This window comes from Lynx canadensis, chromosome C1 (genome assembly GCF_007474595.2).
Source record: "Lynx canadensis isolate LIC74 chromosome C1, mLynCan4.pri.v2, whole genome shotgun sequence".
Taxonomy (NCBI): Eukaryota; Metazoa; Chordata; class Mammalia; order Carnivora; family Felidae; genus Lynx; species Lynx canadensis.
Genome location: NC_044310.1, coordinates 13,202,170 through 13,343,719, shown reverse-complemented (window position 1 = coordinate 13,343,719; position 141,550 = coordinate 13,202,170). Strand labels below are relative to the sequence as shown.

Sequence of the window (141,550 nt, the reverse complement as noted above, 5' to 3'; positions counted from 1 at the left end):
AAGTAGATATCGCTTCAAGGTGCAAGGAGCTCGTGAGGCGGGCCCCAGCTCTACGTGGCCAAATTTTGACTTCAAAGTTAGACAACAACAACAAAAAAAACCCCAAAACCACACCACTGTGACATAAATACAGAAAAGAACACAAATGGTAAGCACACCGCTGACAAGCTTGCCCACAGGTAAACACACCTGTGCAGCCGGGACCCTGATCAAGAAACAACATGGGGGCACCCGGGTGGCTCAGTCGGTTGGGGAAGCATTGGTTGGTGACGCTCGATTTCGGCTCAGGTCGCGATCTCGTGGTTTGTGAGATTGAGCCCCGCGCGGGGCTCTGGGCTGACAGTGCTCTTTCTGAAAATTAAATTAAAAAAAAGAAAAAGAAAAAAGAAACAGAACAAGAACATCGCCATCCTGCTCCCGGGGAGCCCCTTCACGGTCCCCGGCCCGAAAGGCACGCATCCTCGGTGTGAGGCGTCTTCGCATTCCAGTTGACCGCTACGTGTGTGGTCGTACCAGGCTCTTTCATTCTCATTGCCGCTGGGCATCCCATCACTGCGAGGATGTGTCTCAACTTACTGACTCGTTCTACTGTTTTTTTTTTAATTTGTTTTTTAAGATTTATTTATTTTTGAGACAGAGACAGAGCATGAGCAGGGGAGGGGCAGAGAGAGAGGGAGACACAGAATCTGAAACAGGCTCCAGGCTCCGAGGCATCAGCACAGAGCCCGATGCAGGGCTCGAACCCACGGACCGCGAGATCATGACCTGAGCCGAAGTCAGACGCTTAACCGACGGAGCCACCCAGGCGCCCCTGACTCATTCTACTGTTGATGGACGTCTGGATGGTTACCTGTTTGCGGCTACTGTGAAAAGCACTGTGGTGGGCGTGCCAGTCAATGGCTTTTGGTGAACATCTCTCTCCTGTTGGACGCACACATGGGAGTGGAATTGCTCGATCATCAGAGAGGCCCGTGTTCAGCTTTATAGACGCAGCCGGTCTTCCGAAGGGGTCACGCTGGCTCACACCCCTGGCAGGAGAGCACGAGGCATGAATGAAATCCAGCCCTTTTGTGTGACTATCGGGCACTTGGATGTTTTCTTTTGTGAAATGTCTGTTCAAGTCTCTTGATCATTTTTCTAGGAGTTTCTCTATTTCTTATTTATCTGTAGAAAAAAAGATTTTCCCGTGTTCTGGAGAGGAGTCCTTTGTCAAACGCATGCAAATACCTTCCCTCTCTAAGGGCTGCCTTTTTGATGAATAGACGCTCCCAATTGTAATACAGCCTAGTTTATAATTGCTTCTTCTTGTGGTTAGCACTAGTTTGTGGCCTGATGGAGAGATTTTAGCCTACCTCCCGGTCACAAAGAGGCTCTCCTGTTTTCTTGTCAAAGTTTATTATTTTACCTTCTACATTTAGGGCTGCAGTCCATCTGGAATTGACTGTCTATGGTGTGAGGAAGGGTCCAAGATTCATTTTTTCCGTGCGGATTTCCAGTTGTCCCAGGGCCCTTTGATTCTAGCTGGGGAGGATGGTGTGGGGCGGGGGGGATGTGCTCATGGAGACATGGGGCTGGGGAGAACAGGACGAGCAGGGTGGGGGGGCATCTCCCTTTCCCCAGTTAGCAGGGCCATCACCTTGCTCTGTCTGTGGCATGATTTCTGTCTCCGAACCTTGGGACGCAGGGTCTGTCTTTAAACTCCTCCTTATCAGAGCCCCATGCAGGAGTCTGTTCTCAAATAGAAACTGCCACTGCCACTCCATTGTTGGAGAAGCCTGATTGCCCAAGACCCTGAAGCTCTGGGTGAATGAATTCGTACTGCGTTAAATGCCCCTTTCTGGACAAGGTATGGCTTTTACTACTTGTTCACTCATTTCTTCACTTATTTATTCACCCATTTCTCCCTCCTTCCTTTTATACTTTCCTCTCCTCCCCTCCTTTCCCTTCCTCTCCCCTCCCCTCCCAAACTCCCCTTCCTTCCTTCTTTCCTTCCCTCCCTTCCTTCTTCCCTCCCTCCCTTCTTCCTTCCTTCCTTCCTTCTTTCTTTCCTTCCTTCTTCCTTCCTTCCTTCCTTCCTTCCTTCCTTCCTTCCTTCCTCCTTCCTTCCTTTGTTCCTTCCTTCTTTCGTTCCTTCCTTCCTTCCTTCTTCCTTCTTTCCTTCCTTCTTCCTTCCTTCCTTCCTTCCTTCCTTCCTTCCTTCCTTCTTCCTTCTTTCCTTCCTTCCTTCTTTCCTTCCTTCCTCCTTCCTTCCTTCCTTCCTTCCTTCCTTCCTTTCTTCCTTCCTTCTTCCTTCTTTCCTTCCTTCCTTCCTTCTTTCCTTCCTTCCTTCCTTCCTTCCTTCCTTCCTTCCTTCTTTCCCCCCCTTCCTTCCTTCCTTCCTTCTTCCTTCCTTCCTTCTTCTTTCCTTCCTCCTTCCTTCTTTCCTTCCTTCCTTCCTTCCTTCCTTCCTTCCTTCCTTCCTTCCCCCCCTTCCTTCCATCCACAGACACACTATGTAAGATCCCAATCGCCCACCCTGGGTTTCCTTCTTCATTTTATCCTCAGCATTGAGAGCTATCCGACACTGTATATTTCTCTCATACACATACATTTTATTTATTCTTTACTAAGGCTTAATTTATATACAGTAACATGAACAGACTTTACACGTATAGTTTGATGAGTTTTGACAATCGGATACACTCATGTTACCACCTCCCCGATTGAGACGTACATTTCCATCACCCCAGAAAGCCCCCTCGTGCCTCTTCCAGCCAATCCTTCCTCCGGAGGCAGCCTCTATCACCAAAGTTTTACCCGTTCTTAGGCTTTATATAAATGGAACCTGACAGTAACAAAATATATTTTACTCGTTTATCGTTATTGTCTGTTTCCCCAGCTGCAATATAACCACTGTGGGCACAGATTTTTGTGTGTCTTGCTCATTGCTGAATTCCTAGCTTCTAGAACAGTGCCTGGCACGTAGCTGGCAACAGATCTGATGAATGCGTGTATGGATAAGGGGCGCCTGGCTGGCTCAGTTGGTGGAGCACCCGACTCTTGATCTCAGCGTCATGAGTTCGAGCCCCACTCTGGGCGTGGATCCTGCTTCAAAAAAATAAAATAAAAGGCATGACTAAAGTTGTAGTGTTGCCGTTTCACTCGTTGGCTCTGTACTGGGAGTCAGGATGACCCCAAAGCCAGACTGCATCCTGATTCCACCCCTTCGCCTGCTCTCTGAAAGAGGACAAGCAGCCTTGGTTTTTTTTCATGTGGATAATCGGGGTGTGAATGGTTCCCACCTCCTAGGGTAAGAACGCTGCTCGCCGGGTAGGATCAAGGGAGTTAATATATAGAAAACACCTTGGTAAACTTTCATTAGGTGATAATGATTGTATCCAGATCATTCACTCATTTATCTGTTCTACAAATATTTATTGAAGACGTACTTGGGGACACACACTTGTGTTATAACAGTGAATGAGACCATGTACCTGCTTCACAGGGTTGGCATTTTGGCGACAGAGTGTACTATCTGGGGTTCAGGCTAAGCTACTAGGACGTGTAAACCTCACCATAGGGTGACTTAAACAAGTTAAAAAATTTTTTTGTTTTATTTATTTATTTATTTATTTACTAAATTTAATTAATTAATTAATCAATTAATTTACCTTGAGTAACATTCCCGGAGTAAGCAGTTCAGCCCCTCTGAGGGCAACTCTGCCAACTTCAATGTGTGGCTTCTACCTCTGGGTCCAATCTGGCTGCTGCAGCTCCTGCCATCTCATCTGCAACCCAGCAAAGCAGGAAGTAGGAAAGGGTAAGGGAAGTATCTGTCTTTCCTTCTAAGGCATGCCTCCAAAGGGTCCAATTATCACTTTTCCTTGGACTTCTCTGACCAGAACTTACTTGCATGACCACACCTAGCCCCAAGAGGGTCTGGGAAATACAGTCTCTAGCTGTGTGTTTTTTTTTTTTTTAAAGAACTTGGGAACTAGGGGTTTGGGGGTACTGACTCCACATCCCCCAGGTGAGCCAGGCCCCTTGTGAGGTAGGTTGGGGTATCTCGAGGCTACGACTGCCAGATTTAGCAAATGAAGATACAGGCCCTCCAGTCAATTAGAATTTCAGGTAAGCAACAATATTTGGGACGTATTTATGCTAAAAAGTTATTTATTGTTTATTTGAAATACTATATTTAAAAAACATTTTTTTTAATGTGTATTTTTGAAGGAGAGAGACACGGTGTGAGTTGGGGAGGGGCAGAGAGAGAGAGGGAGACACAGAATCGGAAGCAGGCTCCAGGCTCCGAGCTGTCAGCACAGAGCCCGGCGCGGGGCTCAGACTCACTAACCGCGAGATCATGACCTGAGCCGAAGTCGGACGCTTAACTGACTAAGCCACCCAGGCACCCCTGAAATACTATATTTTATCCATCATCCTCATTCAAAACTTCCTTGGGGGTTTGCCTAAGCTAGCCTTCCCCGGATCTCCCACTATGTCCTCCCAACTGTGCACCTACTGCGTGCCAATGCTGCACACGTATGCGGGGGATGCGGTGCTTGCTCCCGGGGCCATGGCAGCCGGGACAGGCACCTGCATCTTCCCCACGGAGGTGCAGCAGACAGAGGCTCGCGGTCTGTCGCGGTTTGTCATGTGGACAGCTGGACCGAGGGCAGCCTAGAGGTGCCCGTCCTGGAGGTCTGGTCGCAGTGGCTGAGAAGGCTTCTTGGAGGAGCTGAGCCTTGAACTTGGGGTTTCCATCTGGTGCCGGTGCAAGGCCCAAGTCCCGGAATCCCCCTCCCCCCCCAGCCCTGGTTCAAATCCCAGGTCTGTTCCTTCCCGGCTGCGCGATCCTGGGCAAATCCCATCACCTCTGCAAGCCTGGGTTTTCTGATCTGTCAAATGGGGATCCAAACAGAACCCACCTCACGGTGTGGTCGTGCAGACGGCTTGACCCGGTGCTCCTTGCAAACTAAGATCTGGACTGATGTCTCTGGCTGTGTCGGTTTTCACTGTTTTTATCGAGCCTTGGAAGGGAACAAAGGATTGGGGATTGGTATGCACGAAGCAGCAGACCCACAGAAGGAAAGGGGTGGGAGGGAGAGCAAAGGCAGAGCCGTGAACGGGGCTGGTCGTCGCCCTGGCCACCCAAGGGGGTTGGCACCCAGGTTGGGCTTGGTGTGGAGGGTGTGACCGGGCTGGGGGCAGATGAGGGCCAGGGAGACCCTGAAGGCCAGCAGCCTTGTCCCTTCTCCTGTCCCCATACCCTGCCTCTCGGTACCCCTCTCATCCAGTCCAGTGCGCCTCTGGTTCCCGGGCCCTGCTGCGTCCCAGCCCACCATGGCCATGGCCATGGCCATGGCCACGCTGTGGAATTTCCAATTTTCAGCTAATGTGCAGGTCGTGACAGAGGCTCAGAGGCCCTGGTCGGACATAATGGCAGAAGAATTGTAAATGTCGCCCTGAGTGAATGGCAATGAGGACGGGCGGGGAGGGGACATTTTCCATCGGCCTCGTGGCAGAGCCCGGGAATACATTTTCTCTTGGAGTGTGTCGCATTAGATTTCCAGAGGTGCTCAGGCTCCAGGTACATGTCATTAGTAACAGTTTGGGCGATAATGAATCCTCTTATTTCTCTCCTCACAGCTCATGAATACATAACGAGGCCCCGCTCAGGCGCATCTGGCCTGGGCCCGAGCCTCCTGCCACCTAATCTCGTCCTGCTCCAATATCCAGGCGACCCAGCTGGGGCCTGCCTTAAAGGAGCCGCCTGCCCTTTCCTACCTGGGGATTTGGGCCGGCCGTGGCTGCCGGCCGGGGGTCGGGCACCACTGAGACCCAGGACGTGAAGGGGTCCCCAGATCCCGACTCAGTGGTGAATACACACAGTGTATTCAGCAGGCGCTCAGCAGTACAGCTTGGCGAACGGTGACGGCCTGGCGGGGGGAGGGCTGTGTGAAGGCTTTCCGAGACTACCTCGCTGAGTCTGGCCGGCCCCTCCGTCAGGTGGGATTGTGAGGCGGTGACCCCATTTGACAGCAGAAGAGACTGGGGCCTAGACGTGTGGGGGCTTCATCTCGGGCTCGGTAAGGCAGGCCGAGGCAGAACCCAGCTCCTCCCCGGCTGACCAGCGCCTCGGGAGGCGGCCAGGAAGGGCATTTTTCAAGTGGTTCTTGGCTTTACAAAATGTTCCCTCTGGAGAATTCTGTTTCTACCTTCACTGTGAATCTGTGCGCCTCTATTGTTTTACTGAGCAAATGCTTAGTGGAAGAATGGAGGGGTGAGTTTGTTTTAATTTTTTTTTTAATGTTTATCTATTATCGAGAGACAGAGAGAGACAGACCGTGAGCAGGAGAGGGGCAGAGAGAGAGGGAGACCCAGAATCCGAAGCAGGCTCCAGGCTCCGAGCCGTCAGCACAGAGCACGATGCGGGGCTCGAACCCACGGACCGCGAGATCGTGACCTCAGCCAAAGTCGGACGCTTCACCGACTGAGCCACCCAGGCGCCCCACAGAGGGGTGAGTTTTTACAAATTGCTTTCCTAGATGTCTACCACCTTCTTTTTGCAAAAACTTCCCTCCTTCCTTCTCACCCCTTTGACCCTCTTTATTTTTCTTTACGTTCCTGCTGGGTCCTCCCAGCCTCGATTATATCTCACGTCAGGTTACAGTTGCCGACCATCCGCCTGGGAGGTGAGCTCTGTCAGAGCAGGGACTTTGTTCTCGGCTGGGTCTCCAGGGCCACGGATGAGGCGGGTGGTCGACAAGCAGGTGCGGAATGACGAAGAAGTTTCCTGGCGGGAGGAGTGCGGATTTCAGACACTGGGATGACAGCCCCTTTGCTGATGGCCCGGGTCTCGACTCTCCGAGGGGTCTGCCTCAGCCGGGTGGCACCTGCCTTCCAGAGCCAAGGTCCTGGTATTTGAAGGCCACTCTGATGCTGGGACCAAGCCCGGGATGTCCCTATTGCATGCCTTGCCCTTCTCCGGGCGACACTACAAGCACATTAAAACATTTAAACATTTAGGGGCGCCTGGGTGGCTCAGTCGGTTAAGCGTCCGACTTCAGCCAGGTCACGATCTCGCGGTCCGTGAGTTCGAGCCCCGCGTCGGGCTCTGGGCTGATGGCTCAGAGCCTGGAGCCTGTTTCCGATTCTGTGTCTCCCTCTCTCTCTGCCCCTCCCCCGTTCATGCTCTGTCTCTCTCTGTCCCAAAAATAAATAAAAAACGTTGAAAAAAAAATTAAAAAAAAAAACAAAAAACAAACATTTAAACATTTAAACGTTAGGGGTGCCTCGGTGGCTCAGTTGGTTAAGCGGCCGACTTCGGCTCAGATCATGATCTCACGGTCTGTGAGTTCGAGCCTCGTGTCGGGCTCTGTGCTGACAGCTCAGAGCCTGGAGCCTGCTTCGGATTCTGTGTCTCCCTCTCTCTCTGACCCTCCCCTGTTCATGCTCTGTCTCTCTCTCTCTCTCTCTCTCAAAAATAAATAAAAATGTTTAAAAAAAAGTTTTAAAAAGCATGATGGGGCTGGGGGTGGGGCTCAGGTTAGGGCTCCGCCATGGCCTCATCATCACCTTTCATCACCTCTTACCCCCCACACTGTCCTCACCTGCACCACCCTCAAGGTCACCCCCACCCCCATCATTGTATTCTCTGTCCAGTCCCCAGGAAGCATAGACCTGAGACCCGATGCAGGGGCCTGGGATACCTACAGCCCCATCTGGCTGAGGCCATGGCCCATGCCTGCCTTGGATGTGCCGACCCCACTCCACGCCACCAGGAATGTCGAGCTGTGCGGGACTCAGGCTGGCTGGGGTCACCCACAGAGTTACATGCTCAATGGGGTCAGTCCCCAGGCGCTAACCTGATGATTATTGAATACCTACTATGTGCCAAGCCCCGGGGCTAAGTACTTTGCATTTATTGCCTCATGTAATGCTTGCAAAAACCCTGAGAGGAAGGCCTCATTAGTCCTGATAATATAGACGAGGAAACTGGGGCCCAGAGAAGTTAAGTAACTTGCCCAAGGTCACACAGCAGGTAGGAGGAGAGCCTGGACTCAAACCTGGGTCTGTCTGACCCCAAAGCCCATGATCTTAACCCCTGCCTTCCCTCCACCTGCCCACCACTGCCTCCTGTTTCTGGACTTCCACCGCAGCCAAGAAGCCTTCTGAGATTGAAGGACAGAGGAGGAATGAATGTTCCTTGTCCCCTGGCCATCATCCAAATCGAGTTGTTTGTGGTCCAAGGCTTGTCTTACATAGACTAGGTGCAAGGCTTATCCAGAGCCAACCCCTCTCGGGGGTGTACCTTCGAGCTGCGTGCCTGGAGGGCGGGTGGGAGCTGAGTGTCAGCGCCTCCGTGTCCAGCCCCGCCCCCTGAGGGGCCAGCACCCTTGGCCTAGAACTCACCACCCCTGGCTTTGCAATCTGCACTGCGTGCTTTGGGGGAAGAGGCGTGATCCAGGGAAAGTGCACCCTTGAGGGAACAAAAAGGCCCTGATCCCAGCCCCCGCTCGGCTGCTTATTAGCTCTGCGACCTTCTGCGACTCAGTTTCCTCGTTTGAAAAAAGGGCGTAATAATGCTGTTTTTTCTTGTGCTCAAAACCGTGCCGGACCCTGGAAAGTTCTCAGGAAGCATCAAGCTGGAAGTCTAATAAGGCTGATGGCATTCCCTTCTCCTCACGCCGTTGTCGGTCCTGTAGTCCATTCCCTCTGGGCCCTGCCAATATCGTCCTTGCTGCCTGCCTCGCTGTGTGTGCCCTTTTGTCTCTCGAGCCCGTTTGATGAGAGCCGCCCCTGTGTTTCCTCTGATGGCACATGTCTGATCGTGTCAATGCTATCCCCAGGGACCTTCAATAGCTCCCTACTGCCTCCAAGACAAAGACCGAACCACTTGCCCTGGCATTCGAAGCCCTTCACAGTCCTCAACCTCCCTGTGCGGTCTGGTTGGTACGTGGCCCTCCCCGCAAACCCTCCGCTCCCCTGCAGGCCCCCACGCCCACACGAGGGTGGGCCTGCCTGCTGGGTTTGCCCTTGCTTCTCCCCTGCCTGGAGTGCCTTCTCGACCTTTCTCAGCCTCACTTGTCTTCTAGTGTGAGTTTTGTCTCCTCCAGGAAGCGGGCCCTTTGTCTTCCCTCTCTGAGCTTCCGTTTCCTCATCTGTTTAGTGGACATTCACCGTGCCAGCTTTGTGGAGCCTCCATGAGAAAAGAATGTTCTCCGAGCACTTACGGGGGTCACCGTGGGATCTCTGCTCTCGGCCCGGCCCTCCCCCAATGCCCCGGCACACAGCAGGGTCTGCCGAACAGCAGCCTGAGCAGCAGTGACGCCCCCGTGCTGAGAACCCCCACCCATGCCCTGCACAACCCCACCGGCCTCGCTGTTGAATTTGGCACTCGGCCCTCACCTGGGCTGCCGTGACCGGCCTGGAATTTCAAGCTGAATTTGATTTGACCTGTTCTGCGGGGCTGGCCCCTAAACCAAACCATATTCCCGCCGAGCCCTCGGTGCCCAGTATCCCCCTGAGATGAGGGGACGGAGCCTGGCCGGGCCACCGCCTGGGGCCACCTTCGCCAACCCCTGGCCAGCGCTGCCTCCTGAACTAATTCCCTAATCCCGCCTCCTGCCTGGCCCCCGGCGGCTCAGGAAGGGTTCTCAGGCCTGCTCTGATCCCACCTTCCTGCTGAGCGGGGACCCGCAGCCCCTCGGCCCCCCCCCCCCCCCCCCCCATGCCAGGGCCCTGCTGAGGCTCTGAAACTCATTTAGGCCCTGTGCTGGGCTGCCTCGGCACCCCCCGCCCCCAGACCCCCAGCTAGGCCGTGTAACAGGATCCAGATGTTCCCTCCCTTGTCCCCAGGCGCCCTGGGATAATCCGTGACAGTTGGGGGGCCAGAGGGAGCAACAGAGCTGCAGGCACTGTTGGGGTAGAGGACGGGGAAGGGGCACGAGGCCCGGCGTCCGGGGTCAGTGGAGGGACGCCCGAACACGCTCCGGGGCGGGCTTCCCTGTCCGGGCAGCTCCACTCTCCCCCAGAGAGTCTCCCCAGGTGAGGGTGGAAGTTCCCGGGCTTGCTGCCTGTGTGACCTCGGGTGGACTGCGGGCCTCTCTGTGCTCATCTTCCTCCTCCGCTGAATCAGCTATAACCCCCTGGCATTTGCTCCAAGACCACGTAGGTGAAGGGCCGATTTGGCACAGGAGCCCGGCACATAGTAGGAATTCACCAAAGAGTCTTGGATGAGTCATCCCATCCCCTGGACCGACAAAATGGGGATAGGAGTGCCTACCTTTCAGGGTTTCAGGGAAAAGGGGCACATAGTAGGAGTTCAACTCCTGGCAGGTGCTTTTCTCCTGCCTTCCAGCGTCTCTGGCCTGCACTTACGTGGCCGAAGGAGGGGTGATGAGCCTCCCGGAGCGTGCTTCGGAAGGCCTGGACCGGCTCGGGGAGCCCCTCAGCCCCTGGGGAACTCAGGACAGACACTGGGTGCACATCTAGGCCAGTCCCTTCTGCTGCTGGGCAGCAGGTTTCCGTCTGAAACGTAAATCTCTTCCAACCCGAAACACAGTGGATGCTCAATAAATACCTGCTAAATGATACTCGGAGCGCCACCCCCCCTCCCGCCACCGTCTTCTTCCTTCCTTCCTCCCTTCCACGCTCTCTGGCCTCCTCCTTCCCCTTGCTCCTCCCCTGGTGCTCCTCCCCCCACCCCAGATGGCGGAGGGCCCCTTGGGCTGACTCCTTCTCTCACAGGCACCCCCTTCAATGCCGACACTCAGCAGAGGAGGGCCTGAGGACCAGGTGATGGCCGGAGGGAGGCCCCAAAAGAGCCGCCTGGCCTCCTGGGGGCCCTGCAGGTGTCGCTGGGGACACAGTGGAAGATGGTGAGCCTTGGTGTGGTGGGGGTCTCAAAAAGTCACCCAGCCTCTCTGCGTCTTAAATTCCTCCCTGGAAATAGGCTAAGAGTAGCTACCAAGTGCTGCAAGCTTCACAGGGCATCAGGCTCCGGGTTAAGGTCTTTACTACAGCTTTCCTGCCTTAACCCCATCCTGGAATCTCAAAGCGGTCCCCAGGCGGCAGCTTGTTAGAAATGCAAATTATCCTGCTCCATCCGGGCCCTGCTGAAGCCGAAACTCTGGGGTCTGGGTCCAGGGTCTGTGTGGCCAGCCCTCGTGGTGATGTTGGGAACTGGAGTGTGAGAACCACAGATCCTCATCCTCTTGACCCCAGGCCGCCGGAGACGGGCCCTGAGTGGGTCCCTTCCCCTCCCCCACGGGCCCCAGGGAGCTCCCCCCCCCCCACCCCCCACCGCTTCCCAGTGTCCCCTTCCCTGGTCTGGAAGCAGCAGCTTTCTGCCAAACACCTGTGATGCCTGCCTGTCCCCTAGCACGTCACCGGGCCACGTGGACCCCAGTCCCTGTGACGCGCCAGGTGCCAGCCCAGCTCCTTTGTAAGTGGAGGAGCGCCTGGCAGCCATCCAGGACACTGTCCCGTGCCACCCTCTACTTAGTGACCGGGCGAAATGAGGTGACTTCAAGCACTGATAGCCTGGGTTCGAGTCCTGAGTCTTTTACTTCCTGGCTGTGTGCCCTCAGATACGTTTCTTAACCTCTCTGTGCCTGTTTCTCATCTTTAGCACAGAGATAACAATTCTGTTCTGCACACAAATACTCCGATCCGTCCTTCAAGCCTTCAGTCTCGGGGTGCTCAAATGCCCGGTTGGACGTCTGCCTCCTCTCCAAGGGTGTCAGCTCCCTGAAAGCAGGGTCTGACTCTTATCTCCATATCTTGGGTCTGGCTTTTGGTGGGTGCTTAATAAATGTTCACAGAGTTGAAATGAGGAGTGGATTATAAAAAAACAAAGGAATTAAAGAGACAGGGGCTGACAAAGATCTCGATACAGTGAGTAAAGCTTCGAAATGGCAGGAAAAATACACACGGTATGGTCCCAGGTACTCACCTCCCGTAAACTGCATCTCTGTGTACATGTTGAACACATGGAAAGGAGTCTGGACGTGTAAACGGCAAAGTGCTAGCAGGCATGGTCTTGGGTGGGGAGACTAATTTCAGTGGTAGCTGAGGACAGCCCTGTCACCTCGTTGAATTCTTACAAAGAGAATGAATCGAAGTGTTAGCTGTGTGTTAAAAACAAATAAAATGGTTCTTGTCCTCCTGTTAAAGGTTTGATGTGGAACCCTTTCCTCACTGCTCCAGACTCACATAGAAAGTGTGTGTCCACCACAGGGCCTTTGCACTGACTGTTCTCCGTGTCCGAGTGCACAGAATTCCCCAGCTTCTAGGTAGCTGCTTCCTCCGCACCGTTCAGGTTTCTACGTCAAGATAGCCTCCCGGAGGCATCTAACTTCAGCGCCATCACCCCGTGGCAGAGCCTCACTCCTGCTTAGCCCAACTGCCTTATTATTTTCAGTCTTTCTTTGTTCAGTTGCTTGCTCTGTCTCCCCTTCCCAGAGTGAGAGCACTCTGAGGTCAGGAACTGTGGCCATGTGGTTCCCTGCTGCACCCCAGTGCCCAACACAGCTCCGGGATCAGTAAGTGCTCATGTAATATTTGTTCAATGAATAAATTCCTATTTAACAGCCTTTTTTTCTTGTTCTTTTTTGGCCCAGTGTTCCTGAGCTTCTCTCTCTCTCTTTCTCTCTTTAGCTTCTCTAGTTTAAATCTTAAAAAAAATTGTTTAATGTTTATTTCTTGAGAGAGAGAGAGCACGAGCAGGGGAGAAACAGACAGAGAGAGGGAGACACAGAATCGGAAACAGGCTCCAGGCTCCAAGCCATCAGCACAGAGCCCGACGCGGGGCTCCAACTCCCAGACCGTGAGATCATGACCTGAGCCCAAGTCGGACGTTCAACCGACCGAACCCCCCGGGGCTCTCCTGTAGTTTAGATCTTAGCCATCAAATACACCCCTGCCCTTGGAACCCTGTAGCTCTCCCTAACCCAGGCTCCCTTAAAAGAATTGTCTGATGGTGCAAAAGAGCTTCTCAGACGACAGACAAGAAATGCAAGTCAAACCCTGTGAAACCCAAAAGCGACTCAGGAGAGGTGGCTCAGAGCTCGTGGCTGGGGATGGCCGCCTGCTTGCGCATGCTTTCAACAGCAGTGTGTTCTTTGTTTTCCCTTACATTTCAAAAGATGCAAAGTTTTGTTTATTTAACATCATAATCCATGTGATTCAGAATTCAAAGGACAAAGGCGGCTCTCTCTGCCCCGCTCTCCGGACGTAACCAATGTAACCGGCTTCTCATACAGTCTGCAAAGGTTTTTCATGCCTGTACAAGCAAATGCACGGTGTATATCTTTTCCTCTTTAATACACAAATGTGGTCCACCATGCCCACAGTTCTGCACTTTATTACTATTTGTGTCACCTCCCTGGATATCTTGGAGATCTTTCCATGATTTCTTTCCGTGCTTTCTTCCGTGGAGTGCCTAGTGAGCTGTCCTTGGTGGTGGTGAAGGTCAGAGAAACCCAGGCTTGGATCCCCGGTTCCGCACTGGCCCCCGAGGGAGCCACTTAACCGGAAGAACCTCAGAGTGCACGCCTCCAAAGGGGGACAGTCCCAGCCCCTGCCTCATGAGCTGTCGCCAGGGTTAAATAACGTGACGCATGTTGGAGTCTCAGCTCTTTACATATGAGGCGCTCGATAAATGGTGGCCGCCATGGCGAGTATTATAAATGATAAAAATAGGCATTATCGCTCAGTCCCTATGGCTCAGCCAGGTGAGGGTTGTGGGAGGCTATGATGCTAAATGTCCTGTTGACACTGGACCCTCTGTTTAGAATTAGCGGTAGTGATGGCTCGTCAATGGTGGGCTTGGCACGTTTGTGCAGAGAGGGGTAGGGGAGGCGGGGGTTGCTGAATGAACCCATGCACCCTCCCTGCGCACCGTGGGGACAGACACAGGGAGAGCTTTCCTCTGCTGTGTGAGTCACTGGTTCTTAGTCACTGGACGCACTCAGGCTCGAAGCTTTGGGGATTTTGTTAAATTCCTCGCATCCCTTTCCTTTCTCTGGCCTGGGGCCATTTCCACTTTCCTTGGACAGCCGTCATTAATAGAGGTGACAGCCAGCCCAGGCCATTTTCCGTCTCGTCTTCCTGTTCACGCTTATTCCTTGTCTGCCTCTACTGCCTGTGTTGGTTGGTTTTATGAATGGCTACTTATCAGAGTAATAGAGGGTCCTCTTGGAGCGTTAAAGGAGAGTCGGGACAACGCCCTTCTCAGTGGTGGGCCCTTGAACGTTCACCCTGCCCCTTCCGGTCTACCTTCTGGGAATGCTAATGTGCTTGAGATCATATCACAAAGTCAGTTTTCCGTCCTAAGTTATTTGGGCCATCACTGGAGTATCAGCCTTCCCCTAGGTAGTGAAAGATGTTGTAAATGTCCATTAAAACGGCTGCAAAGCAGCTTATAGAGTGGAGATAACATATTCTCCTTAACCATCCCTCTGTCGTTGGACTTTGACTTGTTCTCATTTTATCTCACTCTCTGGGCATCCTCGTGGAGAGAGCTCTGCCCCCGTCAGAGGCTTTTCCCCTGAGGCTTGGATTCCCCGGACTAGAGAGCCTTGGCCAACAACTATGAAGATGTTTAAGGATCTCTATCCCCCCCCCACCTGCCCCCATCACCTCCACTCAGCTTTGTTTTAATATGTGGCTTAGCAAATCTCCCTCTTCTGACAGCATTCTGACACAATTTCATTAAAAAAAATTTTTTTTAACATTTATTCAGTCCTGAGAGACAGAGACAGAGTGTGAGCAGGGGAGGGGCAGAGAGAGAGGGAGACACAGAGTCCGAAGCAGGCTCCAGGCTCTGAGCTGTCAGCACAGAGTCTGACATGGGGCTCGAACTCACAAACCGTGAGATCATGACCCGAGCCGAAGTTGGCTGCTCAACCAACTGTGCCACCCAAGCGCCCCTGAGACAAATTTCACATTCCCCCTCCCCACCCCCCAAAGCATCTCTGAGGTTCCTGAAACCAAGGCCATCAGGACCTGGAACGAGCGACTTTCCAAGGCATCCAGGGTGACCCTGCGAGGCTGTTGAAATGACACCGTGGAGCCCGGAGAACCCTGCCACGTGCCACAGACCTGCTCTCAGCCGTTCCCATCCACCACTCTGTCCCTGTCGCTTTGTAGCTCTGTGACCTTTCAGAATATCTTAGGTGCTCTGAGCATCGGTGAGCTTTAAAAATAGGGCTAACCCTGCACTCATCTGAATGTTGGCTGATGGTTTCTGAAGACTGGGACAGTAGACTATCCATTCACTCCCTCGTTTACAATAAGCATTTAATTAACGCAGTGTCCAGCTCTGGGTCCGATTCTTCCCTCTCTGTGGTTCCATCCATACTCACTGGTGCAACAGAGTGAAGAGCTGGGGCCAGAAAGTCATGGGCTAGAGCCCTGCCTCTCTCAGTCACGAGCAGTGGGAACTGGGCACGTCACTTGGGGATGTCAGAGCATGTATGCGAGCCTCTGTTTTCTCTTCTGTAGTTTAGGAACACGAACAGCAGCCCATAAGGTGCTTTGTGAAGCTTGAACCACATAGTGCACATAGAATACTTAGTAAGCACTCAGCAAATGTTAGCTGTAATAATAATTCCATTACTTACAACGTCTTTATTTTTTTTTAATTGTTTTTAATCTTTATTTATTTTTAAGAGTGAGAGAGTCACAGTGCAAGCAGGGGAAGGGCAGAGAGAGAGGGAGACACAGAATCAGGAGCAGGCTCCAGGCTCCGAGCTTTCAGCACAGACCCCCCCCCCCCCTGACACGGGGCTCCAACCCACGAACCACGAGATCATGACCTGAGCCCGAGTTGGATGCTTAACCGACTGAGCCCCCCAGGCGCCCCACATTACATACGACTTCTAAGGGGATCATTTTGCCCCCACTACCAGGATGACCAAATGCGTTCATTGCATTAAGTTGCAACAGCTGTGAAGGTAGGGGACAGGCTGATCTGCGTGCCTGCAGGAAGTTTCACGGGGCCCACTTGCGCTCCCAGGGGCAAGGAGGCCACCGGGGTCGGAGCACCTTTCTGCCCATGACTCAGAACCAGACACCAGGAACAGATGAACCGAACACTCGTGGTCCTCGAATGTTGGAGCGAGGCAGTGCCCAAGCGTTAGAATAATGTCATAATCAAGAGTGACGATGTCATACCGTTACGATGTTCAAACGATTCAGTGTTGGAACGTGTGGCTATTATAATAATAGAATGTGATACCAGAAGAACTTTGGCTTTGGGAGGGCAATTAAAGAGGATGTGGTCTTGTGCTGAATCGGCAGGCGTGCAAGGCCACAGGAACAAAAACGTAGTAGAACATTCCTGGGGGTTGGCGATGGTGGTTTTCGATAGAATTCTAAGAGGGAAGATTCAGAGCCGAGCTGGCACCATTTTTATATTGTGTGTTTTATAATTGTAAATCTATAAATATGTTACAGATATGTAAATAGGTATATATTATGTAATTATGGTTTTTATAGGGTAGCATGCACTTGGGAGCAGAATGTAAATTTAGGACGCATTTTGGAGAGAAGACGACGAAAGTCTGACGGTTTCAACGAATGTTGGTTTGGGGTGGGCCATTTGGGGTCATTTGCCCACCCCGAGAGCTCCTGGGCATCGGCCCTCACAGGCCCCTTTCTCCTTCCTTGGGAGCCTCGTGGAAACATGTGCAGACTGCTGATTTCAGATAAGTCCGTTCATTCTATAGGTGAAGATGCTCAGGCCGGGGACAGCAAGTGATCTAACCAAGCCACGTGGGGGGGTGTTGCAGAACCATGAGTGGGATCAGACCTCCTGACTATGCCTTCCCCATCCCCTCTCCCACTAGAATTCATCAGTGAGTTCTGTTTGGGAGTAAAGTTAATTGTCTGCACATCATACTCAACCCATTAGCCATTGACACGCCTTTGGTTCCAAGGTTCTAGCTTATTTATGTCTTTTCACTGAGAAAATAAATAGTTGGGGGCAAACAAGTGGCTCAGTCGGTTGAACATCTGACTTCAGCTCAGGCCATGATCTCATGGTTCCTGAGTTCAAGCCCCGACTCAGGCTCCCTGCTGTTAGCACGGAGCCCCCTTTGGATCCTCTGTTGCCCCCCTCTCTCTGTTCCTCCCCTGCCCACTCTCTCCCCAAAATAAATAAACATTAAAAAAGAAAAGAAAAGAAATACTTAGGAAAAGGTGGTCCTCTGGTCTGCCTTGGACACTTAGCGCAGTTTTTAAGGGCCAAGAAGCTTGGGTTCAAATTCCAGCTGTGTGATCTTGGGCCAATGACATAACTTCTCTGTGACTGGGTTCTTCCATTTGTTAAGTGGGGTTGATAGTAACCTCGTAATATTGTTGTGGAGATTACATGAGATAAAGACCCTTAGTACAATGCCTGTAACTGAGTAGGTGCTCATCAACACAATGTTTACAAGAGTACTTACTCTGTAGCAATAAACTCTCCTTCCTGCCTCCACTCCACTCTCTCCCTGGTTCCTCACACACGAATCTTTCAATACCTTGGGGTCTTTGCCAGTCACAAAACTTGACTCACCCCCAAGTACCAACAATTTTCTTTTTTCCTTCCTTTTTTTTTTTAAAACGTTTATTCATTTATTTTTGAGAAAGAGAGAGAGAGGGGGGAAAAAGAAACCCAAGCAGACTCCATACTGTCAGCACAGAGCCTGATGTGGGCTCAAACTCACAACCTTTGAGATCAGGACCTGAGCCAAAATCACGAGCCAGGCACTGGGGCACCTGGGTGGCTCAGTCAGTTAAGCGTCCGACTTTGGCTCAGGTCCTGATCTCATGGTTTGTGGGTTTGAGCCCCACGTCGGGGTCTGTGCTGATGGCTCAGAGCCTGGAGCCTGCTTTGGATTCTGTGTCTCCTTCTCTCTCTGCCCCTCCGCCAACTTGTGCTCTGTCTCTCTCTGTCTCTCAAAAATAAATGTAAAAGAAAATTTTTTTTTAATTAAGAAAAAAAAATGAGTCAGACGCTTAACCAACTGAGCCACCCAGGCTCCCCGCAACGATTTCCTAAGTGGTAGACATTTTGGAGCTTGGATTTTCTTGATGAACTAGAAAGATTTTTTTTTTTTAATATCTCAAAATCCCTTAGCAAGTTGGAGCCACAGCAGAAGAGGGGGAAGTTCATAGCTGCTGAAGGCCTGCCCTGTGCTCTCAAAGTTAATTCTCAAGGCTTCCATGCAGAAGTATCCTTATTTCCATCTTACAGATGAGAAATGAAGGCAAAGTCCAATCAGATTGGCCAAGGTCAGAGAGCAAAAAGGGTGGAGACGAGATTCTGCAACACCAAATGGTTGATCTTAAAACCCATTCTCTTTCCACCAATGCATCCTGTTTTGCTTTCTGAGCTGAAGAATGACCCAGTCTTCATCTGGCCCTGGGGTCAGGAAGGGGGTGGGAGGGTAGCGCGTAGGGTAGGAGTGGTTCAAGTCCACAAAGGCCCGTGAAGCACCATCCGCTGGGTCTGGAATTGCCATGATGATGCCCTGCTTTGGTCTGGAATATCTGGTCACTTCCTCTGTAGAATGTTGAGTTTCTCCCTGGTGAGGGAGGTCCTCCGCACAAGGCAGCAGCAAGATGGGACTGAGCCAAAGCAGGTGGCAATGCTTCGACACAAAAGCCCACAGGCAAAGTATAAAGCAAGGGGCTCTGCACTCTGCTTTTTATCATATATTTTCTCCTTAGGCTTGGGAACATCTCAAAAAGAGAGTTGGGAGGGTGATCCTGCCGAACGGAAGACGGACCTCTCAGCTAACCCAGGCCGGGCTGAGGGAGAGAAGTGGGACCACACAACAGAGTGGAACCAAGTCCCAAGGGTGGCAGTTGAGGAGGGCGTGGGGTAGGGGCCGGGAGAGGTGAAACCCACCCAGGAAGCTCAGAATCAAGACCAAGAACCAAGAGGGAGGTCAAAGCTGCTTTTAGGTGGTCTGGATGTAGATTTAATGGCTCAAGAGGTCCACCCAAAGCTCAGAGCAAAGGGACGGGTCATTCATGATGGCGGGCTTACAGACACAGGGAAGAGACGGATTAGTCTAGGAATGACCTTCATCAAAGTCACCCAGCTCGGACAGTGGGCAGAGACCCCCGCCTGGGAGCTGAGACCCGCTGGCCGCCTCCCCGGTCCACTCCTGCCGAACCTCAAAGTTTCTTATCCAGCCCACGGGGCCGGAGCGGGCCCCAGGCAACGCCTGCTCATCCTTCCATCTCCAGCCATAAAGAGACAACAGAATGGAAAAATAATTAAAAAATAAGAGTGGAGGTGGGGGGGGGGGCGCGTGTTGGTAGGGGGAGAGCTGGGGGCTGGGGAAGCGATTTCCAGAGAAGAGACGGGTGGAGGGTTGGAGTGGCTGCCGTTGAGATAACCAACAGATGTGATTCTTCAGATAAGCGTAGCAATTTAGATAAATCTCGGGCTTTGGAGCTGGTCGCCTGCGTCCCTCTCCTCCGTCTGCCTTTTTTCAATTTTATCTCTGAGCCAAGGGAGGGGGTGGGGGAGGGCAGGGAGCTCCTAGGGGTGAGGAGATGGGAGGAGGGGAGGGCAGGGAGGGGGGCCAACTTCATCTTCGGAGACTTTGGCTTTTCTTTTTAATGTGTTTTTCCCAGAAGGTGGGAAATGCCAACACACACTCGGAGACCTAGAAGGCGGCCTATGTTTTTTAAAAAGCGGCGGACAAAAATCAAAATATTTGAAAATGTATTTCATGGTAATTATGTCATATTTCATGGGCTGGTGCCACTACTGAAAGAGAGGCTGAATGCCTTAATTTGTATAGAAATTGTAATCATTTGTTCATTTCAAGGTGAAAATTGCATTTTTTAATTTAAATTGTATCCTGCATGATAGTCTATTATCTAGTAAAATTGTCTCCATGTCTGAATGCCTTATATGCAGCTGCAATGCTTGTTACAAATCCACTTATATTCATAAAAGCAGGTGGACATCTCAGGAAATGGAAGCCGTTGTGTGTGCGTGCGTGTGCGTGCGTGTGGATGCGGTGACCCCTCTTACTCCCGCCTGCCGCCCCCCGCCTCTGACTCTCATGTCAGCGTTCCAGACGTACTTAACAAATGATAATTAGTTGGAATAAATGAGGAAGCTGTACAATGTGGAAGAGGAAGCCCCGGACTGGGTCCTGGGTCCGGGGTCTTGGGTCCGGGGTCCTGGGTCCGGGGTCCTGGGTCCTGGGTCCTAGGTCCCGGGTCCCGGGTCCCAGGTCCGGGGTCCGGGGTCCGGGGTTCTGGGTCCTGGGTCAGGGGTCCGGGGTCCGGGGTCCAGGGTCCGGGGTCCTGGGTCCTGGGTCCTAGGTCCCGGGTCCCGGGTCCCAGGTCCGGGGTCCGGGGTCCGGGGTTCTGGGTCCTGGGTCAGGGGTCCGGGGTCCGGGGTCCAGGGTCCGGGGTCCGGGGTCCTGGGTCCTAGGTCCCGGGTCCCGGGTCCAGGTCGGGGTCCGGGGTCCGGGGTTCTGGGTCCTGGGTCAGGGGTCCGGGGTCCGGGGTCCAGGGTCCGGGGTCCGGGGTCCTGGGTCCTAGGTCCCGGGTCCCGGGTCCCGGGTCCGGGGTCCGGGGTCCGGGGTCCTGGGTCCTGGGTCCTGGGTCCGGGGTCTTGGGTCCGGGGTCCGGGGTCCGGGGTCCTAGGTCCCGGGTCCCGGGTCCCGGGTCCCGGGTCCGGGGTCCGGGGTCCAGGGTCCGGGGTCCTGGGTCCGGGGTCCGGGGTCCTGGGTCCGGGGTCCTGGGTCCTGGGTCCTGGGTCCTGGGTCCGGGGTCTTGGGTCCGGGATCCAGGGTCCGGGGTCCTGGGTCTTGGGTCCGGGGTCTGGGGTCCGGGGTCCGGAGTCCTGGGTCCTGGGTCCGGGGTCCGGGGTCCGGGGTCCGGGGTCCTGGGTCTTGGGTCCGGGGTCTGGGGTCCGGGGTCCTGGGTCCTGGGTCCTGGGTCCTGGGTCCGGGGTCTTGGGTCCAGGGTCCGGGGTCCTGGGTCCTGGGTCCTGGGTCCGGGGTCTGGGGTCCTGGGTCCGGGGTCCAGACAGGACGTCCCTCCCCCTTGCTGGGTGTCCTTCCGCGGACAGCTCGCCGCCTCCATCCCTAACTGCTCGACTCTGAATCCTGGTTCTGCCCCTGCCTAGCTGTGGGACCTTACACAGATCCTTAAACTGCTCTGGGACTTAATTTCTTCATCTTTAAAATGGGGTAACGACACAATCCACTTCTGGTTATTGTCAGCAAGCCACGACCGGCGGGCCAAATCCACCTGCCACTGTCTAAACAGTCTGCCGGCTGAGAGTGGCTTTTACGTTTTTTAATGGTTGAAATATAAATCAAAAGAAATTGTACGAGGGGCGCCTGGGAGGTTCCATCGGTTAAGCGGCCGACTTCGGCTCAGGTCGTGATCTCGCGGTTTGTGGGTTCGAGCCCCGCGTCGGGCTCTGTGCTGACAGCTCGGAGCCTGGAGCCTGCTTCGGATTCTGTGTCTTCCTCTCTCTGCCCCTCCCCTGCTCGTGCTCCCGTTCATGCTCTGTCTCTCTGTCTCTCAAAAAATGAATAACGTTAAAGAAAAAAGAACTTACATGAAATCACATGAAATTCAAATTTCAGTGTTTATAAATAAAGTTTTAGTGGAACAGACAAGCTCGTGTCTGCATACGTGTCTGCTCTCACACCACATCAGAGCTGAGTAGTTGTGACAGAGACCCTATGGCCCGCAAAGCAAAAAGTGTGTCTTTATAGACAAAGTTTGCCCATTCTCGAAATAACGTAAGCGCAGACCTTCATCCTCTTTAGCAGTCACTGCAGGCGGGGGGGGGGGGGGGGAACTTCAAGACGTTGGAAAGCATCCAAGGAGGGTTTCTGCGGCAACAGCTTATACCTGTTATGTGCTGGTCACAGATACAGAGTTTCTCCTTGTGGCAAAAACTAGAAATGGTGACCTTGCTTTCGCAGAGGAATTTCATCCAGAGTTTTCTCAACACTTCGATGACTTTTTAAAATTTTTATTTTTTTAATGTTTACTTATTTTTGAGAGAGAGAGACAGAGCGTGAACAGGCGAGGGGCAGAGAGAGGGGGAGACACAGAATCCGAAGCAGGCTCCAGGCTCCGAGCCGTCAGCACAGAGCCCGACGTGGGGCTCGAACTCACAGACTGCGAGATCATGACCTGAGCCGAGTCACTTAACCGACTGAGCCACCCAGGTGCCCCTCTATGGCTTTTCTTAAACCCTGGGGTGTCAGAAGGGGTTCTGGACCAACAGTTAGATACTCTATCCATCCACCTACTCTCGGGCTTAGTTTCTTCCCTGTAAAATGGGTCCCTTGCAGCGAAAGGGCCAGCTCCAAGTGACTCACGCCAGATGTAAAGGTCTAGCGTGTTCTTGGCAGCTGCCTGGATGATTCATTTCTTCCTCTCCTTTCACTGGGGTAGGTTCCATAGTCCCTGCAGGACCCTGTTCAGCAGCACTGACTACACATCTTTTAGTCTGTCCATCCATCCATCCATCTCTCTCGCTCTCAATTCCAGGCTCCCTAGGGCCAAGGAAAAAGGAAATCTGCATTTAAACACAAGCTGGGTGTCATTTGGTGAGTGACTTCATCTCTGAGCCTCATTTCCCCAGTCAGAAAGTAGTTGCCCTCTCCGTCACAGGGTTATGGGGGAGTGTTCAGAGAAGGTGTCAGTCAAAATGCCTCGGAAGCCGTAGAGAGCCATGCAGTTGTTATTTAAGGATTTACCTTCCCCAGGAATCAGGTCGGGGACGACTTGCCCAAGGCCACACTGGAGAAGAAGGAACCCAGTTGAGTTGAAGGCCAGTGCTTGGTGTTACAGATCGTTTATGTCCCGCCCAGCCCCACCCCCCGCCCAGTTCTTATGTTGAAGCCCTAACCCCACTGTGATGGTATTTGGAGATGGAGACTTTGGGAGGTAATCGGGGTTAGATGGGGTTGTTAAGGGTGGGTCCCTCGTGATGGGATTAGTGCCCTTATAAGAAGTGAAAAGACAGCCGAGTCCTCTGTCTCTCTCCATGCACACACTCCAGGGAAAGGCCACGTGAGCACAGAGCAGGAAATAGCCATCATCTGCAAGACAGGCCAAGGTGTTTGCACCAGAACCCCAGCGTGCTGGCACCCCAATCTCGGCCTTCCAGCCTCCAGGACTGGGAGACAGAATCATTTATGCTTTAAGGTAAAATCTGTTACAGAGCCCAAGCCGACTAAGATGCCCCAGTTCTTAGCCACCAGTCTATTCCCTCCCAGGATCTATTTTACGAAGGGAAGAGAATGCCAGCCTCGTGGTAACCTGGAGGAATCTGGGGTAGGAGAGAGTCAGGAATGAGGCTCTGGGGCCTCAGTTTCCCCACTGGTTGTCAACACCAGTTGTGCGACAGAATCAACCGGGGAGCTAAAATAATGTGACAATAAACATGCCTGATGCCCTTCTCAGAGGTTCTCCTCTACGGGTCTGGGAGGGGCCTGGACCTCAGTGTGTTTAGTCCCGTGAGCCTGAGACCATCCCAGCCCTGCCTGTGAGCCCAAGGGTAGCAATTCCTGCAGGGCTCCCAACGTTCTACGTCAGCTCCGGAGAGAGTCTGAGAACATGGGGCTCATTCAGCCGGAATGGATCCTGGCGCTGGGGAGCTGGAACCCCCGGGGCCCCGAGTTTACAGGTCTTCCCTAGGAGCATTTGCACTGTTCCAGAACAGTCTGCAGGTGGGGAGCTTTCCTGGCAACCTTCCAGGCACGGTTCAGCCTTCATAGTGACATTTACCACTTCCTGCGGACCTACTATGTTCTAGACGCTTGCCTCCGTCCCCTCACTGTCCCGCCAGCACCACCCCCCCAGTCGCTCCCTCTTCCTGGCTTCCAGTGCTTGCCCAAGGCCACACTGGAGAAGAAGGAACCCAGTTGAGCTGAAGGCCGGTGCTTGTTCCCTCCTGACTTCCGGTGCCATGTTCCCTGCTTTCCTCTCGTCCCCTCCACTCCTTTGCATGTTCCTTCACTGGGTTCCCTTTAAACTCTGAAGCCTAGAGTGCCCGCGTGGCCCAGTCCTGGCTTGCTTTTTTTCTTCTGTCTCTACCTCACTCGCTCCCTAAGTGGTCCTCTCCTCCACGCTCCTCGGTCTCCAGGCGGTGCAGTCTCCACACGGGGCCCCGAGGCAGTTCTCAGCTCCCACGTGGCTGAACACACCTACGGAACCCCTGCCCTGCCCTTGACTGGCTCCCCCCCAGCCTCCCCATCTCCTACCCCAAATGAATGACTGATTGGCTGCCTGAATGAGCAAACGGATGAATGAATATCCTGAGAAGAACCTGGGCCAAGCACTGAGAGGCATGAACACAAGCCACGGGTTCCTTCTGGAACTTTGGACAGTTCCCCCTGTCCTCTCTGGGTCTTGCTCTCAATATTTGTTGCAATAAATTCTCCTGCGAAGTGGGGTCTGTTACACCCATTTCATAGATGGAAAAGAGGGGTCTTGGAGGGGTTCAGTCCCACGCCACGGTCACCCGCTGGTAACTGACAGGGGTAGGATTGGAACATGGGTCCCTGTGGTTCCAAAGCCCACACGCCTCCCGCTGTGCTTCTGCTCTGATTGCGTCCATCCCCCTCCGCAGACTCCTCCCCTTGTCTCCAGGTTGGGGCCAGAGCCACGTCCTGCTGCTGCTGGCCCTGCATTCTGCCTGGGCAGGGGAGCCCCTCACTCAGCACAACCGTGCATCCCCCAGGACCTGGCCACTCCCAGGCCTGCTGCACAGGCGTGGAGAGGACACTTCATAAACCACATCCAGCTGTCTTCCGGAAAGACCAGCTCAACTGCGACTCTGGTGAAGGTGAAGAAAGTTCTGCTAACTTGGCTAGTCTGGACGCAGCGGAGGCTGGCCGAGGCCTCTGTGCAACGGAGCTGAGCCCTCCTGATTATTTTCCAACCCAGAGTCTCTCAACCTCGGCACTGTTGACATTTCGGGTCAGATACCTCTTCGTCGGGGGCGGCCCTGTGCACCGTAGGAGTTTAGCAGCATCCCTGGCCCCTACTCACTAGGTGCCCGGAGCCAGCCACCCATCCATTTGTGACAACCACAGCGATCGCCAGCCTGCCACACCTCCTGGGGCACCGAACCGCCCCTGGTAGGGAAACACTGCTCTAATCTTAGACGTAGCCTGGCCCCTCTCTGTGCCGGCTTACAGGATAGTACCCGTTATCCTGGCTGGAACTTTGCCACGCGGCAGGCGTCTCACGCTCAGTGACTCATATCAAGCCCCTGCTCAGTGCCAGGCGTGAAATACCAACACAGACGAACTCACTTACCCCTCACGGCAGCCCTCTGGGGTAACTGTTATTATGATCCCATTTTACAGATGAAGAGCCGTAGGCACAGAGACACTGGCCAAGTCACCGACCGAGCTCTGACCCTGCAGACGGCGGGGGCCCACATCCAAGTTCTCGCTCCATCCTGGCGCCCTGGCGACTCACGGTGTTTCTGTCGCTCAAATTCCAGAGGAGAAAACCTCAGGTCGTGTGGCTGCGCCCCACGAGCTCACCTGGCGCCCCATAGCCATGGCATTTGGCTGAGTCGGAGCTTGGCCCCCAACCTTATGGTAAAGCCCACTGTCTTCCCACGGCTCCTGGCTGCCTTCTAGACTCCTAAACATGCTTCCAGCTTGACAGGCGCTTGGAGATGGTTCATTTATTCAACAGATACTTATTTTTTCCTTTTTTAAAAAAGCCTATTTATTTATTTCGAGAGAGGGTGAAAGAGAGCGCGAGCATGACGGAGGGAGGGGCAGAGAGAGAGTGGAAGAGAGAGAATCCCAAGAAGGCTCTCTGCCGTCCGCACAGAGCCCAACGCGGGGCTTGAACCCACGAACCGTGAGATCGTGACCTGAGCTGAAATCAAGAGTCGGACACTCACTGGACTGAGCCAGCCAGGCGCCCCTCAACTTGTATTTATTGACATTGACTCCACACCAGGCCCGGTGGCTAAGAATGTGGGTTCTTCCTTATCCTTTAGAGACACGTGCTGAAATTGCCAAGGATGAAATGGCGTGGATCTGGAATTTTCTCCAAAGTAGCGTAGGATGTGCTGGGGAGGTTGCCGAGGGTATGGATGAAATGAGCTGGGCGGGGAGCTGATGATTACTGCAGTGGGGGATGGCCGTGTCTTGTGATCTGCTCTCATGGAATTTTCCATCATATAATGCCTTTAGCAGTGTGGACGCTGATTCCTTCTTTGGGTTCAAATCCCAGTCTCACTACCTATGGGATAATCTTGGGTAATTCTTTTTGCCTCTCTAGACCTCGGTTTCCTCACCTGTGAAGTGAGGGGACAATAATTTGGGGCTTGCAGGGTCTTGGTGAGGATTTTAAATGAGGTAACACAGGGGTGCCCGGGTAGCTTAGTTGGTTAAGCATCTGACTCTTGATTTCGGCTCAGGTCATGATCTCACGGTTCATGGGATCGAGCCCTGAGTTGGGCTCCATGCTGACAGCATGGAACCTGCTTAGGGTTCTCTCTCTCCCTCTCTCTCTTCCCCTCCCCAGATCACGCTCTAAATAAATAAACATTTAAAAAAAACCCAAACCCACGAGGTAACACAGAGCCTGCCTGCCAGCTTCTGCCCTGAGCAGGGACCTGGTCAATAGCAGGGATCCCTGGGAGCCCCCCACTCACTGTCTTCAAGGGGACAGTGGAGAGCCAGTCCCATCACAGAGCTCATCCTAGTGGTGTCCTTGTCCCTCCGCCAGCCTGGGTCACCAGGGAAGCCCCAAGCTCTGTGATGGCCCTGGAAGGACCGTACCCCCAGAGTTACCCAGAGAGTGAGGCAAAGACAAAGCTCCTAATCCCCTTGAAGAACCCTGACTCTGTGTAAGTCAGTCTCCTTTGGTCCCAGCACGAGGAAGCCTCATCTGGAATTCTTGGTGGCCCAGGTGTCACCCTCGCATCCATCCAGGCCTCTGCCCTTGCTTCCTCTGTCCTCCCTGGGGGCTGGCCTCCTTCCCTTGACAGCTCTCTGGGCTGCCTGGATTATCCCTGTGTTCCCAGACTCTCTGGAGTTGGCGTGGAGCACCGGGATTCCTCCAGGAATTCTGGCTGGGGCTGGGGCACGGGCAGGCACACCACGTGAATTGCTCCCCTCGGGGCCCGTCTGCCTCCCCTGCGGCCGGCCCATGCTTGTGGCGCTGCTGCTTGGGAATCGAGGCCCTCACCCAGCAAGTGTTCCATGAATTGCCTTACGTTTCCCAGGAGGCCTTGCACTAGTAAGTTGGAGCCCTGTGGCCAATCCCGTGCGAGAAAATGACAGTGCAACCTCTGTTTTTTTTAAGTGTTTATTTATTTATTTTGAGAGATGTGGGGAGAGGCAGAGAGAGAGGAGCGAGAGAATCCACAGCAGCCTCTTGCTGTCAGCGTGGAGTCGATGTGGGGCTCGAACCCACCAACTGTGAGATCGTGACCTGAGCCGAAATCAAGAGTCGGATGCTTAACCGACTGAACCACTCAGGTGCCCCTATTTTTTAATTTAAAAAGACTTTTTATTTATTTAAAAAAGCTTATTTATTTATTTGTGAGAGAGAGAGAGAGAGCGAGCAAGGGAGGGGATAAGAGAGAGGAGAGAGAGAATCCCAAGCAGGCTCCTCACTGTCGGCGCAGAGCCTGATGCGGGGCTCGATCTCGTGAAATCCAAGATTATGACCTGAGCCGAAATCAAGAGTGGGATGCTTAACCAATGGAGTCACCCAGGTGCCCCGGAAATGACCGTGTGACTTCTGAGCCCAGGCAGCTAAGACCAGTGTGCCCCAGCCACCCTTCTTTTCCCCAGCCATGCATTCCAAATCGTGTAGGAGCACAAAGGAGAAACCAAACCTTTACTGTGCCAGCCCACCGAGATTCGGGGTTTGTCTGTCTCTGCAGCAGAGCCAAACCTCACCTAACACAACAGGGCCTTTAAAAGGGTCAGCGTCAGGGGCACCTGGGTGGGTCAGTCTGTTGAGCGTCCAACTTCAGCTCAGGTCACGATCTCACAGTTCATGGTTTCGATCCCTGCGTCGGACCCTGTGCTGACAGCTCAGAGGCTGGAGCCTGATTCCGATTCTGTGTCTTCCTCTCTCTCTCTGCCCTTCCCCCTGCTTGCAGCCTGCCTCTCTCTCTCTCTCTCTCTTTCAAAAATAAATATTAAAAAAACTTAAAGGGGTCAGCCCCACCTCCAGAGGGTCTGGAGACTAAAAGTGAGCCACGTGGACAACCGGACATGTCTCCCCAATAAAATCTGTGCACACCGAGGTTCAGATGAGCTTTTCTGGCTAGCGATATTCTGTGTGTGCATTGGCACACCTCGTTGCCAACAGGAGTTATCACTGGCTTTGACTCCACAGGGCCAGGGGCTCTGTGTTTGGAGCCTCCCAGGATTCCACCATACATGTCTTCCCAGGGCGGATTTCCTTCTGCATCCTTCTGCTGCCCTAAACCATTGCCCTGGGTATGACAGCTTTCAGTGAGCTCTGTGAGTCCTTCTAGCAAAGTAGCAAACCTGAGGGTGGTTTGGGGGACCGCCGAACCCTGAAAGAAAGGAGTGTCAGAAGTGAGGGTGGTCTTGGGGACCGCCCCTCCCCCCTCCGACGTCACACTGCCTTTGCCTTCTTCTGTCGTCAAAGAGCTGTACCCGAATGTGGCACCAGGCGAATGGACCTGTGTACCCCGGAGATGTGATTCACGGGCCAGTCTGTCTTATGGGGACACAATCACAGGTGAGGAAAGTGGTGATGGAGGTCACCCCTCGGGAGCACGGTGTCATCCAACAGGGCCTGATGCCCTCACCGATGTCCCGCCCGTTATGGGAGTGGAGACAGAGGTGACATCTGATGGAATGGTACATAGCGCACAGAGGTGATGCTCAAATATAGTCACATGGAGGAAGTTCAGCGCCACCCGAACACGAGAAGGAGCAGAAGCAAATCTACAGCACAAAGATTTTATGGAAATTCATCACGTGCACAAAGGTATTTTTCAGGAATCTGAGGATGTACATTCAACATGGAGGATGCTAATAGATAAAGATGATACACAAAGTAAGACCATGACAATTGCATTTTATTAGAGGTTACAGAGCTGCGGGGGGGGCATCAGAGATTATAAAATTACTCGCAGAACTGGGCCCCCCTTGTCTTGTCTCTTTTGGGAGGCCTTTGCCTCGTGCTGTCCCCTTTTCTGGCCTTCACTTGGAGCCACTTTGCCTGCCAGCATTGATTTTGATGAACTTCCTTTTGTTTCTTGTGCCTCATGTCTCCCACCTGCCTTCAGTACCCCACAAGCCCAGGCGGATGGGCAGATAGATCTTGACGCCTCCTTCCAGAGAGCCCAGGAGTCTCAGCCCTCATTGCAGCTTAGAATCACTTGGGATGCTTAAAAGATTACCCACACCCCCTGCGCCATGATGCTGGTTCAGTCGGCCGGGGTGGGGTCTGGCGTTGGCCCTTTAAGTGGCCCCGGATTGCGCCCATGGATGGGAACCACTGGGGCGGATATCCCTCGTGCAAGCTTCCCTCTGTCCGAGCCTGCTCACGTGCCACTGACATCATCCGCCTGACCCTCCCCGACTCAGCTCTTTCTAAAATACCTCGAACAGGACTTGGCACAGCCTGGCCTCTCAGGAGAATGTTTCTTTGAGATGAAGAGTTTGAAACAAACTCTTCAAACAGATGAGTCACACACGTCTTATTCCGTTCAGCCTGGTGCTGCAATCATAGGATGTTTTTCAGCTGCTCCCCGGTTCAGCCCCTAATTCCTACCTGGATCCTAGAACTCTCACAGAGGAAAACATGGTCTCCTTTTTTTTTTTTATTTTTAAAGTTTTAAACAGCTGGGATCACCCCTTCCCAGTGGGCTCAACTGCTTTATCTGGAGCCCATGGGTTTGAGGCAGGAAGCCCAGCAAGTAAGGACAGGCTCTGGGGTCATTTGGGCCTGGGCTTGGTGCTGATCTACTACTACCCTAGCGTGAGATCCAGAGCAGGATACCAACTGCTCGTCATAAAATGGGCTGACTTGAGACTGGAGAGAGATTGTGTATGCATAATGCTTAGTGCACTGCCTAGCACCCATAAGATGTATCATTAATAGAAAACTATTCTTAGCATTTGCTTTGGGTGATGTTAGACACCTCTAAGCATTAAGGCCACCGGCAGAACCAGGGGCCCAAGAAGTCACAGACGCTTGGGGCCAGTAGGCAGAGAGTTTATGGGTAACTCCAAGAGCCAGTGGTCATATGGAGCCCATTTACCTGCCGGTGGGACAGATCCAAAACCTTGTCTTTCTGGCCACAGGATCAGGGGAAAAGGTTCCTGTGAGCCAGAGAGTGTTGGAAATCTCTGGGATTTTAAAAATTGCTTTTTTAACCTCTGCCCTGCCCCCTGAGACCAACCGCTATGGTGGAGCTGCACTGAGATGATGGCACTGGTGGTCACCGGGCATCTAGGAACCAGAGAAAAAAACCTGTCCATCTGGGTAGAAGAAGGGGCCCCATGCTTTGAAGAGTGTGGAAGAAGTTCCACAGTTGTTTTTTTTTTAAATATTTATTTCCTATGTCTTCTCCCTGAAGGCAGGTCCAGTCACATGCAGCTGTGACAGTCTGGGAACCTAAACACTAATAGAACCTTGTCTTTCTGGCCAGAAGGACCAGAAGCAGGGGCCCCTGGGAGCCAGGGGATATAGGGGAAATCTCCAAGAGGAAAGAGAGGGAGAAGAGGAATCCCTAATTCTTTCTTTGAATGGACACAAGTACTTATCTTCAGCCTGCAAGGCACAGAACACACATTAAAACACAGAATAAGATGTAGCAAAGGTTTTGAGGGCTGAAAGATACTCTAAACCACTGCCCGAGTCCCAGACCAACACTTAAGTGGCAGATGAGTGCCACAGACCCAAACACCAGAGCAAAGTCTTTGAAAACTGGACTGAAGTTGAAATTCTTGTTCCCGAAGGCAAGTCAGACCTCGAGATCTGAACTCAAATGGGTTGATTGTCTGCTAAATTTAAACAACAACAAAATAAACAAAACCCCCATTCTCCAAAGGATTTTAACAGGATCCAGAGTCTAACAATATGATGTTTTAAAAGCCCCAAATTACTTGGTGTATCGAGAACCAGCAAACTCAACCAATTCTCAAGGGAAAAAGCAATCAATAGATGCTAACCCTGAAATGACCTCTGTACTGGAATTACTAAAGATTTTAATGTGGCTTTTAAAACTACACTCCAGGGGCGCCTGGGTGGCTCAGTCGGTTGGGCGTCCGACTTCGGCTCAGGTCACGATCTCACGGTCCGCGAGTTCGAGCCCCGCGTCGGGCTCTGGGCTGATGGCTCAGAGCCTGGAGCCTACTTCCCATTCTGTGTCTCCCTCTGTCTCTGCCCCTCCCCCGTTCATGCTCTGTCTCTCTCTGTCTCAAAAATAAATAAACGTTAAAAAAAAAAATTAAAAAAAAAAAACTACACTCCATGAGGTAGGTTGAACAGTCTTGAAATAAATGGAATTATAGACATTCACGACAGTGAAATAGAAACTACAAAAAAGAACTAAATAAACATTTTATAAGTGAAGCATACAATATCAGAAAAATTATAAAAATCATGGGTGTGTTTAATAGCAAGATGGGGATAACAGAGAAAATAGTCACTGAATTTGAGAACAGAGCAATAAAAATTATTCAATTTGAAGAACAGAGAAAAAAAAGATTGAAAAAACATGAACAGAGCTTCAGACACTGTGGGACAATAATAAAAGATCTAACATTTCTATCATTGAAATCCCTGAATAAGGGGAGTAAGAGATAGATACAGGAAAAAAATATTAAATAAAAAATTATGGCTGAAGATGTCCCAAATGTAAGTGAAAAAAACCATAAATGAACAGATTCAAGAGGTCAGTGAGTCCCAAAGAGGATAAGCTCAAAGAAAACTATGCCTAAATGTAATCTAATCAAACTTCTGAAAATAAAAGATAAAGAAAAGGCTTTAAAGCAGTCAGATAGAAACTACATGTACACAAAAGAGAGCAACAGTTCAAGTAACTGTGGACGTTTCATCAGCAACCTTTGGGGCCAGAAGACACTGGAACATCTCTTGTGGAAGAAAATAAACCATAGACTCAAAATTCCATACCTAGCAAAAAAAAAAAAAAATCCTTTGGAAGGCTAAGAGAATTCTTAACCAGCAGACATCTCTAAAAGAAAGGGCGAAAGAAGTTCTGGCTGAGGGTATCAGCTCTGAACTGATACCAGAGGCAACTTTGGAACTTCAGGAATAGAGAAAAGGCAACAGAAGTGAGAGATATCTGGGAAAATATAATAGACGATTTTTCTCCCCTTAAGATCTTTAAAATATATGATTGTTCAAAGGAAAAAATATAATATTATTTGGGAGTGTTCAATGTATGTACATGTATACATATGTCAGCTATAATATGAAGGGTTTTAAGCCTTCTATATTTTATTTGAAACTGTAAAATATTAACTTAAGTAGAATTGTAGGTATATAATAATCTCTAGACCAATCACAGAAAAATAATATAAAAATATATGCCAAAAGGCCAACAGATAAACTAAAATGAAATAGATTAAAACAATCCAAAAGAAGGCAACAAGAAAGAAAAGAGAAATTTAAAAAGGAGGTTACAAAGAAATAATGATACAGTAGACCTAAATCCAATTACATCAATCATTATATTAAATGTAAAAGGTCTAAACATAGATCTTAAGGACAGAGATTGTCAGACTCTCACAATGCCATCTATAAGAAACATGATTCAGCATCTATATAATCATACTCTGAAAATTCTCCAGGATGTTTATTGCCCAGTTATTTTCCATTTAATATTTATCAAAAGTTTCATTGGGAAAAAAGTCATGTGAAGTGTGATTTTTTTTTTGATAGGCTTACTCTTCCTCTTTAGATATTCCAAAAATGATCCTTGGATCAAGTGCAGTCATCAGGGAACCCAGTATCTAGATCATATCCTGTTCTTATCTCTCCCCACCTCCCACTAGGGTTATTTTTACTGAATTACTAACAACCTGTATTGAATAACTTTATAAGAATTATCCCTTGCAGCACATCTTTATATATTTCAGGAGTTTATTCTTGAGTTTGTATGTATTACATCATATGGTCCTATTCAGGAAGACACCAGGGAGAACCATCCTTTAGAAAGTTTCTTATTTTCTCATTGACATAAGTACTCAGTAACTCATTGGTTTTCTTATTTTCCATTGGCTGCTAGGAAACTCCAGGCATCTCTCTATAATGTTAATAAGGATTCTTACAACAAAAGACCTGGGGCACCTAGGTGGCTATGTCAGTTAAGTGTCCAACTCTTGATTTAGGCTTTGGTCATGATCTCATGATTCATGGGATTGAGCCCTGCATAGGGCTTTGTGCTGATAGCATGGAGCCTGCTTGAGATTCTCTCTCTCCCTCTCTCTCTTCACCTCCCTCTCTTTCTCTCAAAATAAATAAACTTAAAAAAAATTAAAAAAAAATAGCTCCCACTCCCCCAAATTATTCCCTGCTTAAAAAAATCCAATAGTCACATAAGTTTGTGAAACAGGGCTAAAGAAAGTGCCATTGGTTTCTTTATTATGTGATCTCATGCAATCTTCACAATTGCCTTGGAGGTTGGTACTATCATTATGCCAGTTTTATAGATGATGAGAAAACTGGGTCCTCAGAGACTACTTGCCCAAGGTTAGCTAGTAGTGGTGTTAGGATTGGAACATAGGCTGTTTGACTTCAATATGCTCTCTTAGAACCATAGACAAGTCATGTGTATAAAATACCTGGCACCAAGGACATGTGCATCCATATGACATGGGCAGCTAATGGGCTGGCCTTAATGGCTAGCTTCACAAGAAGATGGAGTTCTGTAGGGTCAGGTGGGTGTGATCCAGCTCAAAGAATTAAGGAATCCAGCTACCCATACCACAATGCTTACCTAAGCCCATCTGCCTGGGAGTGGTCCTGTTCATGTCAATTTTACTGAAAGCTCTTCCTGTAACCCACAAACCTCACAGTGGTACCCGCTCTTCACCCTGACTTCTGGTTCCCACTTTCCTCTCTTAGAAGCCTACTCTCTATGGATCAATTTGACAGGGCTAGGGAAGGGGGTTTCATGGACTTCAAATATACCATGGAGATAAATGCTTATTGGTCAGCTGTGTACTGATGGGTATGGAGGGAGGTAGAACCAGATGGAGGTTTGTTTGTTTGTTGCTAAATTTCCTGAGTAATGTATCCTAATTCTTAAATTCCCCTGTAACAGACATCCAAAATTTTTCCATGCTTCAAGGTGTATGGAATGGATTTCCTTATACCTTGATCTTGGGCTTGACCATGAGACTTGCTTTGGCCAATCGGATGTTAGTGGATCTGACAAGAGAAGAAACTTGAAATGGGGCTTGAAATGGAAAATGCCCTTTGAACACTGGTGATCTGGTGATCTATACTCATGGTCCTGTAGCTGCTTTCTTCATAGACCCCCCCCCCCCCGGATTAAATATCATCAGACCTAGAGACTGAAGTCTTCCTGCCCATCTGTATTAGTTTTCTATTGCTGCATAACCATTTACTACAAACTTGGTGGCTTAACACAACCCCCCTCCCTTTATTATCTCACAGTTTCTGTAGGTCAAGAGTCTGGACACAGCATAACTGAGCCTTCTGCTCAGGATTTCATCAGGCTGAAATCAAGGTGTCATCAAGGGCTGTGATTTCATCAGAAGGCTCAACTGTGGAAGAATCTATTCCCAAACCCATTTAGAGTGTTGGTAGAATTCAGTTCCTTGGGTAGGACTGAAGTTTCCACTTTTTTGCTGGCTGTTGCATAGATTACTCTCAGCTCCTGAAGGGTGCCCTAATCTCCTAGCAATAGCCTTCTCATGACATAGCAGCTGACTTCTTTAAAAACCACAGGAGAACCTCACTCCAGTCTGCTGTGATGGAGCCTTGTGTAATGTAATGTAATCACAAGACTGACTGTATTCCCACCTTTGCCAGACAGTGTAACCATGTTGAGGTTGTGACCATGCCACCATATTCACAGACCCCTCCCACACTCAAGAACATGTATACCAGGTGGCCTGGTATACCAGGTATACATCTTGGTGGCCATCCTACAGGTGGTCTCCCTCCATACTGTAACCCAAGCCTAGATTAGCCAAACCAGAGAAACCATGAGTGACCTACAAACCTGGTTAAGTGAGAATTCATATTTGTTGTAAGCCAGAGCTTTGATGTGGCTTATTATGCAGCATTACTCTGGCAACAACTGACTGATACACTTCAAACCGCATTGTCCTCCTAGTTCACGCAATGTCCTATCTGCACTTAGGGAGCAGCCTGCTATGATGGACAGGACACTGGGACGAGTCATGGGTTTGAATCTCTACTCCTCCACCTTGTGGTTGGGGGCCTGGAACCAGCTGCCTCACTTCTCTGGGTCCATTTCCTCATGTGTATACTAGGGCTTGCAATGCTTGCCATATGCAGATGTTGGGAGTGTTAACTAAAACAATGGATGAGAATCACCCGGCACACAGTAGGAAGCATACATGTTAGGGTCTATTCTCTCTAAAGCTCATATTTCTATCCAACAAGCCCTTGTCTTCCAAGAATGAATGTGGTACGAATTCTGGGAGGGGTCCTTGCAATGCTGATATCTGTGGATTATCTGATGGTATCTCCCCATCAGATGATGGCAGTGACCTACAGGGCTCTCTGCCCCTGAGCCAGACTGTGGAAGACAGCCATCGGTATCCACCCTCAGACAAGGCCCCTCCTCCACGTCTCCGGCACTCCAATATTGGAACGTGACACGGAAGTCTTCTTTTTAAAAAAAATTTTTTTTAACGTTTATTTATTTTTGGGACAGAGAGAGACAGAGCATGAATGGGGGAGGGGCAGAGAGAGAGGGAGACACAGGATCGGAAGCAGGCTCCAGGCTCCGAGCCGTCAGCCCAGAGCCCGACACGGGGCTCGAACTCGCGGACCGCGAGATCATGACCTGAGCTGAAGTCGGACGCTTAACTGAGCCACCCAGGCGCCCCAAGGAAGTCTTCTTTTGAAGAGCTCAGTCCCTATCAGTAACTAGCCGTGTGAGAGCGGGCAAGTGACTCTAACTTTCTGACTCTTGGCTTCCTTTCTTATATATTAATGGTGAAATTCCCACCTCACAATGTTGTTATGTGCATAAGACAAAAAGTGCACGCATGGGCACATTGCAGGAGCCTCGTAGTTAGTGTTGCCTTTCCCTCAGAGAAGAGGCCATCTTTGTGGTTCTTTTAGTGTCACTCCCTGCCCAGCCTCACCTCCAGGGCCCACCATGGCAGGGAGCATAGAGCAGGTCCTTAAAGAGATGCTTGCTTTCACATCAGTTTTTCTCACTTGGTCCTCATGAAATTCCCTTGCATAGGTGGGTGTGGCAGCCCCAAGTGCTGTTCCCGATAGCCCAGCCTCCCATCTCCCAGGCACAAGATGGATTATGTTTCCTTTGAAGGTCAGTGTGGCCATATGAATTGCTTTGGCCAATGGAACCTGAGCAGAAATGTCCCACACCAGCCACTTCAGGTGGATGCTTTAAGAACCAGTGTACAATTTACATCTCTCTTTCCTTCTGGTACCAGCGGCCAGCAGTGCTCGAGATGATGCCCATTCTCTATCAAGATGACCATGATGGGCCACAGTCACAAATATGAGCAAGAAAAAAATTAAACCTTTCGTGTTTTAAGCCAGGAGATTTGAAGTTGTTGGTTATTGTTTTCCAGCCTGATATAATGGGACAGACTTTATTCTCATTTGAAGGATTGGGGGAAGTGGCTTTTCTACAGTCACACAGAGGGTACCTGGGACCAAATACAAGGCTTGACATGAGGGAGCATTTTGATTCTTTCCAGGGGAGAGAGCAGAGGTGCCTGGAGCCCTGAACATACCCTCCCTGGTGCCTCTGAGAAGTGAGTCCCTGATCCTTGCAACAGGTATTTGTATCATTAGAGCCAGGAGAATGAATTCTCTGCTCAGAGCAAGTCAGTGGCAATCTGGGGAAGGGAAGGAGTGGGGTTCTAGAAACTGGGCTCTCAGGAGGACCAGGTATTCATAGACTCCACAACAGATGAAATTATACAGAAGCCTCATCTCTCTGTCCTGTGTGTCCCTCCCCATCTCAGGGCTCCTGTGTCTTCTCCCTTTCCTTCACTAGTAAATTTTACTCCAGGAAAGATTGTGAAACTTATTCATATAAGATGTGCATGGGCAATGAGACCAGAAACAGAGGCTACTATGTTACAAAGCATTACGGTGGCAAAAGCTGACTGATACACTCTTCCATCCAATAGCCATTCTTCCTTTTTCCTTTAGACAGAAACCTGGTTTTATTCTGGGCAGTAGTGTGCCTGGGCAGAAGATTAAATTTCTCAGCTTTCCTTGGTCTGTAAACAAAGATTGTTGGATGGGACTCTTAGGAAAGCTCCCTTAGAGGGGGTCAGAGAGCTCTCTGAGGGCCCCCAAGGGCAGATCTGTGTCTGGGAGCAGCTTGGCATCACTCAGCACCCAGCACTGAGTGTTGCTTTCCCAGCACAGCTGTAGCGGACAGCTCTGAGCCATCGGGGTACTCTCTGGGCCACCTTCCAGAACGGCTATTGGCTCAGTTTATTGTTAGGGTAACCTAGAAGATTCTTAGGGATTATCCAGGCTGCTTTTTAAAGAATATATAGAAATAGGGTCTGAGAAGGGAAGAAAATTATCTCAGGACCCACATGGAGTCACATGCGAAGCTAAGAGCAGAACTTGACCAGTTCTTGATTCTCCCCCATATCTCCCTGACTTACTGAACACTAAGCGGGAGAGGGAAGATCCAATCTCCCGTAGTCCTAACCTGGAACACTTGGCTGGGTTAGATGGGCTCAGGTCCATAAAACACCTTACCGATCCTCCATATACATTATCTCCCAGCAACCCCTTCACCTCTCCCCCCTCCTGTTCAGATCATCCCAGTAAACCCATACACTGGAATGACACAGGTAACCCAATTTAGAGCCAGGGGAACATATGTGGAGTAGAAGCTGCTCTTCCTTGCCCAGATCCCTTTCACTGAGCCAGTGCACCTGTACCCTAACGGACGTGTTGTCGCTGCTACGGGTACATCTTTGCACCTTTCTCTGGAGAACTGCCCCCAGCCCACAGGATGCACTTGGGCCAGAGTTGCTTGGGTCCATTAGCCTTTACCCACATATCCACATACCCACATTCCCGAGGAACAGCCAGCAGCCATGAATGACTGACAGTTTAGCACAAGAGGCCAGTCCTCTAGTCTCAAGGTGAGACTAGCTCTGTGCTATTCATGCTCGAGAGTCCCCGGCACTATCAGGTTGAAACTAGACTCCAGTTAAAAGCTCCTCCTGCTTAGCTCCCTCCCTGTCCTGTGTTGCTTCCTTCACTCGTTTATGCATTTCTCTTGAGGGCCCCCCCCTCCATAAATCCACCTGCCCATGAATCCCCATATCAGGTTCTGCTCCTTAAGGAAACATGGAAGCTTCTGAGCTCTCTCCTACCTTCCAAATTCTATGTCCTAGGAAAGGGACACTGAGGGCTCTAAGCTTAGCAGCAGGAAGTCTGTCCTGGTGAACAGAACTGAAATTTCATCAGAGAGATGCTTAAACAACAGCATTCCATTGGTCAAATACCGATTAAGCATCCACTACCTGTCTAACAGCTGCTTGGCACTGAGGGGCCCGGTGGTCCTATTCTGACCCTCTAAATTAGGTCAAAGAGCTTCTCAGCCACCCCTCGGTCCCTTTTAGGGCAGCTGCCTAATGACAGTCAATTAAGGACACAGAACCTTGGAAATGCTTTAATTTCTTTTAATGTATAACAGTTACGCCTGAGTTACAGAGGAAGCGCTCACAAGCAGGTAGTTAAAGCAAATGCCAGTTTCTCTTTCTAATCTACTACTCCATATAGCTGAATAAATTATGGTGCGATTATATTTAAACACACACCCTTGCACCCACAAGCCCACTCACACGCCCCACTCACACTCTCAAGCACACACACTCACTTCCACATGGAGGAATATGGCTGTGAGTCAAACACGAAAGCAACCGAGTTGCAATTACTAGGAAGAAGGAATGATCTAGAGTGCTATGTGGACACGTCCCAGGTGGGGGATTGGCCGTGTTAGAGCTGACAGAAAGAGTCCCCGGTACACAGCTGCCTCTGAGCATTTCAAGATAGCGGCCAGAGTACCCCCATTTTGGTCTCGGTTCGGTGCCTTTGCAGGAGAGAGCGGACAACCCCAAAAAGCATCTAGTAGTGAAGGGAACATCGGGAGCTGGGCGAAAACATCAACCTGAGAGAGGCCCCAGAGAATGTCTTTTTCGGGCAATCATGGAATTTCACCAAGTTCCAGGATCCAAATCTCAGCATGCTTCACCAGCTCCATCTGAAACAATGTGGGATCTCCGTGGAGTCTGGGCCAAGTCTCGGACCTGCTCTGCTCTCAAGCCATAGTCAGATTGGAAATCTGACCTTCTCATTTGTCTTCTGGGCAAACCCCCCTCTTCATCCTTCTTTCCTTCTGTCTCATTCCTCTATCTCTCTTCTTCATGTTCTTCTGGCAAAAGAATGGCAAAGGTAAATCAAGTAAAAAATAAGAGTGTGAAGCATAGCTTGGTTCTTACACGTCACTTCTTTCTTTTTTCATAGCAAGAGAGAAACAGCAAATGAAAAAAACAAAGCAATAAAAATGAAAGAACCCAACAGAGACTGGAATGTATAATTTGAAACACACAATATGCAGATATATCCCTACAGATGGTCTCTGGCCACTAGCACGACACACACTGTGGGGGTTTTCTTTCCTTTTTTAGTATATATATATATATATTTATATAAAAGTCGACTTCCTATAAACGAACAGCACATCACCACATTTCCAACTAATGTACAATGAGCTCAGAAGAGGGACCTCCCCCCCCATAGGTAGGACCAACAGCTATTTGTGGTAAGTTGGAGGAAATATCTCTTATTTTGCTATGGATTCTATTTACAGGAATGGATGGGCATTGCTTCTGGGCTGACCTGGCCACGGGGATTCAGGCCTTCTTTCTTAGGCTGTGGTCAACCCTCAAGAGTTTGAAGCCTTCCTTGTACCTCTTGTCCCACATCATCTGTCCGGTGAGGTTGTGAGCTGCCAGCCCAAGATGGAGTTTTATGGACTGAGTTGGCTAGACACATTAATACACAGGATTTTAGGGAAATTTTGCCAGGTGGGGGTGGGGCTCCAGGGAGAATAAGTCCCATTTTCTACCAAGATGGTGGCTTGGGAGAACTCCAGAGAAATTGGACATAAAGAGAAATCACTTGGTTTATTCCCATTTCATCATGGGGGCCGGGGGGGGGGGAGATTGGAGATTGGTCCTAGCATGGGAATGTCACGTCCTGGGAGTGAGGCTGGGTGGTTTTGATGTCACCTGCCTGAGAGCTCTGCTCCCGGGTATGTAAGGGGATTCAAGATGATTTCTGAGCCAGGCCTCCAGGGGGAAGGACTGACCATTCAAGGAATGTGGATGAAGACTGTGGTTGATCTTAAGAGCTGCTTCCTGGCTGTGATGGTTACAAACACAGGGACTGGGTCACCAAGGGACAACACAGTCTTCCTTTCTGTCCAGAGCTTGAAGAACCAAAAGTCTCCCGCAGTAGATGCCCCAGTTGAAAACTGGGCTGACCTCCATGGGCCACACATGTCCAGGTATCTGCTGCTACCAAAGAGTCTGTTTGTCTCCGTGTATCCATAGGTTCCTCTAAACCAGAGATACGAGCCACCCTGGCCGTGGTCCAGGACAGGCTTGATGTTACCAAGTCTGAGGACGAGAAAACAGGTGAGCATTTGTCACAGAAGCGGCATCCACGCAGGAAAGTGTCCTAGCATCTTGCCAGCCCAGTTCCCCAGGAGGGAGGTACTCGGGTTGACTGAATCCCAAGCAGCAGCCCTTCCCTCCGGGAATGTCTTGTTGGCTGAGAGCAAGCGGCATGGGTTGAGCAAAGAGGTGGCCTCATGTGCCCAGCTGTCACAAGTGCCTCTAACCTAGCAGCACTTGATAAAGGTGATCCAAGTATAGATGATAACAATGGTGACAGTGGAGACGAATATAATTTTGATAAATAGGTGAAGGTAGTAAAAAGTTCCAAGGGAGGCAAAGTGAAACGCTCGAACCATTCCCCAAAGATTTCAACTTTTAAAGAGAAGGGATATGAAGAAGCCACCGGCGTGGCCAAGGAAGGCGCCTTTCCCCTAGTCTCTGGAACCTTGGGCATCCCCCACCTGTCTAGGAGAGGTGGCCTGAACACTGGCCACATCTGCCCCCACCTAGCTGTGCTGGATGAGTAGACAGGGCCCTCTCGACCTAGAGTGGATCAACACTGAAAGGTGCCACTGTCAGTGGGACAATGACATGCCCCCTCCACTGCCTCCCCCCGCCCCCCACCACCAAATGTTAAGGGGAGTCTGTGGTTTTGCCTGTGGACAAGCAGTCCCTGCTGGTCCCATAACCCTCCTCCAGAGCTCCAAGGGAAGCCCTCTGCTCCCCAGCAGCTTAAGGGGCAGATGAAGGTGCCCTTACCAGAGGGCCAGGCATGGAGGGGACAGGCTCAGGTCTCCAAGGGAGGCTCTGTGAGAAATTGCAGCTCCAGGGGTCGTGGGCTTGAAGGCACAGCACTAAAGCCTCTGGCAACAAAGGGCTGCTCTCCACAAGCACAGGAACCCCAGCTAAGCAACGCCCTTCTGAGCCTGCCCTCTGCCCTCTGCCTCTCGATACACGACTTGCTCCCTTCCCCCTCCCGCCTGATTCAGAGAATGGGAAACTGAAGAGCCCGTGGGCTCCCTAGGCCCCACACGGGGTGAGCAAGGCTGGAACCCGGACTTCAGTCTAGGAGCCTGCTGCCTCGGGGTGCCTGGGTTGGGTCTTTGGCTGCTGGCCGCCCACTGCTGATGAGCCCCTCTCCCCGGGTAAGCCTCTGCCTGGTCCTTCTGGCGCCCCCACCTGGGCTAGATTCCCACCCCCTACACCCAGCAGAGGTGTGTGGGGAGGGTCCTGGAGTCCTCAGAATTCCTGGGTGATTCCCCTGGGAAGACCCCAGGACTAGGGTCCCCTCTCTGCTGGCGTCCCAGCATCCAGAGGAGGAATGGGCTGTGGTTTGGGCCCTGGGCCAGAGATCCACCTGGGAGGAGAGGGCTGGCTCCCAGCACTTCCAGCTGGGAGGGACCCTGTGAGCTCCACCCCCACCTCTGGCCGGGGCACTCACTGGAGTCGGGTCCAAAGGGCTCCAGTACCTCATCCCAGATACCATCCTCCTTTGGGTGCCCAGGTTGCTCTATTCGGGGTGAGCTTCCACCTCTGTGCCTGAGATAGCACAGAGGCCACGACAGGATTTGACTGGGGGAATGGCTGCAGGCTGACAGAAACCCTCCTGGAGAGAGAGTGGAGGGGCAGACTCCAAGGGGGTTGCTCTGGGTTCCTAAACACAGGTGAACGGTAGACTGGCTGCACATCTCCAGAGGGCTGGCTACGAGAAGGGAATGGGCTCCTTTCCTGGCCTCCTGAGACCCCAGGGTAATGAAAGGGCTGAGGCTGGGAGGCTCAGGGATCAGTAAGGATTGGGCTGGGACTTGGTCTGGGGCAAGTCGCCCCAGGGTCCCTAGTAGGCCTGGCCAGTTTCCACAGGCAGGAGTCCCAGCACAGCAGAATGTTCCCCAAGCTTCATGCGACGCTGTGTGGAGAGGCTCACGTTTTTGGCCAGGTAATCAACAGCAGCTGGAAAAAAGAAGAGAAGCTCCTAGAAATTAAGGTCCTTTTGCCTATTGTTCCATCTGCCCCGTATCCATCATCCATCCATCCATCCATCCATCCATCCATCCATCCACACTTCTGTCCATCTATCCACCTGTTCTTCCATCCATCCATCCATCCATTCTTCCATCCATCCTTCCATCCATCCACCCATCCATCCATCTGTCCACCCTTCTGTCCATCTATCCACCTGTTCTTCCATCCATCCATCATCCATCCATCCATCCAACCATCCATCCATCTGTCCACCCTTCTGTCCATCTATACACCTGTTCCTCCATCCATCCATCCATCCATCCATCCATCCATCCATCTATCCATCCATCCATCCATCCATCCATCCATTCATCCATCCATCCACCCTTCTGTCCATCTATCCACCTGTTTTTCCATCCATCCATCCACCCTTCTGTCCATCTATCCACCTGTTCTTCCATCCATCCATCCATCCATCCATCCATCCATCCATTCTTCCATCCATCCTTCCATCCATCCACCCATCCACACTTCTGTCCATCTATCCACCTGTTCTTCCATCCATCCATCCATCCATCCATCCATCCATCCATCCATCCATCCATCTGTCCACCCTTCTGTCCATCTATACACCTGTTCATCCAACCATCCATCCAACCATCCATCCATCCATCCATCCATCCATCCATCCATCCTTCTGTCCATCTATCCACCTGTTCTTCCATCCATCCATCCATCCATCCATCCATCCATCCTTCTATCCATCCATCCATCCATCCATCCATCCATCTCTTCATGAAGCTCATTCTCTTACCTCCTCTCTAACCATTAAGCAAGTATTTACCTAACACTTTTATTTGCCCAGCTCTCTCATAGGTTCTGTAGGAAAGTACGAAAGATTCCACATCGTTGAGAGAAGAATTAGTTCCCTTTCCAATACACCTGTACATATGCCCGCTATGGGGGATGTCCGGTGAATCCCACGGAGCCTGGGTAGTAATGAGGAAAAGATCCTTCTTTTTTCTCTGGAGCCTGAGCCCAGCTCATGGGTGAGACACAGCAACATCCCTTACATCCCTTACTCAAAGTTGAGCCAAGAGATCCATGCAGAACAAGGAGCCAGGACCTTGATATGCTGGGAGCTGAGACCTTTAGCCTTGAAGTTCTAGCCATCCAGAGGGATGAGAGTCAGAGGGGGTGTGCTTGTGTGTGTGTGTGAACAGCGGAAACAACAATCTCTGCATAGTAACAGGCACTAACATGAATGTTCACCCATGAACAATGCTCACGCATGTACATGTGGACAGATGTGGATGAGCTGTATGTACCTGTGTGAGTAGAGCAGGGGGAATGCCCACGCATGCCCAGGTAACCGTGTCCAGGTGAGTTGCACCTAAGCCAGGTACGCATGTCGGTGTACGTGTGTGCGCAGGCGTGACTGCTAGGTCTGTGTGTGCACGCGTTCTGTCTCGACTCTGCTGTGTCCGCCTGAGGCTACAGCAGAGATCAGCTCTGACCAAATGATGTGACTGGCATGGGACTGAGGCCTCTTGAGGCACAGAGATGCTACCTCCCAACCTGGAATCCATGGCCGAGGCCAAGGCGAGAGGAAATATAACGACTACTGCCCTGGACTCACGAGGCCTGACCCGATACTCTCCTTGTCACCTGCCCGCTGAGGGGCCCTATAGCACTCCACATGCCTCCCCAAAGTCGAGGGTCCCTGCCTACGGCAGGTGGGTAGAGCCAGGTGTGGGCACAGCCAGAGACAAGGCCCAGGGTGGTGAGTTGGGAAATATCAATAATTGAGACCATATTCTTTAGGGGTTCAAATCCTGCACCTGCCAACTTTTAGTGTGTGATCTGGGGCATACCAACCATCTCACCTATACAAGCCTCAGTTTCCTTGTCTGTAAACATGGGGATAACGACAGCGCCTAGGTGGAAGAATTGTGGGGAGAAAGTGAGAAAATGCATATAAAGTGGTTAGCACTGTGCCTGGTACATGGTGAGCTCAGAGGCCTAGGGCTCTCACAGGACTGGGATTTAGGGAGCAGGTGTGACCTTTGATAGAGGCAAGAAGGAAAGGAACAGTGAATGGGACAATCTGGAGTCCCAACTATCTCCGGTGTATGTGGCTTTGGGCAAATCATGTTGCCTCTCCAGGACTGTCTTCCGGTCTGTAAAATGGGGAGAGCAGATCCCAGCCTCCTCAAGGGCTGTTATGAAGATCAAATGAGATGATGTGCTTTGAGATGCTGGGCACAAAAGGCTCAGGGACTGTACCGATTCCTAAAGGATATGCAAATGTCCTGGGGTTTCTGGAGTGTCTGGGCTCTGTGTTCCTTAGCTTCCAGGCTCTAGGGCCTGAACTGAGGCCCTGGGTGCTGTCCCTGACGTCACTCAGCCTCCAGGCTCCCAGCTGGTAACACAGAAGGGGTGGTGGCCTGTCTTACCCCTCACTCCACGGTGGGGGCGAGGAGCAGGTGGAAGAAACTTCAATCTCTGGATCTCTGGCCTCAGGGGCAGCCTGCAACTGAGGCATCTCGTCTCTGCTCCTTGGAGCAAGTCTTATCTGGGCCCCAGGGCCTGACCTTGAGGAAGCTAGTCTGTAGAGCCACAGCAGGAAGAGGGGGAGGAGCTACAGGAAGAGAGGGAGGAGCTACCCACCTACCGAGCTCATTCTCCGCCCACCGTGCTCTATGCCCCTCACGCATGCGCGATCTCGCTTAATGCTCACCACTGCCAGGCTGCTAGTTCCGCTGTCCCATTTTACAGGTGGTGGAGCCAAGGCCCTGCCCTAAGAGACTGTGTAACTGGGAAGGTCACGTGGCCCTCCGGCTGTGGACCCAGGCGGTCTGTTGCCAGCTCCGAACCACCCCCACGCGCTTCGCCCGCAGCGTCCTGGGTGTGTGCGCTTTAGAGGGCACGGAGCACTCGACACCCCAAATCCTGCGTGGGCCCCCGTTTCGACTCCAGGAAGTGTGGGTGGCTTCCCAGGGCACGCGGCCGAGTCAGGCGACCTCTCCTGACTCACCGAACGCCTCTGCCTGTTCCCCCTTATTCCACCTGACGTCACAGTCTGTGCCAGCCGGTGCGGCTGTCCCCGGGGGGTGGGGTGGGAAGGCCCGGCTCTGGAGAACAGTCAGAACAACAATGCTCCATCCCTCACATACGGAACGCTTACCACGGGGCGAGGCGGACACGGTGTCCTTTAATTTCTCACCAACCCCACGGTTTAGGCACAGCTGTTCCCATTTTACAAAGGTGGAGACTGAGGCACAGAAAGATTGCTGACTCACGGTCAGGCGCTGCATGTGAGACGGAGGAACCCGAATTTGTCCTGCTTGTGCCTCTGGTCACTCTGTGTCCTCCTTTTTCGCCTCTCCTGGCTGCCAGCCAGGGTTCAGCCCACAGGACTTTCCCCAGGCCCTGCCAAGGTGGGCGATTTGACCCCAAGAAGCCCAACTTTACTAATGACCAGCCAACTTCAAGGGCACCCTCCGTGCGCGGAGCCCGCCTCTCCCTGGGGTCGAGCCAGGGGCCGGCGAGGGCAGGGCTGTGACATTTCTCATTACAGCCTCTGTCAGCGGCCCTCCCTGTCCCTCTGTCTCTCCGCGTCCCCTCTCCTCTGCCTTGTGCCCGCGCCTGGGCTCTGAACGTCTCAAATTAGATTAATCGGGAGTTGGCAGGAGATGCCAACCAGTAAACAAATCTCAGCCGTCAGCGCCTCGTCAGCCCGCGGCCCCAGAGGAGGACCCTTCTAGACACAAATTCTTATTAGACTTGTCAGATCTATTAAAATTCTTTTCACACTTCTGCGTTCTATCAGCCCCATCATTAGTACGGCCCTGGCCTCTGGGAACACCAGGGCCATATTAATCTGCCGTGTGCCCCCTCCCTGCCCCCTGCCCCCACCCCCTCCAGGGACAGGAGAGACAGACAGATGGACAGATAATGGCTGGGAACGAGAAAAAGTGTGGAGGTGTCCCTGGGAAGACAAGAGGCCCAGGGAGAGGAGTGGACTCTCTGGCTGAAGAGTTTAGCCACGTGCACCCTCCACGCACACCTACACCTGCAAGGGAGGCTCTCTGAGGTCAGGGCCGTAGGTGTGGCGGTGTTCGCATGGATGCCGGATCTCAGGCAAATACCCTCTCTGGGATCCATTTCCTCGCCTGTCTGCACGCCATACAAAGCAGCCGTGAGTGCCAGGCCCCATAGTAGATGCTCACTAAAGGGTTATCTATCCTTCCTTTACACGCGTCTATTTTGCATAATTATACCTCGAAGCCAGGTACATATAAAGTCATGAACGTGAATCGACACAAAGGTGGGTCGAGGGCTGTGTCACTACTGATAACACAAGTTGGCGGTTTGGCCAAAAGAGAACCGGGTTGGAAGTTCAGGGGACCTGGAGTTCGCCATTCACCTACTGTGTGACCTTGGGACAGTCCTTGGCTCTCGCGTCTATAGCCTGAGGACACATAACACCTACTCTGGGTAGGGTTTTGAACACGGCAGGAAATGAATACGCGATCTGCCCAGTGCCTGGTGGGCTAAACTCCTGCGTGGGACAGATGTGAGCAGGTGACAGGTGGACCTGGGCATACACAGGGGCTGTTTGGGACGTGCACACTCTTGCACGTGGACTGGGAGCCCCGCCATAGGCGTATTCAGTCACCCGTAAACACGGGGCAGGCGGTCAGTGGGAACACGACGGGTCCCTGTCCCTGGCTGCCCCAGAATGTCAAAGGTGAGGAAGACAGCACAATGGAAAAACGTTGGGGGTCTAATCCCTCGACTCCCATTTCCCGGATGGCAAAACTGAGGCAGGGTGACTTGGTGGCAGACTTAGTGATGTTGGGGCCACCACTCCCCCAGGCCCCTCCCAGCCCAGACCTGGAATCTTGGTGGGGTGGGGTGGGTGGGGTCTGCCCTGGGATTCCCTCTGGGTAGGGCTGGAAAATACGGCTCGGGAGGATCCGGGGTTGGGAGGGGAGGGGGGCAGGGGCTGGAGCTAGATGGGGCGAGTGGGGAGGGTGGAGGGGAGGGGAAATCGCCCTGGCCGGCCTCTTCCCTTCTCGCCTCCTGGGCCCTTTCCCTTTTGATCCCCCCTCCCCGGTGGCCCCCATGCTGACTCTGGGGTTAATTTTATTTCCGACTTGGGCAGGCCCCCTGCAGCAGGGCACGGGGCTCTGGGGGTGACTAACGCCTGCCCCAGGCCGGGGCTGCTGCCTCCGCAGAGCGGCTCTAAACTCTTTATCAAGAGCATGTGTGTCCGCTCTGCCTGGGAACGCGGGGCCGGGGCCGGGGTTCGCCTCAGGCCCCTCTGGAAACACTCGCACGCATGTGTGTGCGCCCCGCTCTCCGCCGTCCCTGCGCACGGGTTCCACCCCCTCTCGCACTTCCTCCTCGTGCACGCAAACCCACACGGGCGCAGCTGCACACGGAGGCCACACGCGTACCCGCCCGGATGCACAGGGACACATAGCCACACCTGCGTGCACACACCCGTGTTTACACACTGCACACACAGTGTACGTGTCCGTGCTCCAAATATATACACACCCACGGACACACTCAAGCCTCCGTGCACGTCTGGATGCACACGCGTTGCACGCACAGATAACCACACACCCCTGCACACTCTCGCACACGTCTATTCACGTGCGTACCTGTTTGGTACACATGCCATGAAGTGACACAGCATCACATGTGCAAATACACAGACAGACACGTGGACGCTCGGTCACACGGACGCACCTGAATGTGCACTGAAACCCATGTGTGCGTCTTACGGACACACATACCCACATGACCAAATGTGTGCACCTGTGCACTCACACACAAACTCACATGCACACCGTGTGGACACAATATGCTCATTGAAAGTCAGATATGCGAGGGGCGCCTGGTGGCTCGGTCAGTTAAGCGTCCGACTTCGGCTCAGGTCACGATCTCGTGGTCCGTGAGTTCGAGCCCCGCGTCAGGCCCTATGCCGACAGCTCAGAGCCTGGAGCCTGCTTCAGATTCTGTGTCTCCCTCTCTCTCTCCCCCTCCCCTGCTTGCGCTCTGTCTCTGCCTCTCTCTCAAAAATAAATAAACATCGGGGCGCCCGGGTGGCTCAGTTGGTTAAGCATCCGACTTCAGCTCAGGTCATGATCTCACAGTCCGTGGGTTTGAGCCCCACGTCGGGCTCTGTGCTGACAGCTCAGAGCCTGGAGCCTGCTTCGGATTCTGGGTCTCTCTCTCTGTCCCTCCTCTGCTCGCACTCTCTCTCTCTCTCTCTCAAAATAAATAAATAAACATTTTAAAAAATCCATTAATTTGGGGCGCCTGGATGGCTCAGTCGGTTAAGCGGCCGGCTTCGGCTCAGGTCATGGTCTCGTGGTCCGTGAGTTCAAGCTCCGCATCGGGCTCTGTGCTGACAGCTCAGAGCCTGGAGCCTGCTTCACATTCTGTGTCTCCTTCTCTATCTGCCCTGCCCCAACTTGCTCTCTTTCTCTCTCTATCTCAAAAAATAAACATTAAAAGTTGAACCATCGGGGCGCCTGAGTGGCTCAGTGGGTTGAGCATCCCACTTCAACTTAGGTCATGATCTCACAGTTCGTGGGTTCGAGCCCCGCGTCGGGCTCTGTGCTGACCGCTCAGAGCCTGGAGCCTGTTTCAGATTCTGTGTCTCCCTCTCTCTGACCCTCCCCCATTCATGCTCTGTCTCTCTCTGTCTCAAAAATAAATAAACGTTAAAAAAAATTAAAAATAAATTCAGATATGCGAATAGTCACGTATACATACACTCACACATTCACACACACAAACGCACATCTACACACAAAAAGATGCGTGCACAAACACACGTATGCTGAAATACACGATACACACACACACACATCACACGTATCTATGAGGCGTGTTTTCACGCTCACACGCATACATACGTGCACATACACATATCGAACACACATGTACATGGGGCAGGGGCCATGAACACAGCCAGGAGGTGGAGACGGGCACAGCTGGCCCTCATTTAGCTGTGGAGGCCAAGGCCGTGTGGGGAGGAAGCAGAGGTCAGTGAGGCCGGGCGGGGGTGCCCTCGGGCTGGGACCTCAGCCTCTCACCACACGCCCTTCTGATTAGTTTGACACCAGCAGGTGAGGCCTTGGCCGGGAGGGGGGCAGGAGGGGAGCCCGGTGACCTCGGCTCTCTGTGCCTCTCCACTTGCCCTGCCACTGCCCCATCTGACAGCTGGGGGCGGCGACCAGGCCTGCCTTCTGCAGCCTTCGGTCCGAGGGTCTGGTGCCCACCGCCTCCGGGCAAGATGCCGGCGGTGGGGGGGACGGTGGCTGGGGCAGGCATGTGAGACCAGCTCCGAGTGGGGGGCAGTCAGGGCTGAGGACGGGGTGGGGGGTACAGGAGAGAGATCAAAATACAGCTGTCCCCCCTACCCAGGGGGCAGAAAGGGGCAGGGTCTGTAGCATCACACCAGCCTCATGTGGCCATCGAGCCCCTGAAATGTGGCCACAGGCAACTGAGGGACCGAATTTTACATCGTAATTTAATTTGATCTAATGTAAACGCTAAAACTGCAATGTAATTTAGCTTCGTGGTTGGGAAACTTTATAGCGTACTTGGAACAATCTGCTTCTCCGGTGTGATTTTATGAAATTTAAAGACAGACCAGTTTTCCAATGAAAACTTGGTGTCTGAATTCACATGGGCTGGATTTCAAAGACGCAGCGTGAAGAAAAAGAACGTGAAACATCCCATTCATAACTTTGTACGGCTTATGTGGCAAAATGATCATCACTTCAGATATGCTGGGTCAAACAAAATATGCCGGGAAGAAGACCTGCGCTCGTTTCTTCTGACGTTTTAATCTGCGGCTACTGGGAAATTTGAAACGCCACGTGTGGCTCATATTAACGTTTCTACGGGGCGACACTGCTCGAAGGCCATGAAAGTCGCGTGAGTGCAGGGGCCTGGCTCAGCATCACCTGAGGACAACGGTCCATCCCGTCCGGACCTCAATTTCCTCGCCTGTGGAATGGGCGCCCCCACCCCAACTCCACCTTGCAGCTCTCTGCAAATAAACAGAACGTCCTCGGAGCGGGGCAGGGAGGGGGAAGAGGAGGTCTAGGGCGCCGGGCACTCACTCTGGCCGTACTGGCCGTACTGGTAGCCAGCCACGGGGTCCACGCTGTAGCCGGTGGTGCTGTAGGTGGGCGGGCAGTAGGACTGGGAGGTGGGCAGGCTGTCTCCCGGCTTGATAGAGTCGGCCCGCTGGCTGCAGCTGGCCGAGATGGACGTGGCCGAGTCCAGACCGCCGTGCAGCGGGGAGATGGAGAAGTCGGCCTGCGGCTGCGGTGGCACGGCGCTGGGGTTGCTCAGAATGCTCATCACCTGCAGGGGAGAGACCATCAGTGCGGCCCGAGCAGCAGGCGTGGCGGGGGCGGGGGGGACGGGGCTCGGAGGACGGACCCCCGCAGACGCGTGCGTCTGTGTGGGGCGGGGGGGTGGGGGTGGGGACGATGCCAGGCGGGCCCCAGACAGGCCTTTGCTCCCTTAAGATCCCCCGCAAGGCACCGAGATCTTCAGTTTACTCGGTCTGCTTGCCCTTGTGGGTAAGACGGTTGGTGGTTTCTCCTGGTCAGGTTCTGACCTACGGGATCTCCCCTGGCTGAGAGCTCCAGGCAGCTGGGCAGGGCTTCGTTTGCCTCTGGGATGGATATCCCCATGGCCTGGCTCTAAGGGACACCTTGTGCCTGTCTGATGAATGAATGAATGAATGAACGAATGAACGAATGAACGAACGAACAAATGAATGAACTAACTAGCTATGTCTCTCCCATCCGACGGGGGCTTCCCTCGGATGGGAAACTGCGCGTCCCATCAGATGGGGATGCCCCCATCTTCTGACACAAAGGTTAGAGAAGGACTCTGGGTCTGTCCGGCTTCCCCATGGCAGGCCTGCTATGCTCTTGACTTGGAGACCCTTGGAGATCCTACAACACCAACACCCATGGCCAATGCTTCCAGATAGTGTCGCAGGCAACCTTCTTTGACTCTGGTAGCTCTCAGCTGTCTGTGACCATCACCCCTTCCCTGCTTGGCCCATACAGCAAACGGGAAGTCACCATCGGTGCTGGCAACCCAGACAGGCAGGGGTGAGGCTCATCTCTGTAAACTCAGCTTAAAGAACTTGGTGCTGCCTCCCTGGTGTGTCCACTTACTCATTCAACAAACATGCGTGGATGGTGACTGTGGCCCCAGGATTTCAGAGGAGGAAGAGCCATGGTCCCTGTCCTCGGCAGGAGGGTGTCTGGGGCTGGTGGGGGGAGGCAGCTGAGAGCACAGCATCTCTGCCATGACGTGGTGAGGGGCATGACAGAGGCAGCTCTCAGGGGGCTCTGGGAGCCCAGGGGAGGGGACTCAGCCAGTGTGGTAGTCCAGGAAAGCTTCTGGGGGAGGTGACAGTGGCTGTCTGGCTCTCCAGGAGAGAGAGTGGGGAAAGGCAGTGCAGACAGCTGGGTGGGGGCACGGGGGCACAGGTGTCCCGCTCAGTCCAGGGAGGCAATGGCAAGGCAGGTCCTTGTGAGCTGACCTGCAGGGCCCAGGCCCCTGGTGGTGACACCCCTTATAGGAATGAGGCCGCCGGGCCAGGAGGGGAGCCTTGCTGGTGGAGGGTGGCAGGGGGGATAAGGTGGGGTCTGTGTGCAGAGGGCTTTGCACCCGCCCAGCACTCCAGAATCAGGACCCCGGCTCCCCTAAGCCTCGTCTTCCCTTTCTCCTTCTTTTCCTTCCTCCTGGCATGAACTCAGGTGACCCTCCCAATCCAGAGCCCTGCAGAGATGTGTGAGGCGAGCTATGAGGCCCCCTCCCCAGACGAAGTAACCGAGGTCTTCAAAAGCCTGTGGCTTCTTCAGACCTCACGGCAACTCTTTGGAGAGCAGCTCAGAGTCCAGAGGCCAGAACCCACCCGCCCGACAGGGTCAGGACTGACCGTCAAGGATGAGTGTGGGCGTCTGACCTCTTCAGAGGTAGGTCTTCACCCCAGGGGCTGGCAGCCTCTGGTGGGGGCGAGTGGGGCTGGGGTCCCAGGGGCTGGGGCATGAGCACAGCCTCTCCGTGACCCTTCCCTCCATGCTCCCAACACAATCCCCTCACCCTGGGCTCACCCTCCTCAGTCTTTTCGCTGCCCACCCCCTGAGCCCGAGTCAAGGGCACTGGGCCTCGGGGGCTGGTCTTGGCCTTCTCCGCAGCCGGCAGGGCTCAGATGGGACTTAATGATTCATCAGCCCCATCGACCTGGCGAACACACGGGGACGGGAGCGGGAGAAGAGGGGAGTCTAGGCGGATGCCCGTGGAATCTCCCAAACTCACCCTCTTTCAGGGGAGGGTCCACATAGGGTACAGGGGTGATGGCAAGAGGGACCCCGTGAAGGGGGGGGTGTGTGAGGACGGCTGACACCATTGGACTGTGTTTGTTGCTTTCTGACTGTGGAGACAGGTTCTCCCGGGTCGAGGAGTTTGTGGATCGCAGGGCATCTGGCACTCGCCAGGGAATTAGGAGACCCGATTCTCTTCCAGGCTGCCTGTCAGGTTCCCACTCGAGACCTTACCTTCCATCTAAGAAAATTAGGAAAATCGCCACCCATCCCATCGCCCCCATATAAACATTAGCCTCGCTATCCCTTCCAAGGAGGCCTGGACTCCGAGAATAGACTCAGGGGCTCAGGGAAAACACACAGGCCTCGTTTCCCTTCCTTCAGGAGGATAATTGTAGGGGGCGGGGAGACTCTCGGGAGGGTTTGTCAGCTCTAGTGAGACCCCGGCTTAATCCTCCCCTCCCGCACACCACCAAGATGCCAAGCTCACAAGAGACAATGGACGGGGGGGGAAGGGAGGGCTGGGCAAGGGGAGGAATGGGGGAGGGGAGGGAAAGGGGGAGGGGTTAGGAAGAGGACAGGCATGTTTTGGGATGGGCTGGGAGCCACGCACACAGACAGTACTCATCCTGCAAGACAGAGACCGGCAAAGAATTACCACGAGTCTGACCACAGCACTCAAGAATTATCAGTGGCTCCCCATTACCTCCCAGATAAACAGGACAAAGTCTTCTTGTGATCAGACCGCTGCCTGCCTGTCCCAGCTTCTCCCCCTCTTCCTGCCTGACACGTCATATCCCCGATACACCAAATAATCCGGTGTCTCCCAAAGACATCCGCCATTCATTCATTTATTCACTCAGCAAACATCATAGAGTGCTACCATGTGCCAGGCCGCAAAGAGGGCTGGGCTGTGAGCTCTTTGAGGATAGGATAGAACCATGGCTCATCTACCTTTGCAGGCCCAGCACCTACATTTTGCCTAGAAAAACCCTACATACTAGAAAAACCCTACATACTAGAAAAACCCTGTTGAATTCATGGATATCACTTAACAAATACTTAGTGAGCACCTAAGTGCTCACCTTAGTGAGCCAGACACTGAGCTGGGCCCCGAGCATCAGCGACTCAATGCCCTCCTGGGGCCACCAGTCTAACGAAGGAGACAGACAACAAATTATATAAATTCCTGATACCGAGAAGTGCTATAGAGGAAAAATAAAGGGGGGATATGGAATAGGCAGGCAAGACCTCCCCAAAGAGGTGATATCCAGCAAGACCTAAAAGGGCCAGCCATGGGAGGGTATAGCAGAAGAGCCTTCCGGGCAGACCAGTCAGCAAGTGCAAAGGCCCTGAGGTGGGAACACACCCAGCAGGTTTAAGAAAGGGCAAGGAGGTCAATGCTGAGTGAAATCCCGAGAGTTGCAAGGCCTCCTGGGGCCTCTGTCAGAAAGGGCTTGCGTGGTGCCCAGTGGCTTGGGAGGCCTTGGACCCTGGGCCATTAACAGACAGCTCAGAATCAGCTCAGGCCCAGGGAGATTTTCCTGTAATGGGATTTGTTCAATGGGATTTGCCCTGGAACATCAAATCAAATCCACATCTGGGATAGGTGTGAATAGGGATGTGCTTACTCTCTCCCAGAGTCCCTGGCGGCCTCTCTCCATTTCATCTAACCCCCTGACTCTAGGCATGGCAGTTTCCAAGCTATTATCTCCCCTATTTTGCGGATGGGGAAACTGAGGCACAGAGAGGCGAAATCACAGAGATCACACAGCCAGTAAGTGGCAGCGCTGTGATTTGAACCCAGGTCTCCCTGCCCTCTAGCTGTGTTCCTTCCCAACAGGCTGTGCTGGAGACCGTGGGGGAGGAGAGGCCCTTGGCGACCCTGACGAGCGGGTCCTGTGGACCCAAGTGGCCCTCCATGCCCCCCAGTTGGCCCGGGGACCCCTGGGAGCAGAAGCAGGGCCCGCAGAAGCAGGAAGCGTTTGCCCAGGGTTAGGGGCCCAGCTGAGAGGTCTGGGGCCTGCAAACTTTTGAACTTGAGGAAGTCCCAGTCTGATGCGGTAATCCACCCCCCTCAAGAATGCTAAGGCCTCTCCCCCGGTGGGTTTTACTTTTTTCCCGGTGACCTTGCTTTCGCTAATGTATTACTTCTTGGTACGTTACCGTTACTAACTCAAAATCAATACCGACCTCCACATCTGTAAGGTTTTATCTGAAGGCAAAGCTCCGGGCTGTCCGTCAGGCTGAGTGACAGCCATCCCTTCCTCTGCCCCCACCCGCCGTGGCCCCCGCCCGCCCCCAGCCCCTTCCTCTCCCTCAGCTCTAAATCAGTCCCAGCCTCCACCAGACTAAATCAATAAGGGGCAGCCTCAGCCCCCTTCCGCCCGCTGGGGAGAGGCTGGCTCGCCGGTTTGGGGGTGGGGGCTGCGGGAGCCCCGCGCCAGCCCTCCTTCCACATCCTCCGCTCGCCACCCCCCCCCCCCCCCCCCCCACCCCCCCGGGATGCGGTGGCGCGCTCCGGTCCTTTAAAAGAAGGGGATGGGAAAAATGTAATTAATTCCCTCCGCTCCTGAGCTGGCCCCAGGGCCTGGGACCGAGGAGGCAGAGCGGTGGGATCTGCACCCTCTGTGATAACCGAGCGCGCTTCGGGAGCGAGGCTGCAATTAGAACGGGATCGCCATCACTCGGGCTCCGTGGCAGGGTGCGGGGTGGGCGGAGGGGGCCGCGGAGGGACACACGGGAGAGGGGGGGGGCGGGGATCAAGCCTGGAGAGGTCAAGGCAGTGGGACCCGGAGATGGGACCGGGGCTGGAAGGAGGCCAAGGACCACCTGGACCCGTGGGCGGGTCAGGGAGCCCCACCCTGGCACTGACAGAGGGGACCCCGAGCCCCCGGAGGGACAGCCGTTTCACACACACACGCACACACACACACCCCCCCACACCCACACCCACCCCACTCAGCCATCAGGCCTCCCAGGAGCTTCCCTGCAGCACCAGGGACCAGAATATCTGCACTAACATTCATGCTCAGCCCGGGGTGAGCTGTGAACCCTGGGCAGTTTCTTTAGCCTTCTATGTCTCAGTTTTCTCATCTGTATAATGGGACCGGCAATAACTGTAGCTACCGATAGGGTCCCTTTAAGAATCAAACGGGTCCGTGCACGCTGAATGCTTAAGACAGTGCCAGGCACACGTCTGTTCTCCGCGCGCGGGCGCTAGCTGCCCCTCCCCTTCCACCCGGATCAGAAGGGAATGAGCTTGAAAGCCACCCTTGAGGGCGGACTCAGGGAGCTCCTCCCTGTGTCTTTTTCACCCCCTCCTCCCCATGGGGCCTGGCACGCAGTGGGCGCTTTCTGAGTGGGGAATCTCTGCTCCCCCCGCCCCCGCCCCACAGAAGCTGGGGCCTGCACCCTGACAAGGGAGCCGGGTGTGAGTCAGCGGGCCAAGGCACACCTTCACGAGGACATCCCACCTGAGTCCAGGGAGGCGAGGCGGCCCCCAAAGCCTCTGTCTGGATCACCCAGTAGCTTCCGGGACACTTGCCCCCACGCCCGCTTACACGGAAGGGCACGTAAATACATACAAACCCGGGAGACGGCCACGTGTTCACAGGTGGGGAAACTGAGGCCCAAAGGGGGCAGCGACTTCCACTCCAGGAGAGTGGCACCACAAACTGATGGGAGTATTGCCCATCCCTGGGCTTACGGCCGCTCCCGCCTGCCCTCAGCCTCGGGTTTGGCTCCAAAAGGACCGGCCCACTGAACCTTTTTATCTCCGACGACAGCCCTGGTCCCCCGTCTCACTAATTCATTCCCCCGACTTCCAGAAGAGGTGAGGGGGGCACGTTTGGGGGGAGGGCTGCCGATTGCCCACTGTCAGGAGAGAAGGCAAGGGTATGGAACACAATGCTTGAACTTTGTGACATCTGTCTCTGGGGACTGAGGGACAACCGGGGGCAGCCCCGCTCATGACTTGCCCTGGTCCCTAAGGGTCTGGGGCCTGGAGTCCCTCACTGGGTCCAGATGGAGCTAGGCTGCTCCACTGGGGTCTGTCTGCTCAGCTCTGTGTCTCCGCCTTGGTCGCCCGCTGGAATCAGCGGGGGAGTCTCGTGAAATGCTGGTCCCAGGATCTCACACCCCCGCAGGCTCCCAGGAGTCGGTCTGAGGCTCTGGGCATCAGGAGGGTTTAGAGCCCGCTCCCCCGGTGACTCTAACATGCAGCCAAGTCGGCAAACCGCGGCGCCCAAGTCACTGCCGTTGTTGCGACCCACGCGTAATAACGGGCGCCAATCCGCACCCACGCGGATGGACACGTGGGCACGCACGCAAAACACGTTGACGCGCGTGCTGACTGCACGCGGCGTGATGCAGACAGGCCAACGCGAACACGCACAGAATGATACGCACGGGAAAGTGCACATACGCACACGGCCAGGCCGCGCGGCGTCACACGCTTCGCGGATGCACACGCAGACAGACACGCTTACACAGTCACGGACGCCGCAGTCTCACAACCCCACGGTCGCCGGCTCCCGACGGATACGCAGACACACTTCACGCCAACACCCCCCCCCACCCCCCGCCCGTCCCACTGCCTGTCCCCCAGCTGCACACTGGGATTACTGCAAGCGAGAAATCACCCACCCAGGCAGCCGAGCACCCCCCGCTCCCCCTCTCTCCTGCTCGCGTCTTGCTAAGAGGATCGGGGCCCCCTCCCCTCTCCCTGCCCCCTGTGGACAGCGGTAATGGGCTTCGGGTGCTGACTTTGAGGTTCCAAACAAGATTTCCTGCACGTCTCCCTGTCCCTGCCCCCCCCCCACCTCCTTCGCCATCCATCTCTCTGCTCACGGGCCTCACCCTCCCTCCGCCATCCACATCTCAACCAGGAGAGCCGGTGCTCAGCCTGGCCGGCAAGGTCCCCTCCCGCCTCCGCCCCCCCCCCCCCCGACCCCAGCCCCTCTCAGATCCTTTTCTAAGCCCGGCTACTGCCATTCTCTTGCCCAGCACAGCCCCTGACAGTTTCCGCAGCATTTCCCTTCAAGCCTCACACCTCTTCTACGGAGCAGTCACCCCACTTTCCAGATGAGGCACAGGCTTAGGGGCGCACCCAGAGTCACCTGGCGAATGAGTGGCAATCCTCTACCCCCGACTCCTAGTCCGGTGCGCTTGTCCTGCCCCTGACTGTGGTCTTCGTGTACCATATACGGCCCTGGGTCATTCTCAGGTTGATGTGTGCGTGAGTGCGTAATGTGTGGGTGCAGGTGGGAGGACCACACGTGGGAATACTGCATGTGTGTGCACGTTCGTGAGTCTGCATGCACATGCCAGTGTGGCTTATGTGTGGGTACGTGTCCCGTCTGCCCCTCTAGCTGACCTCCCCAAGGGCACACCCTGGGGCCGGGGGGCCATCTGGTCACTGACTGCTCTCTCTGACCGGAGGGGGATTTGCCATCCCCAGACTCCTTCGGATTTTTTCTCCCTTCCACGTCCAACACAGCAGACCTCAAAAGACTCAGGGGGGCAGGCTCTGTCTGGTTGGGGAGGAAGGCAGGCAGGATAATTTCTGCAGAGAACGGCTTCAGCCTAGATGGGGAAGAAGACTCGGGAAGGCTAAGCCGGAATGAGGCCTTGGGCTCGGGCCTCACCCAGAGGACGCTTTCAGCCTTTCTGTGGCCCTGCCTTCTGCCCTGGGCACAGCCTGACCCTGACCCTGGATTTGGCCAGGAGCTGCTGGGGGCAGGCTTGCTGTCCTATTCCCAGTGCCTGGCACATAGTAGGTGTCCAACAAATATTAGTTGAATGAATGAATGAATGAATGAATGAATGAATGAATTTATCTGTTATCCCCAGCACAGGGCCTGGCATAGGGGAGGGTGAATGAAAAGAATAAACAGAGGGGTCTTGTGGCATACTCCCACCAGCCCCTCAACTCAACAGAGCCCCCTCCCCACCCCAGGGGTCCTTGGAGGCCTAGCTAAAGACGGCCCGGGGGAGTGGGGGAGCTGGACAGAATGACTCCCCACTGGTTGTCTAAGAAGTCAAAGATATTCTCTCTCACAAATGCACACACCCATTTCCAATGTTTGCTCCGTGAGATGCCAGGCTCCAAAACCCGGAAACATCTAGAAATATCTTGGAAGCACCGGAGGGGGGCTGGCCTTGGCATCCCCTCCCTGGTGGTTCCCGGGTTCGATGGTGTCCATGCCAGGACAAGGCCCAGGACTCCCGGCCCCCAGCAGGGGCTGGGGCTAGCGGGGTGCGGTGGGATTCAGGGACCATCTCTGATGGCGCGATAATGGCGGAGGGGGATTAGAGCGAGCGCTCTGAGCGGCGGCCGGGTTGGAGAAGGAAGGGGCCGATCGCCGGGAAAGATATGACTATTTAAAGATAATGATTGCATAAATTTAATTAGCACACTTTCACGCGGCAAATGGCCGTTTTGTAATTAATGTATCTGGCCTTACTAAGCATAAAAGATCCCATCTCCTCCCCCTCCCCTCCCGCTCCCCCTCCTCCGCGGCCCTAATGAAAGACAGAGAGCAAGTGACAGAAACAGTTTGTCAGTGGCTCCAGGTGTCAGGGGCCTAATTGGCTGAGCTGAGGGGAGGGAAGGGGCGGGAGGGCTGAGAGGGGGGCGGAGGGGGGCCTCCTGGACTCTGGGCCCAGGTTGGGAGAACAGGAGGGTGGGGAGGCCTAGGCTCGCAGCCTCCCTGGCGTGGGGGGGGTGCTCCCCCTCGGTAATTGCCGGAGACGAGGACGCAGAATGGCAGTGACAGGGAGTGAGTGGGGGCAGGGAGGCCTCGTTAGTACCTGGGCAGACAAGCTGGCTCATATCACAATGCGTTAAGGGCTCGCAGCCATGATAGCTCAGGCCCGCTTCCCCTCTCTAAGAAGCAGAGTCCCTCAAGCAGACAGAATCCGTGAATGAATGAATGGGCCTCGGTTTCCTTTCCTAGAAAATGGCCCTCGGTTATGGAGAGTCTCAAAAGGAAAAGTGATCAAAGGTGTCGTTATTAAGCACCTACTGTGCATGCCAAGGACCTACTGTGGGCGGGCAGCACTGCCCTTCACGCCTTAGAACGGTGGTCCGAAGGGCGGGTGCTTTAGTCTTCCCGAGATCGGAACGCATTTTAGCGTCATCCATGATGCCTGGCTGCGGCTGCGGCTGCGGCCAGATAGCATCAAAGGCGGGCAGCAATGGTGACAGAGCCGTGGCTGGTGCTTTTGTTGACCTCTTCCGGTAAGGTCAGGGTGGGCCAGCATCAAACCGTCTTAGATTCGAGGAAATATGGGTATTGGCTGTTCCACGTTACAGGTCGGGAAACTGAGGCTCAGGGAAGCTAAGTGATTCGCCCCAGTCTACACAGTAAGTGGGGGCTGGGATCTGAACTCAGAAGTCTAATCCCAGAGACGATTCTCCCTCCAGCATTTACCTAAGGGACCCACTGCAGGGCCAGCTCAGCACCTTTCCTGCCCCAGGATGCCATGCCCTGCCATCCCGGGTAAGACGCTTGACTGACTCCAGAGAGGAAAGCCTCTTTGTTAGGTGGGGACAGCTGTCCTGCAAAGGACAGCGATGTCCTGCGAAGTCAGAGCGGCCTGGTTTTCCCGTAGGATAATCAGGTAGCAGAAGCGAGAGGGTGGACAACGGCGATGCCCAAACCTTTGCGCCCTGGCCGCCTTGGGGCGTGTGCACACCCGCCTCTCGACAGTGCCGTCCACCGTCTTCACCAGCTGCCCTCTGCCGGCCCCTGCCCCGGCCCCTGCCCGTTTTCTCCGAGGGAGGCGGGGCAGGGAGGCCCGGAGCCAGCCTAGGCCCGGTGGAGCAGGGCCCAGCCAGCCCCTCTCCTGGACCAAATTCAATTTCAAAGCTTAATGAGTTTGCACAGGAGCCGGGTGAGCTCGCTGACGCTACTCCTTGCCGGCTGGGTGGTTCCCGGCCGGGCCACCGAGCGCTCAGCGGCCCGAGCAGGGAGAGCCCTGGGCTCCATCGAGAGCGGCGGGGGCACCGAGCGAGTGAAAAATGTCAGAGCAAATTGGTCTTGACAGCGTTAATATCTGCACCTCATAGCAATAATTACATGTAAATAAATAGCAAAATCACACTCAGCTGGAGGCAGCTTGGGGAGGACGGACGCTGCTAAGGACCAGCTGGGGACCCAAATGCTTCGCTCCATCCTTTTCTTTCCTTCTGAGAGTCTCTGCTCCCCCTCGCCCTCAACCAGATTCTTCTTGCTGCACAGGACAGGGACCTCGAGCTTCCGGCCGCTCATAGTAAACATGGGAGGGAAGACGAAAACATTTGGGTACCCCCCCCTCCACCCCGCTCTCATCCAACTGTGGGGCAACAGCTGGAACGAGCATCCGCCCGCCTCTGTCTCCTCCCTCCCTGAGCGTAATATTCCACCTGCGGGTCTTACAGAAACCCACATCTCGGCCCTGCCCTCCATCCTGGGCACCCTCCCGGCTGCCTCCTGGCCTTGACCTCCGTCCGCACGGCCACCCCTGATCCAGGTGGCCGGGCCAGCATCCTCTCAGTCGCCCAGGCCCGGGCAGCCCGGTCATCTTCACCCCCCCCCCCGATGGGTCCCAACACCCACAGTGCCGTGCAACATCACGTGCTGGTGCAGAGTCGCCGGCCGAACGTGGCACAACTTCCCAGGGAGCCAACCTGACACGATGCTCCTCGATTGTGTTACCGTGAGCGACAAATACGGCTGCACCGTGCCCAAGAATACAAAATGTGCGTGTGTGTTTGTGGCGAAAAGTTTGAGAGGCCCAGTGTGCAACCAGAGTCCCTTCTTGCCACATGTTCGGGGGCCCATGGGTTTGCTTTTGTTTTTTGTCTGCAAGAGCGAGGACCATGTCCTGCCCACGTCTGGATTCACAGGACTTAGGCAAAAGGCCTCTGGGGGTGTTTGAGGGAGGAAGAGAGGAAAGGGAGCGGAAGGCTAGAAGGAGGAGGAGGAAGGAAGGGGAAGGTGTAGGGAAGGAGGAGGCAGGGAGAAGGCAGCTGCCGTCCAGGCAGGCGATAGTCTTCAGATGGGCCCAGGTGTCCTGAAGTGGCTGGATTGAATCCAAGGCTCTGTTCATTCCCCTCTCCCCAGAGGGACCCAGGGGCCCTGTCTTCCGGGGACCCAGCTTCCCTCCCACTTCCTGTCTGCACGGTGCAGAGTTCCCACGAGTCGGGGCTCCGCTGCCCCAGGAGGAGTGTGGAGGGCCCTCCAGCTACTTCGCTGCCCGGCCTGCCTTGCCTGCACAGGGCAGGGAACGCAGACTCCATTCTTCGCGAAACAAATATCTTCTCCAGAGCAGCCCCCGCGTCCCACACCGTCTTATTTAGTTCACCGACTAATCCACTTATCGAGGATAAAGCGCCTGTGAATCCCCATTTGATAAAGGCAGTCACAAAATTAGCAAAAATGTGCCCACGGCTCCCGCGTACCAAACAAACAAGAGGCTGGGGACGGCTGCGGAGAGATGTTGTCTCTCTCTAGTCCCCGGGGCCCCCGAGAGATTCGGGAAGAGATACAGCAGCTCTCTCACTGGCGCTGAGGGCTGGGAAGGCGATGCCGGGGGTTATTCGGGGAAGGGGGTTGGGCAAGGTGGGGAAAGGAGCCGGAATGGAGTCCCTGCCTCATCCCACACGGCACGCACCCCAACGCCAGCGCGGGTCCTTGGCTCCCGTCACGACCCAGCTCCACGACCCTGTGCCTGCGACACCTTCACACGTTCATCCACGACATTCATCATCCTTCAGCGCTGGCTCCGTGCCAGGCAGCGTTCCAAGCAAACTCGTTTGCTGCTCATGACAACCCTGTGAACTAGCCACCACTGTCATCCACGGGTTATAGGAACAGAGAGGTCGAGTCACTTGCTAAAGATCACACAGCTAGTAGCCACTGCCCCCAACTGGAGGGTTATTATCGACAACTCTCCCGTTCAACCCTGGCCGATTCAAACTCCACCTGCGTCTCCAACCACGGTCCCCAACCCTGACAGCAGTCCCCCAGCCCCCTGCTCTACCCCCCACTACTCGCGGCCCCTCCTCTGCCACCGCACAGAGCCTTCAGGTTGCCGAAGCCTGTCCTCCCCCTCCACAATCTCACGACTGTCAAGTTCACACCTTCCGGTGCTCCTGTCAGAGCCAAAGTTATTCTCCTGTGCCCCACCTCCACCATTAGGGGCTGTGGTATCAGGGCTGGGGGGTGTCCTCCTCGCAGAGCCCAGAGGTCTCCCTATTTTACCCCAGAGGGCTCTGGGCACCTGGCTGACACCTTGTCCTGATCATGGCGGCAGGGCTATTAATGCCATCACACGGATGGGAAAACACAGACTGGAATAAAAACTCAGCCAGAAGTCAACCGGCTCATCCGGAGGGTGGTTCTGAGGAAGAGGGAGGGACCAGGAGGGGATGCTGGAAGGCTCGGTCCCTGTGCTGCCCACACGGCCACCAGCTTGGCTTGGGAAGGAGGGGCTGGTCTCAGGCCTCGGGGGTGGGGACATTAATCACAGGGAGCACCTGTCAGGGTGGCCTCTGGAACTAAAGGGAAACACTTGTCAGAAGGGCAGCACTTCTCACCCGGGCTCCCGGGTCTCTGAGACTAACCACTGCCCCTCCAGGAGGCCATGGCTGGGAGCAGGGCATCTGGGGTTCAGGCCCGGGCAGCCCCCTTGGCTGGGGAAAAGGCCCTCCACAGACACCTGGACCGTAGGTGGGAGGAAGGAGCAGGGAGTAGCAGAGGGAAGGAACCAAGGGCAGGAGCCGGGGGAGGGGTGGGACTGGGATTCACGGCCGGCTGCAGAGCCCTGCCCTCTCCAGCTTTGGGGCCGCCCTCCTGTCTCAGCCCCTGTCCCGCCTCATTTCTAGAAGTTCGTGTCCCTGAGTCTCCAGCACGCCTTGATCCCTGCGGGCCTCCTGTTTGCCCTTTGTCTTCCCCTTCCTGTCCCCGTCCCTGCCTGTGCACCCCTCTCTGTCTCTGTCTCTCGTTCTTTCCTTCTCCCTCTTCCTGTTTCTATCCCTCCGAGTGCTTCACCCCCCCCCCAGACTCTCCTTATCTCCCCCTGTCTCTCTCCCTCTCTCCCCCTGCCCCTGCTGCTTCCTCTCCCTGACCTTCTCTCCACCAGCATCTTAACACCCTGTTTCTCTCTACGGTCTGTCCGTCTGTCTGGGCACTTCCCCGCCTTTCTGCCCATCACTCCTGCATACCTCCAGCAGGAGGCGCCTCTGGAATCACTCTGGACCTTCTCGCACCAGAGCTGAGCCCGCCAGGCCGGGTGCCAGGCTCACGCCCTGGTCCAGCTGGGGGTCACCATAGCATGGGACCGCAGGACCGGGGTAACCCTCAGCCTACCTCCCCTGCTCCCCCTCTGGGCCTTCCCTCCACGGCCCCTTCCGTTCTCCGCCCTCTGCCTTCAAGGGTGGTCCACCAAGGCACTGCAGGGAGCTTCTGGGGCATCTGAAAACTGGGCGGTCAGAAAGGACCCCTCACCCAGTGCTTCTCAGACTCTCCCGAACACGTGAATCCCCTGGGAACTTCAAGTGCAGACCAGACCCGGAGCCGCCAGGGTCCAGGCCAGCCTCTGTCTGATCTGGCAGCCCAGCACGGAGGAGAGTTGAATCTCTGCCAGCGGGCAGACCTGGGTTTTGGATTCCGACGCTGTCCCTTGCCGCTGACCTTGAGCTTTGCCTCTCTGAGTCTGCAAAATGGGCATGGCGATTCTAGGCCCTCAGGACGTGGCGACGATCAGATCACGAACAGGGCAAAAGTGCCTCAGGGACCCCCACGTTCTAAACAAATCAAGGAGGTCACTGCCATTATTATGGACAGTATCGGTGCTCAAGGAACAACTCTGCTCCTTTTCCTTTACTCCTGTTCCTTCGGGGGCTGAAGCAGGGCGGGACCCCAGCTGGGACAGCTGCTTCCTCCTCAGGGGGGCAACGTGGAATCAGCTGGGGTTGAGGTCAGCACCCAGGGGGCTCGGGGAAGAACACGGGGAGCGGGGGTGGGGGTGGGGCGCATTCTCTGTGGTGGGGAAAGGAAGGCAGGCCCCGTGGGAGGCTCAGGAACTTCTACCCTGGGCATCACCTCCCAGTTTCAGGCTGGGTGTGCCCTTTGTGTAAGACCCCTGACAGGCCCTCACAGGACCTCAATCCTGCGACTCCCGAAGGTCAGACCCACTGTCTGGAGCGAAGGTTGAGGGTCCGGTCGGTCGGTTGCTTGCTGAGCCCTCATGCTCTCTGCAGGGGGGGAGAGGGGAGGCAAGAGACCAGCAGGGTGCCAGGGACAGGGGCAGGGGTGGGGCTTCCTCATACATTCCATCCGGGGCCCCCTCTTCTGCTGGATGCTTGACAAGATCCCCAGGGCTTTGCTGGCAAAGCGGGGACTGCCCACACCACTGCGGGCAGAGGCGGAAATGAAGGTAAAGGCCGCTGCCATACCCACTCGTGCCCTCGGCAAAGCCCTGCTAATCCCGGAGTCCTTCTAGGCGGTGGAAAGCATGCAGGGCCATTGTGGGTGTCTTTCTTAGCAAAAAGAGGCAATGGGTTAAATGAACTATTCCTAGGATGAACTATTTCTGGCTTGGACGTTGCTGGAAAAGGGATCTCAGTTCAATTCAAACAGACCCTCCTCTGAGGCCTCCCCTGAGGTCACTTCCTAAAGAAAGCGGAGGTCAAGGTGCTCATGCGAGGCTGACAAGGTGAAAGCTTGCTAATCCAGCGCTTTGATAATCCCAGGTCGCCTCACACGGGCGTCTTCCTTAAAATATGGGTTCTCCTGGTCCCCGTGCAGACCTAGGGCACCGGCCAGTCAGGATGGAGCCTGGGATTTAGATCTTTAACAGGCATTCCAGATCATTCTGATGCACAGGTTTGGGAGCCACAGTCTCTCCTGAAGCCTCCACACTGCAAAGAACCCACTCTCCAACAGTCCTGACAAAACCAGATTCTGCTTGCACCCCCCCCCCCAGAAACAGGATGCTCCGTGCTTTACAAGGCCACCCCTTCCCTCTACAGCCAGCCTGGACGTGGACAGCCCTTCCCCTTCACGTCCTGAGCCGAATTCTGCCGCCTCCCCGTGACTGCCACACCCTGCTCCAATGGGACCACCCTGGCGGTCTCTGTGCCCCCGACAGACAGCTCTGAGGTTTCTGGGGGGGATTGCAAAGGTCTCCTTTTGACCTTACTTTATAACATCTGACCTCCCGAACCCCGAATCGCAGTATTGCTTGCCAAGGGAGATGGTTACCACGTACAGCGGGACTTCCCAGTGGTCCGTCCAGCCCAGCCAGGCCAGCCCCGGGGAAGGTGTTTCCTTCCTCATTGGAGGATTCTGGGGGTCACGGGTACCCCCCTGCCCCCATCCCTCCCTCGTCTGGGATATCGCCTCTTCTCTGGAGGCTTTTGGCTCCTGGTTTGCTTGCTTGTCTCTGACGGAACTAACTGGAAGGAAGGTCCTCAAAGGCAGGTGCACAGGGCTGGGCAGAGAATGAATGTTCACGGTGTCCAGCTGTGCCCACGGCAGTTTACTGGCTCCCTACTGTGTGCTAGGCTTTGCGGCGGAGTCATGGGCCACTAGGGTAACCTAGCCCTTGCTTTAGGGGGAGACAGCGGTATCCAGAAAGTTAGAATTCAGAGCCCCAACTGCTACCCTGGGAGGCAGTGTGCCCACCCAGACTGCACGGTTGGTCTGGGAAGGCTTCTCGGAGGAAGTGGCCTCTGAGCTGACACCAGAGAGATGAATGGGGCTTGGCTAAGTGAAGAGAGGGAGGACGCCAATGTTTCAGGCTCAGGGATGGGCATGTGCATTGGTGGAGGGGGAGGGAATGAAGGGGAGTGGGGGTGGAGCCCTGACACTGCCCCGGAAGTGAGTTCCTGCCGGCTTCCCAACCTGGCCGGATGGCTCGCCCTGGTCCCATCGGCCCCGCCACCAGGCCACCACCTTGCGTGCATCGGCGGGCCGGCTGGGCCGGCAGGGCGGGCAGGGCGGGCAGCGTGTTCCGGGGGCCGCCGGGCTCGCGCTGCTCCCCGATCCCGGGCCCGGGCAGCAGGAATTAAGCAGGCCGCCGAGCCCGAGCGCGTCCTTATCTCGGGGAGACAGTTGTTGGGAATCACTTTGACTGAGTGGTTTTGTCTCCCTGCATTTTCCACTGTCAGGCGGCCTCGGGCCATGGATCAAAGGCGCGCGGAGGAGCGCAGGGAGGGGCGGGAGTGGGGATCCGGTCCCCTCCCCCGGTCCCCTCCCCCCATGCCACCCCCGCCCCCGCCCGCCCCGACCCAGCTCTCCCACCCCCACCCAGAACCGCGCCCAGCCCCCGCCCTGAGAGTGGGCAGAGGGGGGGGGGGACGGAGGGGGGCGGGGGCTGGAGAAATCGGGAAATGAGAGAAGGAGTGGAGAAGAATGAGAGATTAGGGGAAAGAGAGTGGGGAGGAGGGCTGGGTTTGCGGAGAGAAGGAGGGAGGGCTGAAAGGGGTCTGAGAGCAGGCTGGGTGCAAATGGGGTGAGGGACAAGGGGCGGGGAGAAGTGGGGCACTTGGAGGGGAGGGCGTGGGTTAAGGAGAGAAGCGGGAAGCAGAGCGGGATGCGGGGAAGAAATCACAGCTGGGACCCAGAGAAAGTTCTGGGCTGAGGGACAGGACATGGAGGCAAGACAGGCTGGAGGAGAAGGAAGGTGGGGGGCATGCCTGGCTGGGCTGGGGGGTGCCAGAGACTCTGTCCTCCCTCTGAAGAAAGTGCTGGCCTTCATCACTCTGGAGGAAACAGGTGCCGGGTGGAAGTGACTGGCCAAGGCCACACGGGAGTGGGGGAGGCCCTCAGGCGTGACCTTCCAGAACAAGGGCCCTGGAGACACAGGCTGAGATCTCAGATGCTCCCTGAAGCCCCAGGGGGAGGAAGGTCCTCTGCCTGCTTCCTCCACATCAGCTGTTATCCTGCAACGGCACTCCCTGGGGTGGCTCAGAACACCTGTCCCCACTCCCAAAGGTGTTGGAGAAACGTTCACAGCTGGGGAAAGGGCCAGGAGAGAGGAGGGGCTGGAGAGAGGACAGCCCTGGGGCTGAGGCTGGGGCAGGGCAGACACCTAGACCAGGAGGCAGGAAGGAGCAGGGGACCTCAGGGACCCTGGGGAAAATTAATTCTGCAACAGGAGGTCTGGGGCCTGGCCCTGCCCCCAACTCACGTGTGGCCTTGGAGCCCTTGTCTGCAAACAGCTCCCCTGAAGTGTGCCGGAGGCCAACATGCCTCGCGTATCTCAACATGCTTGTTCCTCAGCTTACTCTAGGAGATGGAACCTACTGCTAGCCCCACTTTACAGAGGGGTAAACTGAGGCAGAGAAGAACCTCTCTGGAATCGCACAGGCAGGACGTGACAGTACTGGTGATTGGAACCAGGCGCAGGGACCCCAGAGCCCACGTCTTGGTACCCCTTGCTCTGTTGCCCCTGAGGGCACTGGGAGTAGCCGAGATCAGAGCCACGTGTGGGGCCCCCCACATCCTACCAGCAAGTGGGCCACAGACCATTCTCGCGACAGATGCTGGGTGAGAGCATGGGCTCTGGGAGCAGGCAGGCTGTTCAAGTCCAGGGCCGGCCACTTGTTAGCGATTTATCTCAGGCCAATTATGTACACTGCTGGGTTCCTCTGTCCCCCCATTTGCGAGACAGATAATTGAGGTCCTCCCCTTCCAAAGGGGATCGTGTGAAGATTAAATGAGATCATCCATGTGATGGGCTTAGCACAGCATCTGGCCTGTGATAAGTGCTCAAAAAAAAGAGAACGTTATTCTTAGGTAATATCTGCCTAGTAATACAAGTACTTTTAACACACTGATACAATGATAAACGCACAGGGAAAGCACAACTAACCCAGCAGGGGGTGAGCGAAGGCTTCCCGGAAGGCGGCCAAGTCCTAAGGAGTAAGCAGGAGTGGTTTTGAGATGGGGACAGGGTGGCGGACAGGGAGTCCCAGCAGAGAGAGCAGCAGGCACAACACCTTGGAGGCAGGGAAGAGCGTGACTCTTTGGGGTCCCTCAAAGTCACCCTCCCTCTCCTACCCGGGGTGCCACCGGCCTCCCAGGTCCTGTGGCTGGCCATCCCGGCGGCCTCCCTCCCGCTGGGGACCCCAGGGACCAGCCTGTGCCGCTCCGAGTCTGCCCGCCGTATTAATTGCTAATCTCCCTCATTTTCTTCCCTCTATCTGCCGGGACTGTCTCATTCCAAGCCCCCGTACTAATCAGAAAGAAGGACAAATCCGCTATTTGCATTCTTTCCCACCAAACCAGGCAGCTCTGGAAGGCTAAACCCCTGGCCTGCTGGGAAGCCCAGAAGGCCCAGGCTGGGGCCCACGAGCCTGAGGGGGGGGGGGGGCAGGCTGGAGAGGAGGGCCAGTCCCTGCCCACAGATCTAGAGGCTATGACTCATGTGCTTGTACAAAGAACCCACAGAAATCTCAGACTCTGAGCAGGAAGGTGCCTTACGAACAGACTGATTCATCTCTTTCATTGCACAGATAGGGAAACTGAGGCCCAGGGGGAGGCATGTACCAAGGTCACACAGAGGGTGAGAAGCGGAGCAGAGAGGGAGCTCAGATGTCCTGCCTTTCCAATCGGTGACCAGGCATGGCCTGGGCTAAGCCAGACCTCCAGTCCCAAAAAGGAAATGGCCAGAGAAAGGACATCACTCATTCAATTTCTAATCAGGGCAAGGAGAAGCAGAGACCGGAAGACTGTCACTTATTAAGCGCTTGCTATATGCCCAGCCTGGTACTACGTGTTTCACATGAACAAAGTCTCATTATTTGTCATAATTCTGCACGACGAGTAGTATCGGCCCTGTCTTCCAGCTGAGGAAACTGAGGCTCAGAGAGCTCATGTGACTGGTCTGTGACCACACAGCAAGTAAGGAGAGAACCCAGTATCCGAACTCCCGTCCGTATGATCATTCCACTTGTCCCTGATGTATCTGCATTAGACATTGTTTTAGTATTTGCTTGATGATTTGCTGCTGTCCTGTCTGCACCAACCTCCTAGCCCTTCCCTGATTGTCCCCTGAGCAAACCCCACCTCCCCGCTAAGACTCCTCCAGGGAGCCTTCCGTGACCATCCCCTTCCTTCCCCAGACCCCTCTGCACTTCCTATCCTCGCCGACCGGAAATCCCACTAAATTGTCCACGACAGTTTTGGTGGGGAGGCGGCCCCTGAAATATGCGAGGTTAGAGAGGGACAGCCAAGTACATGTCTTTTTCGAGGCTCCCTAGACGCTGTGTGAATAACAGCAGTTAGGTAAATGGAGGGCATTGTAGGTAATGACATTCAAATACAGACTGAACGATCGGCTGCCTCCAACACCTGTTGGGAGCAGAGCGTAGCTGCAGACGCAGGGGGCTCACCACCCGTGGCTGATGGCCTACTGCGTGCCAGACGCCGGGTTCCGTGTGGTACCCACATGAGTCATCAGGCACTGGGTACTGCCTGTGGTCCCACCGAGGAGCGCGGGGGTGCACGAAGCATCCGGGCCCCCCTCCCCACCTTACTCTGCCCCGTGGGAAGCTCCCGCCCACACCTCTCCAAGGTGTGCCGTCCAGATTCCTGCACACGATTTGGTGGTGGGCAAAAAAAAGTCCCAGAGCGGCCCACGTCTCCTGTCCAGACTCAGGGATGTGGACTTAAGATGCTATCTTCCCAGAATCCTACCTAGTCCTCTAAGAAAGGAGAACGGGTCAGGGTCACCCTCCTACTTCTCTCTCTCAAAGATAAAAAAAAGAGCCTAAAGTCACCCAGAAGCAAAACCGCCCACCCCCCCGCCGTTCCTGTACACAGGCATGACCTGCCTCTCTCAACAGCAGTCTGGAAAGTTCCTGATCCCAGTCTTGCCTTCCCACACGCCCGGCCCAGCCCGGGCCCCTCCACCCAGGAAAAGGGGTGAGAAAGGCAGAGAAATAAACAAGGATCTGTGTTCACAGGAGGCGGGGCTCTGTCCAGGCCTCTCCCTCTGGGCTGGAGCTGAGCCCTTGACTGACGGGAGCAGGTGGTTTTGTTTGGAGCTTCCAGGGGGGAAATAGCTCAGCTTTTCCCACTGAGGTAGGTTCACTGTGGACAAAGGCAAAGCTGGATGTGAGGCCGGATCTTGGCAGCGTGCGTCCCTCCGGGGGATGGCGGGGCTCGCAGATGCCCGGGGCCCCGTGGCCGATTCTCTGAGCCTGGTAGCTCGTCCCTGCCCCAGGGCTGGGCTGGCCAGGAGTCAGGGGGAGAGGGCACTTGGGGCGTGGGGTTGCCTGATGGACTGAGAAGACAGTACCCGCGGCCCCCCCGCCTGGTACGCCTGACGGAGGCGGGCAGACGTGGCTTGTGGCAGAGGGTCTCTGGGAGCTGGGCTGTGCTGGGTATGGAGGAAGCCAGCCGGGGAGGCCAGATGCTGCCACATGGCCTTTGGCTTCGGGGCCGAGAAAATCTGGCCACAGACTGTGGCCCTTCCCACCAGCTGACCCCTGACCCCCCCCCCCCCACCATCATCGTTGGTCACGGTGAGAAATGGGTACGTGGGTGGGTGGGGTGACTCAGCTCTTCCCTAACCCTGGGGAAAACCACTCAGGATCAGAGCCGTGTCCTTCCAACCTGAGCCGGTCACTTGTTCCGTCCTTGCTCATCCTTTCCCAAGGCCCGAGCGGAGCGGGGAGAGCATCCTGTGTGTTCAGCAGAAAAGGGTGCTTCCCGCACCCAGCATTCTTTCCCCCCAGGACTGGGCTCAGGGGAACACACACACCATGTGGTCCTGGACTGGAGCCCAACTCGGGCATTTTCCAACCAATGGAAGGGAGGGTAGGCGAGAGGGGAGGGAGGGGAAGGGGGTAAGGCAGAGCAGGAGGCCAGGGCGTGGATGCAGGGCAGAGGGAGGCGGAGAAGTAAAGAATGGATTAGAACTTAATTAAGCACCTATTATGTGCCAGGCACTTTCCTCCAATCTCGCTTTATCCTCACAGCGCCCGCCCCCGGAGAGGCAGAGATTATCACTTCCCGTTTTCAGATGAGAAAAAACGAAGCCCAGAGAGGTTAAGCAAGCTGCCCCAGGGCCACACAGCAGCTCAGTAAATGGCAGAACCAGAACTCCAGCCCAGAGCTGTTTCTCTAGCCCCTGAGCTTCCTCCTACTTAGGGGTGGGGTGGGGTGCGGGGGCTTGTGGCAGAGACCCCTGGGAGAGCGAAAGCCTGGAGGAGATCCTGAGAAGGCAAAGGGAAGGAAGCTGGAGGCAGAAGAGGCGCCCAGAAAGGAGAAGAAGGAAGGGCTGGGCGGGGCACAGAGGCGCGCGCTCACTCGGCTGGGGGCTGGGGTTAAAGCCCCCGTGTTCCTACAACCCACTAAGCCGGAGAAATGAATTCTGATCCCTCCAAAACCCAACCTTGGAAAATGTGCGAGAGAAGGGTCTCCTTTCAGGGGAGCAAGAAATCCTCCGCACTCCTCCCGATGCCCCGGTAATGCCAGGATGTCCCCAATCTGCTTTGAGGAATGGAGAGATTAAGAATAATAAAAAAATTGCAATAAAATACGTGTGAAGGAGGGGGTAATTGTGGACAAACGCAGCATTCAAATTCATTTTTCAGGTCTTTTACACACCATTTCAATCTTATTTTCTGCTTGTTAATGAGATCTTGTTGCCTGGGCTAGGCAAAACCTTCCAATATCAGGACGTAATTGCACATAATTTCTCTCCTACCAGTGATTTGCATCAGTTTTTAAAAAATTCTGGGCTATTTAACACCCCACCATCCCCCTCCCCGTCTTCCTGCCTACAAATCTCCCACTCCCTCCTCCTTCCTCGTCCCTGGTCCAGCAAGACTCATTTTAAATGCTTATTATAAACGCAGTGTCGCCAATAAAGAGAAAAAAAAAGAAACACAAGGAGGAAGTGAGAGGAGAAAGCAGCACACGGAGTTTCCAGGGCTCATCGCACAAGGGGCACAGCGGACTGATCCTGCTGAGGGGCACCGCGAGGCATGGCTCGTGGGTCAGGCAGATCGGTGTCAGTGTCCCATCTCGGCCGCTCAGCTGCTCTGTGGCCTTCAGCAAGTCACTTAACCTCTCTGAGCCTGTTTCCCCAAGTAGAGCGTTTCTGCGCACTTGAATGACTTCACAGAGCCCACGCTTCCGTGGGATCTGGCCCTCGGCAGGTATTCAGCGGATGGAGTGCCTTTCCTTGCTGGATTGGGTCCCCTGAGGCCCTCAAGTGATGCCAGGAGCGAAGTCTGCTGTGGCAAATCACTCAGGAGACCCCTTTTCATCAAGAAATTAAATAAAAGCCTTGAGATTTATTCCTGCCGGTTTTAGGAGGAAGGGGACGCTTCGCATTGGATGATTTGGACCTTGCTGCCGACTATGCCCCGTGGCTGCAAACTTCAGCTTCACCAGATGGACCGCAGGACGGACCTTGGGGGGTGGGGCTGGGGTGGGGGGGGGGGCAGCCAGAGACCACAGAATAGCACAGAGGGCTCTGGAGGCAGACCGTTCCAATCCCAGCTCTGTCACTTTCCAGAACCTATCGCAGAGCCTGGCACATGGCAGGCACACGGATGGATGGAGAGGTAGTTGACCCTGGACAAGTCAGTTTCCTCATCTGTGAAATGAAGGTCACAAGACAATGGCCAGGGTTCGGTGAGTGAAAGCAGCCGAAGCATTTGGCCCCGTCCGTGCCGGCCCTCCGGAAGCATCCACCCCACCTTGGCCGTCACAGGTAATTCTTAACGGGCCAAAGAGGGAAAGGAGAAGAGAACATCAAGGAGCCCAAAAGGACAAAAAGGCTTGTTTTACTGTGACTGCGGCCGTGTGATGAACCGCACACCCAGAGAATATTTTTCATTAGTTCAGTTGGGGGAAATCGTAAATATGTAAATCCCTTTTACAGGTTCCTTCCTGTGAAGCTCCAGCGAGGAGCAAAGGACACAATGAATGTGGGACATTATGAAGGAGCAAAATGAGCCACGGTGGCAAAAAAGAAACACCCCTTCCTGTGAAGCAGTGGCAGGAGCCCTCCGCTGGGGGTCTGGGGCTCTGGGGGCCGGCCCTGCTGCTAAGCTAACTACGGTTTGGGGCAATTTTCTCCCCTGTCTGGGCTTTCCAGAAGTTTCCACTTCCAGCTCTGCTAGAATCTGCACTGAAAAAGTTTGGGGGAGAAGGAAGCTCAGGACCAGGGCGCCCCACCCCCACCCCAGGGACACGCCCACAAGGGCCCTAAAGAAGCTGCCAGCACCAGACGCCCTGCCCGGAGCCTTTGGCCAGACGGGATGTTCCTGATTCTTCGCTCAGGACTTCAGACTGCTCAGCGGCCATGAGTGACTTTCTGAGCCTGCCTCCCCTCACACCGGGAGGCCCCCGGGACAGCGCTGGCTTCTGCCATCACACCAGGGCATCTAAGGACGGGGGTTTTCCTCTTGTGTCTGACTGTGGGCTCCTCAGGATGGGTGAAGTCCTTCCTCGGCCAGACCAGGAGCCTCTCAAGGCAGTGGCTGCGTCTCCCCCATCAGACCGGGGAATTCTTAAGGGCAGGCATCCTAAGGGACCTACATATAGATGTCCCCTTTATCTCCCTGCCCACTACCTCTGCCTCCCAGCGTGCCCTGTGTGCGATTCCTAGCCACGGCGGGCATCAGATTACTCACTGTAATTCATAACCACGAAAGGTTCCTCTTGTCCTAAGCTGTCCTGAGTTGTTTTCTAAGAGCTGTGTCCAAGGACCTCAGCCTGGGCTAAAGGGGCGAGGGCGGGCTGGGCGGGAGGGTCTGCAACAAGTCCCCAACAAGCCATCAGGGACGAGATCGCACGGGCAGTACACTGACCCTTGAAGAGCACAGGTTTGAACGGCGTGGGTCCAGTTATACATGGAGGTTTTCAATAAATATAGCACAGCACTGCAAATTTTTCTCTTCCGTAGGCTTTTCTTCATAACGTTTCCTTTCCTCTAGCTTGCTTTATTGTAAGGACGCAGCGTCAAAGAAACAGAACGTATAGAATAAGCAGTTAATGGATTGCGTATGTTCTCAGTAAGGCTTTGGATCAACAGGAAGTAGGCTGTTAGTAACATTTTAGGGGGAGTCAAAACTTGTATGTGAGTTTTCAATCGGGGTGGGGGGGCTCGGCACCCCTAATCCTCACATGGTCGAAGGGTCAAACTGTATTTGTTTTCCTGGTACCTCTTCACGGGGACCCCGTGCACAAAGCTGGGGGTATCTTACCGAGTGCTGAGCCCCTGATCTTGTAAAGCTGAGCTTTGCACATGGCTGACGGGCTGGGCTCATTATTGTCTAAACCTCTCAGGAGGCCTCTGCCCGTGTGACTCAACTCTGCCCACTGGCCCCTAACCTGAGGTCCTGGCCTCAGTTTTCTCATCCATGACATGGGCTGAATGAGCTTTCCCCTCTGCAGAGCTAAAGGGGACAGGATTTTTTTTTTTTACTGCCAGCCAATCTCCAAAAAAAACGAGAGAGAGAGAGAGTGGGCATCTCTGAGGCAGAGGGCAGTGTTAGTTATGTTCTCAGACTCTAGAGATCAGGGCTGAAGCCTGGCTTTGCTACCCAGTATTTACCACGTAAGAAACTCTCAGGACAGAGTCTGAGTCACAGGGGCTGGCAAGTTAAGCTGTCCTTGTCAACAGCGTATCAGATACACCGCATGGCCTGCCGTTCTATTATGTATTGTCTGCCTGTCCTGTTACACTGTCACCTCCGCAAGGGCAGGGGTCTTCCTCCTTGACGCTCACTGATTCATCCGCAGTGCCTGGAACGGTGCCTGGCACGTAGTAGGCCCTCTGTAAGTATCTGTTAGCCTGAGAGCCAGGGTTCAGCACGGAGCTGCATAGATGGATTTCCCAGGGGATTTCGCCCAGGCAGTCCCTCCGTGGAGTCTCTGAGCCTTGACAAGCCCCCCTTCCCGGGATGGCTCGGAGACAAGGACCCGGGTCAGGCCCCGGGAGGGGGCACTTCTCCAGCCAGCAGCAAACTGACCAGTGCAATGAGCAGGTGCTCCGCAGAGCCCCAACTTCACCCCCACCCCCACAACATAATAATCGCCTTGGGCTTTTGTGAGAACAAAGGCCAAGGCTACTGGGGGGTGGGCGTGGTAAGGACCTGCAGTCTCGGGTGAGGGGTGATGTCCCCAGCCCAGACAGACCCCATCCCATCCCTCTCACCCAGGGGAGCTCCGGAGAACCTCCCTGCCGGTGGGGAGGTAGGGCCTGGGAAGCGGGTCTGTCCTGGTGGGAGTGTACCCCCCCCACCCCTCCCAAGACCACGGAGGTGTGTGGCTGGCCTGCCCAGAGGGCGGAGGGAGCGTACGGGGAGTCACAAATACCAGCAGCTCTGGTACAGACCCAGACCCCCCCCTCGCTGTCCCCTTCCGCAGGACGTGTTCGAAGCTTAACCCCGGCAGTTCACACGGACAGAAGCGCACCCGGACTGCCCTCCCGCCCACCCTGCGCACGGCCCCCCCTCCCCTGCCAGCAGCTGTTCACCTCCTGGTCCCCCCTGCCCCTGTCAGACCCTCCATCTGTCTTCACACCTTTGGTGGGAACCTCTGGGCAAGTCTCCGGAGTCAGCCCAATCCATCACGTCCTGACAGCCTCTCCGCCTGAGGAGTGGAGGAAAGCCTCCCGAGGGTCTCTGGGAGGAGAGGGGAGCGTCCAGCTCGGGCAGGGAGAAGGGTGGGCTACTGGCTGCTTACAGTAATGGCTGGGTTTTTTTTCTCGTCTTCGCTCCCTCCCCGAGGCTGGTCTCTGGGCCCAAACAGTGCATGAAACATCCTTGCTCTGTATCCCTCTCATCGCTGAATCGTGCTCCAGAAGCCAAGCGCCCCCTATTTGCTCGTCTCTCCTCTGCCCTGTGACAAAACTGCTACTTTGGGGAGAAACTTCAGCCCCGTGGGCCGCAAGGAGCAGTGGTCAGCCCCGGACTCTGGGCCCTGGCCCGGCCAACGCCTCCCGGGCCCTGTTGAGATGAATCGAGAAGACTGGCCTGCATAATCTCAACATCCCTCTTCAGATTTCCAAGTGGGGCTCCTCCAGCCTGTTTCATACCGTGAGGCCAGGCCTGGACCACATCCTCAGACGTGGACACCTCGGGTCTCTGCAGCCACGGCCGCCCAGCCAGCTCTGGGATCCTGTCTGCCTCTTGACTCTGGAAGGTCAGCTCAGCCGCTTTGTCCTCCGCACTAATGGCATGGAAGTCATGGCCTTGAGCGCCAAAGAGGCCAACGAGGTTCCACCGGGAAAGCATTCTGGTCTGCAGGCTGCATCACCCGGCCCCTAATGTGGGCCCCGAGAGGACCTCGGGCATCACTGTTAGGAGCTCTGGGTTCAGCGGCTCGCTCAACTCTGCCCCGGCCTGGGGAAGACTTGGCGCACGTCAGCTCATCCCATCCTCAACAACCCTACCAGACAGAGGCTTAGCACCATCCCCATTTCACGGATGGGGAAAATTGAGGCACAGAGGGGAAGGGACCTTACCCATAAAATGAGGAGACTAAAATGCAGTTAGCTCTCCACCACACTCACTAACGGAGGCACACAGCGACGGACCCAAAACCATGCAGAAAATTAAAACCTAGGGAAGGTTTTAGACCAAGGGTTGGCAATTTTTTTTTCCCTATAAGGGCCACGTAGCAATATTTTTCACTTTGTGGGCCACGTGATCTGTTTGAAACTTCTCAGCTCTGGCGTTACAGCCCAAGGCAGCCAGAAATCTGTAAAGGAGCGGGCGTGGCTATGTTCCAATAAAGCTTTATTGACAACAGCAGGAAGCTAGATGGATGTGGCCTGGGGGCTGTAGTGGACCGTCCCTTTGGCCCCCTTTTTTCTTCAAGTAACAGGGTTCTCATACTGATTATATCGTCCTGGCAATTGTGGGGGGCGGGGGGTTGACACGAGGACGAATGTTTATTCGGCCCCTATGTTGTGCCAGGCTCTGCGCTAAGGTTTCGGCCAGTTAGCAAGCTGAGCACAAACAACACCCTTCTTAGGAGGTTAGCAACACCCGGTTTAATCACTTTTTAGGTCAACGCGGGCTAAAGTGAGGCTCAGAGATGCTAACTTCCCCGACGCCCTGAGCCGCGGAGCTGGGGTTTAACCCTCTTCCAGCCTTCACCCTTCCTACCGAACCAGAGCCGTTCAGGAAAGCTTGCACCACACTCAGAAGGTGGGAGGCAGGGCAAAACCAGCCTTGGATTTCCGCCTTTCCTCCGTGGATGTTTGAGAACCCGCTGTGGCTACAGAAGGGAACCCATCAGCTCCTCAAAGCCACCAGGACGGCCAGCATCCCCACGTCCTGCTCCCCAAACCACCAGCCACCACCAACAGCCTCAGCGATGCCTTCTGCACTGGATCGCAGGGTGGCCCCGACGACTTCCAACAGCCCCGTCAACGAGTGACGCAGCCAGCAACCAATCACACACGAGGGAACGAGCTCCAAGGCCCAATGGGCGCAGGGCCCCCAGTCTAGAACCCCAGCCGCGTTTCTCTCTACCAACAGGAGGCGGTCCTGCCTCTCATTCAGTGGTCACGCCTGGGGAAAGGCAAGAGATGGGTGGAGCACAGGATGGAATCCGGGAAGGACTCCTGGTTCGAGAACCAAGCCCCAAAACCACAGTCAGCATCCCACAGGAAACGGTACAAGGCTTCTGCCAACACGCTGCCTGAAAATGCCTGACTTTCGTGAACCGAACAGCCATGAGGTGGGCGGGGGGCCGGACTCACAAGCTCTGGGGGGGGCTGCCGGGCCACGAGCATGTCTCGAAGGCAACAGCTTTTGTTTCTGGTGGCCAGGAGCGGGGAAACCCATTCTCCATACCTGCCCGCAGAGTCACCGGGCCTGCGGCTCGGAGATAAAGCCCAGGCAAAGGATCCCAGGGTCCTGACCAGCAAGGGTGGGGGGGCGTCCCTGCTTCCCACTTTAACTCTCTCTCTCTCTCTCTCTCTCGAGGTGCCCCGGAGCCCGCGGCTTCCCAGGGACCAGACTGGTGAGGCCACCTACCTGGGGAGACAGGCCGTTGCTGACGGGGTTCATGTGGTTGGACGACGCCGGGTTCATGAAGCTGTCCGAGTAGCTGGAGAAGCTGTGGCGGGCTCCGTAGGCAGAACCGGTGTCGGCGGCCGCGGCGGCCAGCCCCCCTGGTGCATGGTGGACGGGGGAGGGGCTGGGGCCGGTGCACGGTGCTGCCCCCGTCTGCGGAGAGACCAGGAGAGGGCCTGAGCCGGTGGCCCCGGCCCAGATGGCGGGCGTCCCAGGGCAGGGAAAGAACCGTCCGCGTGGAAGGCCAGCCACGAGCCTCTTCCTCCTCGTCGCCATCCAGCGGACGGAGGGACCTCCCCTCGCTACTCAGGGTGGGACGCTGGCTTCTGGACAGGACGCCTGGGACTAGCCAAAGCTCGACTGACAGCTAACCAACGTTCCAGACAACCTCCAGGCATCTGCACCGGCCACACTGCACAGCGTTTGGCACGCAGTCGGTGCTCAAAGTCTTCTGGACTGAAAGTCAGACCTCTCTGGGGACTCTCTTAATCTACCCAGGCCTGTCCCGACAGCATTTTGGGGGCACCGACCACCGGCCAGGTGCTTCTGCAAATACTGTCTAAGGGTGTGAAGCGGGCACAGGATTCCCATTTTACAGATGAGGAAACCGAGGCTCGGAGGGGCCGGGCACTCGTGCAAGGCAAAAAGGCCACTGAGTGATGGGGCCAGGGTCCGAGCTGCCATTTCTCTTCCTGGCTGCTGGGCTGTTGTTCTGCTCTGTCAGGGCCCCTCCACGCGGCCTTCCGGGGGATGAGAACATCATCGTCAATTTCTCATCAAAAATTATAGGGAGGGGAGAAAAAGAATCATAGGGAGGATCCCCTGCCTCTCTCCTCAGTTTCTAGAACTCCAGCCTGCCAGCCCTTTAAGAGGGAGCCCCAGGGGCGTCATGAGTCAGATGTCAGGTAGTGGGGCTCCCAACGTGCGCCCCGGGGCGGGCGGGGGCAGAGAGAGAGGAGGGGGAGAACAGGATGGAGGGAGGGGTCCAGGGAGGATAGTAGCCTTGTCTGTCACTTCTGCGTTTTAATAAGACCGCAGCGGATGCATGTGACTTCACAGTTGGAGAAGCTCCGTTCTAAACGTGTGCGGGAAGGCTACCTGTTAACCGTCACCTGGATGGTCTGTGGCCTGTTGGCAAAACCAAGAAGTTCAAAGGCAGGAACTCACTGTTCCCGTGGTGATCGTCTGTGCACGTGCAAACAGACAAAGGGCCATTAAAAAGAAAATGGCCCTTGGGGGCGGCTGGGTGGCTCGGTCGGCTGAGCATCCGACTTCGGCTCAGGTCACGATCTCACGGTCCGTGAGTTCGAGCCTCGCGTGGCTCTGTGCTGACAGCTCGGGGAGCCCGCTTCAGATCCTGCGTCCCCCCCCCCCCGTCCCTCCCCTGCTTGTGCTTGTTCTCGACGATAAATAAACGTTAAAGAAATAAATAGCCCTTATCGTTCCTTCTAAGTTAAGGAAGGGAGGAATGGGGGGCAGGGCGCGGCTGAGGTGCCAGGACAATCTCGTGCGCTCACCTTGGGAGATGGTGGTGGTGGGGTAGGTGGAGTCCGGCAGCTGGTAGGGGGGCAGCGTGGGCATGCCGGTGGGCGGGAAGCCCCCTGGCAGAAGGTGGTTGAACGCTGCCAGCTGGTTGGCTCCTGCCTGCTTCCGCCAACGGGCGCGGCGATTACTGAACCAGACCTGGGCGGGTGGAGAGCAGAGAGCGGGGATCCCTCAGCCTGGCTCCTGGCGGAGAGCTGAGGCACGGCTACCACTGGTCCCCGAGCCGTCACCCTGTGTCCAGCCCGCGTCCAATCCCCGCCTTCCCGCGGCCGGGGACGGAGTGCAGCGCACTTGCGTGGGTGTGAGCCCATCGTGGCCTCACCACCACCCAGCGAAGGGATTATTATGGGATTATTATTGTTCTCCCCATTTTACGGATGAGCAAACTGAGGGGCAGAGGTAGTGAGTGACCTGTCCACGTAACGGGGCGGGTCGGGGACACAGCCACGTCTGGGCGACTCCGTGCAACGTTCTCTCCACCGCAGCTGCTCGGGGGGCGACCATCCTTGTCTTAACACACGCTCCCTCCCACCCTCTGCGCCAGGCCCCCCGACCCCCACCCCGTGCTGGTGCTTCACGTCGGCCCAGTAGACCCAGGAGACGTGTACTCCTATTCCCATTTCACAGAAGGGGAAACTGAGGCTCACAGAGGTCAAAGAACTTGCCCGAGGCCACACAGCTATAGCTGAAACGAATCTGAGGTTCAAACTTCAATCAGTCTGACTTTCTAGAAGTCACTTGTCTGGATTTTGCAACGAGCTCTGGTCCAGAAAAGGAGGAAAAGGCTTATGGGAAAGCATATGGGCTTTGCATATGCCGTTCCCTCTAAGCCAGACACTCTTCCCGCAGCCAACTCCTGCATCTACACGGAATACTTGTTGAATGAATGAATGAAGGAATGAACAGATGAACGAGAGAACAAGGAAATACAGAGCTTGCTCTGGTGTATCTTTGCCAGGGCCGATGCGACAAAGCTTAGATGGGAGCCCCTCCTGGTGGGGTCCCCTCCAACCTTCAGCAGCACAGGATCACTTAAGACCCTCCCCCCACCCGTCCAGCCTCGGCTGAGTGGAGGGGTGCTTCTGTGCCCCTGGTTTCTTTTGTCTTCCAGATCCTTCTGGAGGAGAGAAGCCGCGTTTAGCTTTCTGAGCTGGAGGAACAGCGCAGCCGGCTCTGACTCGTTTAGGGTGCACAGAGCAAGGAGACGAGGCAGTCCGGTCAGGAGAGACAGCTGGCTCTGCAATGAAATTGCGGCCCCCGCTTCTCCCCACTCCCCAGGGCACGGAGGGCTTCCCCAGGGGCGTCCTGACCTAGGGGCTTCTGAACTGGCGCGGAATGGGCAGTGTTTCCTCGCTCCCCGCTTCTGGGAGAGGGTGTGGAGCACATTTTTGTTCCCATTCAACATTTCCTCCTTCTACAAGGGAGGGACATCCCAGATGGCAGTGACACAGACATTCAGTAACCCTGAGCCCCTCCACTCCTCCTCCGGGCCTTCTGGGCGTGTGGAAGACAAGGTCCGGGCTTGGTGCTAACTTATCCTCGCTGCCTCACTGACACCCGTGCTGAGCTTCCTCTTGAACACACAGAAAAGCGCATCCGCAGCTGATGTTTTCCAGCAAGTCCCCCATCAATGTTGTTTAGTCTTCCCTGATGTGTGTTTCCAGCTGCCTGCCTTATGTGACAGTGAGAGACACTTTTATTTTCAAATATATTGATTTGGGGGCGCCGGGGTGGCTCAGTCAGTTAAGCGTCCGACTTCCGCTCAGGTCATGATCTCGCGGTTCGTGGGTTCGAGCCCCGCGTCGGGGTCTGTGCTGATGGCTCAGAGCCTGGAGCCTGCTTTGGATTCTGTCTCTCTCTGTCTCTCTTCCGCTCACACTGTCTGTCCCTCTCTCTCAAAAATAAATAATCATTTGAAAAAATAACATACATTGATTTTATTTTAAAAGCAAATAGTGGGGTGCCTGGGTGGCTCAGTCAGTTAAGCGTCCGCCTTCCGCTCAGGTCATGATCTCGCGGTTCGTGGAAATAAAATAAATAAATAAAAACAAATAGCAATTTGGATGATACACATATGTAGCAAAAACCTTGAAGTCAGATGGAGAATGATGCAGGCGTGGGACACGCCATTCCCGATTGGCACATCGCAGCTGCCTGTGGGTCATCCTTCCCTCGGATAAAGAATACCAAAGAGAGTTGGAAAAGTTCTTCCCCTTCTGTCCTTCCCTATCCTTTCCTTCTCTTCCTTGCTTCCTTACTTCCCTCCTTCTCATCACGAACCTTTACTGGGACTGTGCTCTATGCCAAGTGAGATGTGAAGGATAGAGAGATGGACGGGACCGTCCTAGCCCTCAAGCTGCCCTGTGCCCCGGGCACACAACAGACAAGGCAGAGAACCACTGCCTCCCGGGACGTCAAGTGACGGACTTAACACAGGCCAAGCGCTTAGAACAACATCTACAACTATCATTCTGGTGGGGACTCTCTGATGGCCGAGCTCTTAGCTGGCATCCAGTGTAAGCTGCCCATTCACAGAGGGGAGCCTAGAGGCTCCAGAAGGGACAGGGGTAAGCCCCATCACCCCCTCCGCCCCCCCTCCCCACACAGACACACCCCTGCACCAAAACCCCTGATCAGGGCTGAGTTCTTTGAAAGCAGACGCTGAGTTTTATTATCCACTTTGATCCTTCCCACAACACCCAGCACTGGGAACACGATGCCATAGGAAGCAGCTGTTTACGGGGCTGAACATTCCATCTGGTCCTTCTCTCCACGAAGCACAGAAGAAAAGAACATGACAGGCAGACTTGGGTTCAAGTCCCGACACTGCTGATTAACTGTCTAGGAAATTTCTTCCCTCAGGTTTTCTCAGCTGGAAATGGAGAGACTGATCATACCTGCCTCCTAACGTCACGGGGAGGATGACAGTGACCATGTACGTGGAACACTGAGCATCGTGCCCCGCAAATGAGAAGTGTCCGATAAGCGTTATCTACTGTGAGGGAAAGGTCCAGTCCTAGTTGTTAATTAGTGGAGTCCCTCCAGTGCTTCTCAAATGGGATTCCTCTCAGGGAGGCTTCTGCTTCTGGGGGAAACACACAGGCTCAGAGATCTTGGTACTTGGGACACAGCGGATCTGTCCACCTCCGAGGAAGACGGATACAAGGTCGGGCTTGGCCCTCGCTATTCAGGAGTGAAGGCTCCTCCAGAGAAAGGTTACTGGTCCCCAGGCACACGTCCTCCTGCCTGATGCCCCCTTTCCCACCCTTCCTGGTGGCTTTCCGCCAGCTGAGACACGGTGTCTCCCCTGGACACTAGGGAAGCCAAGTATCACCCTGCAGGCTTCAGAAGCAGGGCTGGAGCAGAGCCAGAGGGAGGCAACGCATTTGAGTTACTGGAACCCCGCCTGACACGTTTACCTGTGTCCTTGTTCATGCAAGCGTCAGCTCCGTGACAGCGGTTTCTGTCTGCTGACTCCCCGGGGCCCGCAACAGCGTCGGCACAGAGTAGGTGCTCAATAAATGAGTGCCAGCTGAACGAACTGGGGGTTTCCAGGGTGGCCAGGATTGGAAAGAGCAGGTGGAGTTTTACTAAGAATGTACCCTACTTCTGGAGCTCCTGTGTGCCAGGCACCTCCTAACGCGGAATGTGTGGTTTTTTACAGGTAAGCATTTCTCCTTAGAACAAGGTAGACTCTCCCTGTCACCTCCACTTTGCAGATAAGGAAACTGAGGCTGCAGGTGTAAGTGCTGGGGCTGGGATTCACACCTCAGTGTCTGGCTCTGAGCCCACTCGGGACCCCTTCACCATCCCCGGGCCACTGACACGAGACGTCTCAGGACTGCGGAATCCCAGAATCACAGACTTTTAGAATCCGACCCGAGACCTCAGATCCATAGAGTCTCAGCGGTGCTCGGGAGGCTTGGAGGTCTCTGCCCTACCGTCCACAGCAGGAACCCTAGCAGAAACTAGGGTTTCTGGTTGATGGCACGCTGTATTTTGCCTTACACACTTGCAGGAATGGGGATCTCACCTCACAAGGCAGCTCTGGTTGTCAATAAACAAAATTCCTAGGGGCGCCTGGGTGGCTCAGTCGGTCAAGGGTCCGACTTCGGCTCAAGTCACGACCTCACGGTTCGTGAGTTCAAGCCCCGTGTGCTGACAGCTCGGAGCCTGGAGCCTGCTTCGGAATCTGTGTCTCCCTCTGTGTCTGCTCCTCCCGTTTGCACCCTGTCTCTCTGCTCTCTCTCAAAAATTAACAAGACATCAAAAGAAAATGAAAAAAAAAATAAGTGAGGATCCTAGAACTTTAAGGAGCCGCAGTGACCATTTCGTTCCATTCCTTTATTTATAGATGAGACACTGAGTGAGTCTCAAGAAAGGAAACAGATCTATTGAAGGTGATACAGAGACCAAGAGAAACCTAGGCCTGCGGTTCCCAGTCCCTGCGGACCTTTATGTAGGCCTGGGGACGTTCCCGACTGGCCCTGGTCCCACCCTCCGGGGCCTCTTAGAGCAGCCCGTCCTCCAAATCGCTTCTCCGGGCCAAATATTCTATCATCCTGGTCTTGATGTCTTTGGTCAGCTTTGGTCATTTGTTAAAAACCCAACATATAATCGATCCCTCCTCTGCTGGGATCACGCTAAGTTCTCAGGCCAAGGTTGGGCACACTCACTGCCCTGGAGAAGCCCACAGGATGTTACGGGAGTCAGCATGTGCAGGAGGCTGCCTGGGCCCCCACCCTGTGGGTCTGCCCGGCCTCTTGCTGCTCCCCCTGTTCCCAGCCCCCCTCCCTCCTTGGACCTTGAGTGACACCTGTTTCTGGGTCCCCTGGGCCAATAAAAGCACTGCCCTGACAGCCAGGAAATTTTACAAGGAGCGGTCAGGCTTCAAGGTGATGGGAAGCAGCCGCGGCCGCCAGACGTGGGAATGAGAAAGCACCCAGGAATGTGCCCAGGAGAACAGCTGCAGGACGATCAGAGCGGGGGGAGGGAGGCCCGGAGCCCAGGCCAGGCTCAGATATCACCTGGAGAGGAGGGGAGAGAATGAGACAAGCTGGCTGCCGCCGCCTGCCCCTTCCCCTCGGGGTCTCCCTCAAAGGCAGCCAAGGACCCCCCGCTCCAGCAGTGGGGGTGGGGAGGGCGGAGGGAGGTACACCGGTTCCCGGAGCGCTTAAGTGCCAGTTGCTCCTAGATCTTGCCCCACGGCTTTGAGGTCCCCGCCTCTGAGGCAGCTTCTTCCTTCCGCATGGAAAGACCTTGGCTTTGGTACCTGCCAGGCCCGAGTTCCGGCCCAGCTCAGCCCCAGCCGAGCTCTGTCGCTTCTCTAGGCCTGCTGCTTCTGCACCTGCGGCCTGCCTGGAGGTGACCTGCCTGACAAGGTGGCCTGACGTTCCGCCGGGTCATGTGTGAGGAGGGCTGGGGCAAGGTGGGCGCCTAGCAAAGCCGGGTTCCCCGCTGGAAGTGCCCAGTGAGCAGTCTGGGGTGGCCCCTCCCGCAGACCCGCCTCCCCCGTTTATGAGGAAGACAGGCCGGGAACGCATTCCCCCAGGAGCTAGCCATCATGACCCTCTCTCACTTCCTCCCCGACCTGGGGAGAGGAGGCCATTCCCTCCCCCGCTGGGGCCAGGTGGCAGGTGAGGGCCTGCGAGCCCAGGCAGGTGCTGCTTTCGCCGCCCTCCCTTCCCCCAGCCCCGCCGATGAGGACCCACCCCCTTGAGGGTGTGGATGGGGGCGTCCGAGGTCTGCCCATCCTTCCTCTGATGCTTCCAACCCACCAGGAACAAGCCTGCCCGGTGTGCTCACATGCTTCCTGCGACGGGAAACTCATTACCTGTCCTAAGAAGCCGGGCCCTTCAGAAAATTTCCTCCTAATCACTTCCTCCCCTCATCGGAGATTTGGAGACTTTTGTGCTTCCTGAGCCCTGTCCTCCGGCTCATCTCGGAAGGGATGACTGCTCTCCAGCAGGACCTCACTGCAGCTCCTGGCTGCCCAGGGCTGCCCACCGCTGGCCCAGCCGGTCAACCGACGCTTGCTGCCCGCTTAGTCTGCATCAAGTGCCAGGGGCATTCCTCGTCTACAAGATCCCCGGACCACCTGCTGCAGAACCCCCTGGGGGCCCCCTAAACCCTGGGACCCCGGCCACACCTCCAACCCTCTCCGTTCCCGCCTCTTCGATATGCCCGCCGACACCCGAGGCGCCGCCTCACCTGGACACGCGCCTCCGTCAGCTTGGTCCTCTGCGCCAGCTCCTCGCGGGTGTAGATGTCCGGGTAGTGAGTCCTCTCGAAGGCCTTCTCCAGCTCTTCCAGCTGCTCGGCCGTGAATGTGGTCCGACTTCGACGCTGCTTGCGCTTCAGAGGGAGGTCGGGTTCCGACTCCACGTCCGAGCCCTCGTCCAGCCGGTTCCCTGTAGGCAGGCAAGAGGGAGGGAGAGGGTGAGGGCCTAGTGAGACGGAGTAGCGCCACGTGCCCGCCTTCCGACCCCTGCCACGCGGACAGCCAGACCCCTCCTGAGTACAAGGGCAAGTATGTTCCCCGCAGCTCTGCTCATCACGGTGAAGAGGGGGAAGCAACCTCCGTGCCCAACCCGAGGGGATTGGTTAAATACTTCCTGGCACAACTAAATTTTTTTTTTTAATCCCCTATCGTTGGGTATTTAGGTTAGTTCCACTGACAGAGAAGGATGTCTATGACCAAAGACTCAGGGTAGTTTCGTGACGAAATACCTTTGCTGAAATTCCTAGAACGATACTCTCCAAAATGGGAGAAGTTGGCTGCGCGTTAGTGATACCTCCATACACCTGACTCTAAGAAAAAGGCGAGGCACCAACCGGCGCGCAAAGACGGATCCGCTTTCGGAAAAGGCGCGCGTGACACATTCCGGAACACCGTGCTCAAAAGATTAACAAACGTTAACCTTCAGGGTGACAGAGCTTTTGTTTGTTTTTTTTCTTTACACTTGTTTATAGTTAGTATTTTTAAAATGATGACCGTTTAGGGGCGCCCGGGTGGCTCCGTCGGTGGAGCGTCCGACTTCGGCTCAGGTCATGATATCACAGCTCGTGAGTTCGAGCTCCGGCGTCGGGCTGGGCTGATGGCTCGGAGCCTGGAGCCTGCTTCGGATTCTGTGGCTCCCTCTCTCTGCCCCTAACCCATTCGCATGCTGTCTCTGTCTCTCTCGAAAATAAATAAAATATAAATAAATAAATAAATAAATAAATAAACAAACAAACAAAATAAAATAAAATAATGACCATTTAAGCAGCAATGCTATTGTTTTCAAGGAAAATACTGCAAAAACGAAAGGAGGAGGGCCAGGAGAAAGGGAGGCAGGGAGACAGAGCAAATGCACGTGCTTAGGGCTGGCAGTCAGGCAGCTTAGATTCCATACCTGGTTCTGCCCCTAAACGCCCAGAACCGTGACCCTAAGAAGGCTACCTTCCCTCCTTGGGCCTCAGTTTCCCCCATTTATAACATGAAGCGTTTGGACTAGGGACTTCTGTACCCAGGCCCTTCCTGGGTTGCTTCAGGATCTCTGAGTAACCCTCCAGGCTGGAAGAGACCTTACTGATGACCTTGGTCGTGACCATGGCCCCTACCTGAGAGTCCCCACTGATTTCCACCCAGGAGCCTGGGGATGGAGAAAAGCCTTTGCTTCCTGTGCAGAGAGAGCCCAGGAGTCTGCGGCCAGCTTACTTCTCATCCCTGGACGGGGCTATCAGGCCAGCAATCTGCCTACCCCAGGTCCAGGCTAGAGAGGTTGCAGGAAGGGCTTGGTCAAGCTCCTTGGCCTCAGAGCTGAAGACGCCCCGGGGACTGAACTGGCTTCCCGACTCCATCAGTCCTGTGCCTCTTACCCATCTTGGTCCAGCAGAGGGAATGCCAGCAAGGAGTGGCCTGGCCGGGGCTCTGGAGCTGCACCCTCCGTGGACCCTGGGGGACTATGGGGAGCACAGAGGAGGGCCAGGAGAAGAGGAGACCAAGGAAGGGAGAGGGAAAGAGGAAGTAGGCGGTCAGTGGTGACCTTCCTCCCACTCCTGCTTTCTCTCTCTTTCTTCTTTTGCCTTCAGTTCTCCTCCCCCTCGCCTAGCATCCCATTTTGGGAATTTCTGGAAGCACTTCATGTTTCGTCATCCACTCGGTCACTGGAGTGATAGTGCTGCGCGGGCTGGGGACACTGTGCTCACGGCGTTCAGCCGGAGTCAAGCAGGAAGAGCCTCAGAGATCATGTGAGCCCACTGCAGACGGGGGAAACGGAGTCACCAAGAAGCAGCGTGACCTGCCCAGAGTCTCTCAGGAAAGGGGCACACCGGCCTCCTGCTCTCCTGTTGCCCGCCCCCACGCCGTCCTTGCTCAACTGCTTTAAATGTCTGTTATCCGAATAGGGGTAGGCCTCGCCCACAAGGGACACCCTCCTTCTTCCCCCAAACACCGCATATGGCCTCTGAGATGTTAGGTGAGGGGACAGGCATCCCAGGCCGCGGGAAGAGCACGTACAAAAGCCTGGCACGGCAAAGTGCACGATGGGCAACGTTGTCATGGGGCTCCATCCACAGCTGGGACGTCATCCGGTCTTGAGCAACGCTCCCCTGCCCCAGGTCCCCTCCCCTCCATCCTGCTCTCTTGGCCACTGGGCAGTCGTCTGTGATTTTGATTGGTCACTGCCAGGTTGCCTTTGGTCGTGACGCCACAGGACAAGGGAACCAGTGGCAGGGAAGCCCTCCCGTCATTACTCATCCCTAAAGGCAGAGACCTGGGGTCAGATCTAACCCCCTCCTCTCTCCTTTCCCGGCTGCCCAGCTTCCCGTCACTGAGAGGAGGCTGTGGGGGCACAGTAGGCATCCTGGGGCACCTTCCTCGGCACAGCTGGGGCTCAGAGCCAAATACACCCAGTCCCAGGGATTCAATCCCGAAATGCACTGCATAACCCGGAGGGGCACGGGGAAGGGGGCCACGTGGGCAGAGTGGACGTGAAGCACGTTCATTAGACACAGGCTGGATTTGGGGTGGGGGGGGGGGCAGCCTCCTGGCCAGCAGCAGCTCCCGCCCTCTCCCCCCACACAGCTGTGAGATGGAAAGGTCCCGAAGGGGGCGGGACAGAGCCGGTACAGGTGTGGGGATAGCCCCAAGACAGAGGGATATGGCGACGGGCCTTCTCTCTGGGTTCCTGGTTTCTGCTCAGGGACGTGGGGAGTCCAATCCCGAGCAGGGAAGAAACAGCCCCACCTCCCAATCTTTGGGGGAAAAACAGCCTGTGTCTTAGGAAGCTCCCAATCTGATGGAGGAGGTACCATCCCTATTCTGGGAATTTCCCAGTCTACTGAAGGAAACCCTGCTTCCGTAGGAACTGGGGCCAGGACAGGCACAGAACACAAGACAGCGACAGGACTTGAAAGAGCCTCAGAGCCCCCTGAGAACAGAATGAATGAGGGACAGGAAGGGTGACAGGAGCCATCTGGTTTGTCAAAGCTTAAGGGTGGGCAGGACTGAGGTCTGCTCAGGACAGAGGCCAGCCTAGGCGAGGTGGATGGACGTGGGTAGAGAGTCACCGGGGAGCATCTTCCACGGCTGCTTCTTCAGCCTCTGCCTCTCCTTCCAAGCTTGCCAGCTCCCACGGCGGATGACTCCGGAAGCCTCAGCAAGGCCAGTGAGGCGCCCCCCCCCAAGCCCCCCACTGTCAGCCCTGCCCACGTGCTCAGGCCCACCCTGTCACTCCACGAGGTTCCCTGGCCAGCTCTTGGCACCCTTAAATGGCCAAGCCAGGGCCGTCTCAGACATCCATGCCTTTGACTTTGACCGTGAGCTTCCTCTACCTGGAACACCACACCCCCTTCCACTGGGCTCGCTCCTGCTTACCCAGCACAACGCAATTCATGGGTAGCCTTCCCCCGCTCCCTGAGCATGTCCAGGCTGGTCTGCACACGCACTCTCGGGCTCTTCAAAGTTCATCGGGGGACACCAACCTGCCTGTCTATGGGTCTCTCGGTCCAACTGGACTGGGAGATCCCTGCGTGGAGCAGAGCCTATGCCTGGGACACAGCAGGTGCTCAATAAGGGCGTCTTAGACGAACAGGGCCTGGGAGTACAATTACAAAGTTCCTTTGGCCCCCGACACACGGCAGCGGTCACCACCCTACGTGTGTGTGCCACACACTATGGTTTCCAAGCTCTGTCACTGTCCCCACTCCAGACTCTCCCAATAACCGTGGAGGGCCCAGCAGGCAGTATCAGCCCCATTTTCAGATGGTCAGTGGAGCCCAGGGGCAGGGAGGCTGCGAGAAAACCCAGGACTCGGGACTCACAGCCTAGCGAGAGCCAGCTTTGCAACAGAGAACTCCCAGGCGATGGAGAATTCCATTTCTGAGCGCGAAAGCCAACGCGGCTTGCTCTCTACCCTCACCCCCCAAGCATCCCTGCTGTCCCTTCTGCCAGAGGAAAAGACGGAAATGAGATGGTCACGATTGCTACACCTACCGACTTTCTCAGGAGGCAGGAGGGGAGCTGACCGTCTGCAGGTCCCTGTCATCTAGATTCGAGGAAGCCAGCAGTGGCCCTTGAGGTCGGGGGTCCTTCTCTCAGCTCCCCCCCGACCCCCTCCCCCGACCCAGAGACGCCTCCCACCCCTGCTCCTTTGCCCCCCCCCCCACCCGCTGCCTCCAAACTCAGCCTTTATTACAGTTTTAACATAGCCCGGCTCGAGCTGCGGCAGAGAAAACGAATCACATAATAGTTGATATGCGTTTTAATCAAGTAATTCGGGCAGAGCCGAGAGCTGGCGAGTGTGGGCCCGGCGTCCCTGATACCAAACAGGCCTGGGCGCAGGTCTCGGAAAATGGAAAAGTCATTTACAGCTCAGCTGGGGGCCCGGCGAGCAGGGCCATGGTGGGAGCCCTCCCGGCCCTCCGCAGAACTGCTCAGCTGTAAACCGGCGTGCTGTGCGGGTGCGTGAGGCTGGGAACGTCTGCGGGAGCCCGGCCACACAGAAGGGCCGGGCAACCCGGCTGGGCCGAGGGGCAGGGCTCGCTCGGACCCCGCGTGAAAGCTCCCCGGAAGTGAGCCCCTCCTGTCCACCACGAGTGCCCCAACTTGCCTCAGGTGCCCATCCAGCACTGCCACCCAGGTGTCCGGATCGAAGGCCTGGCCTCTTCCTCCACACCCTCTTCCTCTGTTGGCAACGCCTCCCATGCAACCAGCCCAGCACCAGGGCCAGGGCATCAGAATCCCTGTTGGCTCCGAACCCACCCTGCCCCGCCCCTGTATGCCCTCTTCCTCATTCCCTGACTCCAGCAACCATCTCCCACTCCAACAACCACAGGCCTTTGCATAGGCTGTGCCCTCTGCTTGCAGCACCCTCCCCATGCCCCCCCCCCCCGCAGTGAGCAGGTGTCCAGGCCAATGTAGAGCGGGCTATTTAAGAGCAAGGTTCCTGATGCAGTTTGCCCGGATTCTGTGGATTCCACACATGTAAAATACGGATGATGTCAGGGACGCCCTCCCCCCTTCCTTGCTTTGTATTTTTCCCACACCTATCACAATTAGATAGGCTACTCTTCTATTTTATGGCCCTCCCCACATTGTCCTGGCCGTAATCAGAGCTCCATGAGGCTGGGTGGTTTCATCTTTCTTGTTCACTGATAAATACCCAGTGCTTGGCACAAAGTGGCCACCCAAGTATCTGTTGCATGAACGAACGAACGAGTAAATAAATGAGCCACGAAGGCACAGGAAACCGTGTCAGGGACAGCAGTGCTCAGCCAATGCTAGCTGTCACTGCTCCTCGGCCTTTCTGATCAGCTTGGAAAGCCTTCCAGAGCTCATCGCTCTCCGCCATCTGCTCTGACACAGCCATCTCTGTGCGCTCATTGCTGGGGCTCAGCAAAACCGTCCACGCTTCAGCCCTGCTTTCGGGAGACCCCCTCGGGGGGGGGGGGCTGGGAGGCACTGGAGAGGTGGGGGGGTTTCCGTTCTGACTCCACGTCCTCTGCTATTTTCTCACCAACGAGTCAACGGGCCCAACTTCACTCTCACCACTCCCCTGTATTAGTGAGAGTTTACGTTCACACCTAAACCTGACAAACGTTTCTTTCTTTCTCCAGGAGGCAGCGTCCCTATCCGACCCCATCAGGCTGCTTTTTTTTTTTTTTTAACTTGAAACTGCAGGTATGTAATTTGCATTACAAAATGTGGGGCCCTGTGGGGTGTTCTCTGATCACCACTTCTCTGCTAACGGCCTGGTACTGTTCTCAGGCACTAGAGGGCACTCTTTATACATCCCTGCTAAGAGGGTGCCTATCAAGAGAAAAGGAAATAGTACTGTTTGAAACGGTACTGTGTAGTTAAGCTGCCAGAATTCAGAGCCACATTTTCTCATGATGCAACCACAACTCTTTCTGCATGGAACCGTGAAACCAAGCACAAGTCACATGTGAGAGAGAAGGGAGGGTTTCTGGAGGGCTGCAACTCTCTGGGTGCAGAGAATTCAAAAGTAAGGTGTCCCTGTTAAGGCAGGAGGTTGAAACTAACGACGTCACAAGGGTCCTTCCAACTCGGTCTCTTTAACCTGTTGCCGCATATGCAGCAAATGGGGAGTTCGGAAGGGGACAGCAGCTGTGGAGTAGGGGAGGGGAGAAGGCAGGACGTTTTAAGGCACTTAGGAGGGTCTCAGCTCACCATCCCCTTTAACTCTCTTCCTGGGATTGAAGACAATCTTGAAAATAATCACAGTTTTCCTGTATCTCTTGTCGGGCTATTTCTGTCATTTACTCACCAGCCTCCTGTAAGGCCAGGAAAAGCAATGCTTGGTGCTGAGCAGAGAACAGAGCTCACTAGATCGGAACCTTAAGGAAGCCTAACAACTGGGTCCCATCTTTTTTTTTAATGTTTATTCATTTTTGAGAGAGAGAGACACAGAGAGAGAGCATGAGTGGGAGAGGGATAGAGAGAGGGAGACACAGAATCGGAGCAGGCTCCAGGCTCCGAGCTGTCAGCACGAGCCCGACGCGGGGCTCGAACTCAGAAACCGCGAAATCAGACTGGGCCAAAGTCGGACGCTCAACACCGACTGAGCCACCCAGGTGCCCCAACTGGGTCCCACCTTACAGAGTGTGGCCAGGCAGCCACGGGCAGACACAGGCGGGCCAGCCGGGACAGGAAGCTGGGAGGGTCGGAGTGGCCTGAGCTTGCGTTCGGGATCTGCCTCCAACAAGCTACAGGTGCTGGGCCGCGTTGTTGAACATTCGGAGCCTCACTTTCGTCATTGCTAAAATGCGACAGTGGTGGGATGCAGGGGCACCCGTCTGAGCAGCTATACCTCCAGGCCCGGTCTCTCCTCTCATTCGGAGAGCCTGGGGCCCGGGGGGGGGGGTGGGAGTGGGCCTGGCCCTCCAGACTCACACCTTGACCTGTGGTGTGCCCTGAGCATGTCACGTGTCCCCTGGAATCTCCATCTCCCCGTACAGCCCGGGAATAAGAACTCCTGTGCGCCTCTGCTCCTCAGGGTGCTGGTGCGGCTGCCCGCGTGGGAGCCTCAAAACATACCCACGGGGGTGCTTTTGTCCCACGATCAACTCAGGAAGGCCACGCCCCCTCCTCTGGGCCAGTTCTTCCTCGTCTGTAAAGCGAGGAAAGTAGGAACAGAGGCGTCGGGCATGAAGGTTACATGACTTGCCCCAAGACAAGGGTTTAAACAGTGCCAGGTATACAGTAAGCGCTCATGAACGCGAGCTGTTATTGTCGCTATCGCGGCTGGTCATCACGGGTGTCTGCAAACGACGAGAACTTCATCTACCTCCGTACCCTCCAGAGGCAAGCACGTTTGCGTGGCACAAAACACAAAGGCAAGGAAGGAATGCGTGTATGAACCAACGACTGCGTGAACGGCGGTCCCTCCCTTGTTCCCTTCCTTGTTCTCCTATGGCGAGCGCTCCGCACAAACCACAGCACGCCCACAGACCGCCCGCACCCTCTTTCCCCAGGGGAGGCCATCCCAGATGCCGGTGGTGCCCGCAGAGGAGAGGGGTGCAGCGGGCTCGGATACAAGGGCTGGCAGGCACGAAGGGCCAGCGAAGGAGACAGGCCCTCAGGAAGCTGGGCCCGGGAGGCCCGGCTCGAGGGCTCAAGGTCAGCGAAGAGGAAACAGCAGCTGGGGCCGCGGCGAGGAAAAGGCAGGCAGGCCACCCGTCGGCGCCCCACAAAGCCGCTGTGAAAGGGCCATATGCCTGAGAAGTCAAGCCTGCCCCACCAGCCTTCTCTCCCCACCCACCCCCTCACCCCTCCTCACTGCTGGAACTCTGGGAGGCACAGAGGGGTTGCAGACAGTTGCAAAGTCATCAAAGGAGGCGAGATGGTTAAATGGCTCAGGACCCCCGGCCCCTGCCCCCCTTCATCCATCGAACCACCCCCCCACCCGCCTCCAGATTCAGCCGTGAGGAAGGGCTTCAACCTGGGGCTCGCTGGACCCTAAGACGGGGCTCTGCGGTCACACAAAGTCTTCCTGCCACGGGACTGGGGACGAAGGATGCAGGAGAATTACCTACACGTGCTGGATGTGTTTCGGCACACTATGTGCCTTTAGCGCCGTGAATCACAGAGTAAGGGCTGTTATCAGCTCCGTTTATAGGTGAGGAAAATGAGGCTCAAACAGGGTAGACCAGCCCATCGGCACAGCGACAGTTGAAACCCCAGGCAGCTGGCCCCGGAGGCCCATCGGAGCCTGGCATCCGAGGGTCCTTGCCCTGATCCGGGCACGCCTTGCCCTGTGGGCTCCTTCCAGACCTTCGTACCTCGCTGCCCGCCCAGGATGATCCTCTAAACCACTTCCTAGTCCCCCATCCTGCAAAGCCACACCCAAAATGCCCCTAGACCACGAAGCTCTCCGTGACCGCTACACCCAGTCAGCTCTCCCTGAATGCCCATGCTATCTGCTGCCCACGCCACCCCTCCCAGCACCTGGCATCGACTCCTGCCAGAGACCAACCATTAACTTGTAATGCACATGTTCTGTTACCAAATACACCGTATCAAAGGGCTTGTAAGAGGGTTATCTGAACTTCTTGAGTGTGACAGCTGGGCCTCCCCCCATCAAACTGGGGACACCCTCAGAGAGACTGTGCCTTCGCTAGGAGTATCTTGAGGGTAGAAACTCTGTTTCTCTGTTATAACTGGTGTTACCCTGCCCTGTGGTTCCTATCATTCTAGAATGTTCTTTTTTTTTTAAGGGTATTATCTATTTGAGAGGGGGGAGGGGCAGGGAGACAGAGGGAGACAGAGAATCCCAAGCTGATAGCAGAGACCCTGACGTGGGGCTCAATCCCATGAACCTGTGAGATCATGACCTGAGCTGAAATCAAGAGTCGGATGCTTAACCGACTGAGCCACCCAGGCGCCCCATCATTCTAGAGTGTTCTTTTTTAATTTTCTAGAATGTTCTTTTTTTTTTTTTTTTCAACATTTATTTTGGGACAGAGAGAGACAGAGCATGAACGGGGGAGGGGCAGAGAGAGAGGGAGACACAGAATCGGAAATAGGCTCCAGGCTCCGAGCCGTCAGCCCAGAGCCCGACGCGGGGCTCGAACTCACGGACCGCAAGATCGTGACCTGGCTGAAGTCCGGACGCTTAACCGACTGCGCCACCCAGGCGCCCCTCTAGAATGTTCTTAATGACAGTCTTTGGTAGGAACTGCAGCCACCCGTTTAACAAAGAAACCATGCGCCTTGTCATTCCAGGCACAGTCGGAAGCTGTGATTCAAGCTTCCCCAGAGTCACAGATTCTTTCTCAGGACCCTGTGCTGAGTCATTTCTATCCACCCAGCTCCCGACTCTTCCCACCTCCACCTTTCTTTAAATAGGCCTCCCAGAAAATTCTATAAAACCCAATGTTCTGTTGCACGTCAAGGAGCACAGAGGAGCGTGGGCCCAACAGGTATTTATCAGTCCCCTCCTGGGTGCCCCACAGACCCACACTGATAAAAGCGACAGCAGTGAATGTTCACCACAACGGAAACCAGCAGACACGTCGGAATCCTGCTTTTAGAGAGAGAACCACTCTCTTAAAGGTGGGCAGTGGCGTGGGCTGAGCCTAGAACACAAATATGAAGGAAGAAACGGGGTCACTGGAAATGCAAGCCAGGACTGCGGGGTCACTGGGGCGAGTCACTCTAAGGGAGGCCAGCCTCACTCCTTAGAAAGGAAAAGCTTCACCTGGGAGGCTCACCTAATAGAACAGACTTCCCCTCTGTGGCCCGACAGGAAAAGCCATCAGCCTGAGTTACTTCTCCACCAGAAATGCCAGGTTCGGATGCAAAATGTTCACGCAGAAGTGCCCTCCACCCCGGCCACAGGCACCCAGTGCCCCGGCCAGATGAGGCAACGATCACCTGCCCAGAGGACGGCTCCCCAGGGAGGCCATGGGCTGGCTGGAGAGGACTGGGGGCTCTGGATTGCAGCCCTGAAGTTTGTTCCTGGCTTTGCCTTCAACTTCCTGTGTGGCCTCTGGCAAGTCTAAACCCCTCTCCGAGCACCATTTGCCCATCCCTAAAAACCAGACGTCCTCCTGGATCTTTAAGAACAGCCTTGAGAAGGGGACGTGGGGTCTATCTGATTTATTCACCACTTTCTACTCCCAGAGCTTAATACAGTTGCTGGTGCACAGTAGGGCTTTCAGTAAATGCCTGTCGCTGGATAAAGAATGATCAATCGATGGCAGTAGGGGCGAGGTCCAGGGGACTGGGATTCTAAGTTGGGGTGCCGTGTGGGTACAGGACATCCTGAGATCCTCTGATTCTTTGTGGGGGCAGGGAAGGACAGATTTCATGACCCTTATATTCTGTTTTCTCAATAGTCCTCAGGCCCTTCTTCTTCTCTTAGGGGAAGGGGTTAGGGAAGGTTTACCCCTCCCCTCCCCTCCCCTCCCCTCCCCAGGCCAGTCCTGGGCCCCTGTGTCTCAGGCTGGGCTGGTCGCTGGGCAGCCAGAGGCCTTTCATGGCGCATTCTCGCATTCTCGGCTGCCCCTCCCCACCCTCTCTCCCCAGCAACCCCACCCTGTCATGCTCCCATCAATCTGCGGCAGCCCAGCCTCTCCAGCTGGCCTGGCTGGGCTGTTCCCAGGCGGAGCAGGTCCACAGTGGAAGGTGGTGGAAAAATGTGGACAAATTTCTGATTTGCAACACTCTGGGAAAGAGTTTATTGCCATTGTTTGAGGACGAATGTATAAATAAAGCAAGGCGAAGATTGCAGGGGGAGGCTGATGAAAGGCAGAAAACGAGAAATTTTATGGCCATAAGGAGCGTACTCTAATGGTGATTTTTGAGGCACTGGACCATGGTAGTTACTTAGCCAAATGATCGCTGTGTGAGGCTGGGCAAGGCGGCTTATTTCTTAATTACTGTTACGTATTATGTCAGGCAGATACCCCAACCCTGGAAAACTTGGTCCCAGAGAGGACACCAGCTCCGAGTCAGGTCCCAGTGCTGGACTGATGGCAGGCTGATGGGAGGCACCCACCGAGAGCAGGGGGCCCCCTGGGCCTGCTGCCCTCTCTCCCTGCCCAGGTTCCGCCTCCAGATGTTAATCGGTCCACTTCAACCTAGGTGTTGGGCACGTGCAGGTTGCGGCTGATAATGGCACAGAGTCTGGCTTCCAAAGACAGTTGCAAAAAGCAGCCAGGGGCTCATTTGGGACTCCTCGCTGTGAGTCTCTGCACAAGGTAACTCGGGACGGGACAGAAGGTGGAAGGAGACAGGCCGGGTGGGTGGTCAGAAGGGGGCTGGTGAGGGGAGGAGGGCGGCTGTGACACATGCCCTCTGTTTCTTCACCTGTAAACAAAGGGGCGGAACCAAATCACCCCCTTTTGGGTCGTGATGCCAAGACGCTGTGATTCTCTTGATCTCAGAGTTGCTGAGGCTGAATTTTCAAAGGTGACCAGCACCTGCCCCACGGAACGCTTTTCTCTTACTGGTTCACCCCTCTCGAGTAACGCACACAAGGATCAAGGGGGTTACGGTTTACCGAGGGGGTCCTGTGTGCCAGGAGCTCAGTGTGTGTTACGTCCTCTCATGGAATCCTCTCGGCCATCTCAGGGGCCAGTGCTCCTGGGTAAACGCTTCCGGAAGGGGTGGAGACTTTCTCAGATGCGAAGTGCTAAAGCCTCCTTTCGACCCAGGTGGGTGCCCAGAGTCACCAAATACATTTTCAAGGAAATCAAGCCGCCTCCCTAGCATCTTCTAAACCAACCATTCCCAAGCTCGGGGCATCAGGACCCCCTGGAGGGCTCGCTGGAACCCAGACTCTGCTGGGCCCTCGGTGGGAGTTTCTGATTCAGCAGATGAAGCCGGAAGATAGATTTCCACCGACTTTTTCCGTGGCGCTGATGCTGCTGGCGGGGGGGGGGGCATGCTCTGAGAAGCACTGTTCTCCAGAAATTCAGAGAAAAATAGCAAACAAACCCAAACCATGCTGCTGTGGGCAAAGGGAGAACCATGCGACTTCTTACCTATCTATTATCGGAATGGAAATGGAGGCACCGAAACAGCCTGCCTCTCGGTCCCCCCCTCCCCCGGCCCCCAAAGCCCGCATGTTCTTCACGCATGGCGTTGGTGGGGAGGAGACACTCGGCCCAAGGTGAGCCCAGCCCAGGGGGCACACTTGGCAGGTGGACTTTCTTCTCTGTGGCCCCTGCTTCTGCCACTTGCCATGGCGTCTGGGTTATCAGATTCTTGACAGGCCACAGCCCGGGGTGCCTGAAGCCCTAACCAGGGCCGAGCCTGTCCCAGCCCACCTCAGCCTCCGGATGCACCTGTTTCCACCCCTTCTCTCCGCCCTGGTTCCACACTTAGGTCCTCTTTTCCCTTCCCCCCCTGCGTCCACCAATCAGATTCCGTCACTTGTATTAACAAGGGGAAAGAGTTGTCACAGCATCAGGGGACCGAGCTTTACAAGGCTCACCTCAGGGACTACACCTGACCCCTGCTTCCTCTGTGACCCACCTTCCAGCCTTCTAGTTTGAACGGTTGGCAGGGGCAATATTTCTGCTCCAGAAGGATGATGCTTTTTCTCTTTTAATCTGTTTTGTTCATTGCTTTATTCCCAGCGCCCAGGAGAGGGCGTGGCCCACGGAGAGGGCTCAACACACGTTTGTCGAATGGATGAACGAATGAGTGAGAGGGGGAATGAATGCATGGCCTCCTCCTCCATGCCCAGATCCATGCAATAACTTGCGCAATGTTCCCATAGACGCCTGTGACTGTTTGCTCTTCAAGCTAACGTGATTACCGGTGAGTATGTTAGGGTCACCCTGCACAACCGTCTCATTAGAGATGTATTTATGCAACAGCAGACACCTGGCCCCACGCTGAGAGCCCCAGCTAGCCAGCTGAACCGTTCCAAGAGGTCTGGGGGATTGACGCTCTGTAAACCAACACACGGGTACCCCGCTGGATCCCACCCCCGTCTACATCCAGATGTTTGGTCCACTCAGAGGTGGCCCAGATGCAAACGTGGCACCTTAACGAAGGCTGCAAAACAGCCCCCACTGCCGTGGGAATGATCCCCCAGCCACTCTGGACTGCAAGCATCTCGCTGCAGAGTCAGACGGCTCTGGAAGCAGGTGAGCCAGTTTTTAGAGGAGTTAAAATCCAATTTGCTCCCGCTGCTTACGCCTTTTCTAGTTTGATGTGTTTTTGATAAAAAAAAATTTTTTTTTCTTTTGATCAATAAAAATAAAATCTGTTACTCGCACCCTGGGGCAAATTATCGCCTCGGGCCCCGTTTGCAGAATCTTGATGGAATAAATGATGTTATTTTTTTTCCAAAATGGGGCCGGCCATAGGTTAGTTACGTGAACCTGCAACGATCTGGTTCATCTGCAAACGATCTGGTTCTCAGCGGGGGCAAGAGGGGTGAGGGATGGGGCTCCCCAGTTCTGAAGAATGAGAGGTCCACCCCACAGGGCTAAAACAGGGATAAAGGGCGTCCATGATGCTCTCACCCGGTGCCAGGTACTGTGCTTGGCACACATAAGTGGCATCACCCCACAACACTCAGCCCCGGGCACTGATTGTCAGAGCAGTTCCACGGAGAAGCCTCAGAGAAGGGCAATGATTTACCCAAGGCCACACGGCTGTATGCGGCCACGTCAGGACTGGAATTCAGGTCCATCAGGAGGCTGAGGTCATGTGCAGACCCCCTGCCTTTCATTTCTCTGAGTGAGGGCAGTGAAGAGGCCTTGGGAACCGGAGAACATCCCCACTCCAACGCTTCTCTCCGACCGTCCCTTGCGTCCCTCCCTTCTCGCCCAGTGCCATCCCGCCCCGATCGGGGCAGCTGGAAAGACCGGCACCTTCCGGCCCGGGGCTGCATGTGCTGGGAGACGACGCAGCATTTGAGATATGGACGTGGTCATCACGGGAGGGTGCGGGGTCCGGCGCTTTCGCGAATGCACACGGAAAGACACACGTCTACGGTCAGCCGTGGTCCTGTTGAGTTCACGCGCGTGTGCACACGCAAGGGGCCGGGTGGGGGGGGGGGGGGGGGGGGGGGGGGGGGGGGGGGGGTTGGCTGGATGGCCTCACAGGCTGCACCAGATGTGCGATACGAGGCTAGGGGACCCGGTGACTAGATTCGGAGGGTCGGGGCTGAAAGAGGGGGAGATTCTGAGCCAGGGGAATGCTGAAGGGGGCCTGGGGATGAGGGAGGGGTTCATGTTGGAAGCGTGGAGGGTGGTAACCCTTGTGGTGGCCGCAGGACAGGAACAAGCAAACGCCGAGCGCCCAGTGTGTGTCAGGCCCTATTTATACACTCCCTCGTCCCCACCCCGCCCCCCGGACGACGGCAGCGTGAAGGAGTCACATTCTTCCCGTTCTAAAATTCAGAAGCAGAGCCTCCCGTTAGGCCACCAACTCGAAGGCACACAGCAGAGCGGAGACGCAGGATTCGAACCCAAGCCAGCGGAACCTCCCGTGAGGCGGGGAGGGGAAATGCCTCCCCAAAGCCCAGGGTTTGCCCTCCCAGCCCCCTCCCGCGCAGCCACGGGGGCCCCCCGGCCCAACCTCCAGCTTCTAGCGCTCTCAGGCTCGGCTGCCTGCCCGCTAATTAGATTCCCCTGGAAATAAGAGTGCATTGTACAGTTCCGCTAAAGGCAAACTGATTTCACAATTTCTTTTCTTTCCTTCTCTTAATAACTCGCAATGTCTCAAGGAGGTTTTACTTACAGGCTGCACACTGGAAAATTATTCTGTCTCTCATGCACTCATTTTTCTCTTAAGGAAAATTGAAAACTGGATTCCTCCGGCATCACCGCCGCCCCCCCCACCCGTGCCCCCCCCCCGCCCCGCCCCGCCTGTCTTGCGCCCAGACTGTTCTAGTCCTTGGCCCCTCTCTACCTCGAAAGCAAGGCCCCCTGCCTTCCTGCCCCACAGCCTGGAAAGGCTGGCAGGCCCAACTGATCTTGGGAACAGCAAAGACTCTTTCAAAAGTTGAGAGAGGGGCCGGGGGTGGGGGGGAGGGAGGCCTGCGGTGGCGGGGGGGGCGGGTTGCAGAGCGGTCCGATCCACTGCGGGCTGCATTTGCCTTCAGAGAACTGAACTGACTCCAGGACTTTTGAGGGAGGAGCTGGGTGATGAGGGGCCTTCATTGGTCCCATCGGGTTCCCGTTAAGTGTCAGGGAGAAAATTATAAACAAATGGGTCCCATTTCCATTTCTGAGGGCATCTCCAGCCCTGCCTTCGCCCTCCACATTTAAGGGTACATCCCCTTAAGTGGTGCCTGATGGGGCAAGGAGCCAGGTGGAGGGTGGCACGCAGGCGGGGCTTGTCCCCACACCCCGCAGCCCCTGCCGGCCGCCTGGCACCCACTCCCCGGGCCCTGGGGCCAGACCAGCGAGTGACGTGAGACGGACAGACGGATGGACAGAGGGACGGACATGCCGGGGCGGGGACTGTGGATCTGGGCCATAAGTCAGTTAGGGTTCACGAAACGGGTTTGAGAGCCCCCGAGGGGAAGCAAGAGGGTGACGAGGGTGCTTGCTGGAGAACGAGGCCGGGGCCAGAGCGGCCACAGCCACGGGCTGGAGCCTGGGAGGGACGCCAAACGTGTCCCACCCAAAGCCACCCACCCTGCCGCCACTTCTGCCCGCTTCCCGGCTTCTGCTGCCTCTGGTCCCAGGATGACAGCTGGAAGTAGGAGAAAGATCCAGCCACACCCGTGCAAACAACAGGGCAACAGTAACGGGGATCGTCTGCCAGGCACCGAGCCCCCGGGGCACTTAGGAGCTCATTGAATCCTGGCAACAGCGCCCCCACAAGGGCTCTGGGGTGCAGACCTCATCACCAGGGCTCACCATAGCTCACAGGAAGCACGTCCTATGTTCCATTTACAGATCAGGAATCCGAGGCTCAGAGAGGGAGAGGGTGAGGTTGATCTCAGGTCGGGTGCGGAGGCACCCGCCTCCCTGTTCAGGATGGTTTCTCGGGTCGGACTTGGTCTCTAGTGTTCGAGACCTCCTTTCTATGTCAGCGGAGTCCGGAGGTTCAAACTAGAAGCAACCTGAAAGGTACTTCGGCTCCAACTCATTGTCCTACAGATGAGAAAATTGAGCCCAGAGAGGGCATGCGACTTGCCAGCGGTCACACAGCAGGTCAGTGAAAGAGCTCATACTGCTGTCAGGTGTCAGGCCACCCCTCTCGTCCCAGAGACCCACAGACACTCTCAGGGTATGTCAGCAAAGGGTGGAGGGGTGGCCAGCAGCAGGCTGCCCCATCTAGGGGTGCCGATAACTCCGTTTTGCCAAGTCCTGGGGCCACTGACTCAGGACAGGCTCTGGAGCTCTAAACAGGTTCTGGATTCCTCCTGGCCTCCCCTGCCAGGCCGGAAGCAATGCCACGAACTGCCAGCCCCAGTCTGGGGTGGCTCCAGACCTGAGAGGAGAACCAAGGAGAAGGCAGAGTGAGGAGGCCAAGTGCTAGGAACTGAGTCACGTCCAGCCAGGCTGGGGATCCAGAAACATCATTCCTTTGCTCCCGAAGGGGAACCCTCGGCTGCCAGCGGCACGGTGGGGCTTTGGAGGCCAAGCACTGGGTGGGGGGAGTCTGAATCCTGGGTGACCTCAAGCTGGACACTTAGCCTCTCTGAGCCCTAAGCATCTAGGAGGCGGGAGGGTGCTCGGGTAAAGCAAGTATCTGAAGAAGGGAAGGCAAAAGAGAGGCCCCTATCCTGTGGCCCCTGATCCCTCCAAGGGCCCCAAAGAAAACCGGCACGGTTACTTGCTATATCCTCGTGGGCCCTGACCTGTTGCAGGAAGAAACCTGAAGACGGGCCTGGCCTGGGAAGGGACTTGGCTAAGGCTGAGTCACTGTTTGCCGAAGGTTACCCAAGATGTGTCCACACAAGAACCAGCCAGGGTCCTCCTCCAGGGCCTCCAGACACACCAGCCTGCCCAAAACCAGGGCAGAAGCAACCCTCCTTCTGGGGAAAGACTTGCCAAGCCAGGAATCAACAGGGAGGAAAGCTGATGTAAATGAATGCAAAATACCTGGATGGCAACCATTATTTACTCTAACAAGCATTTAATGAGCACCTACTAGGTACCAGGTGCTTTCTCACACACGGTGGCCCTTCTATCCGCCTCACTGCTCTCTGAGAGGGTTCTGTGGTTCTTGGTGTTTGTAGGTGAGGACATGGAAGCTGGGAGGGTATGGCTCAGGGATCCCCGTGGCTGCAACACCCACAGCTCTGACTCTGGGCCAGGGGTTCTCAACCAGGGCTGTTCATTGGAATCACGGAATAATGGTCTGGGGTGCAGCTTGGGCTCTGGAATATTTAAAAAAAAAACTTTTTTTTAATGTTTATTCATTTTTGAGAGAGCACGAGCGGAGGAGGGGCAGAGAGAGAGGGAGACAGAGAATCCAAAGCAGGCTCCGAGCTGTCGGCACAGAGCCCGACGCGGGGCTCGATCCCACGAACCGAGAGATCACGACCTGAGCCGAAATCAAGAGACAGACGTTCAACCGACTGAGCCACCCAGGCGCCCCGGCTTCTACCATATTCTTAGAGCAAATTCCACCCCTGCCCCCCGCCACTGCCAATCTCCCCCCTCACTCCCTGACTCATGACTCGCAGAGACTATAGGTACGTATTTCCTTAAATCTACCCTCAGACGCCTCCGACTGCACATTCTCCAGAATACATCTGCTGGGGTTCGTCTGCCTTGTGCGGCCTCGTCGTGGGAGGACGTGGCTTCTTGGGACAAGGTCTCCCTTTACGGGGCTGTGTGCGGACTGAAGCATCCCTGCTCCCCCTGCGGCTCTCTGAAGGATGTAGGCGAAGCCCAGCCACAGGACAAACTCCCCCCCGACGCTTTCCCTCTCTGTAGGATTTCACACTTGACCAAGAACCTCAGAATGTTATTAATCTCCCCATTTTACAGATGGGGAACAGGCATACGGTGGAAAGCGGTTGGCCCGACGGCACGCACACCTAGCCGTGGGAGGGTCAGGCCTCGAACCCGGCGCCTTCTCGAACCTGGCCAGGGGCAAGCCGCTGAGGTCACACCATCTTCCCAATCGGCAGCAGGAGGGAAGGAAGTCAGATTAAAGGAAGGACTGCTCGCCCTCAGGTGTCTGAGCCCTAGAGCCAGCTGCTTGGGAGAAGCCACAGGATGTCTCAGGGGCCTCTCCCGATGACCCCGGAGGACCCCTGCCCCCTTAAGCAACTGCTAGAGTCAAGCTCCCAGATGCCCCCACCACCAAGCAGTCTGAATTTTTCCCCAGGTGAGTGGGAGGGGAAATTCAATCCTGTTTCCTTTTCTTCAAACGTGCCAAAAGCTTGTTTGCTCTGAGAGGCCCGTGAGGCCTTGGCTTCCCTGGTTTCAAATAATTGACTTTCAAAGCCTGTCTTCAGGTGGAACGCAGCCACACAGCACCTGGGCGAAGGGCTGAACCCCCGAGGACCTGGCCGGGGAGTGAATGGGGAGGTGTCTGGGCTCCAGGAGTGGCCAGGCGCCTTCAGTCACCTCTGCTCCCACCGGCCCCTTCCCCCACCCCACAGCCTGTCCCACAGTCACCGGCTGGCGCTGGGGGCTCTTACTGGGCGGCTATTAGAGAGAATGCGGTACGGGCAGGTACGTTCACCTGGGCCACTTCTGGGGCTTGAGGCACAGAGCAAGCCCCCCCCCCCCGCCCCTTCTTCTGCCCCCCCAACAGCTTCTTCCCTGGAGATCCCATGAGGTCCCCACAGGCCAGAGCACTCAGGGTCTCCCCTAGATCCCAACTGGGCCACTGTGCACAGAAGGGGGGCGGGGAGAGGCTTGAGGTTTCCGGTGCAGAGCTGGGTGCTTCCCCCCACCCCAAACACACACCGAATTACTTTGAAATAGGATGAGTTGACTTGGCATCGTCTCGTTCCTCTGCCGGAGACAATGAAGGACGCACGGTACAGGGTGTTGTCAAGGCCACCGGGGTCGAGAGCCGGGTCAGTCTCAACCCCTCTCAGTCTGCCCTGACCGCAAACACGGTAAGCCGCCACGTTTATCGAGCACCCGTGGTAACGAGGCTGTCGTTCTATCGTCTCCCAGCCACTCTGTATGGAGCCCCATTTGCACCTGAGGAAGCCGAGGCCCAGAGAGGGGAGGTGGTTTTCCTGGGGACACACAGCAGAGTCAGGATGGGGGTCCGGGTCTAGCTGACTGGGGCACCTGGGAGCTTAGCTGCCTTCCTGCCCTGCTGTGTTTAGACACTAGAACCAGAGGGTGGCGTCTCTGGCCAGGCCTCATCAAATGCTCCCTGGGAAAGGGACTGCATTAGCCTACTTCTCCACAGGAGCAGGGGTTCACCGGACATGTGTCTACGGGGACAGCATGTGTCGGGGGAACAGATCCCAGAATAGGGAGCCCTTGGCTCCCCCCTCCTCGGGGCCTCGCCTTCCTCATCTATACAATGGGGGCATCGAAGTAGACAGTCCAGAGCTCTCCCCTCCTCCAGGTCTGACACTCTGTGTGCCTCTGAGCTACTCGTGTCACCCTTTGGGCCTCAGTTTCCCCATGACTCAAACGGGGGTGACAAGGCTACTTTGCAGAGGCACTGTGGGGATCACAGTCTTGGGAGGGCTTCGTAAGCTGTAGGGTGCTGGCCAAGCGGGACGGCTGTGATAACTTTGTAAACGGACTTCCAGCCCGGCTGCCTCAACCTCACCCCCGGGGCAGCCCCTCTCCCCTGCCCACAGCCACCCCCCTCACCCCATCCCAGGCTTTGTCTTCCTTCTACCAGGTCACCAGCTCCCCATTTGTTATGCCTCCTGGCCTCCTCCGGGTTCAGAAGATTCTCAGCAGTTGGGAAGGAAAAACCCAGATGTGGCTATAGGCAGCATGGGGGCCAGAAGAGAGGTCACCACTGCCTCAGAGGAGTAAGATCATCTTTCCAGCAGGATGGAATCTGTCTAGGCCCTGCCACTAATTAGCTGTGTGACCTTGGGCAAGTCACTTAACCTTTCCGGGGCCCCTGCCCCTCCTTCTGTGAAAGCGAGAGGGTCAGACTAGCTGCTTCCAGAACTGACACTGGAGGAGGCTCTGATGGAGGAGGAGCTTTTTTTCTGCTCCAAATCCCAGCCCTCGTACAGCGACTGGGGGGAGCTGTGAGTTTCAAGACCCCCCAGATCAGGAGAGAGAATTGTACCCCATGTTCTTGCTGCCCGTGGGTGAGGCGCAGGCTTTCCAAGTCTCCCTGTCTCTCTGTTCTCTCTCGGGAGTCGGGGCGGGGGGAGGGACCCGTCCCGGATGGGCTGGTAACCACTGGCCTGCGCTTCAAGTTCACGTGAAAGCCACCTGCTTAATGGCTCCTGGCCTGTCGGGAGAATGTCAGTGCTGCTAGTTTCTCACCTCAAGGCCAGGCTGCCGATATTACCTGAAGTCCGTCCTCCATGGTTGTATCTTAGGATAGAGCCAACTCCTCCACACTCCCCCAGAATATTCCAGAGTTAGAATCAGAAAACTCAGATTCAACTTCCAGCTCAGCTATGTTCTAGCAGGAGGCCTGAGGTGACCATTCCAATCCCCTGAGCCTCAGTCTTATCCTCTATAAAACAGGGACAACGGGGCGCCTGGGTGACTTATGAGTTAAGCACCCGACTCTTGGTGTCTGCTCAGGTCACGATCTCATGGTTCGTGAGGTTGAGTCCCGCGTCGGGCTCTATGCTGACAGCTCGGGGCCAGCTTTGAATTCTCTCTTCCTCCCTTTCTCTCTGCCCCTCCCCCGCTCTCACTGTCTCTATCTGTCTCAAAATAAATAAATAAACATTTTTTAAAAATAGCATTAAAAAAAAAAACAGGACAGCAATGGCTCCTTGAATTAACAGGTGAACCTGACAGGCACAAGTCAGGCACACCTGTCCTCACGTGTCAGACTGACAGCGACTAAAACAACTGATAAAACTCATTGCCGGTGAGGCATCAGGAAGAGGCCGCCTCTTGCCCCAGCCTCCGGAAAACAACGTCCCTGACGTGTTGTCAACTATGTGGGTCCAGAAGAGTGTGTGTTGCAAAGCCCGTTTTGCCAAAATAAACAATGCGTGTGTGCGCGCACGCATTTCCCCTCGGAGAAATACCTAGACGATCAGATTCCTAAATGATTCACAATATTTAACGCTGGGGGCAGGGTGGGGGCTGGTGGGGGGGGCTGACAAACTTTTTGCTCTCTATACCCTTCCAGCATTTGACTTTTTTTCCCCACGATAAGCACGTCCTTCTTGCATAATAAAGAACGAATGTTAGAAACCAGCTTTCTTTTTTTCGAATTCCGAGCAGAAGCCTGACCCGAAGCTGCGGTCTCTCTCACAGGGCAAGAGCCTAAGCGATCGCGTGAATGAATGAATGAATGAATGAACGAACGAACGAACTAAAGAAGGAACAAAGGAGCAAATGCCACGGCTTCCCAGAGGTTACCCGGTGTTACCACACCACTGGACGTCACTTAGCACATCCCTCGAGGTTGTGGGGCAGAGGTCATCATCCTCGGGCCCCTCTGGAAGACAAGATCACCGGCGCTCAGAGAGAGGAGGCGAGCCGTGACTTGGCCGGGGCCGGTCACAGGCTTCGTGCCTTGGGAAGCCAGAGTCCCCTCCCCCCGCCCCAATTCAGGGTCCCCCCCCCCCCCCCCGCCTGCCAGAAGCTCATGGAAGGCCAGTCCTCCCCCCCCCCACCCCGGCCCCTGAACGCCGGCCCTGTCCCTGGCAAAGCGCCAACCCCTGTTGTCCAGCCCCAGAGCAGACCTGTGAGGACCAGTCTGTGCTCAACCAGGGACCAAAAAATAAATAACACCGCTGCTCTCTGGGCTCCAGGAGGCTGGCTTCCACCCCCTCCTTGGAAACGTTCTTTGATTTCAAAACAGGCTGGAGTGTAAAACCAATAAAGCTTCCTGGGCCCATAAACAAACAGGCAGCCGCTTAACCTCCCTTCTCCCGGTGCCCTCCGCCCACCCCGGCCCACCCCCTGCCACTCGAAGGCGAGGACAGAGGGCAGGGCTGAGCACCATTGTCCCGGGGTAATTAATTGCGGTAATAAGGAGCTGTACTAAGCTTCAAAGGCCAGGCCCGGCAGCAGGAGCTGGAGCCCTGGTTCCCGTGTTGCGGCCAGAAGCCAGCCTGGGCTCCAGGCCCACCTCTGGCACCCGCACCCATGCTCTGAGGACCTACTGTGTGCGGACCCAGCATCAGGCGCTTGGTTTTGTCCAGCACTGAGCTGAGTGTCATTCGTCCTGTTTTCCGGACGAGGAGAGCGAGGCTCAGGGGGGTCGTCTCTTGCCTGAATTACAGAGCAAAGGCAGGAGCTGAGTGGACATGGAACCCAGGCCCACGTGGGAGAGCTGGGACCGACCATGACCCTTCCCCAGCCCCCGCCTTCCCGTCAGGAAGATTGGGGGAGAACGACAGGCTCGCCAGGAGATGTGCACACATCACGCCAGGTTTGGGGTGGGCAAGAGCGGTAGGAGGGAGCAGAGGTCAGAAAGTTTCTGGAAAGATGCACAGGAAACGTGAGCTTGAAGAAATAAAGACAGATGCATTTTCATCTCATGAACCCCAAAGCCCGAATCTCCCACGGCCTCTGGGCCCCACCCTAAGCTCCCCTCACAATGAATATGGGGGGGCTATATATTTTCCTGTCTGCTTCCCCCACCAAACGGGGGGCCCCCAAGGACAAGGACGTTCTGGGCCGCTGCCCACCTCGGCCAGCGCCTGGCATATAGTTAGTGCTCAAAAAAGACAGACTGATCTCAACCTACCGAAATCCTCAAGTGCCTCCCTAGGGTGTGGCCCCCGCTGATCACATTTTTCCTGTCATCTTTCCCCCCCTGACACTGCTGAGCCCCTGGCACGCTCGGGGTTTTAGGGGAGTGGCGGTCACCCACATCAATTCACCAAATCCTTGCAAAAACCCTATGGGGACAGTCTCTCTGGCTCCATTTTACAGGTGAGAAAACAGGGTCAGAGAGAGGAAATCCACCCCTATCTGGGGGGTAGGCTGCCCCTTCTCCCCCAACCCCTTCCACCTCCCTGATCGTCCTCCCGCCCGCACCCACCCCCTCCTCGGCCATGTGCTCACAGGCCAGGCCAGGCCCCATCTCTGGCTCCCTTCTGGTTTTTCGCTCAGGATTCCTGAGCCCAAGGAGCCCCACTTGTTTATAGCCCTGCCTGCCTGGTTGCCTTGGTCCCAGCTCAGGTCAGCTCTCTGGGGCTAGTAGGGGCTTTTGAACATGCTAAATACAGGTTACAGGGGTCAGGGGTCATAGCCCTTCCTTGGGGGAAGTTCGACTTGAATCATCCATGAAACAGCAACTCTTATCTGGGGGGAGGGAGGAGAGGCAGATTTCTTAAATTATGGTGATTCTTAAGCAGCCTTCCCCCCCCATGCCTCACTCACCCCCCCCCCCCCGCCCCGCTTTGGTCTCTCTGGATAGATTCCGCATCTGGATTTCCCGTTTCCTTCCCTCTAATTCTGTCCACAAGCCAGAAAAAAATAAGGGGTCTGGGGGATGAGCAGAGTAGGAGCGAAGGGAGGGGTGTAGTATCTGCTAGAGGCCCACTTGGTCCCGAGCAGAGCCAGATCTGGGTGGCATCACTTTCCTGTCCCAGGCCAGGGAACAACTGTGCATAAACTGCCTGGCCAGCAAGTGGCAGATGCAAACCTGGAGCTCGGTTAGCCAAGCTCCCTCTGCCCTTCCCCTGCCAGGCTCCCCGGGGCTCCAGCCCGGGCTCCGCTTCCAGCCACACAGGCCCCCCCCCCCCCGCAGCCGCCCCGGCTGCCCAGTACAAGGCTTCCCTCCTCGAGAGAAACCCTCCGAGCACCCGGCACCCCCCCTGCTTCTCAAAGTCCTTCTGCCGGCCCTTCTCCCTGCCCACCCAGCCTTTTAACAAAGCTGGGACGAGGCTGGGATGCCCCCAACTCGGAGGTGACAGACCTGAGCCTCGAGGTCAAAGGGCCTGTCTTCGCACACCAGAGAAGAGAATGACCAACCACCCAGTTTGCCCAGGACCGAGGGGGTCCCAGGACACGGCACTCTCAGTGCTAAAACCGGGACAGTCCCAGGTAGGCGGGGACACTGGGCCACCCCGCTGGAGCGGCCAAGGCCAGGCTCCCACCTCTGGGGCAGAAGCGATTCTCCTTCTACCTGCTACTTGCCTGAGCCCCCTCCCCTTTCTCTCCATCCCTTTTCCCAGGGAGAAGCCACCGGGGAGGGTGGCTGCAAACACCCTCCGGGCATTGCTGTGAGGCAAGCAGTTCAGAAGGTGAAGGTAAACGAAGGCAAATGGGGCATCCAGTTCTCCAACCGAGGTCATTAGGGACACTCCCTTTTCAGGCCTCCTCCAAGCGCAAATTCAGACAGGTGTGGGGGTGGGGGTGGGGGCGAGGGAGGGGGAGAAGGGGAAGGGGAGGCGAGGGAGGGGCTAGGCCTCACGCCTCACAGAGGCCTGGTTGTCCCTCTCCCCTCCGCTGCTCATGTGTCTCAGGAAAGTTCTGGATTTATGGAATGCTCATGGAGCACCTACTCTGCTTACGGTATCGTGCCGGGCAGAACGCCCTCAAAGAACATTCCAGTCTGCCACTCGGAGACAACCTCGCATGTGCACGCACATGCACACACACGCACACCTACTCTACACACACATTCACACATGCATGCACGCAGGTGGACACACTCACGGGCACACACTCACAGGCACACACATACATTGCTCATCTACTCTACACACACTTTCACACGTGCTTGCAAACACAGGTGCACACACTCACGGGCATGCACACATACACGCACGCACACTAGACACCTATACACACACTCACACGTGCTTGCACACACTACACACCTACTCTACACGCGCATTCACAAATGCTTGCCCACACGTGCATGCACACTCACGTGCACGCACACATACGTGCACACACATCACAACCTACTCTATACGCACATTCACAAATGCTTGCACACATATGTACACGCTCGCATGCAGGCACACATACATGCACACACATACTATGCACCTCCACTACACACACATTTACACACGCTTGCACACATTTGCATGCACACACTCACACACACGGGCACGCACACTCTCCATCTCAGTTAGAAGGCAGGCACGGGGGCTTACTGGAGCCACAGCGCGTGCCTTCTCCTTCAGCCGTGATCGACAAGAAAGGACCGTCCCAGGGACACTTCAGATCTCTCTTGACCTCGAGCGCTCAGCATGCTGGGGGCCAGGCCCCTCCCAGACAACCTCCCTCTCGGAACAGAACGCGTGGATCCTCTCTGAGCCCACCGAGCCACAGCCAGCCGGTCCGGAAGCCTCCATACAACCAGGGCTGACATATATGTCCTGCCTCAACCTGTTCTGAATGAAGCCGCTGACGCATAGGGGGAGGCCTCAAGAGTGAGTTGAGCCCATCGTCATTCCCCAACTCAGGCACGCTCACCCCACCTTGCTGTCCCATCATAACTTGCTGGGAAATAACACCCACCTTGCTGGAAAAGCCCACATGGGTGATGACACACATATGGTCCTCCTCCAGCCCCGGGACACAGTGAGTGCTCAGTAAGCGTGCTTCTTACTAAGAGGACAGACGGGAAGGGCCAGAGGCTCGAGAACCCCATTCTCTGCTCTTCTCCAGAAACACCCACCCCGGGGTCCCTCAAAGACACAGCAGGCTGTGCTCACAACATATGGCTGCAGGGCCGCTGGGTGAGGGGGCGGGGCGGGAAGGGGGGAGGGAGGGGCAGGTGGGGGCAGGGAAGAGGAGGAGGAAGGGTGTATTTAGGAAAAAAGAAAAACCCACACAAAACCGACAGAATTCCAGCCGATTATTCCTCCCGCTGCTGCAGATGTACATTAATGCAGGAGGAGTGGGGGACGGAGCTCCGGGCTGGGGAAAGAGAAACAGCTCGAAGTTCCTTTTAACAAGCCCTTGTCTGGCTTGATCTTGTCACTCTAAAGAGGGCCATTGAGAGGTATTCATGCGTCGGCCCTGGGGGGACAAAAGGGCCCAGTATATATACTGACTGTTCAGTTGCCGGCAGGCCTTGGGGCTTTTGTCTAACCTTCCCTTAATAAACTTTTGGGAAGAGTTCATCAATCCGCTTCAATAGCTGATGTTCTCATTTTCAGAGAGAGAAGGAAAATAGCAGAAGGCCGGCGTGGGTTTTTTTTTTTCTTTTTTTCTTTTTCTTTTTCTTTTCTCTTTTTTTAAGGAGGCATTCTCAATAAGAAGGTGAATGGGAGAGAGAAAGGGAGAAAGCCTGTGGACACCCCACTTTAAAGGCAAAAAGAACACATCACAAGTACAGCCACAAATCCTAAATGGGGGCCCAGACAAAACCGCTATTCATCGGGGCCCTGGAGCAGGCCTCCGGCCGCCGAGCAACAATCTCTGGGCCCTCTGGAGCCCCGTCCCCTCGGCAGAGGTGGGGAAGACTCAGTCCCAGCTGTAGGGAGCGGGAGAGAGAAGGAATTTCTTAGAAGGAAAGTGTGTATTAGAACCAGCAGCAGGCAGGAGCCTGCCCTCCAGCTTCTGTTTTAGATCTGGGGTCACCTGGTTGCCTTCCCATCAGGCGTTTTTGTTTGTTTGTTTTAACCGGTGGTGTTTTTCTTTATTGAGGGCAAGGTGGGTGTGGTTTTTGCTTCTGCTTCTAAGGCCACGGGGACCTCTACCCTCAGGTGGGGTGGGCTTACATCCCTGGCCTCTCCTGGAAGCCTGTATCTCCTCCCGCCGCCCCCCCCCCCCCGCCCCACACAAACCCTGGCTTTGCTTTGGGTGATAGGAAAGTGCTCCCATGGTCCTCACCAAAGGAGGGAGCTCTGGAATGCCTCCCACATTCTTCGCTGCATGGTAGGGGGCGGGGCATGTGGGGTGAACGGGGAGTCCCTACCCCAGTGAAGGAAGGGCATCCCTCACATCCCTACAATGCCGGGCACCGCGCTAGCTCTGACTCTGGATGTCACTTCTCACCATAAGCGCATGTTCTAACATACCTTTTCCTCAGCGATCCCTTACATTTGAAGGGATTCTTAATAATAATAGCTAAAAAGACTCCTGCGACTACTACCAATAATAACAGCCACCAGCGGGAGTGCTCCTAGCAGGTGCCAGACATTGCTACGAGCCCCGTGAGGTGGGGGCCTAATTAAAACGCCCATTTTCCAGAAGGGGGAGACTGAGGCACAGAGGATAAGGGACTGGCCCACGTCGGACAGGCAGGAGGGGCCAAGGCAGATCCCAACTGACTCCAGGCTGAGTCTGGAACCGTGCCTTGACCCCCACACCGTTCCGCCCTGGATGAAAGGAACCCGCGGGAGGAAGGAAGTGGATGAACAAATGAATGACTTCTGCCCCTGCCAAGCCTCAGAGGTGGGTCTCCCAGGGCCCAGTTCGGCTTTGCAGTGCGTGCTCTCAGGCGCGCACACACACACACACACACACACACCCTCTGCAAGTCTCCCCAGCGGCTCTAGTTCAATGTTTTACAGGCTTAATGAGTGTTGACAAGTTTAATGAGTTTGTTTTAAAGAGGGGAGGGGGAACCTGGTCAATTTGAGATTTCCGAGTCAAATGAATTAGTGGAGACCGCCAGACTTCAGCTGACAGGTCTGGAAACCCTCCCGCCGATAGCAGCCTTGGGCCACGGACCCTGGCTCCCCTCGCTGGGAGCCGGGCCCCACGCCAGATACTGGGGGCTCCGCGGGCCTCTGAGTGGCTCTCGGGTGCCCAGGTCCCAGCCGAAGCCCAGCTCCTCATCCTGCAGCCCCCTCCCCTGCCAGCCCACCCCTGATGGCCCCCCCCCTTCTGCTGGACTCTCCTCCCCCACTGGGTCCCCAATGAGAAATTTGATTCAAACCCAGTTTGGCACTTGTTTGCATATTGATTGCGTGGTAATTAAGTGGCTTCATCTGCGGAGGGGATGCGCCACCTGCATTTCTAAGCTTCCCAGGCTTGGGCTGGGACCGGCCGCAGCCCTTGCCTCTAACCGTGGAAACTGGAATCCAGGGAGACCAGCTTCTGGCCGCAGGAAGGGAGTACGTCGTCTTTGTTTAACACAGTATTTGGTTTTTGCAGAGAGATGAACTACGGGGGAGTTTGCACACACCCGACCAACTCCCGACGAAATAGCGGAGTGAAAATTAAATCATAGAAGTTATGCCAAAGCTAAAGGGATACCTATGCACTTCTGGCCTAGGAGCTGATGTCGCTTTGGCACGGTAGGCACCTGCAAAGCTAGATTAGTTCTCACCTTGACTGGCCCCTCCTGAGCCACCCGGGGGCTGACATGAGTCCTGGACCCAAAGCAGGAGGGGCCCGGTTCAAACTCCTTCTGCCTCTTTCTCCAGTCCCGACTTTGGGAACCCTGAGCCTCAGTTCCCTCATCTGTAAAATGGGATTAGCAAGATCTGTGACTGTGGGGCTTACGGGGGACGTGCTCCTCCCACGGTAAGTCCTCCACAATCCCGAGGTGGCTTTCCAGAGCTGCCTCCCAGCTGAAAGTGAGCACGATCTCTTCATCTCTAATGATCACAGCGTTGCAAATGAGCCCCCCCCCCGCCGATGTTGGCTGGTGTTTTCCCCCCTCCGCTAGCCCGGAGAAGCCAGTGACATTCTCAGGCGCCTTGCCACTCACCAGGAGGAAGCGGGTGAGTGGAGACTCGGGAAGGAAAAAGACACCGCGTCCCCGTGCATTGGTTTTACGTATTTGGTCGTGTCGTGTCATCCGTTCAGGAGAACAGAGTCGGAGGCGACGCATCTCAGGCTGGGTCACGGCGTCCGAGTAGGATTCCAGCTGCACCCCCTCCAGCTCTCTCGCTCTCTCTCACGCACACACACGTGATTGTTTATTGGCTATTTCCCCCTGGGATCGGGCACCCCTCTCCTTCTTTAAGTTTCCCCTAACCTCTGGTCCAAGGTGGTGGACCTGTAAGAAGTGATCTTTCCAGGAAGAATTTCTTTACCGACTCTGTTTTCCCTTTGCAGCTGGGCGCACGGGGCTGGGGTGGGGCGAGGGGTCACTCCAAGTCAAGTGGGCAGACCCTGTGAGCCGCCCCTCTGGACAGGGCTGTCGTGCCTCTCCGGCTATTTCTTCACTTCCTAGCTCTCGCCATTGTTCAAGGCCGCAGCCAGCTGCAGTGTTAATCTTTGACGTATTTGCAATCCCAGGAAAGAAAGGCCCGCATGCGACAGGGCTGGGCTGGGGGCCCGGGGAACAAGCAGAGGCCGAGAGACACCAGAAGGAGGAGGGGGACGTGCGTGTGACTGCCCATGCGTCCGCCCAGCTCACCCTGGCATTTAAACCTTTTTTGTCTGCCACTTAAACCTTTCCTGGGGAGCAGCGGAAAAAGGCTGGACTGAGAAGGCAGTCCTGGTGTCCCTTCCTGGCTCAGACACTTACTGGCTGGCGACTTCTGCCTTCCCCAAGCCTCAGTTTCCCATCTGCAAGATGGGGGTAGATGCATTGAAAACACACTGACCTGCACCTGTTCCTGGTGGAACCGACACAGCCCCACGAGAACACCGATTCCTTAGTCTCCAGTGACAGCCCCAGGGACATTCCACCGCACAGCACCGACAGAGGCACACCCATATCGACGCAAACCACACACCCCTGAACACGTTCACCCCCAGCCGTCACACTTCAAGTCACAAGGACCTACCCACACGCGCCATCAAATGAAGACAAAGCCCCCCCCCTCGACCCCATCTATCCAAGACCCACTCTCTTCCTTCCCGACTCCTAAAATAGTGCCCACCAGCAGCCATGCATACACAGTAAACAACAAAATACACACACAGGCAAGAACACTCCCTCAACAGAGTCCCAGCGTTTACCTTCTGACACACTCACCCCCAAGGCCAACTGGGATTTCTCAGTTCGGAATCCCAAACACAAGTCATGTATGTGGGCAGGGCCCTCGCGAGTGAAAACGCGTCAGCAAGCCCTCCTGCTGAATCTTCTGTTAATGACAAGCCCTCTGCTCCAGAGATAGGGAAGCCACTTCCCAGGGACACAGCATGCTGTGAATTAGTGGAGGGCAGCCCAAGGTCAGATGCCTGCCAAGAAGCTGGGGTGTGACAGCAGGAAGCGTTTGTGGCTCCCGAATTCAGGGCCTGGTTCTGCCACTTGCCGACCCTAGGGAACTGGGCAAACCTCTCTGAATTCTTACTTTCATCAGCAAAATTGGGATACTAGGTCCCTGTGGGGCAGGGCTGGGGTTGAGGCGGGCAGTGACAGGAGGGGAACAGAGCGCCTGGCCGGGCTCCTGACCTATAGTAGCAGGAGGTGAGCAGGTTGAGAGCACAGGCTACCAGTGAGATGCACCTGCCCATCTGGGCTCACGGAGCCTAGGCACCTCCTTCTGTCTATAGATGGGCATCTTAATAAATAAGCCCTTCCTTAAGGTACTCTTGGCAGGATATCACGAATGCACAAAGGTGCTTAACCCAGGGCGTGGCACACAGTCAGCGGCCGGCCGACGGGCTATTCTCCTAAGTAGTAGATGTTCAATAAACGCTGTTGCTTTCCAGCCTGCCAGGTCTCCCATCAAATATCACCTCCCTGGGGCGGGGCTCCGTGATCACCCATCACCTCCCCAGGCACCCACCTCCTCTGCTTTATATTCTCCGAGTCCTTGTCCACCTTCCCAAAGTCTTCCCCGATTCGTGGACCTGTTCATTGCCTCCCTGCCCCCAGGGCAAAAGCTCCACGACCTCGTGCATCTCGAGGCTGTACTTCCAGCCCCTAGAACAGCGCCTGGTGCCTGGCACATAGTGGGGGCACTAGGGGTGGGGGGGGAGGAGGGTGGAGGGGGCCTCCCGTCTCCTCCCACTCCCTGCCCTCCCTGTGCGCGCACACACACACACACACACACACACACACACACGCTCTGTCTGTCGCCTCCCTTGGGAATGTGATTCCCAGCTGCTGGCCCAGCCTTTCCACTGCGGGCGGGATTCCCTTGCTGCCTCCTGCCAAGGGGCCCGGTGAGCCTTGATGGGTTTACCTGGGTGTTAATCCCCCCCAACAATCCCCTCTGGCCTGACCAGACAGCCAGCCTCTATTCTTGTCCTGGGTCTAATTAAGTGCCTGAAATGCCACTTCCCCTTTCAGAGATGAGGCAGGTAAAGCCTAGCCTGCCTGGAGCTCTGCTTTGAAGCAGAGGAGGCCGGAAGCCAGGGCAGGTGCACAAGAGGAAGGAGGAGGCGAGAGGCACTGAGGGGGCCAAGGGGAGCGGTGTTGGGGGGGGACTTCTGCTGCCCCTCCTTAAAGAGGACAGACACCTGCAAATCTCCTACCTCAAGATGCTTAACCTTTTGGGGACCCCGAGCCCTAGAGACCCAGGAAAACGAAGGATCCCTCACTGGGGAAACGTACACGTACCCACAACCGGGATTCAATTCTAGGGTCTCACGCTCACCTTCAAAGCCTCTAACAGTCCCCAGCTTAAGTTGCTACGATGCCATTTTAACTATATATATCTAGGTCTAGATGGATGGACGGAGGCATAGATACAGATACAGATGTAGAGACATAAATCCCGACAGCTATACCCCCGAACTCAACAAGACCATCTCCGGAGGAGGAAAAGGATTCTCCGTCTTAATTGTATCTGCTTTTTCTATCATTTGAACTTGGGCAAGTACATGCTACTTTTGTAATAAATCTTTATGAAAAAAATGCGCACATGTATTTTAGAGCCTTCCCCTCCCCATAAAAAAACCTGCATTTGACTTGGGAAATTCTTATCTGAGAAATCTCCACGGGTCATCTGTCCTGCACGAATCACTTTCAGGTTTTCCACCGCATTGTGAACACACACTCCCTATGTGCCGGCCACGTTTTCTGTGTTTCGACCTGCGCTCCTGTTGTGGTTTCTAGCCCCACCGGACGGAGGGGAGAAGACCAAGGCTCAGAGATGTGAGCAGCTCATCCAGGGGACCCGCGGGGTAGGGGGTGCTGAGATGAAGGGGGGGGTGTCTGGGAGGCCACGCTCATGCTCGAGGTGTGGGCAGGAGGGCGGCACAGCAGGACAGGCGGGGGCTCGTCCTGACAGTCCCCTTCTTCCTAGCCTGGTGCCCTTACTGATCAAGACCCTCAGCAGGGGCAGGTGACAGTAATAAAAACTGAGGGACCCAGCGGCTTTGGATGAATGTTCCATTCATGGTGCCTGGTTTGAAAGTCTGGAGATCGGGGTCCCTGTTCTGACTCTTTCCTGATTTGCTGTGCAACAAGGAACAAGTGTCTTCCCCTCCCTGGGCCTCAGTTTCTCCATCTATAAAACAGTGCGGCAGCAGACCAGTGACTCTCAACTGGGGTGGCCAGCAGACTGACCAGAGCCCCTTACCCAAAAAGCCACGCCCCTCGGATGTCCCAAACCAAGGAAGTGCCCCTGTGTGCACACTTTGCAAAAGCCCCCGGGGGGCTCTGCCACACAGCCCTCCGCCTTCCTGCCTCATCGGATCTTTCCGTCTCCCACACTCTGCACTGAATCCTCCCTCCAGGGCCACGCCAGGACGGCACTGCAGTCTGGCCCCGCCACGGGTACCCCTCCCCAGTGAAGCACAGAGAGGGTAACTGCCCCCCCTGGTCACACAGCAAGCTGGGCAAGCACTCAAAAGGTAGACCCCAGTGTCTGGAGACCGGCCATGCCTGTTCTCCCAAAGAGACCTCCCGGCCAGGAGAGAAAGTTCCCTAATCAAGGGAATAGAAGAGGAGTGAAATCATTTGTCACCAGATAAGCAATATCAGCTTATCTCTGAAGACCAATAACCACAGCCCCGGGCTCTGATTCCAGGCGTAAACACAGCTTCTCTCGCCCTCCCCCTCCTCCAGAGTAGCCTCCATTGGAGGTAGGCCCCCCGCTCCCCGCCCTGGGACAAAGCCCTGCCTCATCAGAGTTTCCTCCTTCAATGAGGAACACATTGGTTTTTTACTTCCTCCCCTCCAGTGCCTATGTGCTCAGAGTATCAGAGCTCAAAGGGTCCCTGCCGGCCGTATCACCCCTGAAGCTCTTGCTAGGAACCCCAAGTCTCCACGGAACTGACTTTGAAAACCACTAGGCTGATCCTGCCTTGCCATTGTTCAGACAAAGGGGGAAGGACCAGAGAAATTAAGTGGCTCCTTCAGGGTTACGTGGCAGTTAGTGCCAAAGCCCAGGCCTGTCCGTGGGGGCCATTCACATGGGATCTGAGTTCCAACCCCAGCCGCCATATTGCAGTTACTTTCTGTCTTTCTCCAAGTCATTTATTTGTCCTTGCTACTCAAGGGACTCTTCCCAAGGAAGACGGCCAAGTCTGTGACATCTGTCAAGTCTCACGATCCCAGTAGGTGCTCATGGGTGCTGGGACTGTGGGTAGTATTGGGGGGTACTGGCTGGAGCCATAGTCTCCCCTGGGCCAGCCTCCCCTGGGCCGGGCTCCTGAAGAATGGAAGGGAGGGGCTGGGGGCTTGCAATTATCCCAATGGGACAAGAGTAGCCAGACTTGTGTCCTTCAGGCGTCTGGGGGTAACGGTCTCAAGGTCCTATAGACCGTACTAGGAGAACGGTCTTCCTTTCCCTCCTTCCTTGAGCTAATCTCTCGGAGCCTCAGTGTCCCCCTCTGTGAAATGGAGCTTAAAAAAAAAAAAACAGTATCACACATTAAACACAAAAGGGTAGGGGCGCCTGGGTGGCTCAGTCGGTTAAGCGGCCAACTTCGGCTCAGGTCATGATCTCGCGGTCCGTGAGTTCGAGCCCCGAGTCGGGCTCTGTGCTGACAGCTCAGCGCCTGGAGCCTGTTTCAGATTCTGTGTCTCCCTCTCTCTCTGACCCTCCCCCGTTCGTGCTCTGTCTCTCCCTGTCTCAAAAATAAAAAAAAATAAAAGTAAATAAAAAATAAACACAAAGGGTGACGAACTGCAGGGATGGAAAAGGGCCAGATTCCCGAGGCCCTCACCCCTGGCCTTCCTGGAAGCAAGACTTCAACCCGCTTCTAAGCGTTCCCTTCCCCTCCTTTGGCCTCAACTCATGCCACGCTCTCTGGACCTCAGCTTTTCCATCTAGAAAATGACCAGATGAGCTCTAAGGCCTGTTCAACTCCGGCTCACCCTTTGGGATCCCAGCCCGGTCCCTGTCATTGTCCTGGGAGCCAGCCACAGGCTCAGCCCTCCCTGCTGAAGTCCCTTCCTTGGCTCCCCACTGCTCTTGGAACAAGTCCCAGCTTCTTAGCTCAGCCTGGAGAAGCCCCACCACCTGGGCTGGGCTGGGGGGGGGGTATAACCCCCCCCCCAGCCCAGCCCACAGGAAGTAAGGCTTAACAGACCGTTGTGATGAATGGATGAAGAGTCTGGATGCCTTCAGGTCACTTCCAAGTCACTCGAGTCAGTGTACAGACCTCCCCTATTTCAAGAGAACTGGGGGGGGGCAGCTATTCTCGGGGAGAAGGTGTGATTGGGGGACTGTGTCATATACCCTCACCTGCTTCCTCTACGCCGGGGGGGGGGGGGATGTTTCTACTATCTCCTTCAGTCACCAAATAGGGCTCACATTGACTCTCCCAACCCTGCCCACCAAAGCTGGGAGGTCCCCGTTTGTTTGTTTCTGCCTTCTTCACCCCCCCATCCCCCGCCTTCTGTTGAATGAGCTGCCTCCAAGCCCCACTTATTTCTTCTAGATCAGGGAGGATGCCACTCATTTGCACATGGCTCAGCACCTGCCCCGACCCCAGCCCGGTCAAACTCGGTGATCACTTACAGATTTACAGTCCCTATTCTTTCTCAAGTCATAGGGGAGTGGCCTTGGAGGAGAGGAGGAGGTGGAAGGGACTGGAGAGTTCTGTTTATCTGGTCTCCCAATCTGCCCTGCAGTTTCTATATCACCGACTCTTCTGCAGTTGACATCCATGGGGCAGTTTTGCAGATGGGGACTCTGAGGCTCCAGGGGCACCTCAGTCAAAGTTACCCAGATCTTTCGGTCAGGGGACGGGGCTTTTCTTTGTCCTTCATCCCCCTCCTCGCTGAGGCCCCAGCTCAGGCAGCTTTCCTAGAGCATCTCAGGAGTGGCCTCTGCCCACCAGATGTCCCTGATCACAGAACCACAGGTGGCCACAGCAGGGGACGACTTTTGGAGACCTCTGGACCCAGCTCCCCAGGTTCATGGAGGAAGGGAAGGGCTGCGAGCCAGAGCCTGGAGCCCAAGCCACCGCAGCCCTCAACGACAGACACACCAGCCTCGCCGGGGGAACTTTCTCCTCTCCGCCAGCATCCCCTCCCAAGAAAGCCACCGACCGCCTCGCAGACGGGCCTTAACTCCTTTGCCCCGCACCCCGCTCCGTGGGTCGCCCGCCCGGGGCAGCTGACCCAGCAGAAGCCCAGGGACCAAGCCCTCCACCGCCAGCTTCCCTCGCCCGAAGCTTAGTTTTTGTTGTGGGGTTTTGTGCGTCCTGTTTTGTTCCGTCTCCCCGCCCCTTCCCCCGCTCTGGGCCGATCCCCTCGCTCCCCTCCCCCCTCCCCCTCCCCCTCCCCCCCCAGGGCTCCCAGCGTGCCCGCTCTTGACTTCATCCACTAAGTCAATAGCCCGAGCGCGGGCAGCCCGCTCCCCCAGCTCCCCCCGCCCCGCGCCGCCCCCGGTTTTCTTCTCGGGATAATGGGGGCTCTTTGTGGCCTAATCAGCCTCCTGAGGGGCCGGGAGGCCCGGAGCGCTTCCCCCGCGGCCGTCGGTGAAAATGAAAGCGGGATTAGGCCGGGGCCTCGGCCCACACCATAGTAAAGCGCCACCAGGCATTCGCCCCTTCAAAGCCCCTTTCGGGGGTTTGGTTACTTTATTTCTAAAGTTGTTTGTATTTCTAAAGTGGCCATTGAGGCGCGAGCGGGGACTGCGCCGAGTGGGGGGGGGGCGGGCGGTCAGCCCGGGGAAGGAGAAACCCCTGGAGCCTGCCCCTCCCCCTCCTCGGACCCGCTGACCAGTTTCTGAGGCGCTTTCCCGGCCCTTATTTCCTCCTGCCCCAGGAGGTGGAGAGGGGCTGACAAGCCCACTAATCAGATGGGGAAACTGAGGCTGGCCACTGCAAGTCACTGAGGCAGGGCTCCGCAACAGAAGAGCTACCAGCATTCAAACCTACCACCAGCCAGGAGGGGAGAAGGGTGTGTGTGTGTGTGTGTGTGTGTGTGTGTGTGTGTGTTGGGCAGGGAGCCGCAAGGGGGCAATTAGGGGGCTAATCGCCCCTGCGGCGCTCAGCCCTGAGGGCACCAGCTACACCTCCGTGGTGTCAGCTGCACCAGCTATGGAAGGGAAAGTCCCAATCCAGAAACCATCCGACCCTCAAGGGAGGAAAGGAGGTTCCAGAGCCTCTTTGCTTAGGGTTCACTCCCAGCACCTCCAGTAAACCCTAAAAATGCCAGTGCCAATAATTCAGAACCTTCCCCATCACCCAAGATGGGAGGGGCGGCATTTGCAGGCGGCTGGAGGGACCATAATAGAAGGAGAGAACGGAGGGGGCAAAAAGCAGTAGAAGAAAGCAGACGGGCATCTCCTAGCTTTTTCTCGCAGGGGCACACACATACACACACACACACACACACACACACACACACACACACTGGAATTTCTTTTTTTCTATCGGACTTCTCATTCTCCCTAGAGTGAATCTAAGACCCAGAAGACCAGGTGTGGAGAAAAACTTGCAAAGAGGAGGAACGGGGGTGGGGGTGGGGAGGGGATTAGTACAAAATCGGTCCCGAAAGTCCTGGGTTCCTCCTTCTGCCACTGGACCAGCAGTTGGGGTTGGTTCTGTGGTTACAAGAGACTGCAGGAGACAGGAGGTCTTCTGCAGGCTTCCGCTGGGAATGACAGAGTTCCAGAAGGTTCCTTAGAACTCCCCCTGACCCCTACCAACCCCAAAGTTGATGCTCTGGAGATGAACTCTGAACCTGATTTTTGTGCAGCCCAGATAAATCTGATGCAGACCGTGGGACAAGTTTCCAGAGAACCGGAGCGCGCTTGATTCCAGACGCACAATCTCTGCGCAAAAGTATATACAACACAGGACATCCCACGAAACTTCCCCAAATGTTACCTTCTCTCCACTTTCCCCAGGCACCTACAGACCCACAACTGTAATTTGAACCCACCTCCAAGAGTGGACCCTCTCCACCTGTTATCCCGCTGGGTCTGGGTCCCGTGAAAAGACCCCAGAAAAGTTCAGGCTGGAGTTTTCCAAGCTGCTTCTCCGGAGGACGCCCCACGCCTTTTTCTGTCCTGTCCTAGGGGCTGTTTGATCTTTTTTTTTTTCAGTGGCAAAGAGCACAGGGAAGGCGCTTGGGAGCCCAGGCCCCAGGCCGCCCCTCCCTCCTCCTCTTAGCTGGAACCCTGGGCGCTTCCCGTGCCCTGTTTTCCAGGCCTGTGACCCCCCAAGTCAGGTTGGGGGCTGCCTGCCAAATCCAGCCCGGGCCCCAAACACATCCTGTTGTTGCGTGCAGTCACGCGCACACACAGACATACAGACAACCCTCACAAACACCAAAACACCCAGGCAGCCTGGCAAGGGGGCGAGGCGCACTCAGCGATCCAGGTAAACATGCACACAAACACATGCGCTGGGGCACATCTCTTCATCGTAGGCGTGTTTATTTTCTGTCTCAACCACCTGGCTCAAAAGTCTCTGAAGGCAGAGACCTTCTTGGTGTCTCAGGTGCTCCTGGGCACTTATCACAATGCCTGGCACAATGCATAGTAGGTGCTCAACAAAATTTTACAGATTGAAGAAATTCACCCTCTGAAACAATTCTTTCTTTTCGTTTCTTTCTTCATTTCTTTTCTTCCTTCCTCCCTTTCTCTCTTCTCCTCTTTCTTTTCTTTTCTTCCCTCTTTCCCTTCCCTTCCCCCCTTCCTTCCTTTCTCTCTCTCTCTCCCTCCCTCCCTCTCTCTTTCTTTGACAAACCACATTTGTGCTTATTGCAACCTCAGAAAGGACCCTTCCAACAACCAAATGGGGGTGACTGGGTGGATACTGCTGCATGCTTTGGAAAGGGGTGGAAGCAGCAAGGGCCAGATAGAGGGCAGGCTTCCAGCCTCAACACCCCTCCTCCAATTCCAGATCCTCATCCCGGGCTCTCTCATCCAGGGGTGTCTGGAGAGACACTCCCTCGAGAATATTGGAGTCACCAGGAAACCTGCCCGTGTGAAGTTCCCAATGGGGCATGGCCTCCAGAGGCCCAGAGACCCCTTTATACGCTCCCCGAAATTCTTGTCTGTACGAACTTGTGTGGTTGGCCAGTTTGTTGGGTGTTATCCAATTCCCAAAGGGGTCTAAGGTCCCCCCCAAGGAGGACAAGAATCTTTGACTTAGTCCAGGGCTCTGGCTTTCATAGGAGGAGACCTAGAGCCAGGGAGACTGAGCAAGTTGTCCAAGATTACACTCTAGTGAGTTGGGGACAGGACCGACACTGGCACCCTTCCTTCCCAGGCCCACCACGATGCCCTCTGCCCCTCCTGATTCCTCCTGCCCGGCGCAGCTGGGATCGTTTGGGGACAGGGCAAGCCGCAGGAGGGGGGGAATCTGAATCTGACCCTCCGGCCGCTGGTACCCTGTGGGTGTGAACTGGGCCCAGAGCAGCATGAAGCCTTCAGCTCTCCAGCCTTGTAACGTCTCCCTTACTCACCCTCTCACCCTCCAGTCTGCGGCGTGGGAAGCCAGGGAGTGGGGATGCCGGCCTGCGCCATTTCTTCCCCAAAGCCGAGAACTTAGAAGGGGCGGCTGCGAACATCCCGAAGGCAGGGAGCCTCACTCTCCTGGCAGTGAAACCCCGACAGGCCCGTTTAAGGGGCAGCGCTCCGAATGACGGGGCCCCACCCCCACCCCCCGCCCTTGTTCCCGGTCCCGGCTGGACCAGGCTCTCGGGCCGGCCGCTGCTCAGCGCCCCGGGTCGGAGCGCGGCGCCCAGGCCCCCGCCTCGGGCTCGGCCTCCCTCCCGCTCCGCCGGCCCCGACTCGCTCGCCTCTAATTAAGCGGCGGGATCGCAGCGAGCCGCCGGGCCGCGCTGTAATATGATGAACTGCCTTTGTGCCAGTGTCACCGAAAGCGCTTCTGATAAGGGGAAGCCGCGGAGGATCAAAAGGACGACAGCGGCTCGCCCGCCTCCCGCCGCCGCCCGGCTCCGCGCGCTCGCCCTCTCCGCCCGCGCTCTCCCGCGGGCTGCCTCGGGGGCCTACGGCTTCTCCCGACCCGCCCGTCCCCGGCCAGCCTTTCGGGGACTCGGCGTCCCTTTGTCTTCCTTCCTGCCGCTCCGCGCCTCCCGCGGCCCCTCCGCATTTCTCGGCGCCCTCCAACGCTCCGGGCAGGTTCTCTACCCCCCGCGCTCGGTCCTTCTCGCTCCAGTTTTCCAGCGCGAAGCGTTCTCTCTCTCTTCCCCTCCCCCTGTTGCTGTTCTCCTCCGCTCTGCCTCTCTCTCGTACCCCCTCTGTGCCTCTGTGTCTCCCCGGTCTCTGCTCACCCCTCCCTTGGGCTCGACCTGGGCGCAGGCCCAGCGCACAGCCAGGGCCCCGGCGACCAAATCTTGGACCATTTAGCTGACCCGAAGTCTCGGAGAAACCGTGCGGACCCTTCCGCAGCAAGCTTGCGGGGCTCTGCGGCTCCTGGAGGTGCCCAACTGAGGGCCAGGCTGGAGCACCCAGGCGCCTTGGGATGCCCTAGGGGCCTCATGGAAGCACGGCTTGGGGCGCACACAACCCCCCCCCATCCCTCCCCAGGCTGCAGCGCCGGGAAGCCTTGCCTCTCCCCGGGGGCTGAAGTTCCAAGTGCAGCCGACCCCCCTCTGGCATATCATATCCCCTTTCCTACACCCCTTCCTTTGGCCCCCACCTCCCCTCTGCCCTCGACCCTTTCTCTTCCTCCTCCGGGCCCCTCCCCTTCGCAGGCTCCCGGTCCCCCCTGAGCTGCCTGCGGACCCCTTCCCTGCCTGGCCTCTGCCTACCCAGCTTCACCATTCCCTTCCCCCCCACCCCCACCCCACTTTGTTTGAAGTTTTGGAGAGATCTATCTACTAATGGCGACGTTTCCCCCTTAGGTCACCGTTCTGCCTTGATTCGATTTGGGAAGGCAAGTTCCCTCCCTCCCCCTGCCCGACCCCAGCCGGGGCCAATCGCTCCAGAGCGGGTCAGAAAGCGCTGACCCCATTTCCACCTTTTCCTCTTTCAGCCAGAGTTGGGGGGAGGGGAGGGGGAAGAGGGAAGGCCTAGGACAGTAAAAACTGAGGGGGGCATCCCCACCTTCCAATCTCCTCTTATCCCCATCCCCAACCGGGTTTCCTAATTACCTCATTAGTCTGGGATGGGAGAAGGAGAGGAGCTATTTTTCCTGGAATTCCTGGAATGTGCCCCCCCCCCTTAGTCATGGCCTTCAAGGCCCCAAAGCCCCTGGAGAATCTCCCCTTTGGGGTTTCTCTTCTGTGCTCTTAACAGTTGGAAGGCTTCTCCTCACCAGGCACTTCTGTGCCCCTTCTGTGGTGTGAACTCTGGCTTTAGGTGATTGTACATTTCATGTTTCTTTAGGTGCCCATTAGGAACGAGGCCTCATCAACGTTGCTGATGATGACAAACAGAAAGTCCCAAGAGGCAACCTGGAAGGAAATCTTTGCTCAACTCTCTATGTATAAAATATATATATGTTTTTATATCGTATTATTTACATAAGATGTAATGTGTGACAACTATCATTTTCAGAAAGGCATTCTTTAAAAAAAAAAAAAAGCCCAAATAATCACCTTACTGCTTTAAGGCTACTGTTATATGTGCTTTTAAATCCTTCCATGTAAATTCCAGTGAAAAATTTGGAAAGCTGTGAAAGGGGAGGGGGCGGCGGGGGTGGGGGGAGGTTAATCCGGGTTTAACGCTGCGATGCCGTCTTAGGACCAGGGTTATAGCCTGATTGCGTTATCTCTTCCCAACATTTGAGACGCCCATATTTCACCCAGCCAAATAGCTCCAAGAGCCGCGCAGATGGCTGCCGTGGTCGCGCCTCAGGAAAATGTGTTATTAATATCTAAATAACTTCCCAATACTGTCTGGTAAATCTCCCCTCCACCATTCCAAATGATGAATTCGTTTGAAGTCTTCCCCCAGCCAGCCTCGTCTTTTCAATGTCTCTCTCTCTCTCTCTCTTCTCTCTTCTTCTTAGCCAGGCTTATTTCAAACTGGTAAATATCTAATTCCTTTCACGGCTGCGCCGCGCACACGAGTCTTTTAGGTACAAACGCCTCGAAACAGCCGGTGTGTGTGGCGGTGCGTGCCCGGAGGTGAACATAAAACCCGCACGCCTCCGCGGCGGGGGACCCCCACCCCGGGTAGAAATGCGTCCGGAGGCTGGAGCGGCGCGGGAACCTCAATCTGGGAGCCGAGCCCTTCCCCTGCGCGCCCTGGGGACCCTGGCCCGGTTCCCCGTGGAGTCCCAAAGGCCTTCCCCTGCGCGCCCCTGGGGATCCTGGCCCGGTTCCCCGTGGAGTCCCAAAGGCCTCTCGCCTCCCCGTCTCCCCAACACGCCCCACCCCCCGCGGCTCCGGGCCCCCCTCCGCACCCCCAGCCCCCCGAAGGCTTCCCTCGCTCTCTGGGGCGGATAATTACCCTCCGCTCCCCTGTTCTTGTCTCAAGTTTGTTTGCTAAATGTCTTCTATTAGATTATGCTCGTTCATTCCCCCTCCAACCTATCTCCTTCTGTCTCGACTCTCCTGCCCGTCACACTCGATTTAGGCACGAGTTTATCTGGCAAACAGTTGCCGACTTTGTTTATTTACCGCGGGTTCCGGGGCTGCGAGCGCGCGCGCGAGCGCCAGTGTTTGCCTTTGTAATAGTTAGATCTCATTGTTGTTCTCCGGGAGTCTCCGCTCCCTCCTTCCCTCTCGCGGCTTCGGTTGGGGGGGATGCAGGGAAGAAAGGGGGAGTCTTGTCAGCCCAGTGTGGGCTCGCCCCTCGCCGGAGCCCCCCTCCTGCGGGATATTCCCCCCCCCGCCCGCACGCCCCCTCTCCGCTCACCCCATCCCCCCACCACCCGGGCGCGGCGGAGGCCTCGCCCCCCTCCCTCTCTCCCTCTGGTCTCACCACTGAGCTCAGCCTAAAGCCGGGGAATTGCCTGACACCCTCCCATCTTCCTCCGAGCCCACTCTGAACAGCCTCAAATCCCGCCTGGACTCTGTTTGATTAGATTGCCAACCCGGGGTAATCCTTTGATTTGGTAGAGTGTCAATTACCTTTCTCTAAACACACATTTACAGAGGAGGGAACTTGTTGGTTTAAATCAATGCAGAGTGTTTCTTGATAAATGGACTATCTCCGTCCCCTCCCGGCTCACGCTCCCAAGGCCCCGCTCCCTCCGCGCCGCCTCCCTTTGCCTCGGCCGCTCGCGCCTATCCGGTAAACAATGCCCCTTCCAGGTGTGAAGCCGGGGGAAGGGAAAAAAGGAAAAAAAAAAAAAACAAAACGGTGTGGGCTGAGGGGAGCCGAGCCCCCCCTTCCCCTATTCATGCGCTCCCCCGGAGCCTAATTAAATTTAGCAGGTCCTTGTACACACAATCAAACAGCTTCCTCCAGTTGTAGCGAACGACCGAAAACCGCATTAGCAGCTATCCGCGCTGCCAATTAAATTGTTTCCCACCTCTTTTTACAAGTGTCTAAAACCGACACTTCGGGGCTCTCCTCTCCCTTCCGATCCTCCTCCGTTATTTGCCACTCCACACCTGTACGTTCGCGGCTTTAAAAATACATTAAGGAAAGAGGGAAAGAAACACAGATCTGCCTTACACAGCAGCCCCCTCGCCCCCACCTCGGTCGGTCTTTCCCACCCGGGGAAGTCAGCAAAGTCTCCGCCCGGCTGTGACCATGGCACTCTCCCCCACAGAGGAAAATGCACCCTCTTCTTTTCGGTTTGTGAGTCCCCCCTCTCCCTCCTTATATCGTATTAATGGTGACCTCTCTGGGCGCCGTACCCCAGAGGCCCAGATGGAGCCCCACGTCTGATCTGGTCAGTTTCAGCCTACGTTTGTGCAACGTCAGAGGCATGAGGTTTGGGGGTGCTGATTACTACTGATATTGCTCCCCCCCCATTTCTTTACACTGGCCCCCTTAGTTCCCCCAGAGAGATGGCTCGACTTTTGCAAACCCCTATCAAATTTCCCAGCAGAGTCTCTCTGGGCTCAGGCTAGGCAAATCTTTTTCTTCTCCGTCCCTCCTCCAGTCCTTTCCCACTTGGGTCTCCGGCCTGTCTCTCCCCTGGTCCTCGGAGCAGGGCTGAGGGGAAGAGGGTCCAAGTGGATGAGGGCAAGAACTGTCCATGTCCCTCTCCAGGTGAGCAGAGCGTGGCCGGAGCCCCTCTCCGCAGCGGTCTGAAATTCTCAGCACCAACAATCCTAATAACTCGGTCTTAACAAGGATAAGAGCAAAAAAAAAAAAAAAATACGAACAGCCTCATGAATATCAGCCCAAGGGGAGCAGGAGTGAGCTGTTCAGAGATGAAAGTGCACAGAAATAAAAGCTCAATTTAATCTGCTTTAAACCCTTCAACTTAACGTTTGTGCTTCAAACTCTGAGAGTGAGGACTGATTGCGGATAAATAGTTTCTTACCATGCCTGGAAGCTATTACACCCCCTCTACACAGTTTCCTATTCAGGAGTCCCAGTTTTCATTACCAGCTCTAATAAGTCTTAACATTATTAAATGCCAAGCGGACGATAGGGAAAAACGGACTCAGGGAGGGATCTCTCTTTAGCGCTTAAAGAGGAGAGCTCTTAAACCCCTTCTTCCAAGGCTCCCCGCCACGAGAGGGGCAACCCCCGGAGAAGCGTTCGTCAAGAGCAAGGAACCAAAACAAAGTTTGTGGGCGCGCACCCCTCCCGCTGCTCTGCGCTTTGAGGGGTCTCTGCCTCTCCCCACCTGGCCGGCTTGGGTGGAGGTTAAGGGGTCTTTTCACCTCTAACTTGGCCGTGAAGCTGATGGCCGGGGCCTAGGAGGGAGAGGAGAGGTTCCCACTGGGGGGGGGGGCGGTGGTCGCCTGGGATGCCTGCCCAGGTACTCAGGGGGCTGATGTGACTTGTCGCCAGATGGACAGGCAACCCTCACTCATCCCCACGGTCGCTCTGCCCATTCACACCCACGTACGACCACCCTGCACAGCCACACGGAACCGGGGTTGCACAGAATACAGCCCCACGGCACCACGATCCAGAGGGCCACGGGCAAAGAGCCACACGGAGAGTCACATGCGCTGACACAGGCACCCAGCCCACAGTCCCGGCGCCCGACATGCCCACTGTCACTCAGAAAACTGCTGGGCTTTCTGGATACCAGACCCACGGGTGCCATTTCATTTCTGCAACTCCTCTCCAGACTCAGCTCCTGTGCTCTCTGCCTCCTCCCCGAAAACCCCTGGAGAACTGGAGCTTCCTGGTTGTGCTGCAGGGAAATCCTCTCTGCAGCGAAGTTGCCTGTTAGCTGGTTTCGTAAGCCCTGACCAACACCAGAAGCGCAGGACCTCCCTGGAGGCGGAGGGCTCCCCAAAGCCCACCCTTTCTATCCCCTTCCCTTCCTTCTTTCTCAGGACAGACCGAACTGGACAAACCCCCCACACACACGCACACCTAAAGTCTCTCCAAATAAAACCAAACCTCCTTCCGCCTCTCCCCCGGTACCTCCCAGAAACGCATCCGCCGCCGTGTGGTAAGGCACCAGAAAAGAGCCCTTCAAGTTCAATGTGCCCCACCCCACAAAAAAAGGAAGTGCCCCAAGCCCCTTTCTGCTACAAACTGAAGTAAGGAGTGGGTCCCCCCACAGGGGGTCGCAGGGCTCAGGGCCGCCTGGGCCAAGCCAGAGGCGCTCCTTGGCGGCACAGGACCCCTTCCCACTGCAGACCTGAGGCGGCTGTGCGACAGGCCCGGCGCAGCAGGGTGCCAGGCGCGGCTCCCTCCCTTTCTTCCCTCGCCCTTTTGTCCCTGGCGGGACTGGGCTCCACTTGGGGCCCTGAATGTCAATAGCCCGCCCCTTCCCCAGCTCTAGGCTGCACTCAAAAGGGGCTGCCCCTGCCCCTCCTCCCACCTTCCCCCTCCACCAGGCCAGTGGGGGCTGGGCCTCCCTGGGTGTTGTCTTGGAAGCGGGCTTTGTCTCTGAAGTTCATCTTCAAGGTTGGGAGAGCCTGCTGAAAACTGGGGAGAGACCCGGGCTGGAAGTTCGCAGGACGCAAGGAGGGAGGTACCTCGAGAAACCTCTGCAAAGAAATTCCAGCCAAATGTGCTCCTTCCAAGTTCCCAGGTTCGGGGCGCTTCCCCACTTTCCACAAAGCTACTGTTTTGCTGGTTCACAGGAGCACTGTCTTTGCTGTCTGCCTGCCTGCAGCCCCCCACCCCTGCCCCGGCCCCGCATGCCTGCTGGGGGGCTTGCTTCTTCTCCCCAGCCAGCCTCCCCAGCTCTGGCTCTTGTCTTTCTGTCTCTCCTCCATGCCCCCACGGAAGACGCAGTCTCAGAGAGAACTCCGAGGGGAGGGGTAATGAGAAAGACTTCCCCTTCTCCCGAAACTTCCCCCGCACCCCCCTCAATAAACAAAAGCACACCCCCCTTTCCCGGGGCGTGCAGGCGCTTGAAAGATAAATGCCTTCCCTGGCAGATCCGGGGAAAAAGCCGGGCGCCAGGCTCAGACTCCCGGCAGCGGCCCAGCCGCGCTGAAAAGTGGGGAGAGTGCGAGGAGCGTCCCAATCTTTCTCCTCGCCCGAGACCTCCCCACCCCGGGCCTCTGGGAACTTGGCCTCTGCCTCGTGCGCCCGTCTGCACCCACTCGGCGCTGCCTCGGTCCGCGCGCCCTGACAACGCGAGGCTGAGGGTTCGGCGGCGGCCCACGCGGCCCTCGCTAATTTTTATTGATTGCAGCGGTCAGTCAACTGTCAGGCAGGGTTTCAAGGGACCGTTTAGAGAGCGTGTGCGGGTCTGGTTAACAAATTCATTTAGGGAGCCGCGGGCCGGCTCCTCCTTCCTCGCCCCCCCCCCCGCCCTTGCCCAAGTTTCCTATAAATAATAGATCCACGCCGGGACAGCCGCCAAAACGCCAGCGCCGGAGGACACACGCGCCGGAGGGCTCGGCGAGGCCCTGCGCGCGGGCCTCGCGCACTCGGCGGCGCGCAGTGCACCAACCTGCCGCCGGCTCCCCGGGAGGCGGGTCCGTCTGCTCCCGCTCCGCGCCCTGCCCTGGCCCCTTCGCCGTAGGGGGCGCTCTCGGCAAACCCTCGAGGGGCTCCCTTCTGCCCCCCCCCGCCCCCCCCCCCCTTAGTCGCTATCCTCCCTCGACTTTCGGTTCTCCAGCCTCTGCTCGGAACTCGCGCCGCCCCCGCTCTACGCGCCTTCTCCTCCTTTCGTTCCCCGGGAGGCTCCCTACCTTTGTCTCCCAGGATGCCGTCGATGCTGTGCTTGGCTTTCTTCTCGCCGTCCTCCTCCTTCTTGTCCGCTTCATCCTCCTCCTCTTTCTTCCCGAACTTGATTCTGAGCACGCGGCTAATCGAACTCACTAAACCTCAGAAATTCAAAGGCAAAAGAGCGAGTATAAGTCGTTGGGGCAGCGGAGCCCGGCGCAACCTGGGCCCCTGGAGAAAGCCCCCGCCCCCCCCCCCAACACGCGGCAATGAGATTCACACCCGCTGCCCCCCTCCCCGGTTAAGCGTCTCTACCTAAGGACAGTCACTCGCTAGGGAAGCTGACCCACCTGGGGCATCTCACGGTGGCTTTCCTATACGCATCCTTGCACACACTTGTGCCCTACACCCGCGCATCCCCTAGATACACTCACACCCACACCCACTCCCCCAGGGCCTTCCCGGAGGCCCTCCAGCCCCTGTGCTGCGGTCTCCACACTCAGGTGTGCGGCCCAGCCCTGCGTGCCTGGCCGCCCCTGCACACGCGCCCCTGCACACGCACAACCCAGGCCGCTTTCTGTCTCACAAGGCAGGATGCTGGAAGGCCCCCACATTTGGGGCCCATTGCTGGCTGGTGGCACTAACGAAACAGAAATTGTGACTTGGGGAAAGGGGTCCAGGGAGCCCACCCGAGATCAACCCTCCTAGGATGGACCCATCTCTCTAGGCCGCTTCCCGCAGAAAGTGCCCAGGACTCCTGTTATCACCCAGCCTTATAGGATTAACTTTTTGCCCCTTCCGTCCCTCCTTCCGTTCTGTCCATCCATCCCTCCTTCTCTCCTTCCTCCTCCTCTTCTCTCTTTCTGAACTTTCTTCTCCTTCCTTCTTCCCTGGCTTCATCTTCCTTTCGGTTTTGAGTCCCTCCTGTGCCCCAACTCTCTCCACGCTCCTGTCCCCCTTGCTCCCCCCAACTTTCCTTCAAGCTCCGCGTCATTCAGCACCTCCTGTCCTCTTTCTTCCACCCCCCCCCGAACCCCGAGCCTGAACCAGACTCCGCCGGCTCAGCTGCCTTCTCACCTGAGGGCACCGTGCTGCGGTCACAGTGCCCATCCTTTAGCAGCCGGTCTCGGATCTCCCAGCTGAACATGCCTGGGTTTTCCCTCTTGTACTCCTCGATCTTTTTCTCCACATCCGGAGTCGCCACCTGCTTCAGAGGTGGAGGTGGGAGAGCAGGAGTGGAAAGATGGGGTGGGGGGAGGGAGATACTTTTAATATCAACCTCCCAAGAGCCCCAGGCCAGGCTGGTGGCTCTGGTTCCCATCCCCCCCACCACCACCGCCCCCTTCTGAGATTGGCTTTATCCCTTCACAAAACCTGAGCCCGGTTCCCAGGAAGGCAGCTGACTGAGGGCCCAGGGAAGTGATAGGTAATAAAATAAAAAGCTAACTAGGACTCCTAGGATCTCCCTTTCACTATTTCAGGCAAGACAGAGGGGAGATTTTTCCCTGGTCTGGGATGATGATAGGGGATGGGGCAGACATAGGGATGGCCCAGGGATGACTCATGGGCCCCCAAGTCTTGGGCAACCTGGAACCTCAGTTATCTCCATCCACTAGAAATTCGAGTAAGGAGGGAGCTATCGGGGGTGAGGACACTCTCCCCCTGTACTTTCACAGGAAGCGTACGGACCCCCCAGTGGTACTGGATGATGGAGGGCATTGAGAGGGGCTACGGCTAGGATCCCCCAACCGTGGGAAGGCCGACTGCGGGCTCGCAGCAAAGACACTCACTCTGGGCTTGCTGCCTCCGATGGCCCCAGGCCGGATGGACCCGGTCTCCTGGTAGCGGCAGAGAATCTTGGAGACACAGCCATGGGAGACACGCAGCTGGCGGGAGATGACACAGGGCCGGATGCCATGGTGGGCCATCTCCACTATCTTGTGGCGGATGTGGTTAGGCAGGGTCGCCCGTTGATGAAGACACCCGCCAAGCTGATTGACCCGGCCTTGGCCAAGTGGTGTGGACACTGGAGAAGGGAGGGCAGATGGGGAAGGAGAGAGGCACGGGGTAAGGATGGGGAGGAGACACTGAGCACACCTCCCTGGCTGGTCTCATTTGAGCCCCAAGACCCCTGACAGAGGATCCCTGAACCCCCCCCCACACACACACACACATTTGGAGCCCAGGCAGTACAGAGGTCAGGCGAAAACCGTCATAAAGCTCAGAGAAGGTCCTGCAAGGATGGAGGGGGGAGTCATGGCTGGCTGCTACAGTCCCCCAGACGCCGCGTGCCCCTGCTCCTGTCACACCATGGGGAATGAGGACGACGGATCTGATGCTTCTGAGGATGGGAGGGAGGGACAGAGCCAAGAGGCTGATGGAGTCTTGGAGTCTCTGGGACCAATGTCCCCCGGGATGCAGTTTGGGCCACAGGTCTGCCTGCCTCTTAAAGAGGCCACTAGCGGGTGAGATGTGGCCCCTCTGGTCCGCTCCGTGCCCTAGGTGGTCAAGACTGATCCGTTTTGGAGGGAGCCAGAAGGCGCTGGTTAATTACCAGTGTTTATTGCTCTGGCCTGGGCTGGCAGAGCCGTCCAACTTCTAACTGAACAGTCGAGGGACTGGTGACATGATGCCGTTGGTCCCTGCCTCTGGGGTCACCTGGCTGTCCCTTGAGGGACTCTCCTTGCTTCCAACCCTCTCAAAGCTCTAATTTCGTTTTGGGGAGATCTGGAGGGATGCTCCAAGCTTCCAAATCAAATACTAGTTGGCTTCAGAAATCCATGAACTGTCCCTGTGGGCTCTGAGAGGCTGGTACACAGATGGGCCAGAGTCCCCCCCCCCGGGGTGTGGGTGACTTTGGGAACCTGGGAGACAGACATCCCAGGCGGTCAGTCCCTGCTGTATGCTGGGGAGGGGAGAGCTCCTCAGAAGCCTTAATGCAAAGTGTACACAATTTCCTCCCAGAAGGTTGGGGGACACCCGGTGCACTAATCCGGCCTCGATCCCCCCAATTTGGGGACTCGGCGGCTGCGGAGATCTGGCAGATTAGAACGATTTCACAGCCGCCCGAGTGGAGGGAGCTGCCGGTATAATTGGAAGGGAGGAGGCGAGAAGAGGCTCGGCTGTTCCTACCGCCTCCTTCCTCGCGCTCCCGGCCCCCCCCCCACCTCTCTTTGCAAAAGTAGGAGTCTGAAGCCACCCTCGGATTTAATCAGAAATCGTGCGTCGCCAAGTCAGTCACTCGGTCTCCGTGGCGGGATATGCCATTAGCACTGGAGAGCTCTCGAGCGCCCAACTTTATATTCAAGAGCCTCTTTAGCGACCGGCGCTCGGCTCTCCTCAGTATTCTCCGTCATGTTGGGCAAATATTGTTCTAATCCGCTGCGCGTCCTCGGCCGCCTGTTTCACTTGCATTCGCTACAGGAGAGTGTTACGGCAAATCCCCGGGCTTGTGCGCTCTCCCCGCCTGCGTGGCTGCTCGCGCGCACTTGATCACGGAGCCACTCTCTTCGCCTCTGTCTAATGCAGGGACCCGCACCCGGCCCGCTGCCGGAGGGACCCCTCCCTCCCCAGATCGCAGGCTGCCTGCCCGTTCATCCCCTCCCCGCCTCCTTTCCCCTTCCTCGCGCACAAGGGGGCTCATACAATTACCAGAAGAGTAATTAAAAAATGAAAGTGGTGTCCCGTGTGACACCGTGGCTACCTGCCCCCAGAAGCCCAGCGATCCCTCGGTTGACAGGTTGAAGGCCTTCCATCCGTTTAGAAAGAAAACAACACAACACAAAACCAAGCCAAAAAAAAAAAAAAGAAAGAAAAAAAAAAACCCGCAGGAAAGGGGCTCGGCAGCCCACTCGCACCCTTTCTGGAGCCGGGAACCGTCCACGGTGCGTCCTTCCCTGCTCGCCCCGGCGCTGGGTATTTCTTTAGGGAGGACGCATTACAGAATCGCGCACTTTCCCCGTCCCGGGGTCCCCTCCCAGGAGAGTTCCAGAGTTCCGAAGCCCAAGTGAAAAGTTTGGGGTGGGGCCGGGGGAAATCGTTGCTATCGATTATTTCGCATTAGTTTGTTTCCAGACCCCAAGAGCAGGAGTTTCTGACTGTTGCTTTGGAAGAAGCGGAGAACCTTCCTGGTTTGGACACACACACTATCCACATGCTGTCGGCATTTCGAAATAAAAGGGGTTCTGGAAGACCATCCCAGCAGTGGGGAAACAACAAACAAAAAAGAACAATTCGGAACGAGGAGTAGGACGCGCTTGCAGGGGCGAGCGCAGGAGAGCTGCGAGAAACTATGGGGGGGGGGGAGGGAAGTATCTGAAAATAGTGGAACGAGCTGAAATTCACGAAGAGCTGGCGTTTCCTAGGGGCCGAAATCTGCCCCGGGTTCCGCCCGGCGGAGGAAGGCCAGGGCCCGCGCGACCTGTGAGGCCGGGCCGCCGGCCACCGAAAGCCACGCAGAAACGGACAAGTGTCGGCCCCGGAAACTTCCGGGGTCCAGCGCCCGGACTCCGTCCCAGATGAGACGGGGAGCGCGCCCCCCCTCCTCCCGCCCCGCTGCCGCTGGCGCCGCCGCCACCCCTGGAGATGGCCTGCGTTTCCGCGGACCCCGGGCTCCGGCGGAGGCGCGGAGGCGCTCTACCTTCCAGAGGAAAGCCGTGCGCGGGTAGTTCTGCCCGGGCGCCGGCCGCATCATCCTGGGGACGGTGCCGGGAAGGGCCGCCATTCTCGCGCACGCCGGGGACGAGTCCAGAGTCGGCAAAAATCGCTGCCCGTCCGCTCCCTTCACCCCCGCTGCGCTCTCTTTCTTTCCTTCTTCTGCCACTTCGCTTTTTTTAACCTCTTCCCCCCTCCCCTCTCCACGCGCTCCCTGCCCCCACCCCCACCCCCGGCTGCAGCCGTTCGCGTCCAGAAGCTGGGGAGGGGGGCGAGGTGGGGGGCGGAGGTTGGTGGAGGGGGCGGTCGGGAGGGGGGGAAGGTGGCGACAGGGAAGTTCAAACAAACAAACACGCCAACCCCAAGTCCGCCTGTGCCCGCTCCGCTCGGCCAGAAGTTGTGCGGGCGGATGCGCCGGGCAGAACCGGGAGGCGAGGCCGGCGGCGGAGCGGGGCTGGGGCAGGGAGGGGGGAGCCGCGGCCGGAGGCAGGGCCCGGCCTCGGACGGGCGGCCGTGCGCGCTCGCGCGCTCCGGCCAAAGTTTCTGAGCCGAGAGGCTGCCGAGTGGGATCTCGCCCGTATTTATTTATATATTTACTCCCGCGCTCGCCCGCTCCCTCCCTGCGCTCCCCTCCACGCCTCGCTGCAGACCACACTCACGTCCCCCTCGCGCACCGGCTTTCGCCCCCCGCCCCCCACAAGGCTCGGGGAGGGACGAGGTGGCTCTGTCGGAGTTTCGGGGCTGGAGGGGAGGCGACTGGGGTGAAGGGGTTGGGAAGGCAAGAGGGGAAGCGAGGGGGCGAGCGATCCGCCGGGTAAGTTGTGCAAAAGTGCTCAGCTGGAGTACTAGGAGGAGTGGGGGGGACGGGGGTGGCGGCGGCGGGGGGGGGGAGGCAGCGAACGAGATCGGATAGGTTCGGACTTTTCTTTTATTCATGAGATGGAAAAGGCGGAAGGGAGGCGAGGACCAATAACGAAAAGAAATCGCCAAGGAATATTTTTTTCTCTCTCTCTTTTCTAATCCCCGGCTCGACCTGGTTTTTGGGGGAGAATTTGAACCGCCCGTTAACACAGAGGGAGCGAGGCCCCGGGGCTGGGGGAAGGGGGCAGAAGGGAAGGGGAGGGGGCCAACTTTGTGCAAGTGTCTTCTTTTGACGAATGGGCCACAGCGGCCGAGCGCCCAGCCCCCTGGTCGCCCACGGCCCCTCTCGGCGTCCCGGCTGCTTGGGAATGTCTGCTGCAGGGTTGGCGGCTCCGCTGAATTCTCGCCTTTTCTCTGGCCTCCCAGGGCCAGAGTGGGCTGATTGCGGATCTCCTCCATGTCTCTCACACGTTCTGAAATCTCCGCCACTGGGGCCACTCGGGCGAGCGGCCTAGGGTGACTTCAGGAGAAGGGTTGATGACTTTCTCTGTGAATAACGTCCGCGCCCCAGTGGCGGGTCCTCGCCCAGCCTTCCGCGGCTCCCAGCCGCCCAGAGTGCTTAGAAACTGGGCGTGCCAAATATTAGGGACTGCGTCTTCTCCCCTCGTCTCCCCCTTCCCTTCACCCAGCTGCAGCCGGGTTTAAACTTGCCTTCCTCTTCAGGCACCCTGGCCACGACCCAGAACCTCTCTTCCGAGGGCAGTCTGGTGCCCGGAGGCTGACAGGGAGCGTGGTGCCCCAGATCTGGGGGGGAGAGTCTTGGTGCCACGGGGAGCCCGTCAATTCTGAGCTCCCCCCCCCTCAGAATTTACAGGGGAAGTGCCCCAATTAAAGGGTCAGCAGTGGGGGTGGTGATTCCCCCCCCCCATCCCCGGCCGGAGTGGCCAGACGCCCCTGCCCCGGGACACGAGTCCTGGGGCGAACCGCCCTCCCAGCGGGGCAGGACGCCAGGACAGCAGGCCTTTTGTCTCCCTCGGGAAAGAGTGTCTCGGGCCCAGCGCTGGAGGCAAAATACAATAAAATAAACCCAGCCCTCCAACTCGGCCCCCGCCCCGCAGCCCGCCCCCTGCCCGCCCTCTCCGGGTCCTGGGTCAGCCTCTTCTTGGCCTGGGGGGCTCTCCTCGGGCTGGCCCTAGTGTGCCCCCTTCCCCTCCCCTTTTCCTCACCTGTGACCTTTGCCCCTCTCAGCATGTGACAGACTCCCTCCTCTCCTGTCTGTCCCAGCACTTGGGGGGGGGTGGGGAGGGCTCATCAGCTCTTGGTGGGGAGGCACTCTGGGAATGGGGGCCTAGAGAAAACCTGTTAAACCACACCTTCCAGCGGCTCCAGAATTGAGGAGGGGGAGGCCAGGTAGCTTTAGAATTGGAAAGGGGGAATCCAGGTTGCACTTGCCCAGCCCGGGTACCAGGCTGGCCTGAGTTTTAGGGGCCCGACAAGGTTTTCTGGTCTTTTCTTCGTTAGAGGTGCTACCCTGCTATATCCATTGCCCCTGAGGAGAGGGACTGAGAGATGAAGTTTGAGGCCACCGTGTATGTGTCTGGGGAAGTCCAGTTACACTTGGGGTCCCTTTACATCTTGTCTTGCTGGAGGGTCTGGCCCGGGACCTGCAGAAGTGGCTGTATATTTTATGTATGCACGTATGCATGTGTGTATGGATATACACATACAGATATGCACACAATACACTCATTCGTAGAGATACTTATAATATAGTGTACGTTCGTTCATTCATTCATTCATTCATCAGTAACTTCCATCCTGGCGAGGAAGCGTTTAAGGCACCGGTTCTCTACGTCTGTGGGTGGACCGAGGGGTGTGTTTGTGTGTGAATTTAAGCCCCTGTGTGTCTGTAGGTGGAGGTCGGCTTGTGTGTAAGGCTCCTCGTAGGCTTGCGGGCCAGTCTGAGTACGCGACTGCTTCTAAGTGAAGGTCTCTGTCTGTGTTTTAGGTTTTAGAGTCGCTTCCATGCTGTGTCAGCTGTCAAGAAGGTGTGAATGTGTGTTTGGGTCAGTTCCCTGGGCGAAGAGAGGCCTCTGGGGCGCGCTGGCCTGGAGGCTGGAAGAGCTGGTCCCTCCTTGCTGACTTCACCGCCCGCCGGGCCGCGCGCGCGCGTGCATCTCCTGGGGTCAGGGCCCACCAGCTGTGGCTGGGGACATCGGACTCGAGGTGCTCCATGGGGGGGCCACCTAACCTTTGGCACGGTCCCCGCCGTGCCATGCAGAGGACTGAGCTGTGGGCCCAGTCGCGAGGGAGGCCCCGAGCAGGCTCCCCGAAACC

At 55.8% G+C, this 141,550-nt stretch overlaps 2 protein-coding genes across 2 annotated transcripts; both read right to left on the bottom strand.

The window, feature by feature from the left end:
• Window positions 1–20,206: 20,206 nt before the first annotated feature.
• LOC115522194 (extensin-like) lies at window positions 20,207–25,550 on the bottom strand. Its single transcript, XM_030327831.1, has 2 exons — window positions 25,533–25,550; window positions 20,207–21,133 (listed from the first exon to the last, which is right to left on the bottom strand). Exons 1-2 carry the CDS (start codon window positions 25,548–25,550, stop codon window positions 20,207–20,209), a joined length of 945 nt encoding a protein of 314 aa, XP_030183691.1.
• Window positions 25,551–42,466: 16,916 nt separating this feature from the next.
• Window positions 42,467–138,422, bottom strand: PAX7 (paired box 7). Its single transcript, XM_030326489.1, is given in 12 exon segments — window positions 42,467–42,839; window positions 51,005–51,251; window positions 79,245–79,375; window positions 79,378–79,404; window positions 79,407–79,436; window positions 80,801–80,966; window positions 87,039–87,238; window positions 133,726–133,854; window positions 134,777–134,906; window positions 135,490–135,725; window positions 138,339–138,356; window positions 138,359–138,422. Coding segments are annotated over 12 exon segments (1,494 nt in total). The 3' UTR covers window positions 42,467–42,723.
• Window positions 138,423–141,550: the final 3,128 nt, after the last annotated feature.